The sequence below is a fragment of the Tenrec ecaudatus genome, chromosome 10 (genome assembly GCF_050624435.1).
Source record: "Tenrec ecaudatus isolate mTenEca1 chromosome 10, mTenEca1.hap1, whole genome shotgun sequence".
In the NCBI taxonomy this organism is placed as follows: domain Eukaryota; kingdom Metazoa; phylum Chordata; class Mammalia; order Afrosoricida; family Tenrecidae; genus Tenrec; species Tenrec ecaudatus.
The window spans coordinates 136772093-136910845 of record NC_134539.1 but is presented as its reverse complement, the minus strand read 5'-3'; the positions used below and the strand labels follow the sequence as shown (position 1 = coordinate 136910845).

The 138753-nt window shown below is 52.7% G+C and overlaps 8 protein-coding genes and 2 pseudogenes across 8 annotated transcripts; 9 read left to right on the top strand and 1 right to left on the bottom strand.

Moving 5' to 3' along the window:
* The first annotated feature begins 10870 nt into the window (after positions 1-10870).
* Positions 10871-13628, top strand: LOC142458337 (keratin, type I cytoskeletal 13). The gene is made up of 6 exons (XM_075559363.1): positions 10871-11341; positions 12316-12398; positions 12625-12781; positions 12901-13062; positions 13180-13305; positions 13404-13628. Exons 1-6 carry the CDS (start codon positions 10871-10873, stop codon positions 13626-13628), a joined length of 1224 nt encoding a protein of 407 aa, XP_075415478.1.
* A 15437-nt stretch (positions 13629-29065) lies between these two features.
* KRT36 (keratin 36) lies at positions 29066-32544 on the top strand. Its single transcript, XM_075559361.1, has 7 exons — positions 29066-29524; positions 30215-30297; positions 30520-30676; positions 31195-31356; positions 31459-31584; positions 31725-31945; positions 32349-32544. The coding sequence occupies exons 1-7, from the start codon at positions 29066-29068 to the stop codon at positions 32542-32544; spliced, it is 1404 nt and encodes a 467-aa protein (XP_075415476.1).
* Positions 32545-35860: 3316 nt separating this feature from the next.
* Positions 35861-38853, bottom strand: LOC142459847 (eukaryotic translation initiation factor 1-like). Its single transcript, XM_075561806.1, has 4 exons — positions 38684-38853; positions 38044-38207; positions 37537-37638; positions 35861-37190 (listed from the first exon to the last, which is right to left on the bottom strand). Exons 1-4 carry the CDS (start codon positions 38712-38714, stop codon positions 37146-37148), a joined length of 342 nt encoding a protein of 113 aa, XP_075417921.1. The 5' UTR covers positions 38715-38853; the 3' UTR covers positions 35861-37145.
* Positions 38854-43360: 4507 nt separating this feature from the next.
* Positions 43361-46877, top strand: KRT35 (keratin 35). The gene is made up of 7 exons (XM_075559360.1): positions 43361-43822; positions 44583-44665; positions 44832-44988; positions 45120-45281; positions 45547-45672; positions 46204-46424; positions 46730-46877. Exons 1-7 carry the CDS (start codon positions 43361-43363, stop codon positions 46875-46877), a joined length of 1359 nt encoding a protein of 452 aa, XP_075415475.1.
* Positions 46878-51935: 5058 nt separating this feature from the next.
* On the top strand, positions 51936-57736 carry KRT32 (keratin 32). Its single transcript, XM_075559359.1, has 7 exons — positions 51936-52418; positions 53169-53251; positions 53432-53588; positions 54811-54972; positions 55063-55188; positions 56185-56405; positions 57604-57736. The coding sequence occupies exons 1-7, from the start codon at positions 51936-51938 to the stop codon at positions 57734-57736; spliced, it is 1365 nt and encodes a 454-aa protein (XP_075415474.1).
* Positions 57737-68875: 11139 nt separating this feature from the next.
* LOC142458744 (keratin, type I cuticular Ha7-like) lies at positions 68876-72342 on the top strand (annotated as a pseudogene).
* A 36-nt stretch (positions 72343-72378) lies between these two features.
* On the top strand, positions 72379-86141 carry LOC142458743 (keratin, type I cuticular Ha8-like; annotated as a pseudogene).
* Positions 86142-98484: 12343 nt separating this feature from the next.
* On the top strand, positions 98485-101854 carry LOC142458742 (keratin, type I cuticular Ha3-I-like). Its single transcript, XM_075559661.1, has 7 exons — positions 98485-98832; positions 99022-99104; positions 99442-99598; positions 100347-100508; positions 100606-100731; positions 100906-101126; positions 101686-101854. Exons 1-7 carry the CDS (start codon positions 98485-98487, stop codon positions 101852-101854), a joined length of 1266 nt encoding a protein of 421 aa, XP_075415776.1.
* Positions 101855-121131: 19277 nt separating this feature from the next.
* Positions 121132-124612, top strand: LOC142458332 (keratin, type I cuticular Ha4). Its single transcript, XM_075559358.1, has 7 exons — positions 121132-121585; positions 121689-121771; positions 122225-122381; positions 123173-123334; positions 123432-123557; positions 123735-123955; positions 124528-124612. Exons 1-7 carry the CDS (start codon positions 121238-121240, stop codon positions 124610-124612), a joined length of 1182 nt encoding a protein of 393 aa, XP_075415473.1. The 5' UTR covers positions 121132-121237.
* Positions 124613-131961: 7349 nt separating this feature from the next.
* On the top strand, positions 131962-138027 carry LOC142458741 (keratin, type I cuticular Ha3-I). Its single transcript, XM_075559659.1, has 7 exons — positions 131962-132309; positions 134492-134574; positions 135421-135577; positions 136393-136554; positions 136650-136775; positions 136953-137173; positions 137931-138027. The coding sequence occupies exons 1-7, from the start codon at positions 131962-131964 to the stop codon at positions 138025-138027; spliced, it is 1194 nt and encodes a 397-aa protein (XP_075415774.1).
* Positions 138028-138753: the final 726 nt, after the last annotated feature.

The following is a 138753-nucleotide window of genomic DNA, read 5'->3' as shown; positions in this document are numbered from 1 at the left end:
TCCCCTAAGGAGCCCTGGTGGCGATGTGAGATTAGTGGTGGGCTGCGGACTGCCAGGCCCACGGTTCAAACCCACCAACCTGCACAAGGAAGAAGGGGGAGGCTCTCTCCTCCCACAACAACATTCAGCCTTGGGGACCCTGTCTAGGACCCCCATGCGTTGTAGTGGGTTTGGGTCTTTGGTTTGGGAGCACAGACCCGCTGGATGGTGCAAGGGGTCGAGACTTGACTCCTAACTGCAAGGTTGGTGGTTCAGACCCACCCAGACGAAAGCCCCCACCCCCGTGATGCGCACTTCCCAAAAGGTCACAGCCTTGGAAACGAGATGGGCACACAGGGTTTCCAGAGTCGAAATCCACTTGACCACCTCTGGTGCCCAGCGCTTGGCACGTCAGATGCCACTTTAGTGACTGCCGGGCCTCCCGGACGCAACACCCACCTCTTGCGATCCTCACCATCAACAGTATCCCTACCTTAGAAACCAGAGGCCCAGCGCCGTAGGACCGCACTGTAGGACGTGTCTGGAAGTGGCGAGTGTTAGAGAGAGCCTCCTGTCACTAACTGTCCATGCCCAGGAATTGTCCATAGATAGGGATGGCGGCAGCACCAGTCAGAAACAACCCCAACGAGCTGAAGTCAGAGGGGCGAGTTATTTGTCCAGCAGATGCATGGGTCCTGACTGACGGGCCTGGGACTGGGCTTTACATCTGTTTGGCAAGACCTGGTCCTTGCCAGGATCGTCAGAGGTGTGTGTGTGGGGGGGCCCTACTCCTTGTCTTTGCCCTGTTCTCTGACCCCCACCCCACTACTTGGGCTGCTGGATTCTCCTGACATCTCCAACAGCCCCTTCCCACCCCGCACTGCCAGCACCTGCTCTCCAACTAAGCACTTCTCTCAGCATTCGCTGCCCAGAGGGGAGGACACAGCTCCAGGAAGGCCCCGAGCTTAAGTCCAAACAACCCCTCTGTCCCCTGGGCCCCAGCTGCTCCTGCTTCCTCGTCCTCCTTGGTCTGCTGCTCCCGGTCCAGGCTGCCTTCTCTGGACACCCGGACAGAAGGAGAGGGTCTGTGGGTGACCTGGCTGGGCTGGGCTCCCCGTGAACGTGGGCGTTGGGGAGCGAGAACCGGTTTCTCAGTCCTACAGGGAAGGGCCGTGTGCGGGTGTCTCTGTTCTGCTCATGGGACCTTTAGCTTTCTAAATAGTTTTATTGACATCTAGTTCGCATAGCGTATACATTAAAGGTTTAATCACATTAAATAGAGGCGTGTAGCCACCACCGCGATTGGTTGTTGGACACTGATTTCTGCTTTGTATCATTATTAGCTCATCTACCTCCCCTGCCACCACCTTCTTGTTCTTGTTGGATGTTGTCAGGTTGATTCCAAAGCGTAGTCACAACCCTAAGAGACCACCAATCCAGGACCATCTGTATAGATTTACCTATCCTGGCTGGATTTCATACATGCTTAGGGGAAAAGACCCCAGGTCAGCAACAATCCCAAAATAAAACAGACAGAAACCTCAGTTGGAAAGAAAGCAGACAATAAAAGCCAGAACAAATTTATAATGGGTCAAAAGGGAGGCTAAGGCGTTAGTTAGCTTTTAACCAAACTCCATCTGTGTAAGTCCACTTCCCAATGCACTCTGTCAGGCGGCAAGCCTATGCATATCCTTGGTCAGTGGTCACGGGGATTCACCAGAGGCTCACCCCCCGGGGGCCCTGGACATGGATTTTGAGCTTCCCCTGCCTTCCAGAGGAGAAGGGGCTTTCGTTAGAAGACCTGGGTCTGCTGAGAGGGCGCACCTGTGTCTTGCTGGGTGAAGAGAGGGGGGCACCTGCTCTTTCTCCAAAACAAAATCCAAACTCACTGCTCTGTCCTGTGAGTTTCTGAGACTGTCACTCTTGATGGGACTAGAAATCTCCGTCTTTCTCCTGTGGAGGCAGCTGGTGGTTTTGAACTGCTGACCTTGTAGTTATCAGCCCATTGCACAATAACTGGGCCACCAGGGTACCACTCAAATTCAAGAAAACAAACTCACTGCCTGGAAGCCCGTTCTGACTCACAGTGGCCTTAGAGGGCAAGGCAGAACTGCCTTTGTGGTTTCAGAGACTTCCAGGAGCAGAAAGTCTCATCTTTTCCCCAGGGAGCGGCTGGTGGTTTTGAACTGCTGACTTCAAGGTTAGCAGCTCAGTATATGACCACTATGCTGCCGGGGCTTCCTAGGGTTCCACTCCCCAAACAGAACCCACTGCCATCGAATCAATCCCCTGAGAGTTTCCAAGACTGTAACTGTTTATAGGAGCAGAAAGCCCCCATCTTTCTCCCAAGAAGTGACTGGTGGTTTTGAACTTCAGACCTTGAGGATCTCAGCCCAACAGGTAACCACTACACCACCAAGCAGGGCTCCACTAGAGGGGGGCTTGAGGGAGACTGCGCTTCCTGAGAACACCTGCTGAGGTTCTGCTCCCTGGGGGAAGGACACAGTTTTGAGAGCTGACAGCATGCCAGGCCTGGGCAGGCCATTCCTGGAGGGCCTCAGAGAGCGCTGTGAGAGCCGGGTGAGCTGGCAGGGTCAGTTTTAGACCGGGAAGCAGGGTCAGTTTTAGACCGGGAAGCAGGGTCAGAGAAGTGAAGTCACTTGACTGAGGTCACAAACTTGGAGAGGAGGAAGCAGCCCGGGGCTGTTCCCTCCGAAGCCAGAAAGACCCTTGCTTTCCCCTGCAGCCTTTCCGGGAGGGGGGAGGGGGCGGGGCGGAGGGGGCTCAGGTGGGTGGTCTGAGGCCAGTGGCGGTTGTGGAGGTGTGGGCCACAGTGGGGGACGCTGTCCGAGAGGGGGCGACCCCAAGGACAGTCTATACACCTTTGTGCAGTGCTTCAGCGGATATTTTTACAAAGCTGAAAACCTCCTCGTGCTTTAGTCTAGCAGCAAACACGCGTATCCATACAGTTTCATGTATCAATACACCTTCACAGCTAGGCCTGCCAGTTGACCCTTTGCACCCAGAGTACGCTCCGGACAGAGCTGTCCTTGTTACTCGGTGACAATGATGCTTCTGTTCTTCTAGTGCTGCCCTCGCTGACCGCCAATTTTCCTGGTGTTGTAGCGTCGAGACTGTGGTCGGCATTGGCACAGTGGTACAATAAGTTGCCCGAGGATGAGGTGGTCACCGCAGGAAAGGGCGGAGAAGAAGGAAGTCTGCTGGCTCAGTTCCTAATCATGTCACTCAACGCGGAGAGATTTTACGCAGCGGGTTACAATCTAAGCAGAGTTACCTTTCAGCAATGTGCAGCTACTGTGTACCGCTCATGTAGTAGCCTGTGACAAAAACCGGCCACAGACCCTACTACTAAGGCTCCCGCGGGGTGTGGCACATGTAGGGAGGTCCACGGGGTGGGGTGTCGACCACAAGTTGCTGAGTTGGGGGACTGCACTCTTGGCGACACTGCCGTCAGCAGCCGCGCAAGACAGGCGTGGTGACGCGCTTCAGAAAGGTCACTCACAGCCTGAACCCCCGTGCGGCACACGCAGGATCCTGGGGTTGGAATGAAGTCCGAGCAGGACATGTACAGCCGGCACCACCCAACCTGCCCCAGGCACTGGGGAGCTGGCGCTGAAGGGTGGAGGAAGCCAACAGTACCTTTCTTTTCTTTTATTAAAATATCATTTTATTAGGGGCTCTTACAACTCTTACTGCAATCCTGTATGGAGCTTACTTGTACATATGTTGCCATTGTTCTTTTCTAGACATTTACTGTATACACTCGAGTATAAGCCCACCCAAATATCAGCCGAGGCACCTAATTTTACCACAAAAACTGTATCAAAAATGTGCTGACGATGGACATTAGGCCTCCACTCAAGTACTGCCTCACTGCAAGAACACTTTGTTCTATTAAACTGGCATTCCATGATGCTCACCTTCCTGACAAGATCGCTGAAAACAAAGAGGGTGCATAAGCAAATGTGGTGAAGAAAGCTGATGGAGCCCAGCTATCAAAAGATACAGTGTCTGGGGTCTTAAAGGCTTGAAGAAAAACAAGCGGCCATCTAGCTCAGAAGCAACAAAGCCCACATGGAAGAAGCATACCAGCCTGTGTGATCAGGAGGTGTCGAAGGGATCAGGTATCAGGCATCAAAGAACAAAAAATCATATCATTGTGAATGAGGGGGAGTGTGGCGTGGAGACCCAAAGCCCATCTATAGACAACTGGACATCCCCTTACAGAAGGGTTGAGGGAAGGAGATGAGCCAGTCAGTGTGCAGTGTAGCAACGATGAAACATACAACTTTCCTCAAGTTCCTAAATGCTTCCTCCCCCCCACACTATCATGATCCCAATTCTACCTTACAAATTCAGCTAGACCAGAGGATGTACACTGGTACAGATAGGAACTGGAAACACAGGGAATCCAGGACAGATTAACCCCTTAGGACCAGCGGTGAGAGTGGCGATACCGGGAGGGTGGAAGGAAGGTGGGGTAGAAAGAAGGAACCGATTACAAGGATCTACATATAACCTCCTCCCTGGGGGATGGACAACAGAAAAGTGGGTGAAGGGAGACCTCAGACAGTGTAAGATATGACAAAATAATAATTTATAAAATATCAAGGGTTCGTGAGGAAGGGGGGATGGGGAGGGAAGGGAAAATAGAAAGTAGAAAGCACTGTTTTGAGAATGATGATGGCAACCAATGTACAAATGTGCTTGGCACAATGGATATATGTATGGATTGTGATAAGAATTGTACAAGTCACCAACAAAATGATTAAAAAATGTGTTGAAAAACCCAGCTTATACACGAGTATATACGGTACTTTCTATTGAGCCCTCGGTACCAGATCCTCTTTTTCCCCACCCCCAACACTCACGACCCCTTGAGAGATTAAAAATTATTATTTTCATATCTCACCGGACGGCTGTCTCCCTTCCCCCATGGTTTCTGTTGTTCTTCCCCCTGGAGGGGGGTGTGAGGTTGTGTGTTGATCGTTGTGAAGCAGCGTCTCTCTTAAAAGGGGGTGCAAACCAGAGACCCACTTCATAGCCTCCGTCCACAGCCCTTCAAATGCCTAACCACCGCCTCAGAAAGTTGGTCTCAAAAAAAAAAAGAAAGAAAGTTGGTCTCACGAGTCTAACTTTTGTCTCTCATGCTGTGGTTTCAGTTCCCGCTGAAACCAGCTGACAGGCCCCCTGGGTGAGCCAGGCTCCTTCCTGAGCCCCCCTGAACCTGGCGGTCCGAGCTAGTGGCCGGCCTGCAACTGCCGCTGCACCCTGGGGTTTCGACTGTCTGTCGGGACATTTCTGGTCTTCTAAGCACCCCAATCAGAGTTGTCTCAGCTGCTAACTCACAGAAGTAACCACCTTTGCCAAAGGTACACAGGTGACAAGAGCTGTGGCGGCCATCTCACTGGGTATCTCATTCCTGCTCTTGCCGTGTCCCTGCAAGGAACAATGAGAGAGAACCTTGGAATTTGCTACATCCTGTCCTCTGCTTGACCCTGAAGTAAGGTGCCCAACCTCAGGCATGCCCGGATGAGCCCTTAAGTAGTCTGTAGGAGAGTCGGCACACCTTTACCTGCCCGGGGCTCAGGGACCCAGCCAATGAGAAGCAGGCAACTGGTGAGGTCCCACAGAGAGAGCGAGGCTTTGGGACAGATTAGGGTCCTGGGCGTGTTCTCTGCCGGGGTGGGGCTGCCCAGAGCGGGCATGGGGCCTGCCTGCCACTTTTTTGAGGAGCAGGGAGGTTGGCTCCTCTTCCCCCCTAGGACTCAGTTTCTCTAGACGCACCGTCACTCTCCTGGCTGGGGGAGAGGACCATGAGGCTCTTTAAGAGGCGATGTGTGTCCTGTGGCCTCAGAGGGCACCAGAGAATGCGGCCTCCTCGCGGTGACCCCGTGCACGGCGGGCTAGAACGCCACACAGAGTTTCTTGGCGGTCATCTCCTTGGAAATAGATTGCCAGACAGTTCCTCTGAGGCATCTGAGAGTAGGTTTGAACTGCCGATGCTTCCGGGAGAAGCCAACTGCTTAGCCAACCGTGCACCTTACCCAGGGCTCCTTCTGAATCCTCAGTGATTGCTGAAGAAAGACTTGCTGAACCAACCAACGAGCTTGCCTCTCCTTTTCTCTGTACTGTCCTGCACGAGGCTCAGGACACACACCTGCGCTTGGGGCTTAGGTCCACCTGGCGGCCACTGCCCCTCGGCAGGCAGCTGGGGAGTAAGAAGCACAGGGGAGTAAGAAGGGGACACCTTCTCTTCTGAGGTGTGGGGCGAGGCACCATCTCTGTTTGCTGTTCTTTCTCAGCCAGCAGACAGTGTCCATGAGAGAGCCCTCCAGGCCTGTCCTGAGCGCTGTCCTCTTCCAGGAACATACCTTTGACCAAGACTCTATGCTCAGGGGTACTTGGGACCCGAGGGGAGGAACTTGAGGGTGTCATTTATCCAGGCACTGAGGGGAGAGGCTGGCTGCAGGGATCAGAGAGGGAGGCAAAGCAATGTGTTGGACAGGTTGGGGCTCAGGAGACACCTGGCAGGTCGCTGAACAGGGATGAGCTTGCACCTTGCTCCTGCTAGACGCCCATTCTTCAGCTGGGACCCCTGAGGCATGGGGATGTGGGGTAACTTCCCCAAGGTCACAGGCAGCCTTAGGTTCACCTGATCCAAAGCCTTACGGCCCCCGTGAGTCTGAAGCCACGCAACGGCAGAGAGTATGAATTTTTTGAATCCAGAGCCTACTGACTCCAGTGGGTATTGGTTCCCAGAGAGCCAGGTGCTATCGGCATGCAGGACCTGGGCTTGGGGTGGGGTGATGGCGGGTGCAGGCGGCTCCAGGGACAGTTTCTGGCTGTGCTGTGTCCAGCAGGCAACTGGGAGGGGACCACCCAGTGGGCCTGGTTCACTGTTTGGGGAGCCCCTTTCCCTGTTGGGGAACCACCAGGCAGTGTGGCCCTCTTGCTGCTCACAGAGGAGCAGGGAGGAGCCCGGTCCAAAGGGGATCTGGGTTCGGGCTGCGGCAGCATTTAAGCCTCAGCTCTTCAGCTGAGCAACATGGTGACCGAGTGAAAACCTTCGAGAACTGAGGGCCTTAGAAAGGCATTTCGGGAGAAACTCAGAAATCATTTCAGTGTCAGCGAGGAGACGGAGTCCCACAGGAAGCTGATGGTAGAGCCGGAGGTTTATTGCAGACCTGGGCAGGCTCACCCACGTCTCCTTGTTTCCTGCTGCCCTCCCCCCTGCCTCTGTTTCCCCAAAGGTGGGGTAAAGTGTCCCTGTAACCAATCACTCTTTCTCTGGCTGAACTCTGGGGCTAACCACTACAGAGAGAAGCTAGCCCTCCTCCAGCTGGGCTGGGGGCTTGGGTGGGGGTGGAGGGCCTGAGAGTGGAGAGGACAATAGAGGAGGCCTTGCTGAAGGGGACATCACTGTCACTGGCCAGGCCACCGTCGAAGACCTAGACTCTGCAAGCCCAGGCTTGAGTGTTGGCACCGACACGTGAGCGCTTCTCCGTGGGGGACAAGCCTTAGCTCTCGGCTTCCTCATCCGGAAAAGGGGTCTGAGAAACACGGGGCTGTATTGAGGTCCGATGGAGCGACACATGCAGCATCCTGGACCCAGCACGGCACACGTCCAATAGCTGTCTGCTACTGGGCTGCTCACCAGATGGCCAGCAGTTTGAAACCACTGGCCACACCGAGGGAGAAAGATGAGGCTTTCTACTCCCCTGAGGAGTTACAGTCTCAGAACACCAGGGGGGGGGGGGTTCTCCTCTGTCCTGTAGGGTCGCTAGGGGTCAGAATTGGCTCGATGGCCGTGAGTCGAGCAAGCAGACTGGTGTTTGTGAGAATGAGGGGACAATCACCTTAGTGAGGTGTGAGAGGCTTGGGCACCCTGTGGGGTGGGTCCACGCTGTCCTACGGGGTTACCGGGGGTGGGAATGGTCTCAGTGGCAGGGGAGCTGCCTGTGGCTTGGCTGGTATGATTTTTTTCCCCCATCCTTTAACACACGGAGAGTTGTCCGCCTGCGTTGCCAGCAAAGTTTCGGGGTGCCATCTCTCCTGGCAGAAGGAGCCGGAGGCCCGGGTTTCAATCTTGGCTTCATGGGGACCCGGGCGAAGGACTGAGCCTCAGCTGCCTCCTCTGTGAAGTGGGCCTGATGAAAACGCACCCCCATCGTCACAGGCTGGATGGCGACGCGCTTTGCAAGGGCCTTGCTGGCCGATTGCAAGTGCGGGTTGCTGTACGGGGGGCTGAGCTGAGTGTTGTTCTGTCCGAAAGCAAAACTGGGGGTGTTAGGCATGCTAGCCATGCCTCGGCCCCAGCACCAGGCCCTGCGTTCACTGGGGTCAGAGGGAGGTGCTCCTCTGTCCCTGGGACCAAAGGTCTGACCCTGGGCGGGAGGCCTGCCCCCGGCCACCTGTGTTTGTTCTGCCAGGGCTTTGGAGGATCTACGGCATTGTTATGCCAAGGGCGTGGGTCTGATCCGGGTCTGATCCTGCTAGTCAGCCCTGGGAGGAATGGGGCACCGTCACCCAGGCCCGGCAGGTTCCATGAATCACCTCCTGTCAGTGTTGATCCTTCACAGAGAAGGTGAGCTCCCGCTTTGGGCTGAATCATGCTTTTTCAGAGAGCGCTGAGCCATCAGCTCCGGCTGGTGGGCTGGGCCAAGGCCAGGGTCAGTCTCTAGAGGTCTTGCTGCAGCAGGCCGGGGCCCTGTCCCTGGTGCTGACACTGGGGGGTGAACCCGGCCCAATTCCTTCCCAGCGGAAGACAAAGGATGGGAATCCCTGACTCAGCTCTCCCTGAGCCTTACTGCTGAGGCAGCAAAGAGGATTTGAGGGTAACCGATGACACCTCAGTCCAGCCCCAAGCAAGGCATCAGGACTGCAGTGGGCTGCCTGGCCCAGAGGCCACCTCCTGGCCCTCTTGGTGGGCCGGGACTGGAAGCCCAGAGTCAGGACCTAGAGACGTTCTCTCTATTCCTGGTTCTGAGAGACCTCTCCATCTCTGTTCTTTGAGTCCTGAATGTGAGGTCTTTATGGTCAGGGCCCCTGAGCAAGCCCTAAGGGACTATCCTATCAGCCTTGTCCCAGGCTCCATGGCTGGCCCCTGACCCCAGGCCCTTGGTCACATCCTCCTACCTGGCCTCTCGGGCCAAACCCCAGCTGTGGCGGAGACTATGTGGTCGGGCCGCTGGGCAGGGCCCTACTCAGGTATGGCAAGACCTTCCTTGGGGACCCGGAAGGGCTTCCCCGCCAGTTGGTTGAATGGAACACAACACACGGATTGGATGTGAATTCGGGCCTCGTTTGGCCTGCTGGCTAGCGAGGTCTTTGCTGTGGGGGCTGTCCAGGGCACCGTAGGACACTTGGCAGCACCCCTAGATACCGCCAGTAGGTCCAGACATTGCTAAACGCTTCCCGGAGCAAAATGGTCCAGGGCATCGTCAAGCCCCTCAGTGGATCGATCATGCTCTCAAGACCCAAACACTCACTGCCACGAGTCAATTCTGACCCGTAGGGACCCCTAGGGACAGAGAAGAACAGCTCCTGTGAATTTCTGAGATTGTAACTTTTTACAGGAGTAGAATGCCGCATCTTTCCCCCTTGGAGCAGCAGGTGGTTTTGAACTGCTGGTCTTGTGGTAAGCAGGCTGGTGCATCACTCCCTATGCCACCAGGACTCTTTTAATCTAGGAGGCTCGCCGTCAGGCTCGTGGTTGCCTCTCGGGGAAGAGGGCCCGGGGTTTGGCTAAAGTGCTGGAAAGACTATGCTGGGTGGTGGTGATCCAGGTGGACATGCGGGTAGACCTCCAAGCTAGGTAAGAACTCATCAAGGTGAGCACTGAGGGTGTGCGAAGAACAAGAGCCTCAATATCGGAAGGGACCCACCGCGGGGTTCAGTCCCGACTCTACCCCGGAAGATCAGCTTCCTTACCTGTGTATTAGGGAGAAGCAGGAGCCACCTCACTGGGTTGTTGCCCAGATGAAACGAGACAGCCCCCTCGTGCTTATGGTGCCACTTGGCTTCCCCTTTGTGTGCCTTAGTTTCTCTAGCTGTGCCAGGGGGCCTCGGAGGTCCCTGACCCCCTGTGGCTTTTTCTTGTGATCAATGGGAACTTCTCGAGCAGACGGGTGGGCACCGGGGCTGCTACCACGGGCTCAAAGAACACTGGTGAGGACGGTCGGCGAGTGGGTGTGCCTCATCCTGTTGTCCACCCAGCTGCTCTTGCTGGACACCCACAAGGACAGACATCCCGCAGGCGGTGGATTCTATAGTACTGATGAAGGCTGGTCATCCTTGGGGCCTTGGGAGACATGGAGTGGACGAAAGATCGAGAACGAGGCAGAGCATTTTGGTCAGAAGTTTCAGAAATTGGAAGGAGGGAGGCTGAGGGGTGTGGAGACCTCCCGGGGACCGGCCCACTCTGCACAGGGCTACCCTTTCCTTGGAGAGGCACCTGGGCGGACCTGGGCAGCGCTGTTCTCCTCACACTGGGTGGGGCTGAGAGCCTGGAGATGAATGCACCCTAAGTGGAAAGGTGATTGAGAATCCAGTTGTCAAAAGGGGAGTCTCAAGCTGAACCCCGTTCCTTCTGAATCATCCCTTTTGTTAAGGATTAACAACCACCCAGAGAAAAGCCACCCCCAAAAGGCCAGCCTGTCCTGGAGATCAGAGGTGGCTGGGCTTGTGGGAATCAGACATGCACTTGGCAACCGGTTGGAGGGTGGGAAGGGGGAGGAGAGAAGTCGAGAAGGCTGTCCCAGCCCCGTGGAAGGTGTATAAGAAGCGTCCACTCTGGGCAAGAGCCACCATCCCCAGCTGAGGCTCAGTCAAGCTCCTGTCTGCACCTGCCTGCTATCTCTAGCTCACCATGAGTTGTCGCCTGCAGAGCTCCGCTGCCAGCTATGGAGGCGGTTTCGGGGGTGGCTCTTGCCAGCTGGGAGGAGGTCGAAGCGTCTCCTCCTGCTCTACCCGTTTTGTCTCTGGGGGATCAGCTGGGGGCTACGGGGGTGGCATGAGCTGCGGCTTTGGCGGAGGGGCCGGTAGTGGCTTTGGAGGTGGTTATGGGGGTGGCCTTGGAGGTGGCTTCGGTGGGGGTTTCGGCGGTGGCTTTGGGGACTTTGGTGGTGGTGATGGCGGCCTCCTCTCTGGCAATGAGAAGATCACCATGCAGAACCTCAACGACCGCCTGGCCGCATACCTGGACAAGGTGCGTGCCCTGGAGGAGGCCAACGGCGAGCTGGAGGTGAAGATCCGAGACTGGCACCAGAAGCAGAGCCCGACCAGCCCGGAGCGTGACTACAGCCACTACTACAAGACCATCGAGGAGCTGCGGGACAAGGTGAGGCCCAGGGTGCCGAGGGGGTCCCTGGTGCCGGGTAGATGGGGTGTGAAGGCAGGAAGTCCTGCAGTGTGCCAGCAGACCAGACGAGGCTGTGTGCAGGGAGCGCTCCCCGCCTGGGAGGGAAACATTCTTGTCTCTCTTCCCGACGGGCTTCCTCAGGCCACAGCCCTCTGAATGCATCTTCTCGCATCCTTCCTTTTTATGGCTTTTACGACGCGCGCCGACATGCTCACTGCTTTCCAAACAGTTATGCTCTCAGTGACTCCATCGCTCTCGTCCTAACTTACCGCGTTGTTTGGAAATCATGACAGTTTTAAAAGCCACAGAGACTGTCTTAGGTCACCAGAGGGAGGGTTCATGTTCACTCATTGCTCCGGGGTAACTGTCTTGGGTGAGAACCCCGTTTAAGCTGTTACTCTCAGTGGGTGACAAGCAAGGGAACCCTGGGGGGCCGTGGCCCGGCCGGTGCGCAGCCTCCCTGCGTTCAGTCGTGGCCTGTCTCTCAGCGGGGCTGCCTGCTTGTTGGAGCACAAACCCACTGGCCTGGGCCGTACCCAGCCAGGTGGGGTGGGTTTGAAAGGCTTTGCAATATCGAAGCTCAGGGAAATGAACTTTCAGCCAAGAGGCTCATTGGTTGGATTTCCCTCCACCCTAAGCTGGGAGATCAAGGCACAATAAACCTGTGGAACCCTCTGCCCTGCATACCCTCTGACTCTAGTGGGGGGGGTGGGGGTTGCAGACCGTGGACAGGAGAGTCTGCCACCCCGAGGTTCTGGGGCGAGGTGATCTCAGCAGGGTCGTTGTTCTGAAATGTACATCCTGGGGGGACACGGCTGGAGCTTCCCTTTCCAGAAGGGGAACTTTCTATTCAGAGGGAAGCACCACATTTTTCCAGCGCCTTGCCCTGTTCTCTCAGTCCTCCCGCCCAGGCACGGGGACCCTCTGGGGTGACTGCCTTGTGTATTTTGCAGATCCTGGCAGCCACCATCGACAATAATCGGGTCATCCTGGAGATCGACAATGCCAGGCTGGCCGCGGACGACTTCAGGCTCAAGTGAGTTGCCTTCTCTCGTCGGCTTTTCCCAGCTGTCTTTTCTCTGAGAACAATTGGTGATGCATCTGTGATGCGGCCCAGGGGCAGGGGCAGGGGCAGAATCCACTGCAGGGGCGGGGCAGGGGCAGGGGCAGAATCCACTGCAGGGGCGGGGCAGGGGCGAATGTCATTGATTGATGCTTTCTTTCTTCCCCCTCTCACATTTTTTATTGTGATCATCTTGCAGGTATGAGAACGAGCTGGCCCTGCGCCAGAGCGTGGAGGCCGACATCAACGGGCTGCGCCGCGTGCTGGACGAACTGACACTGGCCAAGACTGACCTGGAGATGCAGATCGAGAGCCTGAACGAGGAGCTGGCCTACATGAAGAAGAACCACGAGGAGGTGAGGGGGCTGGGTCCACCTCCCTGGGGCGCCGTGGCTTCCTCTGTGGGCACAGTAGGGCCCTTCTGGGCACTTCCAGGACTCAGAGCACCTCCTATCCTCCTGTCGCACCCCTGCAGGAGATGAAGGAGTTCAGCAACCAGGTGGTGGGCAAGGTCAACGTGGAGATGGACGCCACTCCGGGCATTGACCTGACGCGGGTGCTGGCCGAGATGCGGGAACAGTATGAGGCCATGGCCGAGAAGAACCGCCGAGATGCCGAGGCCTGGTTCCACAGCAAGGTACCCCCGGGCCCTCAGACCTCCCACAGCTGGGTGACACCAGGTGGACACCCCGCTCTCGGCTCAGGCCCTCTCCTGGGCTCCCCCGTCATGTCATCTTCTGCCCGTGAATTACAGAGCGCAGAGCTCACCAAGGAGGTGACTTCCAGCACAGCTATGATCCAGACCAGCAAGACGGAGATCACCGAGCTCCGGCGTACACTCCAGGGCCTGGAGATCGAGCTGCAGTCCCAGCTCAGCATGGTACTCCTACGTGCTGCCCCCCTGCCCCCTCCAGGCCAGCCCCTCCAGGCCTCCCTCTGGCCTGACTCTGCTCATGCCTTCTCCTCTGCCCCCACCAGAAAGCCGGCCTAGAGAGCACCGTGGCGGAGACGGAGTGCCGCTACGCCCTGCAGCTGCAGCAGATCCAGGGGCTCATCAGCAGCATTGAGCAGCAGCTGAGCGAGCTCCGCAGCGAGATGGAATGCCAGAACCAGGAGTACAAGATGCTGCTGGACATCAAGACGCGGCTGGAGCAGGAGATCGCCACCTACCGCAGCCTGCTCGAGGGCCAGGATGCCAAGTAGGTCCTCGTGGTCTCCTGGGAAAGCCATGGGCTGGACCCTAGGGGGACGCTAGAGATTCAGGCCTGTATGCACGGAGAGAGGGTGGGCCGGGGCTCAGGCAGGGGGAGACTTAGCTGAGCGCACACAATCCGAACCGGAACTGCCCTGGGTTCTTGAATTAGGCTCTGGGACTGTCCTGAGCAGGTGGCATCCTGTGAACCTGTAGCTTCTAGCTTATGTCTGTGAATTACTGGGTGGAAAGGAGAGGGGCCACAGAGTGAACATCTGACAGTAGAAGAAGTCTTAGCGTGGATTCAGCTCAGCCTGACTGCAGGGACCCAGCTCAGGGGACCAGGAGGAGCAGGACACCGAGCAAACTGGGGACAGGAGACAGCTCCTGGAAGATGCCTGAATTCCTGGGGCCAATCACTCTTCCTGGGGCCTCTTTGACTGGTGTTGCTCCCCCTGGGTTGGGGAGAAAAGCCCAAACAGGGGCTCCTAAGAAGGGTGTGAGTCCCCATGAAAAGGGCAGAGGAGTACCTGCTCCTGGCTACCTCCTGCTCATCCCTGCCTGTCTCTCCTCCCCTCTCCCAGGATGACTGGCTTCCCCTCCGGAGGTGGTAAGGAAGGGCCCTCTGGGGCTGTGGACTCAGGGCTTCCAGGGTGGGGAGGGGGTGCTGGATCCCTAACCGCAGGGAGGGAGGGAGCTGAGGTTGCAGGGGGCATGGTTTCTTATCCCTCCCCCTCCCCACCCAAGGGGATCCTGGGCTGTCTGGGGAGGGAGCCACTTTGCGGGGGAAATAGAATGCAATCCCCACCAACCCCCCCCCAGGTCATCAGAGCTTGGGGGCCCCTGTGGAGGCCCCGCCTTGGTGTGAGAGGGTCTTCTCCGCCTGAGTCCCTCTTCTCTCTCCTTCCACTTCACAGCAAGCACCAACACCACCGCTTCCACTACCACCCCTTCCAACAACGGCAACCGCCGCCCTTGAGACCCACAAGATGTAAAGCCTGCCCAGCACCCGCTCCCTTTGTCTCCTGCACCCAGAGGAGGGCCGCGGAGGGACCCCAGGAGGGGAGGCTCTGGACTCCACTCTCAGCACCCCTCACCCCCACTTCCCCGGGAGGGGGGCAACCTTCCTTCCTTCTCTTTTCTGGTTGGCTTCCTCAGCTCTCTGACCCCACCGCCCTTTGGTTTCCCCGTCTCGCTACAAAAATGAAAGGTCTGTCAATAAAGTTTCCTGTCTTCTGCAATCATCATTCTGATTCTGTCCTGGTTTCTGAGAGTGGCATTTGCCAGTGCCCTGATGTAGGGCGGGGTGGGAGTGGGGTGAGTGGGCGTGGTTGGGCTGGCAGGGTAAGCAGACTGGGTCTTGGCTCAGAGGCCACCTAAGATAGACCCAGGGCACATGTGCCAACTGATACGATGACATGAGTTCAGAGGACAGTGTGATCCACAGACCTTGGGACCCGGCAAACAAGGACCTAACCATGTCACAAGCCACACATGGGCAGGGGTGGGTAAGTCAGTCAGGGCGATACAGGCTCAGTGAAGTCCAGTGAGGGGCCAACGTGGGAAGGAGATGCAGAGGGCAGGTGTCCAGGGCCTGGCTGAAGGATGATTTGGGAAGAATGGGTGAAAGTGTGAGGCCTGGACAAGGACCCCGGCTCCAGGGGCTGAGGATGCCTCCTTTCAGATAGGTGGACTCCATTCGGCTTAGGACCTCTAGGTCTACCTTCCACTACAGGGTTCTGCCTTCCACAGTAGACGCCGGGGTGGCCTTGGTCAGTGAGTCCTTTGGCCTGAAGAGAGCCTCTTCCTCTCGCTCTCTGTTTGGCCTGTTCCCTCCCCTCCTCTTGGGATGTCCCACTTCGACTTGGGGCCTCCGTCTGCTCCGTCTGTTCTGTTTGCTCTGTCCCCACTGGCGTTTCCTTTAGACTCTAGCGAAGGCACATCTCTCTTCTTTCTTTCTACCCTGCCCTTGGGGCATTTTGGATGTGTCTGTGGTTACCATGATGAGGATGTTCTGATGACTGCCAACCTGGGTCTTCAGCTGAAGCCTCGCTGCTCACTCTGGACTCACACTCCAGAACATCCCCTCCCCAAACTCACTCCACTCACATTCCAGAACATCCCCTCCCAAACTCACTCCAGACTCACACTCCAGAACATCCCCTCCCCAAACTCACTCCGGACTCACACTCCAGAACATCCCCTCCCCAAACTCACTCCGGACTCACACTCCAGAACATCCCCTCCCCAAACTCACTCCAGACTCACACTCCAGAACACCCCATCCCCAAACTCACTGCAGACTCACCCTCCAGAACATCCCCTCCCCAAACTCACTCCAGACTCACACTCCAGAACATCCCATCCCCAAACTCACTGCAGACTCACACTCCAGAACATCCCCTCCCCAAACTCACTGCAGACTCACACTCCAGAACATCCCCTCCCCAACTCAGTCCACTCACACTCCAGAACATCCCCTTCCCAAACTCATTGCAGACTCACACTCCAGAACATCCCCTCCCCAAACTCACTCCACTCACACTCCAGAACATCCCATCCCCAAACTCACTGCAGACTCACACTCCAGAACATCCCCTCCCCAAACTCACTCCAGACTCACACTCCAGAACATCCCCTCCCCAACTCACTCCATTCACACTCCAGAACATCCCCTCCCCAACTCAGTCCACTCACACTCCAGAACATCCCCTCCCCAAACTCACTCCAGACTCACACTCCAGAACATCCCCTCCCCAAACTCACTGCAGACTCACACTCCAGAACATCCCCTCCCCAAACTCACTGCAGACTCACACTCCAGAACATGCACGACCCTCCCTGGGTGGTCCCTGGCTTCCGCACAGAGGCCCATCGAGGCGTCCGGCCTGTTGGGCGCTCTGAGGTGTTCCACATGCCTGTTTCGTGGGCTGGAGTAGACCGCATCGGGCTATGCATCTTTACTTTTGTAACACTTCACGCTTAGCACACTGCCCGTACCTAAGAGGAGCCTGGACAGTGCTTCTGTGGAGAGATCTGGGGACAATCCTCTCAGAGGCCACGTGGCTTTTCCCACAGACTTTCAGTCCAGAGGGAAGGCCTGAAGCTCCCGCTACCCTTTTCTGGCCCCTCCTCATGTCCCACCTCCTCTCCTCTCCACCCCTCTTTCTGTTTCATTTATTTCCCCCTTCCTTCCCTTCCTCCACCCAAGCTGGTGTGGTCTCCAGGCAGTGAGCTGCTTCCTTCCCCCCGGGGTAGTTCAGACATGGCCAGAAGAAAGATTTACACCCACCAGGCATTCCAGATGGTTCCCCGCTCAGTCCCACAGAGGAGGGGCCTGGATTTGAATTTTCATGTCCAGACTGTGCTAAGTATGAAGGCGTTAAGGAGAAAGAGGTCATATCCATCCCCTGCTTTTATCTGGACAGTTCAGCTACGTCATCAATGAGTGAGTGTACTGTAGTGAATTCCAAAGGGAAAGGACCACATGGAAGGTCGTGTCTGGAAGCATGGAAAACAGGGACTCAAATATTTGTACCCCACTGTTCAGAGCACCACCATTCACAATACCCCAGAGGCGGCAACAAGCTGAGTCCCTCATCCACCAGTGCATGACTCAACAAGATGTGGTCTAAGCACACAGTGGAATATTATTCAGCCATGAAAAGGAAGGAGGTGTGAGGTGGAAAGGGGGAACCGATGACATGAATCTACGTAGAACCTCCTCCCTGGGGGATGGACAACAGAGAAGGGGTGAGGGGAGATGCTGGACAGGGTAATATATGACAAAATAATAATTTATGAATTATGAAGGATTCATGGGATGGGGGGAGTGGGGAGGGAGGGGGGAAATGAGGAGCTGATATTAAGGGCTCAAGTAGAAGGCAAATGTTTTGAGAATGATGATGGCAACAAGTGTACAAATGTGCTTGACACAATGGATGGATGTATGGATTGTGATAAGAATTGTACAGGCCCCAATAAAATGATTTAAGAAAGAAAAAAGAAATAAAGAAAAGGAACGAGGTTCTGATACACACGGCCGCATGGATGAACTTGGAAAACAGCCTCCAAAGGCCTACGGTGTATGGTCCCACGTCTATGAAATCGCTAGAAGAGGCACAATCAGAGTCAGAAAGCTGATTATCCAGTGGCAGGGAGAGCCGGGTAGGACTAGAGCTTCTGTTTGGGGTGATGAAAAGTTTCTGGAAATCACCAGTTGCTGTGACCACACGATATTGTGAATGTAGTCGATGCCACTGGATTTTACATTGAAGAGTGGTCCAAAGGACCACTCACCTCATATCCACTTGACCGCAGGAAATTCATCGAATGGCATTTCTTGTCTTTCACGGAGTCCACGGACTGAAGGCAGGTGGGAGGGAGGAGGAGACACACACCGCCATGAATCATTACGATTTTCAGGTTTCCCCCGTTGCCGATGGGTCTTCTCTGATCTCCCCACTTCCCAAATGTGTCCTTAAGACACCCTGCGTTGGTGGCTGTCTCAGCAAGCCCCCAGCTGGATGGCTTCAAAGCCTTCTCTCTGGGCTGCCTTCTGGCTCGGCCCCTTTGTCCATGTGCAGCGCTGGCCAGAGTCACTTCATCTCCCGAGCCTCACTTTGCGTACCTGCCAGGTGATGGTCGCCAGTCCAGTGGCTCCAGCTGTCCCTGGCACACGGCGAGTGCTCCGTGCGTGGCGGCTTTCCCAAGGACCTTCCCAGTGTTCTTTCCTAGCCCACGAGCCACCCTAGGACGGCTTCTTGGTCTTTATCATACCTCGAGTACCATAGGCGCTCCATAGATGTATTGAGCGGAGGAATGAATGAGTGAGTGAATGAATGACACAGGTCACGGGGCATGGGAGCAGTAAGGGAGCGCATGGAGCTGGGGGCACGGGGAGAAGGGACTGAGGCAAGGCCCCAGAAGGGGTTTCCAAGCTGAACTGCCACGGATGATCTCAGGGACCAGGCTTGGGATCATGCTGGGCACGGGGAAGCCCCCTCCTGAGACCCTGCTCCTTGATTGAGCCAGGTGTGAGGTTAGGGATCAGGTGGAGCAGTGGGAGACTCTGGTCTGGACCCTCTCATCAGACTCCAGGGAGGAGAGGAAAAAGCTGGGTTCCATCCAAGGGCCTCGGTGGCTCTTCTGGAATCCCAGGAGGCTGGGGAGGCTGCCCAGAAGGAGGTATTTTGACCAAAGCCCAGAGGGAGCCCTTAAGGCTGGGCGAGGGAGCCGGTTTCCCTGACACTCTGACCTGGGGGTGGAGAGGCAGCGGAGGGGAATCTGCTTTTCTGTCTAGGACTCAACTTCATCCTCTTAGTCAGTGGTTCTCAACCTCCCTAATGCCACGACCGTTTCAGACAGTTCCTCATGTGGTGGTGACCCCCAACCAGACATTATTTTCGTTGCTGCTTCATCACTGTCCTTTTGCTACTGTGATGGATTGTCATGCAAATATCTGAGATGCAGGATGTATTTTCATTGTTACAAATTGAACCCAATTAAAGCATAGTGATTCATCACAAAACAATATGCCATTCTATCTTGTGAAATATTTATTTCTGATGACAAATAAATGACATTTTGTCTTGAAGCATGGTGTAGCATGGGTAACAGTCTTCATGCTGGGTACTCGTATGTGGGCATATCTGCATGTGGGTGGACCCACCTAGAGATGGATAGAGGAGCGGTCCCTAAGACCACGGGAAATAAGTGTTTTCTGATGGTCTTAGGCGACCCCTGTGAAAGGGTCTCTTGATCCCCAAAGGGGCCACGACCCACAAGTTGAGAACCGCTGCTCTTAGTCATCTGTGGGGTGGTCATTAGAGAGAGGGTGCACTTCTCAGGCCTGCTGGGTACCGACTACCCCTCCTGGGAGAAGGGGAGTTGATGCAGGCCCCACCTCCACCCCCAGGCACACATCACTGCTTCCAGGTGTTGGCTCTGAGAACCAGCCCTGGCCCACAGGGGTCTGCCTGCTGGGGGTCCACATCTGTGAACACCTGCAGGAAGAGCATACGTGAGTTGAAGAGAGATTGAAGCCTCAGGGGCAGGAGCAAAGAGGGGTGACAGTAATGTGTGCAGCATTCCCGCTCGGGGCAGTGCCTCCTTGTGGTGGTTACATAATCTGTGGTCAATTTGAGACTTAAGAGTGAAGGGGTGGAGTTTAGACTGTCAATCAGGTCACACCTTGATGACCTCATTTGGAGGTACAGCAAGGAGATAAATAGTTCCCTGGAGGTGGGACACACAGACACTCCCTACAAGACATTCCTGTTGACAAGCCACATGGAGCTACCCTGATGGAGCCAGAGCCTTGGAGCTGAAGGAGCCACGTGGAGACCCACGCCAATACTGAGATGCTTCCACTGCCACTGGATCCACAAGACTTTCCACCCACTGGCCCGTGATCTTCCTGCATTTGGCTTTGTTTCATGTGTTGAGTGAGTCTGAAGAGGACTTTATAGATTGGTATTGGGCACATGGGCTAATATCAGACTTATGGACTTGATCTGGACTGGGCTGAGCAGCTTTCTCAATATTCAATTGCTCTTGTATATAAAGCTCTTTCTTATACACATGTGTGTCTGTGATTTTGTTTCTCTGATCTGCCCAGATTAACACACTCTTCATCTCATATCTCATCTTCACAGTGACCGGGCAGGGGGCGGGCTGGTCGCTGTGATCATTTTGCAGATGAAAAGACAGAGGCCCAGGCCGGTCCAGTGACTCGCCTCGAGAGAGTACTAGTAGCCTGGGTCCCCATGTGTTTCCAGGGCTGGCCGGCCTTTTGTCAGGGGCCAAGCACTTGGGGCACAGGGAACCTGGGCGAGAAATGAGCCTCTCTCAGGCCCAACAGTAGGAGACAGAGACACTTCCACGCCCAGCCTTGCACCCCCCACTGTGGGATGTTCCCAGGGTCTCCCAGTGTGTCACTTTAGGGTGAGCTCTGGAGGGAATGGCCCGACACGCGGCAGGGACTCTGCTGGACTGCTTGTGTGACTCTAGGTTGCTCCAGCTGTTCTCCTCCTCTCAGGGTGCCAAGGGCGCCTCCCTCTCCCCAGGCTCCACCCTGGACCAGCAGGTCACCCACGGCTGCCCTCCCCTGGGGCTGTGTGTCTGGCTCTGGTCCTGCAGGGGGCAGACTCACACCAGAAAGCAGGACAGTGCCTCCTGGGCCAAGGGCCTGTCCAGTCCCAGTGCCCTGCAGGCCCCCAGAGCCCCTTTACGGCCTGTTGCCCCTGACTTTTTCTTATTCTTTTTCCCACACGATTCCTGGTACATTGTAAATCTTTTTTCATTTCATGATATTTAGATGATTTTAAATTGAGGGCATTTAGGGATGGATATCCAAATACTTGCTCTGAATGGGGCAGTTTTAAGAGACATGACATTCTTTTTAAAATGGCATATATATATATATATATATATATATATATATATATATATATATACACTCTCCAGTTCAGTCGTCTTTGTGTGTGTCATTCAGTGCCATGAATTATACATGAATTACAAGTAACCATATTCAGGATCCGTTGGCAAATTTCTCTATCACCCTCACCTCAAGATGCCCAGTGACTGTGTTAGTCTGGGTAGACACTCACATGTGAATAAGAAAGAGCTTTAATTGAAGAGTAATTGTATATTAAGAAAACATCCCAGCCCAGTCAAGATCAAGGATATAAGTCTGATATTAGCCCTTATGTCTGATACCAGGCTATAAATTCCTCTTCAGACTCATGCAACACATGCAATGATGCCGAATGCAGGAAGATCACAGGCCAGTGAGTGGAAAGTCTTGTGGATCCAGTGGCAGTGAGAGCATCGTAGCGCTGGTGGGTCTCCACGTGGCTCCTCCAGCTCCAGGGCTCTGGCTCCACCAGCATAGCTCCATGTGGCTTGTCAGCAGGAATGTCTCTCAGGGAGAGTGTGTGTCCCGCCTCCTAGGAGGAAGACAGAGCTCCCAGAATCCCCTGGAGAAAGCCATGCCCACACAGAGGCACCTGATTGACAGGGTCCACCCCTTCCCTCAAGCTGATAGGAGATAATGGAACTGCCATGTGGCCCTCAGTCAAAAAGTCCCCTGACACCTTCTTCCCTTGCGTTTGGTGACCCCTCATAGAGGTTGGCTTCTATGCATTTGCTTGTTCTCACTCACCTGACTGTCACTCAAATTGACGACAACTCTCAGTGACCCAAAGGACAGAGGGGAGCTGCCTCTGTGGGTTGTTTCTGAGACAGGAAGTATCTATGGGAGTAGAAAGCCTCATCTTTCTTCTGAGGAGCAGCTGGTGGTTTCGAACTGCTGACCTTACCGTTCACAGCCCAATCCATCACCCACTACTCCACTGGGGCAACCTTTGCTTATTCAAATATTTATCTTTGTAGGCCTGTCTTGTTTCCAGAGTCCCCCACGGTGTAGCATGGGCCAGAGCTCTGCTTCTCTTCATGGATGGATCGAACTCCAATGTCTGGCCATGCTGCAGCGTTCCGGTTACCCGTTCACCTGTTGATGGCCACTTGGGTGGTTTCCACCTGCCCACGCCTGTGTAGGGGAGAGGTCATTGGAGGGCACCGATCTGTTTGCGTTCCTGCTGTCACGTCTTTTGGGTGTACAGCCATGAGAGCAATTGCTGAGTCATGTGCTTGAGGAACTGCCAAATAGGTTTCCCACGGTTGCGACACCGTGATGCGACGTCCCACCAGCAATGGAGGAGAGCTGCCAGTTTCCTCACAGCCTTGCCAACACCTGCTGCTTTCCATCAAAGACAGACAGACAATGGTCGTAGATGTTCCAGCAGGGGGTGAGGCCGTAGCGCAGGGTGTTTTTTCCTTCCAGGTGTGTGACCACCGTTTCCTCCGTGCAGCGTGGTTGCGGTGCTCCACTGGACGCCCCGGCGTTGCCTTTTCCTTTTGCCGCCGTGGGGCATAGATGTGTGTATTTACCTCAGAAAACGCAGGATGGCACGCTTCAGGGATTACGTTCTTCTTGCTGCCCAAGTCTGCCATTGTGGCTTTGTCTGCGCTCCCCTCGTCCGTACGGGGGGCCGAGCACCTGTCACGGGCTGGTGGGCTACCTGCGTGTCTCCGTTGGTGGACTGCTTGCTCTTCTGCTTTGGGGGCAGCTGCTTGGAGGGCTCGCAGCAGACCCAGCGTGTAGGATCGGGCCTTCCCTGCGGGGACTCTGTCCTGCCCAGGAGAGATCTGGGGAAGAGGAGGAAGAGGTGCCACGGAAGGGCTATGGGTTGATGGGGGCGCCGAGGTGCTATGCTGGCTGCTGCCCGCTCTCCGTCTGGCTGGGTCAGTGCGTCTCGGGCACGGCCTCCGTGGTGGTGGCGTTCCCGGGGCTGTGGTTGGCTGGAAGGGGCAGGTTGGGTGGTTGGGGCTCTGCAAAGGTTGGGCATGAGTTAGACGCTCCCTCTTCCTGCAGGGTTTGGGAGTGGTCAGGTGGGTGGGTGGGTGCTGCTGAGACTCGTCCTGGCCCCTGTTGGGGTGCATATTTGGGGGGAGTTGGCAGAGAAGTGGCATTTACTTTTGTGGCCCCTTTTTATGACCCGTCATAATCGCCTCGTGGTTTCTTTCATCCAGGGACCTCTGGCCAGTGTGAAAGAACAGCTCAGTGTCAGGCCCAGTAATTACCGCCTGGAGCCCGAGCTGGGTCTGTAGATGCGCTGTGGTCAGGGGGACGGAGCTGGGCCCACGGCAAATGAGTCCCTGTGAACAAACCACGGAAGCCCATCAGACAGGGTGCTGGAAACTCCGCTTTATGGCTCAACTTAGTGGTGCCTGGGGATCAGCGGGCGCCCGTGGGCTCGCCACTCCCACAGGCCCCACTGCCCATCTCCCACAAACCGCAGGCGCTTGGAGCACACCTGGGAGAGAAATGAGGGCTCTGGAATTTTCTTGGCCATAAAAGCTGGGTGGGGGGCATTGTTGGGAGCCGCATGGATCTGAGCAGGAGGCCCTGGGTTCTTTCAGCTGGGAGCTGTTGACAAGGGCGGTGTGCAGGTTGTGTGCCACGGGATGTGTTGGGAGAGCCTGGAGAGGTATGGTAACGTCTGGGGTCCCAGGGGCTCTGTGCCATACCTGGAGTGCTTTGAAGGAGCAAGACCACACTCCAGGGGCAGAGAAAATACCTTTGCATTTGGGGGAGATGAGATTTCGTCGGGGGGAGAATCGTGGGTTGGGGAAAGTGGTTGCTCCCAGGCCTTGAAGAATAATTTGGGGTCTGTTGTCCAGCGACCACGGCTGTGGGGCGCTACGGAGGTGCAGTGCTCCTCACACAAGCATGGGGTCGCCGTGAGTCCGAGGCCTATTGGGGGTTCAGGGGCATGTGAGGAGCAGTGTGCAGGGAAGCAGTGTGCAGGAGCCAAGGAATCTCAGGAGGGGGCTCCGTCCAGGGCCATCCCTCAGGGCCCCGGAAACCCCTTGAGCACAGACTTGAACCCTCTGCGGAGGAACAGCCAGGCAGTTGGGGGGAGACCTCTTTGGTGGCTTAGCATGTGTGTGGGCACACCAACAGCGGGCAGGGGGCAGTGGAGGGTTGGGGCTCGGGTGGGAGGCGTGGGCAATGGGGCGGAAACAGACCTGCCAGGTCTTGCCGGGGTGCAGGTGTGTGTCCCTTTGCCGAGGGTGTGAAGGCTGTGGTGGAGGGTGTCAGCCCCTGAGGAAGCCACACAAGAGCAGAAAGGCAGCCTGCTGTGCCTGACCGTGAATTGCCAGTCATGGTGACAGGCCACCGGGGACCAGGAGCTGTGGAGTTTCGTTTGGTCCCGGCTCTCCGACCAACTCCTCCTGAGCTGGGGCGGCCAGAGAACCTCCCAGCGGTCTAGTTCAGTCTGAATTCCAGGCAAACACGGCCACGTTCCCCTACTCTATACCCCAGACATCCCATGTGTTTTCATTGGTTTCCAGCCCGTGCCGATGACGTTGTCCGTGGACAGCCGGGTCGCCCACCATCGACGGAATATGGGCTAACCCTTCTCCCCGAGGGGCCGGAGACGTTCAGTTACCGGCTTGGAACGTCTGCACGGCCGGTTGTTTGCCCGTCCGCGTTGCTGCGTGTCGGGGCAGGACTCGGGAGTAGGCTGGCAGCAAGCCGACCTGGCACCAGTGCTGACGGGGTGGTTTGACAGAATCGGGAAGCAGCGCTTTCCACACAGGGACCAGCAATCCTGGGCGCCACTGGCCCTTGAACAAAGTCTTGGGGACAGGAGTTGGGCGCTGAGTTTCAGGGGCCCCTGAAGAGTCCTGGCTGGGCTCTCCACAGGCGGAAACACAGAATCTACCTTTCTCAGTACCTCTCATGATGGAAACTTCTCAGGGCCCCGTGAGGAGGGGCCTCAACGGTGGGGTTTGCAGTAGAAAATTAGCAAGGTGGCATCCACACCAGCAGGACAGCCCAAGAGCTCACACAGTCCCTGCATCTCTTGACTCTTATTCCCATCGGTGCCCCTTTGTCGACGAGCTGGCTGACCTAGGGGCCACTGTCTGGACTGTTCCCCTCTGGGTCTTTAGGGCACCATGGTAGTGGCGGCGGCAGAAGGAGAACCTGTTTGGAGAACTCGGGCTACGTCCTACGCCTTGTGTGTCTGTCAGAGACGGCTCAGGCTGTGCAGGGGACTCGGGCTTGATTGCTTGAGCGCCTTGGCTTTCCTTAGACCAGCGGTTCTCCGCCTTCCTCACACCGCGGCCTTTTCATACAGGTCCTCATGTGGTGGGAACCCCCCAACCATAACACCATTTTCGTTGCTACTTCATCACTGTCGTTGTGCTACTGTTCTGAATCGGGCCACCCCTGTGAAAGGGTCGTTCGACCCCAAAGGGGTCACGACCCACAGGTTGAGAACCGCTGCTCTAGAGGCTCGCTTGAGACTGCAGGCTTCTTGTTCATAAAGAAAGCCAGGGACTCACGGAAGAGTTTGAACTTGGAGACTTTCCCGGCTGGGCTTAGGAAGAAGCAGGGGCGTTTCTGTTCCCACAGCAGCATCTTCACCTTCATGGCCCTTCCTGGGTCGACAGTTAGCCACCTGTCAGCACGGTAGCCTCATGCCCGGTACCTGTGTATGCCGGTGAGTGGGGACTTCTGAGAACTGGTAGAGTTAGGCGTTAAGGCCATACAGTCTAGGTCTGGCCGAGTCCCTTGCCCCGGTGGTCCAGTCCTTTGTCCCTTTGGACTATGTTTTCTCCTGTGGATCAGCCACAGAGCAGGGCCGGGGACTGGTGGAGGGGCATGAGTCACGGGCAAAAAACGATTCGCTTGGGCATCTCACCCTCTAATGTCCAAGCGGGTCTTCTCCAGGCCCTTCCTTGCTCAGACCGGGGCTCTGAGAGTAGCCAGGGCTCCCACAGGGAATTTGGGTCAGATCTTGGCTGGGGTTCAGGTCTCCTGACCGAGTCTAGAATCCTATTTTTTTTGTTTTTGTTTATAGCCCATGCCCCCAATTCTGGAGTTTATTAAGGAATTTAACAGGTAACTATTCAGGGTCAGAAATGCTCGGGATACGGTTCTTTCCATCAGAACAGCCTCTTTTCTGCTTTTCTCTCAGAAACACCTCTTGATTTGCATTGGAAAGAATGGTTTCAGAACAGGATCCCTGTTCCCTGCTCTGCCTCCCTCACCCCAGGGGGACGGACATAAACCGTGGGGGAAGGGAGACAGTGGTTGGTGTAGGATGTGAAAATCATAGTAATTTATCAAGGGGTCATGAGGGCAAGGAGGCGAGCAAGGGCTCAAGGAGAAAGACAATGTATAGAAAGTGACGCCCCATGTGAACAAATGTGATCGATACAATTGATGTATGGATTGTTCTAAGAGCTGTCAGAGCCCCCAATAAAATGATCTTTTAACTAAAAACAAAAAGAGCTCTAAGAGGCCCCAATAAAATGATCTTAAAAAAAAAGACCAATTTCTTGCTAACTTAAAAAAAAAAAGGAAAAAAAAAAGAACACGATTGTATTCTGACATGGAACCTGGTGACTAGAAAGCCTTCGTTTGCTCAATATCAAGCAGATGGACGTCCCCCCGGCCTGGCCCATATGGGTGAGGCTCCTGGAAGAGAAGCGCAGCGGTGGGTCCGCGGGTGGCGCTCTCCATGGTTCTCCCTCGTGAGCCAGTTGTCCTGCTCTGGAGAGATGTGTGCCTCTCCCACAGCCCTGGAGACAGCTGCCCGGAATGACCCACAACGGCCAACACCTGAGACTCCCAGGAAACGCGTCAGCTCTAGACCCCACGGTGGAGAGATGAAAAGAGGGGGGTGGGGGTGTAAAGAGAGCATTAACTTCAGATGTGCGGTAGCAAGAGACCCCCAACCAGAGGAGAGCTGGGCAAAGGGCCTGAGGAGGGCAGTCCCCTGGGCCTGCTTTGCTGAATGAACTGTGTCACAAATGAGGTAAACTGAGGCTTGGGCGTGTTAAGGACTTGCCTGAAGGTGCTCAACTGCAGCAGTCAGATTCTCCCTTACTTGTTTCAGTAAACAAAGGAAGGGGGGCACTCAGAGAGTATCTGGCCAGAATCCCTGTCTCTGTCCTGAGAGACAGCTGAGTGGTTTTCAGAGTCCTGTGGACCCCCAGGGGACATGAGACGTGGTCAGGAGATGTGCTTGGCTGCCACGCAAGGGGAGCCACCAGCTTCCAGTGGTCGACACCCAGGATGCTGCTAACTATCTTACAATACACAGGACAGTCCCTCTGGACAAGGGACTCTCCTCTCCCTAGTGTCGCTGTGAGAGCCCATCCTAGGGAGGGGGCAGGCAGCTGTGAGGGACACGGCTGCAGTGGCCGGAGCTTTGGCCGTTGCAGGAGGGGTCGGGCCGAGGGGTGTCTGAAGAAGCCCATTTCGAGTTGCTCTCTGCATCTTGTCGCACACGGTGCCCCCGCCCTGGCCGGGGTGTGCTCACGGCAACCCGTCCGTCCTCCCTGTGCAACTTCAGAGAGAAGCTTATAAAGTGTTTTAAGAGGTTGGGAAATTACAACCTCAGAAAACACATAAATACTTCCATAAATGCCAGCCGGGCAAAGCAAGCCTTCATGGGAGAAAAAGTAAACAAGCTGCCCCCACCCACAGAGAGCCCGTGTGGCCTGGAGACGGATGGATGGGTGGACGGACAGACGGATGGGGCTTACTCTCTGGCAGTTTCTCCCTTTTGTTTGGTTTCAAACCCCTTCCGGTTCACAGAGTCTGCTACTGATCAGGTGTCGTCCGGTTAGGGAGCAGAGGGTCAGAGTGGGCTGTCACACGCTGTCCTCCTAGGTGAAAGAGCTGTGGCCACAAAGAGGGAGGGACTTCCAGCCCCTCCCACGGCTCCCTCGCCCACGATCCCATGATCCCATAGTGGCATGAGACACAATGATGCGGTCACTGACGTTTTAGGGGGCTGGTTGTGGGGCACCTTCTGTCCTGATGGCCACCGTGTTGTGTCTGGTGGGCGTGCACATCTTAGGGTCAACAGCTCCTTCTGAGTCCCAGCATGCCTTGCTAGTCGCAACCCTAAACCAGCACCAAAGGCTGTCCACTCGCCAAGTCCCCATTTCTAAAATGCCCGACGGATTTCAAGACACCTCGACTGCTGCTCCCCTCTCCTCGTGTCTGCGGGGCGTAGGCATGCAGAGGGGGCCCTCTCCTGTACTGGTGAGAATGAGGAGGCGCTCAGACGGAAGCGATTTGCTTAATGTTGCAGGGGAAAAAAAAATCAATAGATCCAGGATTTAAACCTACCTGTTGGGCGTCTGGACTTGGGGCCCGAGGCCCTGGTTCTAACTTAGAAGACTCCAGCGCTACTCCTTGCTGCCTGCTCACCTCGGGCAAAGCTCGAGGCCTCAGTGTCCACATCTGTAAAGTGGACATGGTGTCGCCCACCTCCCGGCACTGCTGTGGGTGTCAAGTGAAAGAACCCCGAGTGTGGCACGGAGCTCGTTGATGGTCCACGAGCTGTACTTCCTGCGACTCCCCTCCCCCAGCCCGGAGACCAGGCCTGCATGAGCAGTGATGAGGGGAGCGGGTAGTGGAGGGGATGACCAGTGGACACATTGGGCTTCCTGTGTGTGTGTGTGTGGGGGGGAGGGGGCAGACAGAGACTACGAGAGCCAAATATCACTTTTAAGGCCACTCCCAATTTATGGGCTCTGATGTCATGACTCTTTGAAGAGGCAATAAAATCCATATGTTGCGGGAGTGACAACGGCCGAGAGTCCTGACTTAGCAAACCGAATTGTTTAAAAAAAAAAAAATTTAACAAGGCGAGGAAATTCTATCTAGATGGAGAGGAAAAAGCCATTACATTCAAATGAGATTAACCTTAGAGATCAGGGACAGACTTTCCCAAGAGTCAAGGACGTGTAACGTGCCAACACCCCATGGAAAGTGTATATAAACTCCCTGGAGAGGTTGCAGGGATGCAGAATCGGAGCGCCCTGCTGAGCTGCGTCTTGCCTCTGCTTGACCATGGCCACCCAGATCTGCACCCCGACCTTCTCTGCTGGCTCCGGCAAGGGCCTTTGCGGCTCAGCAGGCGGCATCTCCCGGGTGTCCTCCTTCCGTTCCGTGGGCTCCTGCAGGGTCCCCAGTCTTGCTGGGGGGGCAGGCTCCGCCTCTTCTGTTAGGTTGGGCCTTTCGGGTCTTGGGAGCTGCTTGCCTGGCTCCTACCTGCCTGCTGGGTGCCACCCTTCTGGCTTTGTGGGGTCTGGGGGCTGGTTCTGCGAGGGTTCCTTCAATGGCAGCGAGAAGGAGACCATGCAGTTCCTGAACGACCGCCTGGCCAACTACCTGGAGAAGGTGCGGCAGCTGGAGCGGGAGAACGCGGAGCTGGAATGTCGCATCCGCGAGTGGTGCGACTCTCAGATTCCATACATCTGTCCAGACTACCAGTCCTACTTCAAGACCATCGAGGATCTGCAGCAGAAGGTGACCGGGCCCTGGGCCCTCTCCAGCTGGGCAGCCCAACCACTGGGCGGGGTCTGTCTCATTACAAGGCCTTCCTATATAGGACTTCACCTTGTAGGGATTTCTCCAGGGAGAGCATGTTGTTATTATTTTTCTGTAGGGTCTTGCTTTCCTGGGAGACTCAGCCCTCTGTGTTGGGTTCTTGGTTGTCTCCTGTTGTCCTCATTCCCCTCTTGGCCTCAGCTAGAGGAAGCAAAGTTCTATTTAGGAAGTCACTGCTGGATATAGGCCCTGAGTCGATGGTTCCCTGTGTGTTGGCCTACTTCGTCTTTACCTTGGGTGTATTACCAGGCCCAATGAACAGATGCAGACGTTAAATCTTAGAGAGGTCCAGTGCCTCGTCTAAGAGTGCACACGGCCTCTAATGGTTGGATGCAGAGCCTGCAGCTGCATCTGCGTGGCTCAGTCCACTCTACCCTGTGCCATGTGGGAGCTACAGGTCTCGGGGCTGATGTTACCGACATCTGTGTGATGCCCCTGCTCCAGGGCTGCCGCTTCCCTTCGCCCCCCAGGTCAGGGCTCAGCGTTGGAAGTGCCTTAGACCACTGACTGCACTTGGAAGCATGGCTTCAGGGCGCTGGGCCATTTCCTCCCTATGCATCCTCCACGGCCAGGCCTTCCCCAACTCATAGGGCACCCCCTGATTTCCAGATCCTGATGACCAGGGCTGAGAATACCAGGCTGGTCCTACAAATTGACAATGCCAAGCTGGCTGCTGATGACTTCAGGACCAAGTGAGCGGGCTTGATCAGGGAACGTGGGCTGTCCCCTGCCTTGGGGAGGTGGGGAACAGGGAGGTGAAAGAAGGCCAGCAGATGCTTGAAAGCAGGACATCTGGCACTTGGGTCAGGACCAGGGCCTGCCTGCTCCCTACCCCGACTTGGCTGGGAGCCCCTGGCCCTGCCCGTTGCACGTTGCCTCTGTGGCGGACTTGGCAGGGATCCTTGTGTGTGCAGGTACGAGACGGAGCTGTCCCTGCGGCAGCTGGTGGAGGCCGACATCAACGGCCTGCGCAGGATCCTGGATGAGCTGACCCTGTGCAAGGCCGACCTAGAGATGCAGGTGGAGTCCCTGAAGGAGGAGCTGCTGTGTCTCAAGAGGAACCACGAGGAGGTGAGCCGGGGGCCACATCCCTGAGTTCTCCCCTCTAGCTGGCCCTAGGACATAACAACAGAGTCACCCCAGGTGGTGTTCAGGGATGCCAGGGGCTGGGGTAACACTGGGCATGTCATTTCCTGGCTTCCTCCAGCCTCGCAGCAATCCTGGGGGCACCTGGTTGACAAGGCACAGTTTACAGACGAGGGAACTGGGACTCAGAATGGTTAGGACCCTTGTCCACAAGTCCGTGGAGCCCAGGCCCCGCCCACAGCAGTACCTCTGCCTTTGGGCCTAGGCTCACAGTGCTTGGTAACCCTTCTCTTTGCTGGGTGTTTGTTTTACTGTGTCTTGCTGGCTTTCCCAGAATCCAGGAGGTATCGGAGCTGTGATGGGAGGTAGGGCTGGGGGAGCGCTGAGAGGTCCTGTCCAGTGTTACCCAGCTGGCAGCCGAGGGGGCTGGGCTTGAAGCCAGCTCAGTGGGACCCCGCGCTCAGCATCCCTCTCAGCACCTGGGCCCCCTCTCCCTTCGTCAGGAAGTCAGTGCGCTCCGCTGCCAGCTTGGGGACCGGCTGAACGTGGAGGTGGATGCGGCCCCGCCCGTGGATCTCAACAAGGTCCTGGAAGACATGAGATGCCAGTATGAGGTGCTGGTGGAGAATAACCGCAGAGATGTGGAGGCCTGGTTCAACACTCAGGTGGGGTTGGGGCACCAGGCCCGCATGTTCCTGGGGGTGGGGGCTGCCTGGAGAACGGCTTCACTCAGCCCCCTGTGTTCCCCCTCTCCCCCCATCTTTCAGACGGAGGAGCTCAACCAGCAGGTGGTGTCCAGCTCGGAACAGCTGCAGTGCTGCCAGACCGAGATCATCGAGCTGAGACGCACCGTCAATGCCCTGGAGATCGAGCTGCAGGCCCAGCACAGCATGGTGGGTGGCTGTGCCTGAGTGAGGCCGGTCTCTGTGTGGGCTACCTCGGGGCGGGGGTCATCTCCAGCCGTCCACGCAGCTCTCCAGAGCTGTGGGTTTCTGGGCATCCCTTCAGCAGCTCTTGTTCATTCTCTTCACAGCGGAACTCCCTGGAGTCCACCCTGGCTGAGACCGAGGCCCGCTACAGCTCCCAGCTGGCCCAGATGCAGGGCCTGATCACCAATGTGGAGGCCCAGCTGGCCGAGATCCGCTGTGACCTGGAGCGGCAGAACCACGAATACCAGGTGCTGCTGGACGTCAAGGCCCGGCTGGAGTCCGAGATCGCCACCTACCGCCGCCTGCTGGACGGAGAGGATTGCAAGTGAGTGGTCCGGGTGTCTTGGAGAGCCAGGCTTAGATGGGCTCACCTGAACCCGACCTCATAACCACAGCAAGGGCGTTCATCTCCGTGTGGTACTGTACAGGGGATGGGACGGGATCAGAGCCCAGGTCACCGCCTTTGGAGAGCAGGCTTAGGTAATTCCCAGGTGGACGAGTAAACCCAGCACAGAGCTCTTCCGCCGCCGTCACTTTATCTTCATCCCTGCAGCCCCAGCCTGCCACCCTTGGGGATCTCAGGGGTCACCAAGAGCCGGGCTTGACCCGATGGTGATGGGTATCTGGGCCGTTGTTTGTCATCAGACATTTGTCCCCATGGGCTCCCCAGGTTTGTTGACCGTGAATCTCAGGTCGGTGTCTACATGTTAAATGCACTCTTCCCTCAGGCTGCCTGCTCACCCCTGTGCCACGGAATGCAAGCCTGCCGTGAGGGTGCCCTATCTCCCGAGCATGCCCTGTGCCACCAGTATGCCCTGCCCCCCAGCTCCCCAGCTCAGCGCCCAGATCCGGACCATCACAGAGGAGCTCCGCGAAGGCAAAGTCATCTCCTCCAGGGAGCATGTGCAGTCTCGCCCGCTGTGAGCGGCTCGCCAGCCCGGCAGGCCTGGGCCCGAGGAAGGAGGACACCCCATGGCTCCTGGCTGCTCACCAAAGCCGCCCTTTCTTAGAGGGAACCCTGCTCAGCAAGTTTTTCTACCAAATACTTTTTGTGTTGTTTCTGGTCTTAACTGTGCTTTCACGCCATGCAAAGTGTAATCCGCTGCGCTGGACATGTGCCCAATAAAGTGTGTTCTCTCGGCATAGCAAACTCCACCCGGACTGAGTCGTCCATCCTCACGGGATGGGGTGGGGTGGGGTGGGGTAAGGGGTTGCGGTGATGTTGAGGCTTTGGGTTTCAGGCCTGTCTTCTCTGCCTACATGGAGGGACGTGGCTTGATGGCCCAGGCCATTTCATCGTGGGGATGGTCCCGGCCCTGGTGCAGGGCAACAGCCAGCCAGTCTGGATGGGTGCTGGCTTGTGGGGATGCCAGACAAAGGACCTCCAAGCCGGTCCTCCTCTGTGCCCCTGGAAAGGCCTGGGCCTGATGTCTGGTACCAGGAATATGGACACTCCCCAAAGGGTGCGAACACAGCTCTTTGCTCGGGAGAGGAGGTGTGAAGGCGGAGGCAGAGAATCCCGTGGCTCGTGGTCTCTGTGGTCTCAGCTGGTTCCTGTTGGGAGGATTAAGTAGGAGGGGTGTGCGCAGCACCCAGGCAGTGGTAGGCATCAGTGTCGGCATTACTAAACTCGAGTCGCTGGGCAGAGCAGCACCCTTGGAAGTGGGCACACTGAGGCCTTCTCCTCAGAGCACCCACTCCACCTGGGTGGGAAGCCAGCTCACATGGATCTCATCTCTACCCTTCCTGGGCCCCCCTTTCTGCATCCCTGCTCTGGTGTCTGAAGCCTGAAACCGCCAGGTCTGGCCAAACCACCCAAGGTTGGGGAGACGGTAGGTGGGTACTGAGCATGCAGTTGCATCCCATGCCCATTTGGAGGAACGGGTGTGGAACAGGCTGATTGACAGCTTGACAATTAATCATGCCAGGGGCTCCTCCCACTGTGTGGCACTGAATGAGCACTCGACGGCTTACGGAGTGCATGTACACACCGTGTCTCACACCCACAGCCTGGAGAGGCGTTTACGTGTGCATTTCCACCGAGCTGGCTGTTGAACTGTCCAGAGCATCGGCATGCGCTGAGGAGGCCCCTTTGCTTTCTACTTCAACTCGCCCTTCCGATTGGGCCAGTCAGATGATGGGCAAGGTGGCGGTTGAAGTCGGCACTGGCTGGCCCAGTCTCCCAGCAGATGCCAGGATCAGGATGCCAGTTCAGGACTTCTGACTCCTGCTCCATTACCTCCCAAGACGCTAAGAGAACTTGTGGGAAACAAATCTTATTTCAAGGTCTAGTCTACTTCCCAGGCATACCTGGCCTTTTCTCAGACATGCCTCACACATCAGCCAGACACCATATATGGACTGTCTACCGGTTCTATAGGCGATGTGGTGCTCATATAGGCCTTACTGATAGTGCGGGGCTGGGAAACAGCTGGACACAAATAGTTGATAACGTGCAGCATCCAAGGAGTCCTTGTTGGCCATGGACACAGTGCCAGGAGCAGCAAGATGGGTGCGAGGCAGGCTTTACTTGATTTAGGCTGGCCAGGGAACCTTTAAGGGGAGTCTTGGATTTTAGGAAGTCATCGTGGATGGGCCGGGTTTGGTGAAGCAGTTGAAGCACGCAAGGAAGTGTACTGGGGCCATCCACTGAGCTGAATGTCAAAGTCCTGTAGGGAGTTTCTGACACACTTGCTAAGAGGTTCTAGGCAATGATTCTATAAGAAAGCACTTAAATAGAACAGGGCAATGTAAGGCTACATTTTAAAAAGACTTACAGAACACATCAGCTTTAAAAACATTACTTTCATGTTTTACAGAACTATCTTAAAAGCCTTACGGTATAGGTAATCAGGAGAGGGTAGGTTTGAGTTAAGTGGGCATTCTGACACGGCTTCTCCTTTGGCTAATTGTGATGTGCAACAAACATCCTGGCAGCTTGAGGATTTGAAAGTCAAATCCTCTGCCTATGATGACCTGGGCCCTGCCCCTCGATGGGGAGAATCAATAGAACCTGTAGGATCTAATTTGGAATGGATGCTCTTGACTTTAATTTCGTTCCTGCTTATTTTAAAATTTTATTTTTGTTCCGAGCAACTTTTGGCCCGAGGACATGGTACTGACAAAGGATATGGTTAATCTGAGCAGATGCTAACTGGGCCGTGTGCTTCTATCCTTGTCAATTCCAGACCCCACAGGGCTTCCAGGCCACACTGCATGGCAGTGGTTAAGTGGTTGGCAGGCTGCTAAGTGACAGAAGGGTGCTTAGAACCCACCAGCGCTCTCCAGGAGATGGCCAGTCCCTCTGACGAGCCCGCCGGCTCCTAACCACGGGCTGCCCAAATAACCAGCCGTTTCCTGGAGGGACAGCTATAGTGCTCCTAGAGGGAAGGATGGGCAGACTTGTCCAACGTGCTTTGGGCAGTATCAGGAAAGACCAAACCTGGGGGACATCACGCTTGTCAAGGTGGAGGGGCAGCGAGAGAGGAAGGCCCTAGATGTGATGAACTGCGACAGTGGCTGCAACAATGGGACTGGATGAAAGAACAAGTTTGAAGGTGCAGGACCGGTGTTGGTTGTGTACAGGGCCGTTATGAGCTGGATTCAATTTGATGGCATCGGACATCCCTTTGTTGGAATTGGGTTAAGATGGACTTCCCCCCCCTCCCTCTATAACCCCTCTGCTTCCTCAGGGGCATCAGGATACTCTAAAAGGGATGGACCATTTACCCTTTCATTCACAACAGGCCTTCTCGAAGATCAGCACCACCGGGGTTTCAAAAGCAGGTGGTCAGTCCTCGCCTCCCCAAATACATACCCCCACGCAGGGTCAATTAATTGCAGGCTCACGAAATCTACTAAGGTTACTGCCTTGAGCATTCTGAGCTGGTTCAGGTTGGGGTGACAAGGTGTGGACTGCAAGTCTGGGGCTCCAGCCTCTTTAGTTTCCATGAGAAGACTGGGGGGCCTTGGGAGTCACCCCGGGGTCCTCTTGGGGGAGTCAACACTTTCTGATCCATATGTTGCAAGGTGTGTGTGGGGGGGGTGGGCTACGAAAGGAGACGAAGCTCTTTAACAACTGTACAAATGCAAGTTCTGCCATCTCCACTCACAGATCATGAGCTGTGGTACCTGGAGCAAGGTATGAAAACACTTTAAGACTCCTATTAAATAGGGATATACATTATGACAATCTCACGCTTTTGTGGAGCAAAATAATACAATGGTTAAGTCAAAGTACTGCAGAAAAATCAGGATACTTTTATTAATAAACAAAAATATCAAAATGGGAAGCTCTATTTTTGTAACCATCTATACCCAGGCTTATACACATTTGCAGTATTTCTATTTTTCCAAGCCTCCCCCCAGGACTTCTGCCCGCAGTTGTGACATCATGGGACTCAACTTGGGTTCTGTTTCATGTTCCTTCAGATTGGGAAACAAGCAAAAAGAAATCCGAGGAAGCACAGGGCCGGTGGGCAGACGGGTAAGGAGCACACTTCTAGTAGGACAGACCCTGCGACCCTCCCTCCAAAAACGAGCAGGTGCACCCATGATGCAGACCTCTCCTGGGCACGGCTTCCCCGGCCCTTTCTTCACCAACGCAGTTCCATCATTCCAGCAGATCCTCCTTGCAAGCTCCCCGCCGTCACTGTGTGTCAAGAGCATCTACCAAGGCTACTCTGTGGAATCCCGAAAAGCAGTCACCTTTACCTTCTGAGCCAACCTGCCTTCAATGTAACTGGCCCAGTGGATCCCTCAGAAACCACTATTTTGTTGTGACTTTACTCTCAGGATCAATTTGGTAAATCCAAGCGTCATCCCCGGTGACAATTTGTCCCATAAACTTGTCTCCATTGGCTTCCAGCTTGTTGGGAAGACTGATGGAGAGATCAGCCCTCTGACCTAGCTGCCCCTTGCGGAATGTTTTCGGCACCCACCCGGCTGACAGCTTGCTGCGGCCCAGGTGGACGTTTAAGATGGAAAAGGCTGAGCCGTGTGAGATCCCGACCTCAGTAGCGATGGCATCGATGGTGATTCTGTGATCCTCCTCCAGCAGCTTTTGGACTTCAGCCACCGTTTCCTCATTGGTTGAGGTCAACGGTCTTCCTTCTCTTGGCTCATCTTTGAGGTCTTCCCGGCCTTCTTTGAAACGCTTGATCCATCTGAAAATTGTTGTTTTATGTGGAGTGGCGTTCCCGTAAACTTGATGCAAAGCGTCAATGATTTGGGAGGAGGACCACTTGAGTTTTGTTAAAAATTTGATGTTAGCCCTAATCTCAAGATTGCTTTTTTCCATTGCGCAACAAGTGTGCTTTTTATGATTGTTTTTGAGGGTGCCCTAAAGAGACTAAGGGTATTAGTGAGAGGACTTGTCTGCTGTCACCCACTGATTGTGCGGACAGAACTGGTGCTCAAGGATGAAAACTTGACTTACCCTCTGAGGTACAAGCTCAAGGGACAAAAGGGGAACTTTCTACTCATTGCAGGGAAACCCCACTTAAGCGTCCGTGAACCACAAGCACTCAAAACCCATGCACCTTCAGCTGGTCGTCCTTAGCCAGTCCGATCTGCAAAGCGAAAGGGCACAGTTTTAAGGAAGGAAGGGAGGGGTTAAGGTCAATTTCCAATGAAACAACCCAAGAGCCAGGTAGCAAGCACAAGGCACAGGCTGCAAGCACAGTGTTTTCCCACGTGAGGAGTGTCATTAATAATTACCCCCGTGAACACCCGGCGTCCAAGTTCCACCTGCACACAAGCTGAATCAGGGCCTGGGAGGGCGGGGACTCCCCTCTTCAACCATTATTAAGAAACCATTTTCTTACTTATAAGAACCTCACATAGGTTCTAGCAAGCACTGAGGAGGCAGGATCTGAGACTGGCACACAGAGATCACCCAGAAGTGACAGAACCCACCTCTACAAGGAACTGGCATATGTGCTTGCGCTGGTCACCCTGGAGCTGAATCACTTCTCCGTATTCTGGATGTTCAATCACAGTCCCATTGCAGGCAAACTTCTGCAAGCACAAAGGTGGCAGAACAAGTCAGGCCGGGCAGCAGCATTTCTGCACCAAACAATCTCTTCCCCGGAAGGCAGTACTTCAAACCCAGGGGCCAATCCTCCAGGGGAAGATGTGGCTGTCTGCCCCTGCAGTTTCACAGCCTCAGAAATCCTAGGGAGGGTTTCAGCTGTGCTCTAGAGGCACCGATGAGTTCGAATCCACTAGGTAGTGGGTGGGGCTTTGGTAAATGACCAGGGAGGTGCAAAGGTGGAGCATGAACCAGAGATCTGGCCGAGGTAATGAGACCACAGGGGCAGTTCTAGGCGGCTCCAGTTCTATTCTGAACGGTCTCACAACACAAGTGGCATCTCCTTCTGGGCAAAAGACAAGGGCCTTTCCCATACGCTATTCAAGACCCACCTTCTTAAAGGCCTTCACCAGCTTCTTTTTGTCGTAGTCATCAGCGATCCCTTGGACAGTGGTCAGGGTCTTCCTGCCGTTGCGCTGTTGAATTCTTATATGGATATAATCCTCGGTCCCCGCGGGAAGCAGGTCATCACCCTTACTGGCATCAGCAAAGGGGTCTGGGAAGAAAGGCAAGTTCGTTTATCAGAGGCCGGGAGCTTTGGGGAGCGCAGCAACGGCAGCCCAAGTCGCACGGGGCCTGGGCCAAGTTCGGATACCTCGGTTGGCTTTCACCCAGCAGGTCAGTCCGGGAAAGCCACGGGCCAGACGGCCCGGGAACCCGAGCTCCGGAGGCAGGGCCGAGCTCTCACCCCTATTGGTCCATGTGTGCGTCACTTACGGTTGGCACCGCCTTCCCTTCCGTCTCTATGACAACGGCAGGGGCCACAGTCGACGTAAAGCAGGGGCGGCGGCTACGGTCCCCAGAGGACCGGGTGCTGTTAGTAAATGCACCACCGGAGATGCCTGGCCGGCCCCCGGGATCCAGGCCGCGGTCTCCGCACCCGGGCAGCTTTAAGGTGGCCCGGAAAGGTGCCGCCGTCCAGGCCGTCGGCAGGCCGGGGCGCCCCGCTCCCCCACCCGGGCCCGTGCTCACCGAAAGACTGGAGGTTCTGGATAGCGGGCATACGATTCGATTCCTTTTCCTCGCGGACACGGCCTGAAGGAGAAGGCGGGCGCAGAGGGCTGAGCGTCCGGTAGCAAGGCGGTTCGAGGTGGCTCGAGGAGGTGGATGCAGAAGCGTCCAGGGCGGCTCAGTGACGGGGACTGGGGGGCGGGGCCTGTAGTCCCTTATATAGACGCTCGTGACGTCAGCGCGCTGCCTTACGTCCGGGCCCAAGTGCCTAGATGCCGTCGCTTCCAATTGGTCCGGGGGCGGGGCCGAGGGTGAGCGCTTGCGCAGAAACTCTGCTGAGGAAGGCGTCGTCGCCAGCGAGCCGGGAGGTGGAAAGGGGAGGAAAGCTAGGTTCTTTCACGCGCCTGCGCAGTGCGACGAAAACCGAGGCGTGTCTGTCGCGCGTGCGCACTATGTACCTTGGCTGCCCCATCTTTCCTGCGCTGTAGCCCTACTTGCTGTATGAGGCTTTCTGCCCATGGGTTAGGTTGGCATTCCTTAAAGGATTTAGGAAGTGATCCTCCAAACCCGACGAATGCTCTCTATTTCATGCTCAGCCCCCCACCCACTCCTGCGCTCTTTTGCAGAAAGGTGTAGGGCAGCATTTTGAAGAGTTAATGAACATTAATAGGATCAGAGTCTTAATCTTATATTCTTCCCTCGTTTAAGGGAAGAATGTGGCGAACACATTAATGTGAATTGTTCTGGAATCAGACAAAGGATTCAAGCACCAGAAGCTTATGTGTGTGAGGGGGTGGTGGGGTGGGGGTGGGGGTGAGGGGACTCCATGAAATAAAACAAAAACAACCCACGATCATCCAGTCGATTCTGACTCATAACTTCCCTATTGGGCAGGGTAGAACTGGCCCCCCGAGTTCCCAAGGCTGTCACTCTGTAATGGGGTAGGAAGTCTTCTCTTTCTCCCCAGGAACTGGCTAGTGGTCTTGATACGACTGTTAAGATTTGGGATTCGTTGATTCGAGAAATTCTGTTGATTTCTGCAAGCGCCTTAGAGAAGGAAGCAGTGGGATTAAAAAAAAAAAAACACCCTAAAACTGCCTTAAAAATCCAGGGAAAGGCAAGCAAATTATATACCGTCAGCCATGCGGTAAATTGAGAGAATGTTTAACTGGTTACAATGAACAGAGGGCTTCTGCCATGGGACAAAGGCGGGGTGGGTCCCAGAAAGGGGAGGCATACTGTCACTCCTTCAAGGTCTTGGGCTCCAAGCCTTATCTAAAAGGCCTTGCTTGCTCAAGTTTGTTTGTCAACACTTGTGGAACATTGTTAAGTTTAAAAGGGAATTATGATGCAAGGGGGAAGAGTAGATGTTACATTCGGGTCTTTCTGCAAACCAAGTCTTAAACAGACTTGATCTCAAACCATGTCCCATTTCTTAGCACCAGGCTAAATCTATTCACTCTCACATAAGTTTGAATTGATGGCCCTGCTATTAGCCGTCCAACATGTAACTGCTAGGCCACCAAGGCTTGCCACTAAGTTGTTGTTAGGTGCCGTGAGTCAGCCCTGACCCACCGTGACCTTCTGCACAACAGGAGGAAGCGCCGCAGTCCTGTGCCATCCTCACCATTGTTCCTTTGCCCGAGCCCACTGAGGTCGCCACTGTGTCCATTTCTCTTGTCAAGGGACTTCCTCTTTTTCACTGCCCTTCCACGTCACCAAGCATGATGTCCTTCTGCAGGGACTGGTCTCTCCTGATAACATGTCCAAAGCAGGTAAGTCCGGCCATCCTCACCTTTGAGGAGCACTGTGGTCTTATTTCTTCCAACACAGATCCGCTTGTCCTTTTAGCAGTCCATGGCATGTTCAGTATTCTTCTCCAGCACACAATCCAGATACACCGATTCTTCTTTAGTCTTCCACATTCACTGTGCAACGTTCACATGCATACGATGCAATGGAGAATGCCATGGGTTGGGTCAGGCACACCTTAGCCCCCAAGGTAGCATGCTTATTCTTCAATCCTCTAAAGAGGTCTTTTATAACATATTACCTAACGCAGTACGTTTTTTGATCTCTTGACTGCTGCTTCTGTGAACTCCGATTGCGGACCCAAGAAAGACATTCTCTTTGGTGAATTCAACATTTTCTCCCTTTATCATGCTGTCCTCAATGATCCATTTGTGAGGATTTTGGTCTTCCTTACACTGAGTTGTAGTCTCTACTGAAGGCTGCACTCCTTGATCTTCATCAGCAGGTTCTTCAAGTCCTCCTCACTGTCAGCAAGAGAAGTTGTGTCACCTGTCTATCACAGGTTGTGAACAAACCCTTCCCCAATCCGTATGCCCATTCTTCTTGCTACATCATCCAGCTGATCTGGTGAGTTGATCAGCATTGAGATTAAACTAGTATGGTGACAGGACACAACCCTGACACACACTTTTCCTGATTTTACACTGTGCCGTATTCCCTTGTTCTGTCTGCACAACTGCCTCTTCATCCACATACAAGTTATGAACAAAACAATGTGTTTGGGAATTCCCATTCTTCTCCAGGTTATCCACAATTTAATGTGGTCCACACAGTCAAATGTCTTTGCAGAGTCAATGAAACACAAGTAAACAGACTTCTGGTATTCTCTGCTTTTAGCCAAGATCCATCTGACATCAGCAACGATATCCCTTGTTCCACATCCTCTTCTGAATCCAGCCTGAACTTCGGTCAGTTCCGTGTCAATATACTGCTGCAGCGGTTGTTAAGCAAAAATGGCCTTGCATGCAACATCAATGATATCGTTCTAGAGTTTCAGCATTCTGTTTGGTCCCCTTTCTTTGGAATGGGCACAAATATGAATCTCTTGCAGTCAGTTGGTCAGTAGCTAGCTGTCTTCCAAATTTCCTGCCTTAGACAAGTGAGAACTCCCAGCGCTTCTTCAGCTTGTGGAGACGAACGCACTCAGTGCTGTTTTAATCTCTTCCCTTGGCACCGTTGGTTCTTGCTCACATGCTACTTCCTAATCTCTGGGTTTCCAAGCCTGTCCACCTTCACAGGAGCAGAGAGCCTCATCTCTCTCCAGTGGAGCGGCTGGCGGTTTTGAACGGCTGACCTTGTGGTCAGCAGCCCAGCCTACCACCCGGGCCCAACCTTAGAAGGCGGTTGTCCTCTTCTCCTTTAACCAAGGAGGGTACAGTGACATGACATCACACAGTGGACCCCCGAGGGCTCACACCTACAATCACGAGACGACTGCTTCCCCTGAGCCACTGGAAGATACCGCTCAGGGCCTGTGGAGCCCGCCCCAGGCGCCTCCTTTCGATTATCCAGAGAGCAGGATTGTTCATGTGCAGCAGCCTGCGGCAGGATTCGAGGGCCGTGCAGGAGGCAGGGTAGTGTGGAGAGGGCGAGGTCAGCTGTGGCTGGAATCTCAGCTCCACCACTCCCGCACTGGGGGCATTTAGGCACGCTCCCATCCGCTCTGAGTCCAGGCTTCCTCACTGTTAAGAGGGAACTAGTCAGCTCAGCTGCACAGTGCGATCTGCAGGCGCAGTGAGACCCCGTGTGGGAAAGCTGCAAGCATGGTGCTCGGTGCCCAGTGCTGCTTCTGATGGGACAGGAAGGAGCACCCCAAACCACCGGACATCCCAAGGCCTGACCCACAGGGCTCCCCCCTGATGGGGGCCCATCTCTTGCTCCCCCCGCCCCTCTCCCTCAGCTCTACAGCACCAGCCTTCACTTGCTTGGCAGATAGAATGCTCTGGAAATATAGCCCATTCTTGTCACGTTCTCTGGTTTCACTCAACTCCGGTTGCACAGGTAAAACTAAAGGGCAGGATCATTGTATCTCCCAAGGATGCCTGCGAAGTAAGCCCACCCTCTCTCTCCCTCCACCACCTGAAGGTGACTAGAAGGGATGGGGAGACAGGGTCCTTCAGACATGGCTGTCAAACCTCACCACAGGCAGGTGACCAGTGACCCCGTCAGCCTCTGGTCACTGTATCTATGGATGCGGCTGCGACAACCAGGACAGGCTTCCTGGTGAGGAAGGGAGCTGACAGGTGCTAACTAAGCCGACAGGTGCTAACTGGTCAACTGCCTCGTTTTGCCCAGAATGGAGGGGTTGCCTGGCACGCAGGCTTTCCAGCATGCACACGCAAGGAGGGCAAGGCAACGGGGAAGAGCTGAGCACCCTGCTGAACCTTCTGGGCCATCCGAGAGCCTCCTGTCGCTTGGTCCTTCTGTCTCCCAGGAGCCAACCAGAGGCCGCCTCCACTCCTTTGGGCCCATAAAAGGGAAAAAACACCGGAGAAAGTCAAGTTGAGCCGGTGGCTGGATCCCACGCCTGCTTAACGAGGTAGCCGAGGTTGAAGCCCTAATGACAGGCCCCTTTGAAGAACTGGGGAGACTTGGTCTTCCCAGCAACGTGGGCCTGCAGAGCGGAGTCTCCACACAGTCGCAAACCCAATGGGGCTCCTTTTTTTTTTTTTACGAGGCGGGGAAATGTTCAGGGGAGGCTAAAGGACAGGTTAATGAGAGGTTCAGAAAGAAAGTGAAATTAAGTTTAATGAGGAGAGAACCCTTTGGAAAGACCAACGCCCACTGGGGTGGGGGTGCTGAGATATAAACGGGGCTGAGGACTGCTGCCGCCTCATTGGGGTTCCTGGACCCAGGTCTCCCACGAGACTGGACATCTTCGAGACCATGGCTTCCAAGTGTCTCAAGGCCAGCTTCTCCTCGAGGTCCCTCAAGGGTCCGGGCGGGGCCGGCGTGGGCTCCCCCCGCATGCACTCCAGTAGCTCCTGCAAGCTGCCCAGCCTGTCCCGCGGGCCCCAGTCCTTTTCGGCATGCTCTGCTGGGCTGGGCCGAAGCAGCTGCAGGGCAGCCAGCTGCCTGCCTGCCTTCTCCCTCCCCCCAGGGGGCTTTGCCACAAGCTTCGGCATGGGCGCTGCCTGGGGTGGGGAAGGCATTCTCAACGGCAGCGAGAAGGAGACCATGCAGTTCCTGAACGACCGGCTGGCCAGCTACCTGGAGAAGGTGCGGCAGCTGGAGCGGGAGAACGCGGAGCTGGAGGGTCGCATCCATGAGTGGTGCCAGCAGCAGGTGCCCTACATGTGCCCGGACTACCAGTCCTACTTCCGGACCATGGAGGAGCTCCAGAAGAAGGTGAGGAGGTTCTGGGGGTCTTTGGGTGTGCTGGAGAGTGGGGATCCTTTGCAATGGCAGTCTTGTTTCTGTACAGCCCTTTGGGGTGTGGGGGTGGTCCCCCAGCCCTTCCTCCCGTGGCCACATTCGTTCTCCCCAATAACCTCATGAGCGAGGAATCCTCCGTCCACTTGACAGATGAGTGCAGAGGCTCAGGCTGGCTCGGTGACCTACGCAAGGCGACGCAGCCGGCGGTTGGTGGAGGCAGCATTCGACCGCAGGGCCTGTCCACATACCACCTGGCTGCGTGGTCTCCGATGCCGTGCCCCACCTCCCTGCCCCTCCACGCTCTCTATTGGATGGGATGTGTTTGCTACAGACCAGGTTTCCCAGAACAACTGCAGGCCAGAGAGGAAAAGCCTGACCGAGAAATTTCTTCTTGCCCATCTCCTGTCCCCTGGAAGTCGCAGCTGGGTCTTGAGAGGGGTCCTTTGTGGCCGGAGACACACACAGGGCTCTGCCCTGGGCCTCCCAGGAGTCTCGCTCCCCTGGGTCCCACCTTCCCGGCAGCGTTTGCGACCCTGGATCGTAGATCCGAGGTGCTTTGCGGTGGAAGGACCGCACAAGGTTTCCAGTCTGATCCTTTTCTCAGGAGACCCCAGCTGCCAAGGGTCCAGGGATGGGTGGCCCCTTCTCCCAGAGGGGAGCTGTGACAGCTCTGGGCAGCTTCGGCCAAGGTAGCATGCTCTCTTTCACTGAATTCACGTCTTCATTTCCCCAGACCCTGTGCAGCAAGGCTGAGAACGCCCGGCTGGTGGTGCAGATTGACAACGCCAAGCTGGCTGCCGACGACTTCAGGACCAAGTGAGTTGCCCGAGAGCAAGGGGCTGCCGCCCGCCCTCCTGTTTGCCCTGGCTCAGGAACTGCATGTCGGTGCTGTTCGGACTCGGAGTTTGGGTCGCATCAAGCAAGCCCCAGACTTACCCACAGCACCCTGTTCTGACATTAGCACCCTGTTCTGTGACCGCAGGTACGAGACGGAGCTGTCCCTGCGGCAGCTGGTGGAGGCCGACATCAACGGCCTGCGCAGGATCCTGGACGAACTGACCCTGTGCAAGTCCGACCTGGAGGCTCAGGTGGAGTCCCTGAAGGAGGAGCTGCTGTGTCTCAAGAAGAACCACGAGGAGGTGAGTCTGGGGGGACGGAGGTGGGGGGGGGCTGAAGGAACACGTGGGCATGGAGAGCAGGTGGGCATGAGGGAGCAGGGGAGAAGGCGGGCAGCCAGGGACGTTGGCGCCGAGCTTGGTTTGTGCCTCAGGAAGTGAACTCGCTGCGCTGCCAGCTGGGGGACCGGCTCAGCGTCGAGGTGGACGCTGCCCCGCCTGTCGACCTGACCCGTGTTCTGGATGAGATGAGATGCCAGTACGAGACCCTCGTGGAGAATAACCGCCGAGATGCTGAAGACTGGTTCAACACCCAGGTAGGTACCTAGAACCCAGCCAGGGCAGCAGGGATGGGTGACAAGGACCACAGAAGTGGCCCCGGGGCGCTACCCTAAGGAACCTGACCTTGAGTTCTAGCTCAGCTTGTGCAGTCTCGGGCAGGTTACTGTCCTTGAAGCCTGGGTTGGACTGGGTTATCTGAAAGGGCTTTTCTGGCTTGTGATGCTAAGTGGCCTCTGTAGGCCTCTGAAGCTGAGCCCTGGGTGTTCCTGACCAAGGTGTGTGTGTGTGTGTGTGTTTCAGACGGAGGAGCTCAACCAGCAGGTGGTATCCAGCTCGGAGCAGCTGCAGTCCTGCCAGGCTGAGATCATCGAGCTGAGACGCACCGTCAATGCCCTGGAGATCGAGCTGCAGGCCCAGCACAGCATGGTGAGTCCTGAGGCTCGAGCAGGCCTGCTGGACCAAGGCTAGGAGCGGCACACGAGCTCTCAGTCCCCTGTGCCGGCGACATAGGCAGGCTCCACAGTTCACGTTCTTGACCATTAAGGCTTCTCTGTGCATAGAGGCGGGAGTGAGGGCCGAGCCCCGAGCCTTAGCTAACCCCATTGGTAAAAGACGGATCTATAGTGCCCGGCATGTCCTGGCAGTAGCGCTGGTATTTGTGTGAGCAGTTACAACACCTCCCCCCTTCCCAGTAATTATCGGTTACTTAGAGATGTTGTTAAGACGGGTGAGTTTCTCTAGGAGGGTTCAGGGGCTAATTGGCTCACCTCAAATGCAATGTGTGATCAGGGAGCTGGAGTGGCCCATCCTAGTTCAAAGTGCTTCTCCTCTGCTGTTGCTTTCCGAGGCCTCCCTGAGACCGGGTGGATGCAGAACAGCATCCTGGCACCTTCTTTGATCTCGTGCCTTCTCTCATCTCACACCTTTCTCCTCCCGGGCCAACCTCTGCCCTCCCAGAGAGATGCTTTGGAATCCACCCTGGCTGAGACCGAGGCCCGCTACAGCGCCCAGCTGGCCCAGATGCAGGGCCTGATCACCAACGTGGAGGCCCAGCTGGCGGACATCCGCTGTGACCTGGAGCGGCAGAACCAGGAGTACCAGGTGCTGCTGGACGTGCGGGCCCGGCTGGAGGGCGAGATCAACACGTACCGGGGCCTGCTGGAGAGCGAGGACGGCAAGTGAGTATCGTGTGATGTGTCCTCTGGTCATGTGAACGCAGCCCACAAAGGCCTGGGCCCATCACCTGGTGCCTGGCTGTGGTCCAACCTGAGGGGCCCAAGGGCCTGGGAGCAGTTTTGGTCTTAATACAAATTCATCACGTGAGCCCAGCCAGCCCCTTCTCTTTTATTGGGGCTCTGTTTTCCCCTGGGTAAAACGATGGGGCAGGACTGGGTGGTCTTCAAGCTGTCATCTGGTTTTCACCATTTGGGATCTGCTCTGAGTTCTTAAGAATAATCTGACTTTTTTTCCCTCCCCTTCCTAGGCTTCCGTGTAACCCATGTGCCCCTGACTACTCGCCCTCCAAGTCCTGCCTCCCCTGCCTCCCTGCGGCTTCCTGCAGTCCTGGCGCTGCCCGAATGAACTGCAGCCCCCGCCCCATTTGTGTGCCCTGTCCGGGGGGCCGGTTCTGAGAGTGACTGACCTAGAGGGCCAAGGCCATGGTCTTTAGGGCCCGGGTCAGCTCAACCCTAACCCTCAAAGGCCAATCTCCTTCTCTGGGCAGAGGCCTGGGCTCAGAGCAGACACCCCCCCACCCACACCCCGTTTCACAAAGCTGCCCTCAATGGCGTCCACTCCTTTTCATTTCAATGGGTGCCGGGTCTCTGTCCTCAGCCTGCCTCCCTCCCGGGTCAGGTGTTCTTCCTGGGTGTCGCTCCAGTGGGTTCTGAAATGCAAGGGAGGACTTGCATAATAAAGCACATTGGCTCTGGCTCGGCTGCCTCTCTTTGCCCACAGTTCTGCCATTCACACTGGGTTTGGAGGGAGGGCTCTTGGGCTGATGAATGGAGGGTGTTTGGTTTAGTACGCCCTGGGGGGTTACAGGGTCCTTTGGCCTCTGTCTGAAGAATGGGGTGAGAGGTCTGTAGGGAGACTTCCTAGGCTTTCTAAGCAAAGAAAGATTGAGGTCTTTCTTCAAGGTCCAATCAATGTGGCTTGGAACATTTTAGGACAGGTAGCCCCATAGCCTTATCGAAGCTGCGGTGTGGTGTCTCATGGTTCAGAACTCACTTCCATGAGTCGATGTCCACTGACAGCCACCCTGTCGGACTGCCCCTGTGGGCGTCTGAGACTCACTCTTTTACTCGTTTTTTTGTTGGAGATGAGAACTCTTTATGGGAGAAGAAAGCCCTGTCTTTCTCCAGTGGAGTTGCTGGTGGTTTAGAACCGCTGACCTTGCGGTTAGCAGCCCAGTGTGTAACCACTATGCCACCAGGGTAGTCTCCATGCCAACCCCTTCTTCCATGATAATCCCTTCTCACCGTTATTCCAGTTCAGCAATCACCCTTGGCAGTCAGCATCTACCGGTGATGGGAGAGTGAGCCTGCTGCGTCTACCATAATTAGTGGTTCTTCTTCTGGCTCTTGCTCTCTAATGAGACACATCGTGTCTTTGGGAACCAAAGCATTTCCACATGGATGTGGGGCCCCAGTCTCTGGTCCTAAAGGTTCCCACTTGCACCCACGATGTTCTCTTGGAATAGACCGGGCAGATACTAAATTGCACCAGTCCCATGTGGAGGATGGGGAGAGGCAAAGGCAAAACATCGTAAGGTTGAAAGAAGGGCAGGTTGTCCCCAGATAGGAGGATGCGCCTCCTAAGATGCTCACTCAGAGCGATTGCTAAGGCGTCTCAGGGACACTGAGATAGGTGGTAGCACTGACCTGGGGGAACAGATCAATCAGCTCTTTCCAGTTCCATCCTGGCTGAGAATTTTAATTCCCGCACACATATCTTGAATCTGAATGCACATTTCAACAGGTGACCACCTGTTTGAAGCCCTGCACGAGACGCCCTACCTTTCAGGTAGTGTCCAATGCAGCACACCTGATTTTAGGATCCTCTTCTTTCGAATGTCCTAGAAAGGAGGACCTTTGGGTCTTTGGTTTTCTCCAGCCTTCCTGCTCCTGCCATCTGGCAAAACCTCAGTCTCAGCCTTCTTCGGACACCGTGGGTGGTTTGCCGAGGCTCAGTCACCTAAGGAGAAGGGTGGCCGCAGGTCATTCACTTCAGTGAACACACCCAGGGGCCACCTTGTGCAGAGCGGTGAGCACGTGCCAGGGCAGGATTGTGTGGGGGAAGCCTGGGCATGGGGTAGGAAGGTCTTGCTACCTCTCTTTGCATGTCTGCTTCAGTGGTAGGAGGAGGCCATGGGAAAAAGAGGCCTGATGTTTGTGCAAAGCACATGGGCTTTGGAGTCGGACTGATCTGGTCACCTCTCTTACGCCTGTGGGTGCTTTAACAGGCCACCGTCCCTGTCCAGGTCCTGTTTCCTCATCTATAAAATGGAGAAGGTGGTACTTTAGGGGTTACAAAGGCCGCTACTGCTTGGTTGAGCTATGCTGGGCTTTTGAAAACTGGTCTCTGCTGCCCAGTCTCTATTCCAGTTGGCAGCCAGCCCCTGTTCCCTTCCCGAGGTTTGCTCCCAGCCCCAATGCCCCGGGTAGAGCAGGAGGGACGACATGGTGAAGCATGACAGGATCCCTGGGCAGTACCATCAGGTGACAGTCCCAGTTCGCCCTGAGGTGCCTCAGGAGCCTGTGCTTTTTGAGGACCCACCGTCTGGTGGTCTCCTTCTAAAGCCCCAGCCCCTGGTGCCCAGTTCTGCTCCGACACACACGGGGCTGGCCTGAGTAGCAATTGGGTTGGCTTTTTCATTCGGATGTGCTGTGCCAAGCTGACACTGAGCCGCGTTGGTGCAGGGAGGTCTCTGTCGGGCTGCTCTGCGGAGTCCACGGACTGGAGTCCACTCGGTCATACATAAAATACCCCCTTCCTCTCGATGCCATCCCTTGTGGCGTAAGCCCTTTGAACCCATATGAAATCCCTCCGAGACATCACCAGTCCCATCATCTGGCCTTTCATGATTATCTGCTTCCTTCGCTGGTGCTTTGCAACACAGCCATGCCAGTACCATCCAGTCACAGGGCCTCAGCCCTGCACACCTTCGCTTGAGCTGGCGAGCTGGGTCCTCCCTCCAGGAACTTTGATTGAGCAAGTCTGGCGATGCCCTGAAGTCAAAAGCTTAAAAAGTCCACCGGGCGATTCTCATGGTTTCTAAGCTGCTCCGGGGGGGGGGGGGGGGGGAGATCATCGGGTTTTCTATTCCTGTCAACAGTGACGTCTCTGAAACCCACAGGGCCAGGTCTGCCCTTTCTGCTGACCTCCAGGCCACGGAGCTGAGCTGAGCCCTGAAAATGGACTGGGCTCACACTTGCTCAGCCACTATGGCCCCGGGCTCCGCTTCGTCATCCCTCAGGGCCCTGATGCACTGGACCTGGAGTCCCAGCTCGATCCATGGTCATGCCCCTACTCTTGCTTCTCATGGAAGCTGTGATGTGAAGCGCAGGCCTTTCTTCACAACGTCAAGCGCTGCCCAGGCCAAGCATTTGGGCTCAGTGCACTTTGCTGAAGATTCTTTGGGGGCCAGTCGCTGCTCTCCATCTTCCGGGTGCCGCGGCTCCTGGTTCCTGTCTTTTTCTTCTACCCACTTCCTGGTTCCACATGTGTCCTGTAACCGTCAACTCCTTGTCTCTCTGACACACCCAACAATTTCCTTCCTCCTCAACACACTGGGGCCCCAGCTTTGATGCCATGTCCTTACTAAGAGACCAACCCTACACGACAGAGTAGAGCTGCTCCTGCGAGTTTCTGAGGGCGGAACTCCTTATAGGGGCAGAAAGCCTCATCTTTCTTCCACAGAGCGGCGGGTGAGTTTGAACCGCCGACCTCATGGTTAGCAGCCCCGTGTGTAACCCACTGCACCTCTGGAGTTCCATTTCTTTCTTTCTTGGTGATTGTATAAAATAGCCCATTTTATTTCTTTACAAATTTTTTTATGAAATACTTTTATCAGGGACTTTTACATCTCTTACGACAATCCATATTCATCCATTGCGTCAAGCACATGTGTACCTATGCTGCCAACATCATTTTCAAAGCATGTTCTTTCTACTTGAGCCCTGTGATATCAGCTGCTCATTTCCCTCCCTCACGAACCCTTGATAAGTGATTGTCCTGCTGTGCACGGAGTCACTATGACAGCACCGAACGGCGGCAGCAACAGCAACAATGTGGGTGGGCTTGAACCTCCAATCTCTAGTCAACCAGCCACATTCAAATGGTTTGCACTACCCAGGGACCTTGGATTGGGAAGATGAAGAAACTGATAGCTACACAGCACACAACATGTTAAACAGGAAACTCGTGTACCCCCAGCGATTGTATCCATGGCCGAGAATCACTGGTCACGTCTGTTATCTTCTTAAAGGGGATGCCCAAGGCTTGTACAATTGGAGACGCCTATTCCTGGACTCCTAGCTTCGCACAGTCGGGGACCACAAGGGCGGATCCTCAAGGGAGCCGGTGCACTTTGCTTGCCGTCTCTGAGGTCCTGAAGTGAGCCTTCTCTGCCTGCCCGTTCAGAAAGTAGAAGTAGAGCTTGTTCCAGCTTACCCAACCCCAGTCTGTTCAGCAAACGCCGAGCGAACCCCGGGCAAGATGAGCCAGCAATGGTCAAGAGAGAGCACCCGCCCCGTGGACAGGCTCATGATGCACTTGATCTGCCTTTCGGGGCTGGATCCTCACCTCTTCCTTTCTCATTGGGTCCCACATGCTTAGGCTTCTTGTCTGGGACTTGAGTTCGTTCCTCCTCCCTGATGCTGTTTTCTGCTCCTTGGCGGGAAGATGACCCTTTTCATGCCCTGTCTGGATATGCAGGAGCCTCGGTGGCAGGGTGGGTGAAGTGTCGGGCTGCTACCTGGAAGGTCGACATTTGACCCCGCCAGTCACCCTGGGGGAGGAGGATGGGGCAGTCTGATTGATGGCCTGGGAACCTCGATGCAGCGGTTCTGCGGTTCTGCTCTGCCCTCCAGGATCACTAGGAATCTGAATCAACTCGGTGGCAGGGGGTTTGGGATGTATGTCCTCTCGCTCATCTCCCTGGAGTTAGACCTTCCAGGGTCAGTGCAGCTCTCACCACCCACACAGTTCCTCAGGAACGGGGTCAGGGCGCTTCCCGCAGCGAATGCTCTCATTAAAAGAGGGCAGTTGCCACCCCACAGCAGGTGACCTTTCTGAAGGCTGGAGCAGGTGGGGGCCCAGTGGGCAAGGCCACTGAGGCTGTCTGGCAGCCCCGCCCTTGTAATGAGAGCCCAGGTCCGGTGTTGGTCCTTTGAAGACTTGTCCCGAAGCTTTCCCTTGTAGGTCAATGACAGGAACCCAGAGTCCGGCTTTAGCCAAATGACAAGCTTGGCCCACTTTTATGAGGAGGGGAGCCCCTCACAGGGTACCCAATTACAAATTAATTAGCAGCTTCCTCCGAGGCTAAGTGTAAACATGAACATCATCCCACGAAGACTTTCTAGCGTGAGCCCACTCACTGCACGGGTATAAAAAGACTTGGGCAGGAAGGGGTCTGTAGACACTGGAGATCCAAGTAGCCACAGCTGAGGAGAAGGGGGCCTCCCGACATGACATCCAACTGCTGTGTCACCAACAGCTCACCAGCCTCCGTCAAGAGCTGCACTTGGCCTTCCTCTGTCTGCTCCAGCAGCATGAGCTGCCGGCCCGAGCTGTGCCTGGGTTATGTCTGCCAGCCCGTGACCTGCATGTCTTCTACCTACATGCCAACCACCTACCGGCCATCCAGCTGCCTCCCCAAGACCTACCTGCCTAGCTCCTGCCGGCCTAGCAGCTGCCGGTCAGCCAGTGGCATCTCCAGTTCCTTCGGTACCTGTGGCTGGTATGGAGAAGGCAGCTTCAACGGCAGCGAGAAGGAGACCATGCAGTTCCTGAACGACCGCCTGGCCAACTACCTGGAGAAGGTGCGGCAGCTGGAGCGGGAGAACGCGGAGCTGGAGACCAAGATCCAAGAGACCTGCCAGTCTCAGGCGCCCACCTTGTGCCCGGACTACCAGTCCTACTTCCGTACCATCGAGGAGCTGCAGCAGAAGGTGAGGGGAAGTGGGTGAGCAGATCCAGCAGAAAGACACTACAAGAGCCAGCCTTCCCAATTTGAAGTTCATTAGTTTCTTAGACTGTGTTCAGGGCAAAGAGACCTCCCGAGGGTGGAGGACTGAGTTCATGATCTGAGTGCTCAGCCCGAGTTTTAAAGCCGGAGTCTCAGCACTGATTCCGTGGGTGATTTTGGGAGGCCCTTACCTTGCCCCCCACTTCCCAGCCCCTGGGTCCCCCATCTCAGCCTCCTCACTTGTTAAATGGTGCTGATCATGGTCCAGGGGATTCATGGAGACTATGCAAGTGAAGGGAAGTGCTCCTGGCATGGGATGAGTTTTCCATAGATGGTAGCGCTGAGAAAGACGTCTCCACGTATAAATGTCACTGGGCCGAACAGCGCGCTTTCGTTTCCATATTGCTCGCTGCATCCAAAAGGGAGCGTTAGATTTACGGAGAGCCTGCACTTAAAAAACCAAACCAAACGGAACCGAATGGAATTAAACCAAACCAAACTCAGCTAAGCTCGCCCAAGATAAATTCAGCTCAGCTCAGCTAAACGAAAGCAAACCAAATGAAAGCTGACAGTTCTACTGGAAGTAGCAGTTCACGTGCACCTCCCCCAGGGAAAGAGAACTTCGGTGGGAGCGCCGTAGTGTTGGGCCTTCTCCGCGCTCTTGACTTCTCATTTGAGCTCCTTTTCCTTCTGTGCTTGTGGGGCAAATCCCTCTGTTTGCCTTGGCTCACAGGTTCTGTGCACAAAGGCAGAGAACGCCAGGATGGTGGTGCACATCGACAATGCCAAGCTGGCTGCGGATGACTTCAGGACTAAGTGAGTTTGCCAAGGGGAGGGAGAGAGCCCCCCTCCCCCCTCCCCCACACCCACATGGAGGGCACGCACAGTCCCTGTAGTTGCACAAGGTGCTGGGAAAATGCTGGCTGTCCTCAGGCCTTCCTTGAGATGCTGCCTTGGGGTCTGTTCTGATATCAGCACCCTGTTCTGTGACCGCAGGTACGAGACAGAGCTGTCCCTGCGGCAGCTGGTGGAGGCCGACATCAACGGCCTGCGCAGGATCCTGGACGAGCTGACCCTGTGCAAGGCCGACCTGGAGGCGCAGGTGGAGTCCCTGAAGGAGGAGCTGCTGTGTCTCAAGAAGAACCACGAGGAGGTGAGTCCTGAGGCTCACCTGAAGGACTTGGGAAGCAGAGGGGAGAGCATGTGGGGCTTTGGGAGTTGACGCAACATAAGTCGAACCCCCCAGGCCTGGCATCTATCATTTCTGAGGATTTAAACGTTCTGAGGTCTTGCTCCTCACCTGTAAGACCTGACCCCCGTTGTATAGGCCAAGAAGAAAATGGAGTCCTGGTAAGGGAATTCTTGTCACTTGGTAGGGACTCATAAACGCCAGCTCCATGACTGCCCAATGATCATGGGGGCTGAGTTTGTGTTTCTCCCGAGAGCCTCATACTGTAGGTAGGGTGCTATGTACCCTAGGGTGAGAGGTGGGGTGTCCGTCTCTGCCAGGTGGGGACCCTCATCTCTTTAAAGGAGCAGTGACCTGCGGTCATGCTCTTCCTTCTGTCCCCTCTTCCCCTCTTGCTCTCTCCTCGGTGTGCATATGATCTCCTCAGGCTGAAAGCCACAGGCAAACCCTCTCGGTTTCCTCTCTGGAAGGAGAGCTCTCTGCTCTGGACACGTGTGTGCTGCCAAGCCCACCTGATCCCCGGTGGCTTTCCTTATGCCCACTCCTCCCCTGAGTTGACGCTGAACCTCCGGAGGGGGATCTGAATGAACAAGTACCTCTGCATCCCGGCTGAGCCTTCACAAGCTTAAGTGAAGAGTAACTGTCAGTCACCATGCCCTGCTGCAGCACCCGAGGGCACCCAGAAGGGCATTCGCCTGACTCATCCCACTTAACCCAGAGAACTGGGAACCGCACCAAGAACGCACTAATGAACCATTAGCACCCACTCTGCAGTCTCAGCCATCACTTTCTCCCTGGCAGCCTGGCAGTCAGGCCTGGGGAGGTGCCTGCTCTAACTTGGGACTCTCTTCCTCTGCCACATGAGCAGAGGCTGCTGCAGGGCCAGGCCAGGAGAGCCAGGGCATTGGTTTCCCATTTTAGCTCAAATGACCAAATAAGCAACCTGGTGCTGCTCTTAGCTTCTGCCAAAGCAACAGAGGGTGCTTTTGCTGGGAGGCCCCTTCCAAACTGGGGGACCCTCAGGGCACTGGGGAGCTGGTCATAGGTTCCTTCTAACCCCGAGGGTGTCTGGCCTTTCCTCTTCCATCTTGTCTTGTGATGTCTTCTTGGGACGGGGGTGGGATGGGGATGTGGGGCTGGGCCTAGGTGACTTCCACACTTGCCTGGGGCTCTTGTACCTTTTCAGGAAGTCAGTACCCTGCGAAGCCAGCTTGGGGACCGCCTTAACATTGAGGTGGACGCTGTGCCCCCCGTGGATCTGAACAGGATGCTGGACGAGATGCGGTGTCAGTATGAGACCGTGGTGGAGACGAACCGCAGAGATGTGGAGGAGTGGTTCAACACGCAGGTGGGCCTCTTGCAGGTGGGCTGGCCGCCCAGTGTCACTGAAAAGGCCGCCCTCCCCACCAACTTTCCCTGACCCCGCCTCCCATTGCAGATGGAGGAGCTTAACCAGCAGGTGGCCAACAGCTCTGAGCAGCTTCAGAGCTACCAGTCCGACATCATTGATCTGAGGCGAACGGTCAACACGCTGGAGATAGAGCTGCAGGCCCAGCATAGCCTGGTGAGTACTGCTGTGGGCTCCCCTCTCCCAGGCCCAGCTCCAGGGTGGCTGGTAGATGCAGGCACCTGTGAAGGCAGGAGAGGAGGCTCAGACTTCCGCCACCACTGATGTTCACCCAGATGTCCTGGAGGGGGGTGTTCGGCCAAGATCCAACTCAGATTGCAAAGGGGCACGTTTCTAATCTGACCTGGGGTTCGAGGTACACTGTGGCACTGATACGCACGGCTCCCCAAGAAGGCTTGATCTCTGCTTCGCTGTGCATCTCCCCCTCACCCGTCACGCTTTAAAACTCCGGTGCTCAGGTCGCTCTCCAGACCAGTTGAATCTGGAGGTGAAACTTGATGTTGAGTTTTTGGTTTCTTGTTTTTGTCCCTCCCACCCACCCCCAGTGTAGCTTAGATTTCTCCCTACAGCAGCATGGGTGATTCTTGAAAAATAATTAAAAAGCCCTTTTTATTGTGAATGAGGTCAAGGGTAGCAGATCAGATCCTAGTTTCCCATTCGGCACCAGCTCCTACACCTTCTGTGTCCACTCATCCATCGCTGAGCCCCACCCCTCCCCAGGACCACGGCTTCTCTCCTATCCCACTTCCTCCCTGGGCCTCCAGGTCCCATGGCTCCTGGCTTATTAAAGCTCCCAGGTAACGCAACTGCTGTGCAGCCAGGGCCGAGAGCCTCTCTTCTCAAGGATGCTGGGGGCAGGTACTTTTGGTGAACCTCAGCCCCCAAACCTGAGCCAGGGTTTGGAAGGTTGTAGAAGGAAGGGAGGGCTTTAGTATTTGATTGGGGTGGGGGGCAAACTCTGGCTTTGTTCATTACCAGCCATTTGCCCTTGACCAAGTCCCCTGGCTCCCCCGGCTTTTGTCTCTGCAATCCTGCGCGTGGGTAGAGAGGGCTCACTCCTAACGTCAAAGAAAGACTCGGCTCTTGTAGGTCCTTTCTGAGTCAGGCCATGGAAAGGACCTCCCCCCGGTTAGCTGTGCCCCTCTCCCACAGAGGGACTCTCTGGAAAACACGCTGACCGAGACCGAGGCCCGCTACAGCTCCCAGCTGGCCCAGATGCAGGGCCTGATCACCAACGTGGAGTCCCAGCTGGCAGACATTCGCTGTGACCTGGAGCGGCAGAACCAGGAGTACAAGGTGCTGCTGGACGTGCGGGCCCGGCTGGAGGGCGAGATCAACACGTACCGGGGCCTGCTGGAGAGCGAGGACAGCAAGTGAGTGGGCCCAGCGGAGGCTGTGCTGAGAGATCGGTGTGACCGCAGAACTGGCCGGATGAAGGGGGTACTGGATGCTCTCTACAGCATCAGGGCACAGGGTGGGCACACAGGTATGGCCACTGTCCCTTTGGGCCTCACCACGGAGTAGGAGAGACAGAGCTGGAGGGAATCACCAGTAACTCCTCTGGAAGGAGGGACCTGGTACCTCCATAGGGATTGCCTCAAGGACACCTGGGAGGCTTCCTGGAGGATGTGCCAGGTGAATTGAGCCCTGAAGGAGGAGAAGGAACTGATTCGGTGGGTTGGGAGAGAAGAGTATTCTTCTGGAAATAAGAAACAGGCGACAAGCCCTGCCATCCACGGAGCAAGTTGAGGAAGGGCAGCGTGCCTGAAGCTGGGAGAGATCAGAGCTGTGGGTGAGGCTGGGCCCAGAGGTGGGAGCAGGACCATGCAGAACCAAGAGGTATTCAGAAAGCGCCTCTTTATCCCAAGTGCCATTGGGAACCATGGGCAATGTTAGGCAGGGGAGGGGCACGATTTAGCTCTGCATATGGCGAGGATCAGTGGGGTCCATCATGACCATGATTATGAGGGGCAAGAGGGGCTGGAGAAACCAGTCAGGAGGCTGCTGGGTAACAGACAAAGGTGGGGGAAGCTGGGACTAGGGGAGCTAGATGGAGGAGACAAGACGTGCAGAAGATGGGTTGGAGAGGTAACCAGGGGCAGAATTGGCAGGTGGTGTAGGGGTCGTACACTGGGCGGCTAACTGCAAGGTCAGCAGTTCGAAACCATCATGGGAGAGCGTTTCGGGTTTCGACTCCCATCGAGAGTTACAGTCTTGCAAACCCACAGTGGCGGATCTACTCTGCCCGACAGGGTATCTCTTGGCGAGTCAGAAGCGACTCCACGGTAGTGAGTTTTACTGTGGAGTTCAGTAGCCCTGTTGGCGCAGCGGACTCAGCTGCTAACTGCAGGGTCGGTGCTTCGAACCCACCAGCTGCTCTGCAGAAGAAAGATGAGGCTGTGTGCTCTTGTAAAGACGTAGAGGCTTGCACACCTGCAGAGGCGGGTCTACTCCGCCCATTGGGGTTGCTATGAGCCGAAATGGCCTCTATGGCAATCGAGTCTTTTTCTTCGTAATTGTGAAATTGGGCTTCTCTGCTAATCTTGTCTCTCGTGTGGCTTTCTTACACAGGTTGCCCTGTAACCCCTGCTCTACTCCCCCCGGTCCGCCTTGTGCCCCTTGCCCGCCGTGTGTGCCCCGCACCGTCTGTGTGCCCCGCACTGTCTGTGTGCCCTGCACACCCTGTCCCCAAGGACGCTACTGAAGTTTCTTCATGCTGGTGGGTCCCAGAGGGATTGGAGCCAGGCAGCATGGGACCTCTTGATATTGGACCTGAACACAGTTCAGAGGGCCACTCAGCGAGGAAGACCATGGGCAGAAGCCAGGAGGTGGACACTGTGAGGTGCTCTGCCACTGCAGGGGGCGCGGGGACCCTCAGCTCCCAGAACCTGCCTCTCTTCTGTTTCCATGGGTGGCCTGTGCTTTTTGGGGATGCTTCGGGTTGTCTGTGCTGTCTCAAAGAGTCCGTGTTCGAAGTTGATTGGCAAATAAAGCCCCATTCTGTGGTCTCACACAGTGTTCTCTGTTTGGTCAGTTCTGCCGAATCCACAAGGCGATTCAGCTTAGGCATTTTCAGTGGGGACCGAATTCTAGATTTATTTTTATATCTCTTCTGCTTCCATAGGTTTGAGAGGCTTTCCCTAAAAAGGCCCACATGCCATAAGCCAGCTTAAGCCAGGGAACTGGTTCAGAGCCAATTAAGCAAAGAATAAAGGGAGGAGGGACATGATTCTGCCAGACCAAACACCTGCACCTGAGACTCAAGCTCACCTTTAAACAGCATCACAGCTGGCACACGGGGATTAGTCAACCATCCCAAGGTCTGTACCTGAGAGGTGCCAGGCCCTGCATTTGGTGTGGCTGGTTGCTATGGAGTCCACGCGGATCCATGGCAACCTTGGGGATAACAGACCAGCATGTTCCTGGCAGGGCGCCATCTTGGTTTTTGGTGTGGTTGCGCCCATCGCTGTGGCTGTGTGTCCACCCACCTCACCGAGGGCGTCCTTCATTTTCTTGACCCTCTGCCAAGCATGGAGCGCCTTTTCAGCGCTCCGTGGCTCCCGAGGGCCAAAGGAAGTTGGCGGCAGTCTTGTCATCCCTACTCCTCAGGAGCACTGTGGCTGCTTGTGTCTCTTCTAAGTACCAAGCGTGCATTCCTCTGACAGGCGATGGTGCATTGAATATGTTGAGCCCACGTCACAGTGTGGAGGCGGCAGGTCTCCTTCCGTCTTCCCTTTACACCATCAAACTTTCACACGCGCACGGCACGGGGGAAAGGGCCAGGGCTTGGTGAGGCACCTCCTCCATCATCAAAGCGACTCCTTTGCTTCCTAAATCTTTAAGGAGACAAATCTTTGGGGGGCAGACTTGCCCCCTGTAGGTACCCTGTGAATCATAGCCCTTTTAATCCTTGCAACAGCCTACGAGAGTGAGGCACACCATGATTGTCTCCCCTTTGCAAATGAGGAAACTGAGGCCCAGAGGAACTAGGACACTTGCTAGGATCACGTGACCATCAAGGGAGGATTCAGGAATTCAAATCCAGGCCTTCAACCACCAGAGATGTCTAATGAATCCATGGTCAGAGTCCTTGCTATTAGCAAGCTACAACTATAGGGATCCCACCAAAAGGCAACCGGTCCCTCCCCTCCCCAGCTGCTTATCATCGGAGAGGAAATTAAGACCAGTACTTTCCTCCATGTCACCGCCTTCAGTCCATCTGACTGCGAGTGGACCCTGCAGGACAGGGTGGAACTGCCTAGACAAGGATTTAGAGCAAGTACTGGTAAGGATGGAAAACTAGCAGTATGGGTTCTACCGCAACATGGAGAAACAGCCCCCCCTCCCCCCCGCGGGGCCAACACGTGCCACTCTGACACATGATGAGTGTATTGAGGTTGTCAAGAACTCCCTTTTATTTGGCTCGACCATCCACGCCTGTGGAAGCAGCAGTCAAGAGATCAGACGGGACATCTCGGCGGGCACATCTGCCGCACCAGGCCCTCTCTCAAGTTTCATATAAGTCAAGAGATCCCTTCGAGGACGAAGGGGTGCCTGCGCCAAGCCATGGTGTTTTCGATCACCTCCTAGGCACGTGAAAGTTGGCCATCGAATAAGGAAGGGCGCAGAAGAATCGATGCACTTGGGGGATGGCGCCGGTGAAGACTATTGAAAATGCCGTGGATCGCCCGGAGAACAAAGGGACCTGTCTTGGAAGAGGCCCAGTCAGAACGGTCCTTAAAAGCAAGGCTGGTGAGCCTTTCTCTTGTGCGCTGTGGGCGTGTTATCAGGAGAGACCAGTCCCCGGAGAGGGGCATCATGCTTGCTGCCACTACAGAGTTAGCGCCAAAGAGGAAGGCCCTTCACCAGCTGGGGGGACCCAGGGGCTGCCCAGGGGCGCCGATGTAAAATCCCCCGTGAGGATGCACGACGCCAGGTGGAAGTGGTACAGATGGTTGCTAGGGGGCAGAACAGACTCAAGGGACAGCCAAGGAGTCTATACCAGGACGGTTGTGAGCCAGGGAGAGCGAGCGAGCTGTTGAAGAGTCTGTGGAAGGAGCTGCCAGAAGCCTGAACCACACCAGTGAGATGAGAGTGGGAACCGAGGAGAGCGGTTTGAGAGACCGGGCGAAGGACCTGATCCGACTTGGCCACTGGCAGGACATGATGGAAAAGAGGTGAGCAACGGGAACAGGAATCTTGACCATCTTTCTGAATCTCACCCTCCAAACATATCATTCTTCCTTAATGAGATGGAGGGATGTCTCTGTGAAGCATCTCTGGCCTCGCCAGGGCATGATGAGGAATGGATCCGATTTGGAAGCTGCCCGGCGGCTCTCCAGACACGATCCCACACGTCTGCCTGGCAGACGAGGTCTTAAGCCTGACAGAGGAGATAAGGACATCTCTGTTCGGCAAACTCTGGCTCGGCATGTGTGTTAAAACGCCAGGGCGCTAGGATGCCAGGGAGAGGGGCTTCTAGCTAATTTGATTCTCTAATAGCCGAGTGCAAACCAGTGATCTTTCTTAAATTCAACGCCTGAACAAAATTTTTTTTCTCTAGTGTGCGCAGTTGGATAAACATCGCAGACGGAACAGAAAGGACCCTTTGGTTCTAGAATCATAGACCGCTTCTGTCTAACATGTTACTCACTAGCTATGTGCCTTTCATGTTTAGCAAAATAAAGTAAAAGTAAATAGACCACCTTAGTTCCTCAGCTTCACTGGTCACATGCTAAGTGCCCAATAAGTGCGGGTGGCTGGCAGAACCACACGGCACCACACAGATAAGGAATGTTTTGGATCTCACCGTGAAGCGCATTGATTGGCCTGTACTCTCCTAGACGGTCAGAACTCAGAGGAGCCCGCCAGATGATCTGACTCAGGGAGGTCTCCTCCACCCCTTCCCACTGACAGCTCAGGAGGATAGACAGAATTGCTCACAGACACACAACCAACAAGTGTGTGGACACCAAGCCCAGTGGGTTTCTTGGAGTTGTTCAAGCTTTCTCTAAATAAAAACCCCACAAAACTCACTACCATCCGGTCCCTGTGGACTCAGTGACCCCACAGGAAGAGGGAGAATGGGCCCCATGAGCTTCCAAGATTGCAACTCTATGGGAGTAGAAAGCACGCTCTGTCGCCTGCAGAGAGGCTGGTGGTTTTGAACTGCTGACCTTGCAGTGAGCAGCTCAACATGGAACCACTACACCACCCGGGATCCTACTTTCGCTAAATACCCAAGGCTTACTATTACGTAATACAAATTCCCTCCTGCCTCCCTTTTCCATTTCCTTAGAGGCATTTTGTCAGAGACGCTGAAGCTCTTTCCTGGGGATATAACAAAGCTCAACGCCAAAGCCATTGCCATCAGGTTGATTCCAATTCACGGTGTCTCTCTGTACACCTTCTAAGACTCTACTTCTATGGGAGCAGACGGTCTTATCTTTGTCCTGGCGGGTTTGAACTGCCAACGCGTAACCCACAGGGCCACCAGGGCTCATGGGGATACAATGCTCCTAAAGCTCTCCCTCTCTCTCCTATCTAACTCAGTTCTGTCCAACTCGTTCTGTCGCACACAGGGTTCCTATCAGTCTGAGCGGACTTGACAGCATCTAACTCCGACTTCCCACCTTCATGGAGGAGAGCTGACACTGGGCAGCCACACAGGAGGCCCAGGCCATGCGCCCAGGCCCTTGGGCTCCGTGGGGCTTTCCTGGCCTCCTTTCTCTTGCAACCCAAGTGTTTCTGCGTTCACACTGATGCGTCACTCTGCCTTGCCTAGACCTGTCTGACCGCCGAATGCTCGTTAAGGCGTTTTATATGAAACCAAGCATCGCTAGTCCAGGCGTGCCGCCCCTTCTGGAAACGGATGGCCGCCAGCCTCGGAGTCTAGATGGTACTTCCGGGCGGGAGGCATCTCCACTTATTGTCCTAGTGCAGGAGGAAGCCTGGGGAGCAGAGTTTAGAAGATGCGCTGTGTCCCGCCGGCACCGGGCCTCCTGGGATCAGGACCCGGAGCTCTACACCTGGGGATCCTCAGAGGCACCTGGTTCTTGATCAAAGCAGTGGGGGAGTCCGTGCCACCGTCCTGAAGATACCACTCTCCCCAGGATCACCAGGCCCCCAGTCGCGGCACCAGAGCAAGGCCTGGGACTGCTTTTCCGGCAGTGGTGATGGGAGGGCTCCAGGTCAGAACTGGAGACAGAGCTGGGGGTGCAGGGGCCGAGCTCAGTGGCTGGGCGCGGGTGTGCTGGACGAATCTTTTCCTGGCAAAGCTTTTGACAGGATCACCATAAAAATAAGATGAAAAAGGATCTGCCTCTCCCAGGCCATAAGTGGGGAAATTGCTAAGGACCCAACAGTTCTCTTTTCCTGTCCTGCAACGTTTATCGCATGAATGCAATGCGCACAACCAGAAAGTCGCTGAGACCGCTCGCTGTGTGTCTTTTATAGCAAGCGGCCAAGACAGGCGCGTTTCCACACGGTCAGCTCCTTCAGCCACACACACCAGGGCTCCTCAAAGAGGTCAAGGGACAATGAGAGGAAGAGCTAACGTCATTTATCCCTGACGGGTTTGAAGCCCTCTTGGACACACACACACACACACACACACACACACACACACACACACACACACACACCTGGGACGTAGGGACATTTTGGTGGTTGTCACTTTAGGGAGTCTGCTACTGTGTGTCTTAGCCAAGTGTCCTAATTTCTGTGTGGCTCAGCTACCATTCCTGCAGGAATGGGCACAGTTCCACCTGCCCTGCCATGGGGTGGGGGTGGGTGACGTGTGAAAACCCCTCTCCTGATTCCTACCCGGTCATACGTGCTTGGTACAGGTGGGCTCAAGAAAATATGCTTTGGAAGCAAGGTTCCCTTCTCTTCCCGGGAATTTTTTTCTCTGTGTGACAACAGCAGTGGACTCCCTTCGCTGAGACATTCCGAGGCCCGCGGTTCAGGAACAACAGCAAATATGAACGTTGCTGCTTTGTTCAAGGCTTCAAGAACTCCCGATGCCCTTCCAGGCCGGTCTTCATGTCTTGGGAAAGTGGCAGGTCCAATGCCGGTGTCTCGGTTTTCTGGAGCCTCCCCCTGCTCCAGAGCCCACTAGACGTCTCCCCATCCGCTGAGGAGACCCAGTTCTCTGCCTTCCCTCATTTGCATGCTGTAAGTGGGGAACAGCAAATTGAGGCTCTTGGGTCAGGTCCTGGATCTGGTAAAGGGAGGAGGCTTCAGAGAGTTCCTGGATCAGTGGACGCAGAGATCCCGGCTCACAGCCACCCTCGCTAGTTGACGCATGGACTGGGTCTGTGGTTATGTCACAGGGACAGCATTGGGCTATGGTCACAGCGGCCGCAGGGTCCACAAAGCTGGAAGTGCTGCCTGCGCAGTGATTACATGCTGGGCTGCTAACCGCAAGGTCAGCAGTTCGAAACCACCAGCCAGCTCCAAGGGAGAAAGACTGGCCTTTCTACTCCTGCAAAGAGTTACAGTCTCAGAAAGTCTCAGGGGCCGTTCTAGACTGTTCTAGGGTCACGATGAGTCAGAAGCGACTTGGTGGCAGTGGGAGCCCTTTATAGAAGAGATGCACTGACCCCGGTGTAGAGGACAGAGAACATGCTTCAGTCGGGAGTCCTGCGACCCAGTTCCCGCTCTACTTCCGACCTGCTCTGTGTTTCTGAGCAACTCACCGCCTCTCTCTCTCTCGTCCCCCGGGGAGCCCTGATGGGGACTACCAGCGGCTGAAGTCCTCTTCTGCTCCACCAAGTAGTCCTGGCTCTTCACCTTGCTGCTCCGTTGACTGCAACTCGTGGCGACCCCGAGTGTGCAGAAAAGAACGACTCTTTAGTGCTTTCAGGGCTGTGACTTCTCGGAAGCAGAGAGTCAGGCTCAAACTGTCAGCCTCTGGCCAGGAGCCGAGTGCCGGCCAGGGCCCCTTCCAGTCAGTCAGTCTTGCAGCCCTCTAGTCTTGCTCTGTGTGAGAAGGGGAGGGCAGTGTCACTCCTAGGGAGATGCCACATAGCCGCCCAGGGAGCAGTGTGGCTTCTCAGCTAGCCCCCCTGCAAGAGGCAACACGAAGCTTTCCTGTTAGCGACAAAGGGAGTCCCAAGGCACTGTTCCCTTCTTAGCTGAGGCGGGAGCTGCTTCACACAACTCACCGCCATCTAGTCGATCCTGACGCATATCAGGGCTGTGGGATAAAGCAGAACTGCCCCTGCGGGTTTCTGAGACGGCAGATCCTCACCAGAGGAGAAAGCCTCCTCTTTCTCCCAAGGAGCAACTGGTGGTTTTGAACTGCTGACCTTACGGCTCAACACCTGTCCCATGATCCTGATGGACGCTCAAGTTCATGAACCACGGCTACAAGGGAAGGGAGCAGCCCTGAGTGTGGTCATTAGAAACATGGGGAGCAAGCATCCTCCCCGACGAAAGTCTACCAAGAACAGAGTCTCGCCTTGGCTGTGCCTTAGCATCCCCTGCGGGGCTTTTGAAAGTCAGGCGCCCAGGCCACTCCCAGGGCAATGACATCAGAACTCCTGGAGGCAAGGCCCAGAAAGCTGCCACCAATGATTCCAGGGTGCAGGTAAGGCTGAGAAGCGGCGAGTCCGGAGAGGAGAGAAGACCAGGGGAGGGGGGCAGAGCAACAAGGCCCGTTGTGGTGTGTGGAGCCCAGAGCGGCCCATGCTGACTCCCTGAGCCCCAGCACTCTCCTGTTCTTTCATGGGACACGAGGATTACAGACCCTGCACGGGAGGATTCAAGACCCGCAAAGCAGAGCCCGCCGTGGAGATGGCATGATAGGGATCACAGGGCAGTGCGGGGGCCCAAGGCCTTCTCTGCCATCCAAAATAAAATTCTGCAAACCACAGGTTTCCTTGTGACCCTTGGTCTTTGTGTCACGTTTCCTCCTCCGGACAGCAGCACCAAGAATGGGCGTCTGCTTCCCGGGTCGTCCCTCAGACCTTGCCTTTCTCCCTGCGGGTCTGGAACACAAAGCAGTGGCACTGATGGGGGGCCGGGTGGGGAGGGGCACCCTTTAGCTCTCAGATCAAGCTGCCATTGCCAGTTAAGAGCACCAATTTTTGAGAACACAGCCCTCCAGGCCGACGAAGAGGGTTAGGAGCGAGAGCAGACGCCGGGTTCTTCAGCACGGTATCAAGCCAGACACAAACCCATACTGCTTTCCGGGTCAAAGGGCAGTGCCTCGGGGCTGGGTCATCCCGCCTAGCCCTTGCTAAATGGGTTGAGCCCTGGCTGACCTCAGGTTGAACTTTTCCTAGTGTACCCGCCATTGGTCTCTGAGAAGGGCCAGCGGCAGCAAGCCAACTGACGCCACTCTTTGTGGAGGTGGCCTGGGTTTCCTTAGATCGGAGACCCAGCTGGGACCTTGGGGGGCTGGAGGGGAAGCAGAACATCTCATCGAGTGGAGGGTGGTGACGCGATCCCTTCAGCAGAGGAGATCTGTTGAATGTGGGATTCCATCGATGTATGCAGGCCCGACCTTTGGTTCCAGCGTAGGGTTCATAAACTAAGACGTAAGACCTATGATCCTGCAGGTCACTTCGGAGCATGGGACTGAGTGGAGCTCTCACTCGTGTGTATGAGCGGATCTGGGGCTTCTCTTTCCACAGCCCCCTCTAGCGGTGCCAGCGTGGTGTATCATTTTCATGGCGGGGCATCTCTGCATCTCCCTCTTCTTCGTGCAGGGGAAGCCTGGCACGGAAAAGGCCCGGCTGTGACTTGGGGACTCTTTCAGGCGCTGGCCCGCAACTCCACACCTCGCTCTCCCGCCTAGCGTTATGTTTGAAAACGACTCCCAAGACCACAGCACTGCCCGGCACCTCCCTCCTGTAAAAGACCCCTGACCTCTAGAGATGGGTCTTTCCAAAGCCAGCATCAGTGCCGAGAACTCTGCGCACCGGCGAGTGAAGAAAGGCTGCAGCGGCTTGGTTCCCATGGCTCTGTCTCTGCCCACCCCTTGTCCTTGGGCCTGGCTCATTCCTTCTGACTCTATTTCAAGGGCTGGGAAGGAAGGCCGCCTAATGAGGCAGGAGGGTGGGGTTCCTGCTCCCACATTAATCACCTCACTCACGGCCGGTTTCTCTGAGAAAAAGGCAGATCAGAGACCCAAGCAGCCTTACAAAAGGATGTACGGCATCTGTGTCATTCAAGACAGCACGCACCACGGTCCAGGCTTTCACAGAGAGGAGCATCATGGGAGATGAAACACTTCCGCAGCGGGGGGCTGACACGACAAGCACCGTATGTTGTGAGATGGTCCGAATCACGGCTTTCAGCCGGCGGAGTGCGTGCTCCCAGAGAACAGGGTCCAAAGATAGATTCTATGCAGCAAATCAAAGAAAACAACGTTGGAAGTCTGGTTCTCTGCTTTATAGAGAAGCTCCTTGCTATGGGACGAGGCGGAGGAGAATAACAAAGAGGTGTTTGAAGATACAACATATATGCAGATTGTGCACCGAAGCCTCTGACGGACAGGATGGCTTGGTGGGGTGATGTCACCTCAAGATGGGGTTTGTTGAAAGCTATTCATTGGCGAGTTCTGGGTCGCTCCTAGGCCAGAGATGACCATTCCCGGGCTTTCTTTGGAAACCCGATCTGAATAGAATGCTCAAGTTTTGTATGTTTTTTCTTGATAGAGGTCCAATAGCCTGTGTATCACATACATACATCCAGTCCCTGGAGACCTGCCTGCTCACATGTTGTTCAATGCCCAGAGCACTGGCAGCTAGCCATTTTTTCAAAGATATAGTTAGAAGCAATTTGGGGGGCATTATATGTGTGTGTGTATTCCCCCCCCATTCCTCCCATTTCCTTTATCTCCTGCCACACATTTTGAGGGAAAGCTTTGGGAACTCAGTGCTCAGCTGGTCTTGGCTCCCTGGCCCCGAGAGCGAGCGGCTGGGCTGTGGGAGACAGTAGGCTGGATGAATCACAGTCAGAATGCTCCTTGGAAGTGAGGACGGCGTGACTTCACCTCGTTTATTTTGGACATGTTACCAGTCCCTGGAGAAGGATGTCGTGCTTGGGAGAGGCTCCGAGATTAAAAAGCTGGACATCCTCAATGAGATGGGTTGACCCAGCGGCCGCAACGGTGGGCTCGACCATAGCGATCTGCTCCCATAAAGCGTTGCGGTCTCGGGAGCCCCGTGGAGCGTCCCTCTGAGCTGGAACCGACGTGATGGCCGTGGGCTTCGCAGCAACCCCATCGTCATTGTGGAGAAACGCTTCTTCATCGTTCTGACAGCCCAGCACCTAAGTGTTTTCTGAGACACGAAGGATAACATTGAATGCCCAACCTAAACACAAAACAACACAACACCCCTCTCTAACGTTTACCTTCCTGCCCAATTTCTAGCTCTCTCCGCTCTTCTTTGCTATAGAAGTGACAAAAGTGACTTTCTCTGGGGTCCAAGGGTAGGGGGCGGCGTTCGGTGGTGGCCGTGGAGAGGAGGGAGGAGAATAACCTTTGCGTCTGGAGTCGGGAAAGAAGCTGATTTTGAGGACGAGCATTGCCACTTTATTACGGATTTGAGCTTAGAAAGACGACTCTACATCTCTGATTCCCGATGCTCTGCTGTCTTCATCTTTGTTATGCGTTTTCCTGCAGTGAAGGTAAGGCTACCACCTCCCGAGGTGGATCAGGATGGAGCACCACCAGTCAACCCATTAGAACTCACGGACCTAGTGTAGCGGCCACCGGCTTGAGGTCTAACAGCGGGTATCCCACACGTGCCCGCGCCCAACTGTGCTCCTGAGGCTTTTTGGTGGCTGGCTTCTTGGAAGCATGCTTTCAGGCCTTTCTTCTAAGTGCCCGTTGGAAGGGTCCAAATCCTCAACCGTTTGCTTAGCGACCAAGCGCATTCTTTGCGTGACCCCAGGACGTAGGTCTCTGACACAGACTGTAGAATCGGTTAACGGACTTGAGGCAGCAAAGCAGGTTGAGGACACACAGTGCCTCCAATAAGCAGCCGTGCTTTGCACTTTAAAGTCAGGTCCTTGTTTGAGATCAGAAAAACAATCGTTCATTTGTTTTCCTCCTGGCATCTGGAGTTCACCCTTCCTTGTCCAGATCAGACGCAATCTTTAGCGTCCTCTTGTGCCAAACACCCTACTTAAAACACGGCTACCCAAATGTTTCAATATGGACGGGAACTGTGTTATCCGACGTAACCCACTGCAGGGCAAGCAGGTGGCCGTGGTGTCTGGTATAGAGGGCATGCCCAAGAGATCAGTGTTCAATGAAACTGTCCGGATTTCATTGCTCCCCCAAAGTAAGTCTGAAATATAAAACACCGTAGAAAGAGGAAATGCAGAACTTCTTAATAACCAAGTCCAACAATATCCAGCAAATCCAAGAACCCGTTTCTTTCCTTTCAAGAGCAGGCTGATTTGAGTCTTCACCTGGTGGTATCAGTACAGTCACAAAGGGCTGTCTGTAATGACACAAATGGCCCGCAGAACATGCACGCCCTCAGGGTGGGCACAGCAACCGAAGAGGACCGTCTAGCCAGAACCCACACATCGGATGCTGCAAAGACTTGATCTTCGACAAGAAACATAAACGTCTGATCTCCCATGAATAGCTTTGGTATCAAAGAGTCAAGAGACCCCTCAGATTCATCAACATTCCTTTAATGAGATGGAGAAATCTTAATGGTAGACTCAAAGGCTGAGTAACAGGATGGTGGCACAACAATATGCAGATAATCAAGGTGTTGAACCAACCCCACCTGGAATGGGACATCAAAGGGCTAGGAGGGCAGGAGGTGTCCAGAGTCAGTGACTTGGCCATCTCCGCTGATCTGAAGCTCCCATGCTACCTCAGCCCAACACCACGACTTCCACCGTCATCAGCTCCTCCTGCCCTCTGGGCATCCCCAAGGCTTCTGCAGGAACCAGTGTTTCCATTACCTCCCTCGATGTTGGTGGCCGGCCTGGGGCAGAGCTCAAGGCTGCCTCCCAGTGCCTGTCAGCCAGCCTGGCTCATGCCAACCGAGTGCGTGTGGGCTCAACGCCTCTGGGCAGGCCCAGCCTCTGCCTGCCCCTCAGCTGCAAGGCTGCTTGCTCCTTGCCAGGGACCTGCCACATGCCCGCCAACCTTGGGAGCTGTGGGCTCTTCAGTGAAGGCGCCCTGAACAGCCATGAGGGGGAGACCAGGCAGTTCCTGAACGACCGGCTGGTGGGACAACGTGGAGCTGGAAACCAAGATTCAAGGGACTAGCAAATGTCAGGAGCCCTCGGTGTGCCCGGACTGCCAGTCCTACTTCTGGGGCACTGAGGGGCTCCAGCGGAAGGTGAGGTCTGGCGTCCTCTGGAGTGTGCTGGCTCTGAGGAGGGCTGTGGTCAGTGGAAGGCAAGAACACCCCTTAGGGCTCTGGGCTCTTGGGTCCCTTTGCAAGTGCATGGGGATCCCCCCTGTGGGGCGGTGAGTCTGCGGCCTGTCTTCTTGGGTTTCCTCAGACCCTGTGCAGCAAGGCAGGGAACACCATGTCATCCACATCGACAACGCTAAGCTGGCTGTGGACGACTTCTGTGTCAGGTGAGTCAGGTGGGGGGGGGGGTGGGGTGGGAGGGGTGGGCGCGGTGCACGGAGCTCTTGCTCTCTTTGTCTATGTAGTTTTAGTTTAGAAGGATAAACCAACGAATACATGTCCACTTTCTTCCTCCCCGGACCTTCCCTTAGCTCATCGCTGCCAACGATCACTTTATAGACTAGAAGGGAAGGTGGCATGCTCAAAGCTGGTCCAGCCCGACACGATCATCTCTTCAGACTAACCAGAAGATAAGTTCTTCAGGATGAAATAAAAAAATGTCTCCAGGAGCGAAATCAGATCATGGTGAGGACAGTTTATAGGACATGGCAGACCCACTAAGCCTTGGCCCAGTCCCCCCCGTGGAGGGAGCTGCTCCGGGCCCTCTGGTATCGGGGGTGGCAATGGAGCCAATGAGGAAGGCAGAGTCTCCACGTGTCAGCATCGGTGGAAGGACGAAAGTAGCAGCACAGACAGGAGCTGCAGGAGGCTGTGTTTCACCAGTCTGTCTCCTGGCCAAAAGACTCAGAAGGTGACCACACAAAAGCTGTGCCTGACGTCAGACCATTAAACTCGAGTCCGCGCACTGACCACATGGCCTGTCGCATAGTGAATGCTGGTCAAGGAAGCCAGGGAGAATCTAACGGGGTGGAGGAGGTGGAAGCCGGGGACCACAGAGAGGGTTCCTGGGGGCCTCCTGCCGACTGTGCATCTCTTGTGAAGGAGGCATGAGAGCGAGTTTTCCCTGTGGCAGCTGGTGGAGGCAGACATGTGCAGGCTGCACAAGCTCCTGAGGACGTGAGCCTGGCCACGTCCAACATGGAGGCCCAGCAGGAGTTCCTGAGGGAGGAGCAGCCCTGTCTCAGGAGCAACCTGGAGCAGGTCGGGGGCCCATGGGGGAGCGTGTGGGTATGAAAGGTGGCAGCTCCCTCCCTTTTCCCTCCACTGTGGCTCTTGAAGACACGGGCTCAGTTGGCCTTGGGATACAAGGTCGACCTGGGTCTTGGAGTCTAGACTGATTCTGCAGAATGGGGCCAGGTTGGCAGTTCTAACAAAGACTTGCTTCCGGGCATCTCCGGTCGGGGTCCCTGGGAGAGAGCTCATGCTCATTGGAGGGCCTGCGTCTCCTCTCCCATCCTGTGTCACTTTTCTCATTTGGGGTTTGAGGCTTCCTGCCTCTGCAGGAAGTCAGTCTTCTGAGGGGCTAGCTGGGGGACACGCGCCGGATAGGGCTGGACACGGAGCCCACGGTGGGCCTGAGCAGGGTGCTGGACACATGCGGGGCCAGTGGGAGGCCATGGTGGAGACCAACCTCCAGCATGTGCAGCAGTGGTTCCAAGCTCAGGTGAGGATGGCGCTGCAGGGCGGGGGCGGGGTGGGTCTGGGAATGACTAAGCCCTTGTTGTGTGACCCCTGGCCTGTGCTTCCGTCCGAGGGCATCACATGCGGGCCGTGTCCTGCTCTGAGGAGCTACAGTGCTGCCAGTCTGAGCTTGTGGGGCCGAGATGCACGGTGAACGCCCTGGAGGTGCAGCGCCAGGCTCAGCACTAGCTGGTGGGTGTCCTCCTTCACCCTCACCTTACGCCACTGCCTGCTTGTCATGTCCCTCTGAAGTGCCCTGTTTATACTACCTCCGAGCTCAGGACCGAGTTCCTTCTGTCCTGATGGAGAGATCATAGTGTCAAGGGCCATTCAGCCCTCAGAAAAGTTCCCTTTTAGAACTCAACTCCCCTCTCCTGAAGGGAATAGCAGCTCAGGCCTACATTCCACACGGTTTTCCTGGGTTCTTAGTTTACGTCCGACATGAGGGTACAGGGACAGGTCGTTTTCTATAGTAGACATATAATTTCTTAAGTTCTATTTTCTTGTGACGTCAGGGCCATGCGGAAGGTGATTTTTTCAGAGCTTTAGGAATGTCCTAGGACGTCTGGGATTTTGTCCCCTGCCTGGTAAGCATGACTGTGGTTCTTCTCTGCTGAATTTCGAGGCCCCTGGCCCCTCACTCCTCTCCTTACCCTTGCAGAAAGACAGCCTGCAGAGCTCCCTGTGTGTGTCTGAGGCTCATGACAGCACGGAGCTGGTGCAGATGCAGGGCTTGATCCGAATCTGGAGGTCCAGCTGGCCGAGATCCACCGTGACCTGGAGCGGCAGAACCAGGAGTACCAGGTGCTGCTGGACGTGCGGGCCTGGCTGGAGGGTGAGATCGCCCTGTACCGGGGCCTGCTGGAGAGCGAGGACGGCAAGTACGTGCGACTTGGCGATTTGCTGGACAAAACTTAGACCTGATTTTCAGACGATTCCTCTGCGATAATTGAAGCGCTTGTGAAAGGAGTGCTCCTTGCCAAAAGCAACCTCGTGGTGCTCTTGCTGAGTGAGTGGTTCACGGCGCCTGGTCTGTGCAGGTCACATTGCTGATAGACTCCAGAGCGTTACATAATTTGATGGCCAGGTCCCTATGTTGACTCCAGGACGCAGAAGGCCACGGAGGAGAGTCGAAGTTGGACTGCTCATGTGGCTTCCCAGGAGCTGGGCTGGTGACTCGTTTGCAGATATGTCCTGTCTTTCGGAATGACCTTTGTTCTTATCCATAGCCGGTGCGTCTTTGTCTTTTTGTTGCCCTTGTTTAACCCTTGCCATCTTTTCTCTCTGCAGGCTCCCCTGCCATCCCTGCTCCACACCTGTCTCCCACGGCCTTTGCCCCAGCTCTGCCCCCATTGCCTGTGGAGCCAGCACCGGGTGCCGGTTCTGAAGGTGTGACTCCGAGGCTGCTTGTACTGGGGCCAGCATGGCCCTCCCTCACCTTGCTCAGTCTCCTTTCAGTAACACCTTTGCAGGCATCTTCGTTAACTCCACGAGAAGCCAGAGCCACACCAAGCCCCAGGCACATCGCCATCAAGTCAGTTCTGGGGGCACAGTGGCTATGTGCCGTGCCACGGAGCGCCAAGTCTGTAGTTCAAGAGCACCAGCTACATGGAGAGGAATAAAGATGATGCGACGCGTTCTGTTCCTGCACAGAGTTACAGGCTCGGACCCACAGGGGCAGGTCTACACTGCCCTATAGGCTTGCCATGAGTCAAAGAAGCCCCCCAAACCCCATAGAAACCAACCCCCTAACTCACTGCCGGCAAGCCGATTGCAAAGAGGAGCAGATGCCTCTACACTGTGGCTCACGTTGTGTGTCCTTGCCACGATGCAATTGTCTGTCACGGGAGCTCTGCGTGTGGTTGCTATGACTGCGCCTCTCCTGGGGTTTCCTCTCTTCCCCAGGGCTTTCGAATCCTTTAAAGTGCAACTTAGCTCCTGTAGTCAGTTCTCAACAAAGCATCTTCCTGGACCAAGGAACCGCCTCCTGGCGTGTGGTGTATGTGTGTGGGGTGAGGACTGCTTGCCCTCGGGCCCTTGGGTTGAGTCCCTGGTCCTGCCATGCTGCTGCCAGGAACTCCCTGAGCCCTTCGGCCTTGCCCTCGCCTCCGGTGCTTTCCTGGCTTCCGTTCCTTTGCCCATCCCCACCTCGTGAAAGGGAACCGTGCCGGGTGCCAAGTTTCCGTTCCTTCAAAACAGCTCAGAACAAACAAACGTGTCCCTACGGTGGGTTTGGCATCTCGGGCCCTTCGTGTGCTGTCCAAGAGCACGGCCGTGTGCGGTAGCATTTCAGCCTAGTCACGGACGGTCATACTGCAAGCTGCCTTAGTCAATTTGCTAGGTTTCATTCCCTCCCCCTCTCTCATGCAAATTGGCCCCTGCGGCAGAAGCATCCCTTTCCCCGCTGCCCTTCCACGTGGAGGCCCACACTGGGGACAGCTGCCTTGGTCTCGGCCCGTTTCCTGAGAGACAGGTAGAGGCCCCTGGACATGGGCTTGCTTGTCTGTCCTGAAGGGCTGGTGGAGAAGGCTGCAGTTGCCGGCAGAGGACTCCAGATCCCCTCCTGCCTTGCGCACGTGGCTCTGACACCAGATGTGGCGGACAAGCAGACGGGGATCAGGACCAGAGAGGCTGGGATGCTTTTCACACCATTCCAGCTGGTTTCGCTTTTAGCAAGTGCTGATGGAACATGCTCGGACCTCAGAAGGAGACCCTGAGGTTGCCGCTGGCCTGGGAACCCTGGTGCAAAGGCCAGGGTGGGATCGGCCCTTCTTTGCAGCGGCACAGAGGGGTGGACAAAGCCTGGCCCTGAGGTCTCATCTCTGCTACACAGCCTGCCATTTCTCTAGAAGGAAACTGCTCAACAGGAATGGATTAGTTGGGCTTCAGCAGAGACAGGGACGGGGACGGGGACAGGGACAGGGACAGGGGCAGGCAAAGTGTTTCCTCCTTGGAAGGAAAGAAGAAATGAAGAGGTGGCAGCAGTACCCATGAGCAGCATCAGGGGCCATAGGAGCCCAACCCCCTTGGTGACCCGTCCACTTTGAAGTGGTGATGAAAACCATCTTCTGATATTATTGACATTCTCTTCTCATTCTAAGTGGCCTAAAGGAACCCCCAAAGCCATCCTCTGGGCCATCAGAAGACAAGGATATCCCCCTAGTGGATGCTTGTGGGCTTCTGCTAACAAGTCAACAAACAATCAAATACAAACTCCCAAAACAACAACAACAACACAATGTGTGCTTGAAGGAGCAGCGACCACCCTTCATGTGACAGCGTCATGAAGACTGGCATGTCTCCACCTTGCCTGCGAGGTTATACTGTACTGCACTCTTCACTGGGACTCTGTGTCCATTGGGGTGGCGGGAACGTTCATGGAGACACAGGGAAGACTGAATTTGGAAGAGCCTTTCGGGAGCCAAACAGCCTGGCTCAAGGAAGTTGGAGGTCACCGCTTCCCCCGTATCTGTTTCAGCAGCCTGACGTTCAGGGCTCCCTCGTCCCAGATCCCAAGCAGATCTCCCTTCCGCTCACAGGCAGCGTTTCTCCCAAACGCTATTTCTGCCCACATGTTCCTCTCTCTGATCTCCCGGCGTGGTGTTGCCTGACGTGGCTCTAGATGCCATCTCTCGCTCCGGTCTAGGTTTGCTTTGGCCACGGTGACCAGTCCGGGTATGTCTGGGTGACTACAGGCGAAGACGCTCAGAAGGCACCATTCACGGACTGCAGAAGAACAAGCACACCAGCCTCAGAAGACACCCGGCCAGGCTGCTGCCCGGAAGGAAGAATGGCGACAAGTCCCCTCCCTAGAGAGCGGTTGCCAGGAGAGTGCATCACGTACGGTAAAGCCGAGGGTCCGGAAAAGCGCAAGAAACCCTCGTTGAGATGGGTTGGTAGTGAGGCCAGATACCCTAGTCCAGCGAAGTGCACTCAGATGCACGGAGGGTCGTGAAGGTGGCGCCGAGTGGGCAGCCTTCCATTCTGCTGTACCCCAGGTTGCCGTGAGATGGTGCCCATCGGATGGCAACTCATGGCAGCACCCTCTCCCGCCTCTGGAGACGTTTGCTCCCCTAGGCGCATGATCAGACACAGGTTGGAGCCAACTGCTAAGTCCTCGAACCTTCAGTTTTACCAGCTCTGCGTGGCCAGTGGACTGATGCATGAACTTCTGTTTTTTTCCACGCTTCCTAGCTGAAGGGTACCCTCCTCTCAGCCCCTGTTTCTGACGGCAAAGGCCGATTCCTACCAAACCCAGCACGGCCAGAAGCAGTCAGGGTGGTCTGCCTGCCACCAGCTCCCACAGGGCTCTGGGAAAGGGCACACAATCTGCTCCCCTCACTCTCTACATCAGGGGACCCCCCACCGCCCCCAAATTGAGGGACCATTCTGAACTGCAGCACAGGAGCATTTTTATTAGGACGCCATTTGTGGTGTGGTGGGCCAGGAGATGGGCCGACTGAGCACGGTGTCCAGCCCGCCCTCAGCCTCTTCCTTTTGTCTTCCTGACCAAGGACCTGAGCAGACTTGTCCCTCTGATGGCCCCTCCGCAAGCTCAGCTGGTTCTGACCCAGTCGCGCCTTCTTGTTCTCACCCCCTTCTCATAGTTTCTAGTATTTCTCAAGCTTAAAAAGTGAAAACAAAAACACCATATCCTCCTCTCTGGGGAATGGGCAGCAGAGAAGAGGGTCGGGGGAGACGTCGGACAGTGTAACATATGACAAAATAATAATAATTCATGAATTATAAAGGGTTCATGAGGGAGCAGGGAGGGAAGGGGGAAAATGAGGAGCCGATATTAAGGGCTCAAGTAGAAGGCGAATGTTTTGAGAATGATGATGGCAACAAATGCACACATGTGCTTGACACAATGGATGGATGTATGGATTGTGATAAGAATTGTACGAGCCCCAATAAAATGATTAAAAAAACCCCCAAAACAAAAACACCATGCCCTACCACGTTGTTTTAGCATTTAAAAACCATAAATACCAAACTCACATCATGGTGACTAAAAGACAGCTCCTTTGTCTCACAGAATATGTTTGCTGTTAGCTGACACTTCCTCTCATGGAAGTGTCTTTCTTGTCACCTGCGTTGGTGATTTCAAACATCCCTGCCTTCCAGCAGATGGGAAGGGGGCTCTCCCAGGGATCATCACTGTTCTTACTCAGCTAGGAGCCCCTGGACTAAAGCTACCGGCTTTTCCAGCCAATCGAGCATATCCTACGTCCGAGGGGCGTTTCTCAGTGAGTGCCGGCTATCCAGGCTGCTCGTGGCTGGCTCTGGTCCTTCTCCTCTGAGCCCTAGTGGACAGTCCACTCAGCTGCAGTTCACGCTCGCATTTCATCTCCAAACATGGACTCAGCTGCACCCCCCCAGCCCCCACCCCAGCCAGGCTTTTCTCTTGACTTCCCAATTTCCCTTCATCCGGGGCTATTCTCCCAGGGACCAGCAGAGACCTCGGGGCCACTTTTGGTTTCTCTTCTTCCTTGGACCCTCAAATCCAGCAACTCATCCAGTCTGAAAGAGTCCTTTAGACACAGCCCCCACCCCCCTCCATTCTCTCCTTTCCGTTGGCATTCAGACGGCTGGCTTTAGAGTCCATCACCCTCTGCCAAGGTGGTGGTGAGACACTTTCCGCCTCCGGGCTCTGCCAGGACACACTGCCAGTTCTTTGGGTCTTATTTAATGGTTGTTATGTGTATATTATGCACCGAGACCAAGTTGATTCTGCTTCTCAGTCAAACGGCCCCTGTGGGCTTCTCAGGCTGAAACGACGAGACTATAAAGCCTCCTCTTTCTTCCTCAGAGTGGCTGGTGGTTTCGACACGCTGACCTCTCAGTGAGCAGTCCAATGCATGACTTTCTATGTCAGCAGGGCTCCCTTAGCGCAGGCGCTAGACCGTGCATTTTGTGCCAGGGAAGATACGAAGGGAGAGTTAAAGTTCCCGCCCCAGGTGCATATTGAAGCCTAGATGAATTTCCGCCAACTGTTACTTTGATCTTTTCCCTGGTCTCCAAGACCTCCAGAAGCCTGTTCTTGGCAAGACAGAAAGTCAGTGCAGAAGAGGAACATCCCCCACCAGCTGGATGGACGCAGCAGCTGCTCCAATGGGCTCCGAGTTAGTTAGTTTATTGTGCCAACCTGGCCGATAAACACATGTGGGGTTAATTGAAGGGCGGAGGGATAAATGGTTCAGTGAGTCTTGCCTTTCGAGTTCTCGGGTCTCTTGTTTTCTGATGGTCAGACTAGGGTGCAGCTTCCTTAGCCAGTTCCCTGCTTCAGCTGGCAAAGCACACTTTCTGCAAGACATCCCCAAGGAGAAGCCACATAGACCTACCCCGATGCAGCCCTGGGTGCTGGAGCAGCCGTGTGGAGACCCCAGCCAGTGCTGAGATGCTTACACGTTAACTGACTCGGCTTTCCTCCTGCAGTTGGCATCATCGCGTGTGTTTTATGAGATGGAGGAGGACTTTGTGGATTGGTGTCAGACATATGGGTTAATGTTGGACTTGTGGGCTTGGGCAGCACTGAGTTGGGATGTTTTCTTGATGTGTACTTACCGTTTATATTAAACTCTCTCTTACATATTAATTTCTGTGGATTTGTTTCTCGAAAGTCCCCAGACTCACACAGGCTCAAACACAGCAGTGAGGAGGATGGTCCAGGGCGAGGCTGTGGTTCCGTCTGTTGTCCATAGAATTGGAACCAACTCGACAGCATCTGACAGCATCTAACAGCATCGGTGACAGCCCGTGGTGGTGCCTAGTGACACCAACAGGGTTTGAGAGGAGAAATGCTGCAAGCTGAGGTATGAGGAATATTCCCAGCTGACAACGGGCTTGTCAGACTACAGCGTTTAGTCACTGCTAGGTCTTGAAGGGAGCACCCCCGCCCCCGCCCCAGCTCTCCCGAGTTCGAGTTGTCCACCAGTTAAGATCCAAAGGGCAGCATGGACCCGAGGACCAAGAACAGAGAATTAGGAACGCAAGAGGAGCATAGCACAGAAACCCAAGGAGGAAGAGGGATACGTGATGGTGCATGGGGCTGGGGAACTGCAAGGGGTGAGTTGAAACAGAATGTGGACGAATTGTTGCATGTAAAGCCAGTGATCTGCACTACAAACCTTCGTGTCATTCATAATAAAAAGTTAAAACAAAATTACTTCCCTTGACCGGTATTTGTCCTCCACAAGCATTGTTCCTCCCAAGGAGTGGCCTTTAACCACAGACACACAAAGCCAACCAGGACAGGTGTCCTTTTTCAGCACTCCCTTCTCCCATCCTAGATTTTCTCCCAAAACAGACCTTGGTGCAGGAGCGAACACTAGGAAGACAAACAGAGCTTGCATGCTGCACTGAAGAAATGGCATCGAACTTATTTTGAAACAAGGTCATGAAAACACCGACTTCTCTTGACCTCTTAAAGAAGGTTCTGCTCACATGTAAGATGACAGGCATGACACAGCACTGCTGGTGCTGCAGAGTGCCGATTCTGTTGGCAAGGTCCAGACCAGCACACCACCTGGGGACTTTCCAGAAGTGTAAACCACCAGGCCTGACCCAAGACTCATGGACTCAGCGACTCTGTGTTCCAGCAGGGGCTCAGCAGATGCTTGCTCATTTGGAGTAGGGCACTGAGGGCAGTCCTTGATGCTGGTGAGCCGTGACCTGGCGAAGAGCCCACGCATCTGTGCACAGAGCACTACGGGGGAAATCACCCCGTGTGTCTTGCTGATGGTGTATGGGACCAAATGGTGGCTGGCTGCATGGCTATAACTAGGCATAGCTGAGCAGCTGGCAGCACCAGCATCGTTCACACAAGAGTCCTGGGCAGGAAGGCTCACTGGGTCATCGACTGGCAGCTTCTTAAGCCAAATTAACCGGCAATCCCATTCTAGGTCATCCCCCCCCCCCCCCCATTCTCTCCCTCCCATGGAGGCTCAGTGTAACCAAAGGACTGTGTCCGGGATTGGGAAGGGACTTAGCACCACAGTAAAGGAAGTGGGGGGGGGGGGGAAAGGAACCAGGAGTAAGAAATCTCACATCTTCCCACAAAGAATGCAAAGCGTACCTTCGATTCAATGCCGCACCACGACTGGATGTACCCTCTATGGGATACCATGGATAGAACTAGACAGCACATTTATTAATCAATTAAACAGCAACCTCTCTGACTTCATCGTGAAAGCATCACCAGTGTCCAGCCCTGGCATCTTCCTGGCACAGAGCAGGTGTTCAAGAGCTAGCAGGTGAAGGAGTGAATGGAAGAACCAATGAAAGCACTAGGTAGAAGTACCAGAGAAGTATATTTTGGATTTGTATTAAGAACTGCCTTACAGTCTCCTATGTAGTACCTCTGCTGTTTTGTTCTGGACTCTAGCCTTGTACAAAGCCTGGTGAACTATGAAGCACGGAGGCCAAGTTGGCCAACGGTGGAATGGGCCATCCTGCAGGATGGTAGATTGGAAACTGCTCAGAGGAAGTTTGCTGGAAGGGAAGCTTTTGAGATCCCTTCCGGTGTGACAATTCTCTATCTTAAGACCAAATAAAACATGCATTACTACTTCAAGCGCCCTCCTTCACGCATCTATCTTAAAATAAGGTCAAAGTCGCGTCTTGGCATGGCCTCAAAGCTGGCTACCTGCCCATTTCTAGGGCTTACTGAACAAGTGACCATTGGCTTGCCTGGTTCAGGACTAGAGGAGGCCATGAAGCTTCCAGATGCACTATGTTCGAAGATTAATGAAATTTAAATATTCTTCTAGAGTCTCCCAACTAAATTAGACAATTAAGGGAGGCTCCTTTCAAAGAATAGTTCGAAACAAGAGGACCAAAGCTCTTGTGTGCGTCTCTTCTGTGCGCCTCTTCTGTGAGGAGGGACTTGGTCTGGTGAGAGGGTCAGTGTCTAACCAGGACAGCTTCCTGGAAAGGACAGGGAGGCACCTGACCACAGACACCATAAACTATTAATCACTGCTCGCCTCGATTAGCCCACAGGCTCCAATACTCAGGAGCATCATTTCATTGCTTGGGCAATCACACATGACCGATTTCACTCAGTAGCGTCTCTTCCCTTCCCCCACTGTTCAGCTGTTTCACATTGGCACAGGGATCGTCTTAGATGCTAAAATCAATTTGACTGGTGATGTTTTTGTTTTTAACTCAGTGTCAAGTATTTTTTAAAAGTTCTCCCTTGAGTTTGGCCCAGGCATTACTTCAAACGGTGTTAGTTTCCAAACACCAAAATCAACGTGGAGATGCGGCTTTTCTTTTCACTGCTCCCGCTTTATGTCTTCCTGTGAGATTTACAAAGGGACCTTCTATTCATTTCCTGCTGCTTTCTGCCAAGAGGAACCTGGCTGAGGGACAGTGGCTCCCAGGGGACAGATCCCTATCTTCAGTGCCTTTTACGGGAAGACGGTATGTGGCCGGCGGGGTTGGCATTCAGGCTTCCCACATCCTGGACCCAACACAGGTTTCCATTGCCGACCTTGAGGTCTTCATCACAAGGGTAATACAACTAGGCGATCCGCCATTTCCCAAATGACTGTGCTTCTGTTCTTCCAGTGTGTTTGTTTGTCGCTGTGAGAGAGCCTCTCTCTCAACTTGACATGGAAATTGTCCTTCAGAAGATATTTTAAGTGGCCCCTTCCCCAGGAAATCTTATTTTTTTCCCTGGTTCTCAAAGTACTTTCTACTTTCGCCCTTGACCTCACCATTCTCTTTTATACCCACTCCTTGTGCCTTTCGGAGATCAAGACCGCTTACCTTCTTACCCCTTGGATCGAAACATAGCCAGCCCCTCACATCCCCTCCTGCAAGCAAGCCTGGGCCAGTGATTGTGCTGAGGACGCCTGAAAGTACCTGCTGAATCAGACTGAGTGATGGACATGCTCTTTCTTGCAAGTGCCAGATGATCTACTATTTTAGGCTTTGCATCAGCAGGGACATTCAGGGGTTAGGAAAAGACAGAGGGAGCCTTTGGGGACAGTGTAAGAGTTGCTGGCTCCTGCTTACTCCACCCACAGAAACTGAGGGAAAAGCCATGCTGCAAACTCATCGTCATGGAGCCGACTTGGACTCACAGTGACCCTGTAAGGAGAGGGGGTTTCTGAGGCTTGGAATCTCTCTAGGATGAGAGACGGCTCATCTCTCTCCCACAAGTCGAGACGGGGAAAGACTTTACAGCTGTCTGTGTGCGCATGTGGAAGAAGACCCCGTGGTCTCTGTTGTCGAGGATCCGCCATGATGGGAAGCATCCTGCACAGGTTAAAGCTGTTTTCATGGGCTCATTAACTCTTTATGGGGGAAAAAGAATCACTGACGAATAGAGTGATTGTATAACAATCGACATAAATATTAATGAGGGAAATGCCAGTCTTCTTGCACCAACACCCACTACCGGGATATAAGAGGGCTAGGGGAGACGGAAGGTTCCAGTCTCAAGGCAGCTCAATCCCGGGCAAAACTGGAGTCCAGACTTCTAGTGCTATGACCCCTAACTTCTACGGCTCCTGTCTCAGTGGGCAGGCTTCAAAGGCCACGCTGCCTTCCCATGCCTGTCAGCCGGCCTGGCTCATGCCAACCGAGTGCGTGTGGGCTCAACGCCTCTGGGCAGGCCCAGCCTCTGGCTGCCCCCCAGCTGCAAGGCTGCTTGCTCCTTGCCAGGGACCTGCCACACGCCCGCCAACCTTGGGAGCTGTGGGCTCTCCAGTGAAGGCACCCTGAACGGCCATGAGAAGGAGACCATGCAGTTCCTGAATGACCGGCTGGCCAGCTACCTGGAGAAGGTGCGGCAGCTGGAGCGGGAGAACGCGGAGCTGGAGACCAAGATTTGAGAGTCTAGTAAATTCCAGGAGCCCTCGGTGTGCCCAGACTGCCAGTCCTACTTCTGGGGCATCGAGGGGCTCCAGCGGAAGGTGAGCTTGTGGTGCTCTCGGCCAGGGATGGAGAAACGATGGCCCATGCGCCAAGCGCAGTCTGCTGCCTGATTTCCCGAATACAGCTTTGCAGGCACGCAGCTACTCTTGCTCGCTCACCTGCTGTCTATGGCAGCCTTGGCGCTACACAGGCCGAGCTGAGTCACGACAGAGGCGGCTGCCCTGCAAAGCCTACATTCTTCACCGTCTCCCCACAGAAGGCATCTGCTGACTCTCATGGCGGGAGTTCAGCACCTCGATGCGTAGTGGACACCACGGCAGAAAGGTCGTATTGATTCTGGAGGTGAGTCTCTCGCAGGAATGGGAATGAGAGTATGTCAAAGAGCTGTACCGTCCAATTCCCCAGCGTTCCGGGATCCTGCTTAGCTGGTGCCAGAACTCGCTGTTCCAGAGTGGTGTGCTAGTTGCAGAAAGAGCTCCAGTTTCTTGAGAGCAACTGGATTTCACACGCAGGAAATGGGGTCAGAGAGTCCTGGGCTTGCGTGTTTTCTAATGACCTCGAGGAACCGGGCTTAGGTCTGTCCAGGAGCTGACCCCTAGGATGAGCAACGGAATCTCCTTAAGAGCCTACGTCTTAGTTGAAGAACGAAAGACAGACTGTCAGGACAGCTGCCAGAGAAAGCTGGCTGGAGCATCAGAGAAGACCCTTGGAGAGGTCGACTGATGAGAGTCAGGGACTTCTTATTTAGAACGGAACCCACCTGGTGAAGCATCATTACCAGCCCATTGTTCTCTGTGCTGGGTTCCAGGTCTTGTTGATAGAATGGAACCCACCTGGTGAAGCATCATTACCAGTCCGTTGTTCTCTGTCCTAGGTTCCAGACCTTCTTGTTGATAGGCTACACATCACACCTGGCAAAACAAAACGAAGTCTTGGTTACACGTTCTGTTTACTGTGATTATCGAGTAGGGTCCATGCCTTTGGCCTTCACCACATAGCCTCCTGCACATCCCTCTTCCTGCACTTCCCAAGCACCTCTTACATTTTGGTTGCACGTTGGGCTGCTAACTGCAAGGTCAGCAGTTCGAAACACCCAGCTGCGCCTTGGAAGAAACATGAGACTTTCTACGCTCCTAAAGAGTTCCAGTCCCGGAAAACCTACAGGGGCAGGTCTACCCTGTCCTGTAGGCTTCCTCTGACTCAGAATGGACTTGATGGCAGTGCGTTTGGTTTTGAGTCTTTACGTTGTCCAAGGAGACATCGTAGTTTGGACTCTAGTCAAGGGTGCTTCCTCCGACCTGAGGTGAGAGGGAGTAGATAATCCCCACGCCTACTTTCTTTCTCCAGATCCTGTGCATCGAATCCGAGACCCACAGGCTGGTGGTGCAAACAGACAATGGCTGCAGATTACTCCAGGACCGAGTGAGCTGGGGTGGACAGGGAGGGAGAGGAGCCCTGACGTCTTTGCTCCCGTGATGCGGTTGGCATCAGAGATGCAATGGTCTGAGACCCACGCCGCCCCATTCCTAATATGACAGGAGAGGCGGAGTGCCTGACGCCCGAGGTCTTGGAAATAACTCTGTTGCAATGCTTCGCCTCTGTAGTGAACAGCGTGTTTTAGAACACATCGCCCCGCTGCATCTATCCCAAGAACAACCTTTGAGGCAGCCAGATGCCGAGAACATCCCCGGGCTGCAGGTGGGGACACCGAGACTCCGAGCACTTTAGTGACTGGCCGGATGCCACCTGGCTGAGGGGTAGACCCGGCTCTCCTTTCGTGAGTTCATGCTCTGTGAAACCTGCTGCCGGAAATGGAGATGCTCTGCCCTGGGGCTCTGGCAACGCTGGTGTGCTCCTAATCCCCCACGGGACTCCTGCTCCACAGCCTAGTACGGAGGAAGGGGCCCTCAAAAGTTCATCCCATTTGAGAAGGGTATGACTTGGGAGCACGACGGGGTACCCTGCTGTATTGGCTCACTTCTCTAGAGCCACGGAAAGACATCCCTGACCTCGCACGGTGGCAGTTTGGTTTGGAATCAGAGAGAGATGAGAAGGGTCCATCTCAGGAGGGAAGAGCAGGGTCTGGGGTGCTCCCACTCTGTTGGCACTTTTCTGGTTCCCTGCGGCACCCCTTTTGGGCCATCCGTTCAAGAGGGCAGGGGCTTGCTGGCCTGTCTCTCCTGGTCTTTGCAGCGCCTGCCCACCTGCTTGCTTCATCTTAGGGGCTTAGTAAGGAGCGATGGGGAGACTCCTCTTGCTTTTCGGACGATGAGCCCACCACTCAGGACAAACCAACCTGTAGTTAGACCGAGAAAGGCCAGGCCAGTGGGACGACAGCTGTCAGTTGTGTGCGGCTCTGCCTTCCTGCTCTTGTGCCCTGGCCTGGAACCCCATGCTCTGTCCTGCTGAAGGTACGAGACGGATCACTCACCCTGCCACCTGGGGGAAGGCGACATCTGCGGCCTGCGCAGGGCGCTGGATGACCTCACTCTCACCAAGGCCCACCTGGGGCCCAGGTGGAGTCCCGGAAGGAGGAACCTCTCAAAGGAACCTCGAGGAGGTGGGCGGGCCTCTGTGCTACTGCTGAGACTTTCTAGGCTGGAGAAAGGAGGCTTCCTCTGGCTCAGGACGGGGCCTCTGGGGGCCCTGCCTCAGGGGAAAGCCTCACCGGCCTTTGAGATCGGCTTTGGCATTCCACGTGGAGGCTGCTCTTCAGCCTCCGCCTCTGGAGCCGCTGGGCTCGCGCAGGCAGCGCCTCCTCTCCAGGGAAGACCAGGGAGATGACGGAGAGAACAGGCCCAGGTTTGAGTGGAGACCACTGGGGGCTCAGGAATAGGACATCCTCTTTTTATGCCCACAGGAAGTCAGTCTTCTGAGGGGCCGGCTGGGGGACACGCGCCGGATAGGGCTGGACACGGAGCCCACGGTGGACCTGAGCAGGGTGCTGGCCACATGCGGGGCCAGTGAGAGGCCATGGTGGAGACCAACCTCCAGGATGTGCAGCAGTGGTTCCAAGCTCAGGTGAGGACGGCGCTGCAGGGCGGGGGTGGGGTGGGTCCGGGAATGACTAAGCCCTCGTTGTGTGACCCCTGGCCTGTGCGTCTGTCTGAGGGCATCGCATGTGGGCCGTGTCCTGCTCTGAGGAGCTGCAGTGCTGCCAGTCTGAGCTTGTGGGGGCCGAGATGCACGGTGAATGCCCTGGAGGTATAGCGCCAGGCTCAGCACTAGCTGGTCGGTGTCCTTTGTCTGCTCGGAAGACTCTGGAGCTTCTAATGCTTGCACCTGTGCTCACGTCGTGCCTCATTTAAATAGAGACCGAGGACCCAGCTTCAACCTCCACTTCCTGGCCTTTGGGAGATGGGGACGTGGACTCCTATAGATAGAGTCGATGAGTGAGTGAACACTGGACGGAGGTTCTTATCTCAAAGCGCTATGGTGAACGGCAGTATCACATTGCTAGGTCTCAGAGCTGCAGTCTGCGGAGGGAGGTGAATTCAGCTCGGGGCCTGGCTGTGTCTTGGAGCATCACAGCCCTATCATTGTGGAGGTGGAGGGCAAGGGCGCATGCATTGCCAATCGACTCCCCTTTCCTTTGGTGTTCTGGAAAAACTGTCCGCAGAACAGGCCTGAGTGACAGCACGGAGCTGGCCCAGATGCAGGAACGTGGAGGCCCAGCTGGCCGAGATCCGCAGTGACCTGGAGTGGCAGAACAAGGAGTACCAGGTGCTGCTGGACGTGCGGGCCCGGCTGGAGTGTGAGATCAACATGTACCGGGGCCTGCTAGAGAGTGAGGATGGCAAGTATGTGCCCTGTTTTCCCTGCCACCCCCCCTGTCCCCTCCAAAAACACCCCCCCCAAACAACAACCTAAGACCAAACCAAATTCACAGCCATTGAATTGATGCCAACCTATAGGATAGAGTCGAAGTGCCCTTTAGGTTTCTGTGGCTGTACATCTTTATGGGGACAGAAAGCTTCATCTTCCTCCCACAGAGCAGCTGGTGAGTTTGAACCACCAACCCTGTGGGGAGCAGATCAAGGTGCATCCCACGACACCACCAGAGCTTCTTCCCTGCTGTGGGCTAAGAGGGCTCCTCAGAGGAGCTCTGGAACCCTGAAGGCTGGAAGTGGCTTTGGAGACACCATCTCTGGGGACAAACTGGCTGGCCAGTAGCCTGGTGAGCTTCCGGCTGCCTGGACCTACAGGAGAGTGTGCAGCATCTTTGGGGCTGACACAGCCTGCTTTGCTGGCCACCAGGGAGCTGCTCGCTGCTCCGACAGAGAGTGGCTCGAATACTGAGCGACCAGTGCACTTGGGCTTTGCTCAGTTCTCTCTGCATGGAGCATGACAGGGGCAAGACGTTTTCCTACTGACAGTATTTCAAGTATTGCTTAGAGCAGCAGTTGTCAACCTCTCGGTCATGACCCTTTGGGGGTTGAACGACCCTTTCACAAGGGTCACCTAATTCATCACAATAGCAAAATGACAGTGATAAAGTAGCAATGAAAATAATTTGATGGCTGGGGGTCATCAACACACGAGGGACTGTGTGAAAGGGTCGCCGCATGAGGAAGGTGGAGAGGAGACCCTCTGGCTTGCAGCACCTGCACTGAGTCTCTCAGCTTAGCTCCTGAGTAGTCCGGGATTCAGTGTCCACCTTTAATAAACACGAAGAAGCGCGGGGGCTTTGTTTCCGTGGACAGAGCTCTGCCGCCCTTGCCCACCTTGCTCTCTGTGGTCTTGCCTGCAGGCAGCCTGTGTTCACGCCCTGCCTCAGTCATTGGGCACTCAGGGAAAGGCACTTGACCTTTCCTAGATTTTGGCCGAAAGACAGAGGCCTTGAAGGCCTAAAACTCCTTTTGGTCTCTAGAATTCTAACACGTCTATCTATACTTTACTCTCTTATGGGTGTCTTACACCAATGATACAAACATCCCCCCTTCTTTCTCCACAGACTTTCCTGCAACCCATGGGTGACCCCAGGCTCCACCACCCCCGAGGCAGCCCCAGCAGCCTGCCCACCCTGCTCCCCCTGCCCCCACAGGCTGCCCCGGGCTTCTGTGGGTCCCGGCCGTTGACTCAGTGTTGACATGGTCCTCATTCTGAGGTGTAGAAAGTGGGAAAACCCACAGCCTCTTTGTCTCTGCCCGGTAGACCTGACTCCCGACTGCCGGCCAGGCAGGCAGTGCCTCTCGGCTGGTGGCCTTCTGAGCCTGGCAGCGTGGTCCCTGCCCCTATGCGTGTGTCGCTCTGCTTTAGGGTGTCACGGGTCCTCTGTGCTCTCTCCCTGGGATGTGGCTGGCTGTTGGCGTTGATTTTGCTAATAAATTGCACTTGGGCAGCAAAGGGAGCCCGGTGCTTGCTGGCCTCGTTTTGTCCAGTATTACTGGACCCTCTGTACACCAGCCGTTCCACAGAAGCAGGGGTTATAGTGTCAGGTGCTGAGGTTCACTCCCCAGAGTGGGAGATGGCAGAGCCAGGGAGGATACGGGCTAAACATGGGACCGTGGAGACATGGGACAGATGGATGACAGACCCAACCGTGCCTCTTGACTCAGCTAAGCCTCCTTACAGTCAGATTCACAGAGCCTTGAAAAGACCCTAAGGAGGCCCTTTCCCCACCCACCCCCATCCCCACTAGCTGGATAACGTCATCTGGTTCTCATGCAAGGTCTGAGCTTCCCCAGGCCCTTGTACCTTAACCAAGACTTGATGGTCTCATGTCTACTATGAGCAAGGCACTGGGCTGCGGCCTTTGCCGACAGTCTTACAAAGACGCTCCGGCTGCTATTATTCTCAGCCTTGAACCCCTGTCTCTTTAAACATGATCTAAAGCCCGTGCACTGGAAGCTTTGAAGGGAAAATAAACAAACCTTCAAAGGGCCAGGGTGGTGTTTCTAAAAGTGTCGTCCTGGGACCATGATTGCCTGGGAACCTGTTAGAAATGTAAACTCTCGCCCCCACCCCCTCCAACCTACACACACACACACACACACACACACACACACACACACACACACACACTTTCTGCACAGGGGGCCAGCAATCTGTTTTAACAAGCCAGCTATGGATTCTGGCACGAGCTGACATTTGAGAATTACTTGGTTAGATTTCCTTGGGAAGTGCGCCCCCGACAGGCGACACGCCCTAGGAGGGGACGGCTGTACTCTCCTCAGCCCCTTGGGTGGGGAATCTGCACACCGTCATTAATACCAACCCCTGAGTGTTGAAAATCATCAAAAACGTCAAACGACAGTAGGTACTGAGCCGGCCTGGTCAGACTATCAGACTAGAAAGGCCCAAACAAGCTGGCCTGGTCCAGCTCCTCCCCAGACTCCACTGTCCTCTAGGAGCTGAACAGCTTGGAGACTGCAGGCCAGAGACCTCGACATCTGGAAAGTTGACAAGTAAACCAGAGGCTCCAAATTTGGGCACGGCCGTCACTGAGAAGCAACACCTCTTGGAACTCATGTCCCAGCGGAATGAGCGTGGACACCATGGGGGACCATTCCGTCATGTGCTGGGCTGTGGCAGTGTGGACTCACGCATCTGACGGGGGCCGGATGAGGTGGCCTGTGAGGGTCTTCAGGCCCCCCAATTCTGTCACTTTTTGCTTTCTAGGTTTTTAAAAAAAATTTTGGCCAATGAAGCTACCGCTGTTCAAGTGGAACCGGCAGCTGTCAGGGAACTGGTTCTTGTCTTCCCTCTTGGTTTAGTGAACTTGGAATTGGAGCAGCTTGCTGAGAAAACTACAAGGGCAGCCGAGGGTCGTTGAATCCAGGCCCTCTGGCAGGGTGGGAGCAGCGGCAGGGGCAGGGCTGTGACTGCAGGAGGGACAATAATCCCAAGCACCCAAGATTTCAGAACCTGATGACCTGTCTGCCAGCCCAGAACCCTACCTGTCGGTTGGTGTCGAATGTCCTGCTGATTTACTTGGGAGGCATTAGAACTTCCATTTGGAGGAAGGTGTGGAAGGGTCAAACGTTGTCACACTTTCCCATGCACGGCACCTCCCCGTGCCCTCTCTCCTTTCCCCAAGTGGCGGAGAAGAGGTTTGTGTACAGGTGATACATGCCTGAGGCGCCTACCCATGAGCCGGTTCCACTAAGAGAAAGCAAACTTGATTCATCTTTATTTAGTACCTGGTCCAACCACTCCTCCTTTGTACTTAAATAGCTCCTTTCATCCAACAGGTTCAAAGCTGTCTAACAAAACAAACCCACTTATTCTTGCACCATGAGAAAGGAGGCAAGCAGTGTTCTTCCCATGTAAGGGAGAGGAAGGGAAGGTGAGTCATTCTGAGGTTGAAGGATCTTCCTGGGGACACGAAATGAGTCAGTGGGGCCCCAGGGTGATTGACCTGGGTTTCTGAAGTTCACGTCCAATGAGTTTCAGGTTGAGTGTTATTTAAAATTCAAATACTAGCTTCAATGAGATTGTGTGTGCATACGTGTGTGTGTGCATGCGTGCGGGTGTGCATACGTGTGGGTGTGTAAGTGGTTTGGACTCCTGGGGAGAAAGGATGGGCAGAGGAGATCATTGTGCATGGGGGAAGTGTGCGAGCTTCCGCGGACACTAAACAGCACATCGCCACCCCCATTATCCCCGCATATCTTAAGTAGCAGCAGCAGCATCACCACTTACATTTATTGCACTCCTGCAGCGGACCAGCACTGGTTTCAGCCTGGGGAGTTTATCTATGCAGACACATATTGAGTCCTTACAGTGATCCTATTAAGTCAGGGCTCTTGTCATCTCCGTTTTGCAGATGCAGATGCAGGATCAAGGTTCAGAGAGGTGAAGGAACTTGCCCGAGGCCACACAGCTTCGGAGAAGCTAGGATTCATATCTAGGCAGTCTCCCTGCACCAACTGGGCTTTTATCTACCACCCTCACACAGGCCACAGCCCCAGCGCTGTCTTTGTTTAGTGGGCTTTGAATTGGAGTAGACAGAAAGACAGGGCCATAATTGTCTCCTTTTGTTTTTTAAAACTGGGAGCTCTTACAGATATTACTATAACCCATAATTCAACGAGGTCAAACATAATTGTACAGTTGCTGCCACCGGCATTTTCAAAACATGTTCTTTCTTCTTAAATGCTTTGATATCAGCTCCCCTTGATGTCCCCCTGCCCCCAGGAACCCTTATTATTATATATTATTATTTATTGTGCCATATCTTACACCATCCAATGTATCTGCTCACCTTCAATTCTGTTATTCATCTCCCTTGAGCGGGGTGATACAGTCACCATTGCTATAATCCCCCCTCCCCTCCCCTCTTCCTGTACCCACAGGGAGTCACTTAATCCCATTACTCTTTCTGAAGGATCTCTTTATCTTGGATTCCATGCCATCAATTGTCCTTAATTATACAAATGAACATATGGACGTCTCACAAGATTATTGAGGTGAAACTAAGACCACAATGGTAAGGGGAGGAAATATTTAAAAACTAGAGGGTATTTATGTGTTTCATCAGTGCTCTAATGTCCCCTGGATATGTCATCCCTTCTGTGTGGCCTCTTTGTGAGGGACTGTCTAATTATCTTACAGGTGGGTTTTGGGTCCCCACTTTGCCTACACTCCTTCACATCAACAATCTGATTGTTTTTGAATTTCTGATATCTATTTCTGTCGACACCTTATCATCACACAGGCTGGTGTGCTTCTTCCATGTGGGCTTTGTTGCTTCCCTGCTAGATGGTTGCTTGTTTAACTTCAAGTCTTTAAGAACCCAGATGCTATATCTTTTAATAGCCAGGCACCATCCACTTTCTTCACCACATTTGCTCATGCACCTATTTTGTTTTCAGTGATTGTGTCGGGAAGGTGAGCATCACATAATGCCACTTTATTTGAACAAACCGTTCTTGTACTGAGATAAGATTTAAGTAGAGGCCCAAAGTCCATCTGCTTCCTTGTTGTATTTATACACGCACACACACAAGTACATCCATCTTTACATATTTACATATATGCATATCTATATTTATACCTATATATAAAATTTTTACTTTCTTCCTCTTTCCTCTTTTTCTTTTTCCTTTCCTCCTGCTGCACTATCATGTGTACCCATCATCCACCTCAGTAATTCCTCATGGATACATTTCAATTTATCAAACATGACCAGGAACACTACCCCCTGTCCCTGTAGTTATTTGCTCATCACTCCCTTCCTAGCACCCCATCCTCTCCCATGCACCCCTGGACCTGTTGGATATTGCTGTTTCCTTGGGATATCTCTCAGCTGCTAACAGCAAGAACAGAGTTCTAGCTCACTCAGAAACATCCTGAAAGAAAGTCCTGCTGATTCGCCGGAGAACTCAGGGATTGAAAGCCCCATGGGGCACAGCTGCACTCTGATACAAATGGGGTCGGCCTGAGCTGCTTTGTTTCCTTTTGTGGCTTAGTTTTGCTCTTTCTTGTTTTCTATACATATTATTATCTCTGCAGGCCTATCTAGATAAGATAGGCTGAATAAACAATCTGGAGGAGAAAACAATGGTATCTATGGTTCCAGGAGGACATGGGAGAGAGGGAGGTGGGAAAGGAAGTGGTGTTAACAAACCCAGGGACAAAGGAACAACAAGGATCCAAAATAAGTGGCAAGAAGGGTGTGGGAGGCCTGGTAGGGCTTGATCAAGGGCAATGAAACTGAGAGAAATCACTGAAACCCAAATGAAGGCTGAACATGATAGTGGGACAAGAGGAAAGTAAAAGGAAATCGAGGAAAGAAGTAGGAGGCAAAGGACATTTATAGAGGTTTAAATACAGGCATGTACACATGTAAATATATTTATATACGATGATGGGGAAACATATCTATATGCATGTATTTATAGGTTTAGTATTAAGGTAGCAAATGCACATTGGGCCGCCACTCAAGTACTCCCTCAATGCAAGAATACTTTGTTGTATTAAACTGGCATTCCACGATGCTCACCTTCCCAACGCAATTGCTGAAGACAAAGCCAGTGCATAAGCAAATGTGGTGAAGAAAACTGATGGTGCCCGGCTATCCAAAGATATAGCATCTGGGGTCTTAAAGGCTTGAAGAACAAAAACCCACAGGGAAGAAGCACACTAGCCTTTGTGATCACGAGGTGTTGAAGGGATCAGGTATGAAGCACCAAAGAACAAAAAAATCATATCATTGTGAATGAGGGGGAGTGTGGAGTGGGGACCCAAAGCCCATCCATAGGCAACTGGACATTCCCTTACAGAAGGGTCTCAGGGAGGAGAGGAGCCAGTCAGGGTGCAGTATAGCAATGATGAAACATACAACTTTCCTCTAGTTCTTTAATGCTTCCTCCTCCCCACTATCATGATCCCCATTCTACTTTACAAATCTGGTTAGACCAGAGGATGTACACTGGTACAGATAAGATCTGGAAATACAGGGAATCCAGGACAGATGAAACTCTCAGGACCAATGGTGAGAGTAGCGATACTGGGAGGGTGGAGGGAAGGTGGGGTAGAAAGGGGGAACTGATTACAAGGATCTACATATAACCCCCTCCCTAGGGGATGGACAACAGAAAAGTGGGTGAAGGGAGATGTTGGATTGTGTAAGATATGACAAAACAATAATTTATAAATTATCAAAGGTTCATGAAGGGGGGGGGAGAGGGAGGGAGGGGAAAAATGAGGAGCTCAAGTAGGAAGCAAATGTTCTGAGAATGATGATGGCAACCAATGTACACATGTGCTTGACACAATGGATGGATGGATGGATTATGTTAAGAGTTGTACGAGGGCTCAATAAAATGATTTTTAAAAAACGGACTCAATAGCAACTTTTCTTTCTGTTTGAATAAATTAATCTTTTTGGATACTTTATGCCACAAATGAAGAACAAAGAACCAGAGGCCACAGGGTCTCAAAGAGGCTTGATGCGTGAGGGTGGGGCAATCCTCATGCTGAAATCACCGAGGAAGGTTAATGCACCCCTCCCCCCGCATCATTAAAACTTTATATATGGAGGACGAAGAAAGGTAGAATTCCTGATACATGTTCTTAGTGTTCTCACTTTTGCATGTGAAAGTGCTATACAGCTTGAGCTCCCAGACAACCTTGAGAGCTAGGCAGAGTGGCCCGGCTCGAGAAGTCTTATTTTGTCATGGAAGCAGTCCATGCCCAGCGGGGCCTCACACCTGGCAGAGGGCAGTGGTAGGCCCTCGAGCCCAAGTTTCCTTATCCCTGGGCCATTCCTCTTCCCCACATCCACCAGCTAAGGGCTATGTCGGAGTTACTCCTGGACAAGACTTCCCATTCCGACGCATTCTCAACTGGTGAAGTGAGATCGCCTGGATGGGTTTTCTAGGGCAAAAGCGTTTCGGGTCCCGAGGAGCAGTGAAGAGACTTTTCCTGGTGATTCCCTCCATCCTCCAATGTCCCCTCCCCCCACCATTCCCTGACCCTCCCTCGGCTCCTCTTCAGCATGGTATTGTTCTCAAATCTCTCGGCTCCCTCCTTTGTTCTCCTTGGTTGTCAGACCCCCTTGACAAGATGTCTCAGTTACCACATTGGCCTCCTAGACCCAGCACCCACAGCCCCGCGACTCCCTGAAGCTCTCCACGAGGTAGACAACGGCAGACTTGACCCTGCTCCTTGGCAAGTGCACGTGCTATCTCTATTGCTCTCTGCTCCCCGCAGGCCCTTTTCCAGTCCCTCTTTCATGTGCTTGTTTTGGTTCTTGCCACTTGGCTCTCTTCTGCCTCAGACCACTGCCCGGGATGGTTTCTCAGGTTCCTCAGCCAAGATCCTCTTTCACTTGCTTGGGAAGCCCTCTCAAAGCCCCGGCATCCTCTGAGCATGCCAGGAGCCGGAGGTGATGCGCAGTAACCGTGGTTCCCCCTCTGGCCTCCAAAGCAACAAAGAATCAACTATCAAAATAACTAATTACCAGGCTTGGCTGAAGAACCAATTCTGAAAGGGATTTGTTTTTAATGAGAATAGTTCTTTGGTGCCTACTGATGAGTCACCTAGAGAGTGAAGCAAAAATAAATCTCCCTTGAGACACTGGCCAATCATCTGCAGTGGCCACATCACTTCCTCAAGTGGTCAACAATCATTAAAGAAGTTAAAAGGACCTTGGAGCGTGGGACATGAGTAGGTGAGGGAGGAGGGAGGGCCATCAGGGAAGAGATTTGAGAGGGCAGGGCTTGAGAGGGCCCAACTATATGACATTATGTTAGAGTTGGGTGTGGATCTGTGTGTTTGGCAGGACTGAGACGCTCCCAGAGGCAGGGACAAATCATCTCCCCAACGTCCATGCCTCCACACCCTGGGGCTGTGCCAGGATGCTGGCAGATGTCCAACAAATGACTGTAGCTCTTCATGTCATATGCGCAGCCTTCGAAATGACATTAAATACAAGCACAGTTCCCAGCATCTAACTCACACCTTTAAATATCTCACTTCTTAAAGCCAAAAGAAAAACGAACAAAATAAGTCCTCAAAACACCCCTCCCCCCCCAATCAGAGCCACTGGTAACAAGTCAGTTCCAACTCATAACAATTCTACAAGGCAGACTAACGCTGCCCCTTTGGGTTTTCGTGGCCGTAAATCTTTATGGGAGTGGAACGTTTCATCTTTCTCCTGCTGAGCGGCTGGTGGATCCGAACTGCTGACCTTGTGGTTAGCAGCCTAACACATAGCCCACTACACCGTTATGGCGCCTTCTTCCCTTCCCACCTGGCCATTTCTCATCTATTTCTGTTGGCTCAAAGAGAGAATTCTTTATTAGAACTAGGATGCTTCTGTTTTAATTTAACGCTCTGTCCAGTGAGAAATGTAAGCTACTGACACACGTAGTTTGAAAGACATTCAATGAAAAAGAGCAAGGGATTTCTATCATGACTCACTTCTCTTTGCAAGAATAAAACCTACAGACATCCCAAGTAGGCCATCCAGAGGGTACAGGAAGCGCACGTCTGACCTCTGTGAGGGCACAGCGCTCTGACACCCCCAGAGTCCCATTTTTCTCACAAATTGAAGAAGCAACTTCCCACAAGCCTGTGGATAGCTTGAAACCACTGCACGAAAGAGGCTAGATTCACCCACAGTATGTGGACTCACCGGCCGGTTGGTCTGCTGTATCTTTCCAGAAGGCTGCTGCCGGTTTTCTTGTCTGCAGGCAGAGGCATCGGCAGGAGCGCGGGGCGAGTGGCAGGGCTCCCCTGTTCTCTTCTGCCCTCCACTTCGGTGGGCTGCTCAGCGGCCAGGATCGGAAGCCAGTGCCGATCTGACGACCCCCGATCCTGCCCTTCCTCTCCTTTTCGCCTTACGCACGCAGCAGCGAGTAGTCTTGCTCCTTTTTGATTTTGCTCTGCCTGAGTATAGCCCACAGTGCGGTCCCAGCCACCAGGCGCATCTCAGACTGGATCGGGGAGACGAACTTCTGATCCGAGCACCACGGAACACGGTCGTTTCTTCTTCAGAGAGCCCAGAGGCTGCAGGTCTTTCATGTGTCACCTCGCTTTACATCTTGAAAGACACTCAGTAGGTGGGCCATTCTTCTGTCCAGAAACGTTGGTCATTTCTCAGCTTTGTAGTCTTTAGGGTCCCACATTGGATGATGGGCATGTCTGACCGGATTGGCTTGGCTCCTCATCGCTCTGTGACTTCCTCCTAGGTTTCCTAATTTTTCCCAGGCTCCCATTTCTCTGCTTTCCTCTCTTGTCCATTCTCGGCTTTTCCGGCAAGGTGGCACAATGGTAGCTTCGCTTTTTGTGCCAACCCAATTTCTGAATCTCCTTGTGCTTAGAACCTCAGCATTCTCCTCTGACTAAGTCCTCTGCGAGACCACCCTGGCCAACTAGGAGACAAGAGCAAAGAGAGAGCTTGCAGAAGCCTGCTGACCCTGCGGCCCTGCTCAGGGTGACGGCTCCCATGGTAGAGAGCAAGGAAGGGCTGAGAAGCCAATGACTTGGCTGGAAAACCAGTATTTGGAAGCGGATCGGCAAGAGTTGGGGAGCAGGAGGCCTGGGCTGTTCTCCCTAAGTGAGTTCTCCCCAGTCTAAAACACAGTCTTCCCACCGTCCCCGTGGCATGAGATGGAAGCTTCCTACTGACTGCTGCTCCCAGCCCGGCATCCAACCTCTGGAATGTCTCAGGGATGCCTGTCCCAGGACCCACCTATTTATCCCCTTTAATCATCTTGGAAAGAGGCAAAGGAAATGTGATTTTATTGTAAGCCTATGGCTTCTTTGTAGTGCTGTGGTTCTCACCTGAATGGCATTATAATGAGTGGTGCTAATGACCTCAGAGAGTGCAGATGCAGGGCTCTTTATCTGAGGCACAAACAGAGTTCCCCACCAATCGTGTCATGACAGCTGGATGGGGAGAAAGGCTCTAACGAGTTGTCAATAAAACCGTAGTGCTGGCTGGCAGCCCGGGCCACATTGGCGATTGGGATGTCTCCAGCCAGATGCAGATGGTACTGCTGGTGCCTATAATTATGGGGCTTAGATATCTACAATGGTGCAGAGCATCATGGACCAACAGAAAGACCATGCAGACCACAGACAGCCTCTTGGGCACCTTCATGCCTCTGGTTTGGAAACCAGGTGGCGTGGAACCAAGGGGTGGGGATGAGAAGTCCAAGACAGAACACGGGGTTTCTGTTTGGTTTTTCAATTTTATTTACAGAACTGGTGGTGGGAGGCATTAGAGAGTCTAACAGAAAACTTTAAAACAGTTTTTCTAAAAATTTAAAGCCAACATGGCTGTATTATGGAAATTTACAGGAAGTTTAAAAAAATCATTTTAGTGGGGGCTCTCACAGCTCTTATAACATTCCATACATCAATTGTGTCAAGTGTATTTGTACATATGCTGCCATCATCATTTCAAAAATATTTTCTACTTGAGCCCTTGGTATCAGCTCCTCTTTTCCCCCACCGTCCCCCACCCTCATACCCTTGTGAATCTTTGATTAATTATATATTGTTATTATTATTTCATATTGTTATTATTATTTCATATCTTACATTGTTCGTTGTCTCCCTTCACCCACATTTCTGTTATTTGACCCCTTCAGTGGGGTGTGCATGTAATATATCTGGCCTTGTGATGGGTTCCCCTCTCCCTCCCTTCCCTTTCACCAATCACCCCCTTACCTTCATGATATTGCTACTCCCACTACTGCTCCTGAGGGGTTTATCTGTCCTGAATTCCATGTGTTGAGAGCTCTTATCTGTACCAATGTATGTTCTCCGGTCTAGCCAGACTTGTAAGGTAGAACTGGGTCATGGTAGTGGGGTGGAGGAAGCATTCAGGAACTAGAGGAATGATGTGTGTTTTGTCAGTGAAATACTGCACCCTGGTTGGATCATTCCTTCCTGTGACCATTCTGTGAGGGGATGTCCAATTGTCTACAGATGGGCTTTGGGTCTCCACTACAAACCCCCTTGTTTGCAGCGATATAGTTTTTTTGTTTGGGTCTTTTGATACCTGATACCTCCCAAGAAGCTTTAAGACCGACTGCAGACCTGATAGAGGGCTCTTGGAGTCCATCTCCTGACTTCCCCAGTGAACCTGTCCCCCCTGCTCTGATGCTCTGGAAACCTCCGTGGCAAAGTTCAACAAGCATTTCCTTCTTTCTTTATCTCACATCTGCACCCAGATCATTTCCCCAGACCAGCGGTTTTCCACCTGTGGGTCACGGCCCCCTGGGGGGTGTCAAACGATCCTTTCACAGGGGTCACCTGATTCATCACAGTAGCAAAATGACAGTGATGAAGTAGCAACGGAAATCATGTTATGGTTGGGGGTCACCACCACATGAGGAACTATATTCAAGGGCAGAGGCATTAGGAAGGTTGAGAACCACTGCACTAGACAGTTGAATGCATTTACACGCCCCTCTCCATTTGCATTTTCAGTCTCCTTTCAAAACTTCCCCTTTCCTCAAGACCCTTCCCTGTTCTCCACCTAACTAATCAAGCTTTAAAATTCTCCCCGACACCATTCTTTCTGATGATAATAGTTGGCATCACACAGGACCTAAAAAAAACCCACAAAAAACCATCACTGGCTCACCCTACGCCTCATGAATCCTTGACCTCCATGTCAGGCTTCTAAGGTTTGGGATGCGGCAGCATTTCAAGAATCTTCTCTTAAAGCAGATGGAGACCAGATCCACTGCTGCTACTTAATGCAACTTCTTTCTTGAATCCATCCCAGGCCCACCTTAGCGATACCAGATGGGTCAGGAGATAGTCTGACTAGGGGCCTGCAGGATCACATGACTCTAAAGAATGACATTGGATGGAACAACAGCCAATTAATGAGGGCAGATCCTTGGGCTGGACTGTGTGGCCGCTTTGAAGGTCTACCACAAAACTCTGATTTCATGGGTGGACTGCCTGAAGAGGAGTCCTGACTTAGCAAGAAGCCCAAGTAAAGAATTTTATGGGATGAGGGACTCTTCTGAAGAAGGCAAATAACACACTGAAGGCAAGGGCATTTGACAACCAGTTAAGATATAAAAAGAAAAAAGATATTACTCCCCGCGTCCACACCCTGTGTGGAGTGGGTATAAAGACTCTCTAGACCAAGGAGAGCCAAACTACTCTGTAGCGTGGAGAACCTGGAGTCTGTTTTCAGCCAGGCACATCACTCCCTCCCAGCGCCATGTCGTACACCTGCTCTCTGCCCAGCCTGAGCTGCCGCACCAGCTTCTGCTCCCGGCCCTGCATCCCTCCCAGCTGCCACAGCTGCACCCTGCCCGGGGCCAGCAACATCCCCGCCAATGTGGGCAACTGCGGCTGGTTCTGCGAGGGCACCTTCAATGGCAACGAGAAGGAGACCATGCAGTTCCTGAACGACCGGCTGGCCAGCTACCTGGAGAAGGTGCGGCAGCTGGAGCGGGAGAACGCGGAGCTGGAGGGTCGCATCCGCGAGTGGTGCCAGCAGCAGGTGCCCTACGTGTGCCCGGACTACCAGTCCTACTTCCGGACCATCGAGGAGCTCCAGCAGAAGGTGAGGGCCTTGCTGACTTCTCAAGTTGAATCCAGGGGACTTCTCCGTCTGTGGTCGAGAACTCGTGTTTCTTGCTTGTAGGCTGCCATGGTTCTTGCTGCTTCCCCCTTCTTCTTTCAAAATGGCCTTGAAGGCATTTGGTGTTCCTATCTATTTTCTATCCTCACTAAGCAACCTCTCCTTCCCCAGATCCTGTGCACCAAGTCTGAGAACGCCAGGCTGGTGGTTCAGATTGACAATGCCAAGTTGGCGGCGGATGACTTCAGAACCAAGTAAGTTGCTCAGAATCAGCACTGGCGACCACGCTTGGGTCCTCAGTCTCTCTCAAAGAGCAGGCGTCTCGCCATTGCTGTTGAACATCAATCATCCATCCATTGTGAAGACTTCTGCAGAGGGTTTGGGGCTGGGGTGGGGGCCTGCAAAGGAATGCCCCCAATAGAGGGAGATTCCTATCGATCTGCTTATTTCGGCGGTCAGTCTTGGGTCTCTTGACTGGCTGGATCTACTCGTTGGGGAAAGCGAGAAGGCAAGACAAAAAGGATGATCAAAGATTCTTCCTATGGACCTTGGGGGTCTGCTAGTCACTGCTCTGACCCTGTCCCTGTGCAGGTATGAGACGGAGCTGTCCCTGCGGCAGCTGGTGGAGGCCGACATCAACAGCCTGCGCAGGATCCTGGACGAGCTGACCCTGTGCAAGTCCGACCTGGAGGCGCAGGTGGAGTCCCTGAAGGAGGAGCTGCTGTGTCTCAAGAGGAACCACGAGGAGGTGAGTCCTGATAGGAGAGAAATAAAGCAATCCGAGTCAGTATCAGGCTGAGGGCGGCGTTAGGGTTTTGGATTGGTAGATCCAGGGTTGATAGACTGTGGGTTGATGGATCCATTTCCTTGAAAAATACGAAAACAAGAAGACCCCAAAATCAAAACAATCCCAGACAATTCAAGAGATGAACCTTATCCCTCATCCCAGAGGGACCGTAACTTGGGTCGGCTGGCCGTAGACGGTTCAGCTGAATCTCAGCGTGGCTGAGTCAAGGCTGTCCCAAGCCACGTCTCCTCTCCAGAGGCCACGGCAGCCAGCTCCATGCATCTGAGTCTTCACAAAAAGTCACCCGGGGCTCCTTCCTCTCTCTCCCAAGAGGAGCTGTGCCACGATTTTACTTTTTACTTGAGGACAAGAACTGTGTGACACCCAATCTCAAATCGTACAACTAGCTCTTTGCATGCTAAGATCACGCACAGCCCACCTGCAAGCCGGACGAGTGGGACAGCCGTTAATCTATCAGTGCATTTGCGGGACTGCACGGGGCTTCTTTTGAATCCCAGGGCGGTGACTTGGTGATGGCAAGAGGGAGCTGTACCGTGTGGAATGTAGACCATACCACGCAGCCTTGGGTAGTCACCGATTGCTTCACGAAGTGCTTCTTTCCCAAGGTGCCAGACTGACCGAACTTGGATAGATAATGTGACTTCTCAGAGACGTTCTTCATTGGGGACTATCTTTTCTGCACCCATAGGAAGTCAACATCCTGCGCGGCCAGATTGGAGACCGTCTCAATGTGGAGGTGGACGCTGCCCCCACTGTGGACCTGAACCGGGTGCTCAACGAGACCAGGTGTCAGTACGAGGCCCTGGTGGAGACCAACCGCAGGGATGTGGAGGAATGGTTCACCACGCAGGTGGGCATCTGAGCACGTGGCCCTCTGTCCCTGAAGCCCCCAGTGTCCTTAGGCAGGCTCCCATCCCCGTCTGTCTTCTCCTCTCTGGCTGTTTCAGACGGAGGAGCTCAACAAGCAGGTGGTGTCCAGCTCGGAGCAGCTGCAGTCCTGCCAGGCCGAGATCATCGAGCTGAGACGCACCGTCAACGCCCTGGAGATCGAGTTGCAGGCCCAGCACAACCTGGTGGGTTTCCTTCAGGTCCCCAGAGAGTTTAGGGTCTTGGGATACTTGTAAGCGCTGGACATTGTGAGGGGGAAGGAGGAATACGATGAGTTGGGGGAGATTCCGTAAGAGTTGAAGCAACACTTTGGGAGAACAGGCCCTTCTTTGACGACCTGCTATCTTTCTCCAACACAGAGAGACTCTCTGGAAAACACGCTGACCGAGACGGAGGCCCGCTACAGCGCCCAGCTGTCTCAGGTGCAGTGCATGATCACGAATGTTGAAAACCAACTGGCCGAGATCCGCTGTGACCTGGAGCGGCAGAACCAGGAGTACCAGGTGCTGCTGGATGTGCGGGCCCGGCTGGAGTGCGAGATCAACACGTACCGGGGCCTGCTGGAGAGCGAGGACTGCAAGTGAGTCCGGGGGTCATGCCTTTGTGAAAGACATGCTCAGACAGAAGTCAGAACCCGATTGGGCCCATCATGACAAAGGTAACCCTGTGCCGGGGGCCAGACCCGCTTGAACAGACTGGAACTGGACAGTCAGTTCTCTGCATGAGAATTCCATCATGCGGACGTGCCAGCAGCGCCCTTCTGTGCGTTTGGCGGGTCTAGGTGGCACAGAGGGTGAGGCTCCACACATCATCTTCTTCATACAGTACCCGCCGGGCAGGCTGGATTGGTTTGTCTTCACATTTTACTGGGGATGCTAAGTGGCTTGCTCAAGATCACCAGCTGGGGACGGGTGGAGTGGGAACCAGGAGGGAGATGCTCGGTTTCCACCTGGCACGTTGGGTGCTATGTGATAGGCAGGCCCTTAGCTGTTGGGCAGTGAGCTTTACGGCTGGCGAGCCTGTGACTGCCTCTGTTACAGACCAGCCAAGCCCTGGCAGGCATTCCTCTTGTGGGATCTCACTGGTATGTGATTATGAACCTTCCTTAGCTCATCTTTCCCCACCTCCTTTCTCTCCAGGCTGCCCTGCAACCCCTGCGCTACAACGAACGCATGTGGCAAGCCCATCGGGCCCTGCGTCTCCAGTCCTTGCGCCCCCTGCACGCCCTGCGTCTCCAATCCTTGCGCCCCCTGCACGCCCTGTGTCCCCCGGCCGCGCTGCGGGCCCTGCAATTCCTTCGTGCACTAGAGCCCAGGGACTGCCGGAGGAGGAAGGACGCAGGACAGGCAGTAGGATAGCTCCAAGCCGGCTCTGGCACATTCACCACAAAGGGCCAATTTTCACGGCTGGAGCTGCTCCAGGAAGGCGGCTAAGAAACGCACCTAAAGCCTTCCGCCCCTCCACCTTCTCCAGATTGTTCCCGGAGCTCCTTTTCCTTCCCGGGTCTCTTCCTTCCTCCGCCCTGTCTGCCTTGGTAACCCCCGAATAAACGCGACTTCCCTGGCAAAGCTGATGCTGTTCTCATTGGTATTCGTTCGTGTCAATGTGTTCATCACTTGAGTACTCTATTAAAAACAAACAAACAAACAAACAAACACCACTTCAAAGTCCGGCCACATAATGGTCCGACTCGCCATACAAGAACTCTTCCGTACCTGGAGGGCAGAAGGTTGGCTGGTGTCCGGGGGCCATGGGAATGGAGGAGAGGGTCCTGGCAGGCAGGCCAGCAGGCAGGAGGGCAGGGAGCTGCAAGGCCTGGGTCCCTACCACCCTCTGAGCACACCTGGGTCTGTCTCGTTCTCCCCTCTTGACTCGGCCATCTCCCAGAGTGGCTTGTATCCGGATCTCTACTAAAAAGAGTCTCCAGAAGATGCGCGCCTTTTCAGGAGGAAAATTTAGGTCCAATGCTGTATTCTTCTGGTTCCAGGAGGCCTGAAGGACAGCCAGCAAAAAGAACCTCTGGTTTGTCCTGTCATGCTTAGGCCACCTCTTTCCCCCTGTGTGGGACGGATCCTGGTCAGTGTGGGCTTCCAGCCACTTTCTTTCTCTCCCTGGTTCCAAGGAGACTTTGTCAATTCTTCAGTAGGCACTTTGGCTTTCCTCAATCCAATCCAATCCAATCCAATCCAATCCAATCCAATCCAATCCAATCCAATCCAATCCAATCCAATCCAATCCAATCCAATTCAATCCAGTCCAATCCAATATAATCCAGCCCAATCCAATCCAATCCAATCCACCCCATGTCTGTTGAGCACCTACTCTTCAGACTCTGAATGGTGGACTGGAACAAACACACAGAAATGACAGCATTCCAGGCTACAGGTTGTAGGGAATAAAACTAGTTCCCAAATCGTGTTACTCTGTGGCATAGTTAGTTCCTGGGGCAAGTGGAAGACGACAGCATGTCTCTAACGGAGACTCCAAGGAGCAAGCACGGGGGACTGATGGCATCAGCATTTAACCAAAACGAACCTCTTTAATTCAAATGAAGGCCCCCGGTGTGATAAAGGGACCGGCGAAGGCCTCCAAGGGTCGCTTGGAGTTGCAGGGCTCAGAAAGCTCTCAGGTATTCCAGTGGGCGGCCTGAAGCAGGGATATGGGACCCCGCTTTGCTGAAAGACTTCCTGGGTGCACCGGATGGTCAAATGAATTGGAATGAGCGCTAACGCATTTACAACTTTATCTTGGCGTCCATATTGGTTTTAAATTAGAGAGTTTCTAAGCTAGGCTTGGGTAACTAAAGGACTTGTATGAGCAGTTCATCTTGTACGATCCGAGTCTGGAGCAAAAGGAGGAACACCGACTTTCTAGAGACAGGCTTAGGCATTCTGATCCAGCTGGTGAAGATGTTTCTGTTCCTTTCGCTGGGAGCAGAATTGAGTCTTACCTGGCTGTTGGGGCACCACTGAGAGCGATAGTCAAGATGAGAGAAGAAGGACCACACGGAACAAGACCGCGAAATCCAGCCCGGGTTATGGTGCAAGGTTCACACCTCAGGTGACCTGTGCTCCAGCGGAAGCTTACAAAACCTTTGTAGGACACGTCCGCTGTACGAAAGACTCTCCGCCACTGGACACCTACACAGGCCAGCAGGTGTCCAGGCCGACGTCTCATGTGAGGTACCCTCCAAAAAGGCTGTTTCTTTTTCTAAAATTCATTTTATTGGGGCTCGTACAAATCTTATTACAATCCATCCACACACCCACTGTGTGTCAAGCACATTTGTTGGAAAGGCTGCTTCTGATGAGGCCACCGAAAGCAGCTTTCTGCCCAACGTATGTTGGTTGGTGTTCAAGAAGAGTCTTTTTACGTCTGCAAGGTGGTTCATGTTTCAGGTTACAATCTTAAGAGTGTAGCTTTCCTTGATAGCATCATCTGGTTCGTGGCTTTTCCATCTCGGTGGAGCCTTATGTTCCTCTCTTCTCGGTAGTTGGCGCCTGACCTTGGCGTCAGCTCCTCCAGGGGCTCAGGGCAACCTCTGATCAACTAGGTCGGGGACAGCCACCTTGGGCTGGCTGAAATGATCTTTTTTTCGTGTGTGTGTGAAAACAGCTATTCTTTCCGTCATCATTTCCCCCTTCATTCTTACTTTTCAAACATAGGGTTCAGATGGATCCAGGTTTGTGTATCTGACCTGTGAGCAGGCTCTCACTTGGAATTTGTTCTCTTCCATCATTGGCTACTATCGCTCTGCTTTTCCGCAAATCCAAAGTCAAGCTCAGTCCAGAGCTGGTTCCTCGATTCCACACCCTGTTTGTTTATATGATGAGGACACAAGTGTCCCCAGGCTCAGGTCCTGTAGCAGGGAGAATAATGCTCCCCAAAGACGTCCATGTTCTCATCGCTGGAACCTATAAATACGTTTGTTGACAGGGTTAAGGGGCATTCAGATCGCATTTGGGACTGAAGTTGCCAATTGGCTGATGGCGGAGCCTGGTTGTATAACAGGCAAGTGCTTTGTTGCTGTCTGAAGCAGTGGTTATTTGTGCTCAACCAGTAGTTTTGTGGGAGAATGATCTGCTTCAGACCAAGAAAGCCCTATCAGGGCCGTTCTACTCTGTCACCCAGGATCTCTCTGAGTCAAAATGGACTCAAGAGCTTCTTCTTTTTTTTTTAACAATTTATTGGGGCTCATACATTTCTTTTCACAGTTCATACATATACATACATCAATTGTATAAAGCACATCTGTACAGTCTTTGCCCTAATCATTTTTTTCTCTTTTCTTCTTTTACATTTTATTAGGGACTCATACAACTCTTACCACAATCCATACATATACATACATCAATTGTATAAAGCACATCCATACATTCCCTGCCCCAATCATTCTCAAGGCATTTGCTCTCCACTTAAGCCCCTTGCATCAGGTCCTCTTTTTTTCCCCCTCCCTCCCCATTCCCCCCTCCCTCATATGCCCTTGGTAATTTATACATCGTTGTTTTGTCATATCTTGCCCTATCCGGAGTCTCCCTTCCCCCCTTCTCTGCTGTCCCTCTCCCAGGGAAGAGGTCACATGTGGATCCTTGTAATCAGTTCCCCCTTTCCAACCCACTCACCCTCCACTCTCCCAGCATCGTCCCTCACACCCTTGGTCCTGAAGGTATCATCCACCCTGGATTCCCTGTACCTCCAACCCTCATATGCACCAGTGTACAGCCTCTGTCCTATCCAGCCCTGCAAGGTAGAATTCGGATCATGGCAGTTGGGGGGAGGAAGCATCCAGGATCCGGGGGAAAGCTGTGTTATTCATCGATACTACCTCACACCCTAATTAACCCATCTCCTCTCCTAAACCCCTCTATGAGGGGATCTCCATTGGTCGACACTTGGGCCTTGGGTCTCCACTCTGAACTTCCCCCTTCATTTAATATGATATATATATATACATATATATACATACATATATACATATACACATATATACACATACATACACACACTTATATCTTTTTTTTTTTTTGCATGATGCCTTATACCTGGTCCCTTGGGCACCTCGTGATCGCACTGGCCGGTGTGCTTCTTCCATGTGGGCTTATTTGCTTCTGAGCTAGATGGCCGCTTGTTCACCTTCAAGCCTTTAAGACCCCAGACACTATCTCTTTTGATAGCCGGGCACCATCTATTAACCACAATCAGTTAGCCTTCAAAGAGAAAGATTGTCATGGATTATCTGGATGGTCCCTGCATGATCAGAAGAAAACTGAAAGGTGGAAGAGGTAGGCAGAAGAAGAGTCAAAGGGACATGGGACTATGGAAAAAGGTCAGAGTGACATGAAAGAGACTGGGCTCATTATTGCTGGCTTTGAAGATGGAGCAAGAGGGCCTTTGGTCAAAGGATATAGATGGTTCTAGAAGCTGGAAAACTCAGGGGAATGGGTTCTCTTCTGGAGTCTCCTGAAAGTAATGCCACCCTGCCAATACCTTGATTTTTGACCTGTGTTGGGCTTCTGACTGTTGAGGCCCTTTAAGATATTACACTGTGTTGTTTTAAGCCATTACATCTCTGGTACTTTGTCATTAGCTCACACCTATTGAGTGTCTACTATGGATTAGAAAGAATCCATAACTTTATTAACCTTTCTGACAATTCCGTAAATGAAGCCGATTCTACAAGTGAGGAAACTAAGCCTCAAAAACTTGGTTGAGGTGTCAGTTGGTTATTATTATTTTTTCTTTACCCATGCAATTTTCTTTAAAAAAAGCATTTTATTGGGGGGTTCATACAACATGTATCACAATCCATCCATCCATCCATCCATCCATCCATCCATCCATCCATCCATTGTGTCAAGCACATTTGTTGCCATCATCATTTTCAAAACATTTTCTTTCTACTTAAACCCTTGGTATCAGCTTCTCATTTCCACACTCCCCATTCCCCCCTCCCTCCCTCCTGAACCCTTGATAATTTATAAATTATTATCTGTAACAATGATGGGATCTGAGTCAGGCTCTGTCCACACATAAGACATCACTCTAAAGTAGGGAGAACATGTAAAAAGATTTAAAATCTTTTAAAATGATTTGAAAGAACAGAATGCATACATCCTGGCCAACAGTGTTCTTCCAAGTCAGCTCCTACACATACATTCTAGCAATTTCTTAACAAGCCTCTTTAGAAATTGGCTGTAGAGTTGATTGAGTCATAATCATATGGACGTTTTTGTTTTCCTTTTAAAATTATCTAACTTGGTTGTCTAATTACATGGCTTCTCTTTGAATGGCTTCCCTAAATTAAGCCAATTCTCAAGGACAAAGAAAGGCTTTCCATCAACAAATTTAGTGTTAACAAAGAAAACAGAGAAAATCTAACTTCATACAAAGAGTCAAGAGGCACAGGATAAGCAAAGAACTCCTTAAGAAGAACAAAGTAGGAGGCCTCGTGTTACCTGACGTCAAGACCTATTATCCAGCCCTAGTCGTCAACGCAGCCTCATACTGGTAGCAACATCGACCAGTGGAACAGCATAGAAAGCCCAGAAACAGTCACCTACCTATAGCCAACTAAGGTCTTAGACAAAGGCCCTAGTGTTAAAAGGGAGAGAGCTAGTCTCTTCAACAAATGGTGCTAGCAAAATTGGATCTCTATCTATAGAAGAATGAAACAGGTCCCATGGCTCACCCCCCACACAAAAATGAGCTCAAGATGGGTCAAACACCTAAATGTAAATTCCAGAGCAATAAAGGTCACCAATGAGACAATAGGGAAAAGCTTAAGGGCCCTAGTGCAAATATAGTGAAGGAAGCAATAGAAGATAAACCGGGTGAATGGGACTTTCTAATGAGAAGATATTTATGTGCATCAAAAGGCTTCATCAAAAGAATAGGAGAGCCCATAGACTGGGAAAAAATTCAGCAATGACACAAAGGACAGACTAATCTCTAAAATCTATAGACCCCTGCAATCCCCCTACAAGAAAAAAACAAAAACAAGCAACAAATGAGTCAATCTTTTAAAAAAGTGAGCAAAAGATATGAATATTCAATTCACCAAAAAGATACTCAAATGGTTAGCGCGCGTGCACACACACACACACACACACACGACACTTAGAATCCTTAGTCATCCAGGAGATGCAACTCAAAGCAACAATGAAATATCACCTTTCACCAACAATGACAGTCTGATTACAAGAAACAGGAAAAACCCAATGCTGAAGAGGGCCCAGAGTTAACACAATCTGTACATCCATCCATCCATTGTGTCAGGCACATTTGTCCATATGTTGCCATCATTCTTTCTTTCTACTTGAGCCCTTGGTATCAGCTCATTTCTCCCTTCCCACACTCTTCTTCCCTCATGAACCCTTGATAAATTAGAAAATATTTTTCATGTCTTCTACTGACTGCTGTCTCCCTTCACCCACTTTTCTGTTGTTCTTTCCCCTGGGAGGGGATTATATATCGATCATTGTGATTGGTCCCCTCTTATTCACCCTACCTTCCCCTTCCCCTCCTGGTATCGCTACTCTCATGATCGGTCCTGAAGGATTTGTCTATCCTGGATTCCCTGTGTTTCAAGCTCTTATCTGTACCAGTGTACATGCTCTGGTCTAGCTGGATTTGTAAGGTAAAATTAGGGTCATGATCGTGGGGGAGAGGGAGGGGAGAGGAAGCATTAAAGAACTAGAGGAAAGTTGTATGTTTCATCGATGCTATACTGCACCCCGATTGGCTCATCTCTTCCATGTGACCCTTCTGTAAGGCGATGCCCAATTGTCTACAGATGGGCTTTGGTCTTCACACTCCCCCTCATTCACATTGATATGAATTTTTGTTTTGGGTCTTTGATGCCTGACACCTGATCCCATCAACACCTCATGATAGCACAGGCTGGTGTTCTTCTTCCATGTAAGCTTTGTTTCTTCTCAGCTAGATGGCTGTTTGATTATCTTCAAGCCTTTAAGACCCCAGACGCTATATCTTTGGATAGCTGGGCACCATCAGCTTTCTTCACCACATTTGCTTATTCACCAATTTTGTCTTCAGTGAAGGTGAGCCTCACAGAATGGCGGGTTATTAGCACAAAGTGTTTTTGCATTGAGGGAATACTTGAGTAGAGGCCCAATATCTGCCCGTTACCTTAGTACGTAACATATAAATATATGTACATAGATCTATTTCCCTATTGTTATGTATAAATATATTTACATATGTACATGCCTGTATTTAGACCTCTATAAAAGTCCTTTGCCTCCTACTTCTTTCCTCTATTTCCTTTTACTTACCTCTTGTCCCTGTATCATGTTTGGCCTTCATTTGGGTTGCAGTAATTTTCCTCGGCTAAATTTCCCTTGATTAAGCCCCATCAGGCATCCCATGCCCTCCTCAGCATCAATTTAAATCACTTGTTGTTCCTTGTCCCTGGCTTTGTTGACACCCCATTTCCTTTCCCTTGCCCCCCCTGCCCCCCAGAACCACTAGTCCAGTTGTTTTTTCCTCCAGATTGTTTATCTTGCCTATCCTATCTAGATGGACATGCAGAGACAATAAGAAGCACAAAAACAAGACATAGCAAAACAAAGCATCAAAAGAAAACAATAAACCAAAACAACAACAACTATAACAACAAAAGAAAAGCCTGTAATTAGCTCCAGTTCTGTTTGTTGACCTTTAGGAGAGTTTTCCTGTTGAGTCTGATAGGGTGCCATGCCTGGGCACCAAAGTCTGTTTTTGGTATTCTGCAGGGACTTCATTGCTTGGCTCCCCTTGCTGCTCTGTTGCATGCCCTTAGTGTTTTGTCCTGGTGTGGTGTGGTAGATGGGGCACAATGTCTCCAGTGTTGTCCCCCTTAGCACTATTGGTCAGTGAGGCACGTTGTGTCTGTTTCCTGTTGAGGCTGGCCCTATGATCCTCTTTGTGCATTGGTTATGCTGAGCAGGAATATTATCCTCAGGGCTTGGTGGGCCAGGATGTGTTACACTCTCTCTCCTTCCCTCTTCGTTTGCTCCAGTGTGCTCTGATCAGAAATGTCCTTCTCCCTGAGCTGTAGCTTCAGTGCTGTTCTCTGAAATGCATTCTTCAGGGGGTGGGCGTGTCCATGTAGTTGGCTATTGGGACCATGTAGACCTCTCTTGATTCCCTGCTTCATGCTGATATATTGTATTCATGCCTTGGTGCACCAGGTTGAAGTCTGTTCCCCTCACCTTTTTCCTGTGGAGATATAAACAATACCCTCCCCTTGCGTGGGTTAGTGCCCTGTTCCCCTACTACCCAGGTCTTTTCTTTCTTCCTTCCTTCCTTCCTTCCTTCCTTCCTTCCTTCCTTCCTTCCTTCCTTCCTTCCTTCCTTCTATCTTTCTTCTTCTTTCCTTTCCTTGCCCCCCCTCCTTCCTTCTTCCTCCCTCCCTCTCTTTCTTTTTCTTCCCTTCATTTTTAGTTGGCTGCCATATGTATCCCTGGATTGGATCTGGCCCTTGCCATAGTACCTGGACCTCACCCAAGCAATGTTTGTATACAATAACTTTTCCCCTATGCCTCTTTTTCATGTTTAAGCTTACCTCAGCGGACTCATGTTGTACTTATCCTTTTGTGCTAGGCTTACTTCGCGTAGCATAATTTCCTCCAGTTCTTCCCATGCAGTGATCGCTTCATGTGCTCATCACTGCTTTTTAGCGATGCATGGTACTCCATTGTATGTATGTACCACAGTTTTTTAAATCCATTCATCTGTTGATGGGAATTTGGATTGTTTCCAACTCCTTGCAATTGTGAACTGTGCCTCAATGAACATTGGAGCACAGATATCTATCTGGCCATGGTGTATGCCCAGTAGAGGGATTGCTGGGTCATTTGGTAACTCGATTTCCATCTATTTTAGATATCACCAAATCAATTTCCATAGTGGCTGCACATACCTACAGGTGGTTCCTATCTCACCAGAGACCCTCCAACACTTGTTGCTTTCTGATTTTTTGAATTGCGCTATCTTTGAGGGTGTTCGGTGGTATCTCATAGTTGTTTTAATTTGCATTTCCATTATGGCTAATGATCGGGGACATTTTCTCATATGTTTATCAGCCATTCAGATATCTTCCCTGGAGAAATTTCTGTTCAGGTCCTTTGTCCACCTCCTCAGTGGGCAATTTGTTTTTCCTTATTGTAAGCTAGCAGAATATTATAGATTTTAGTAATAAGGCCTTTGTCTGATGTGTCATTGCTAAAGATGTTTTCATAGTCTATGGCCTTTCTTATTACTCTCTTGGTGAATTCTTTCAATGTACACAGGTGTTTTATCTTCAGTATATCCCACTTGTCGATTTGTGCCTCCTCTATATTTGTGTCCTTCCTATTTTTGATAGCCTATGAATTCCCTGCGTCAAAGTTGTCAGGTTGGTCCCAATTCCCTCATTGATGGCCCTAATAGTTTGGGGTTTTACCCCAGGGTCTGTGATCCACCTTGGGTTTATTCTTTTAAAAAAATCATTTTATTAGGGGCTCATACAACTCTTATCACAATCCATACATACATCAATTGTGTGAAGCACATTTGTACATTCACTGCCCTCATCATTCTCAAAACATTTGTTCTCCACTTAAGCCCCTGGCATTGTGCATCGAGTGAGATAAGGGTTTTGCTTCATTTTTCTGCAGGTAGATATCCATTTTTTCCAGCACCATTTATTGAAGAGGGCATCTGTTTCCCATTTGATATTTTTTTGGCCCTTATCAAAGATCAGTTGTCTGTATGTGGATGATTTTATTTTTGGGTTTCAGTTCTTTCCATTGGTCTGAGTATCTGTCATTATATCAATACCACATTGTTTTGACCACTGTAGCTGTATAATATGTGCTAAAGTCAGGTAACGCAAGCCCTCCCACTTTGTCCTTCTTCTTGAGGAGTTCTCTGCTAATTCTGGGCTTCTTCCTTCTCTATATGAAGTTGGCAATCAGTTTTTTCAATTCTTTGAAGAAAGATGATGGAATTCGTATCGGGATAGCAGTAAACTTATATAGTGCTTTGGTTAGAACTGACATCTTTACTATATGGAGTCTTCTGATCCACAAGCATGGGTTATTCTTACATTTGTTGATGTCACTCTTGGTTTCTTGCAAAAGAGCTCTGTACTTTTCCTTGTATAAATCTTTTTTTTTAAGTCAGGTATATACCTAGATATTTCAATGTGTGCTTGGCTATTGTGAAGGGTACTTCCTTTTTGAACCCTTCTTCCGTGTCTTGTCCGATGGGTATAGCAGCCCAATCGACTTCTGCTTGTTGATCTTGTATCCTGCCACCCTGCCGTATTCCTCCATCGCTTGAGACTGGAACGCGTACACATTGCTGATGGGCCTGTAAACACGTACAGTCACTGTGGAAAGTAAGATGGCACTACCTGAAACACCTGGGACTGGAAAATCTCCTTTTAAAATAACTCTCATTTGGGTTCTTTAAAGTTTGTCTTAAACAAGCAGTCGTCTAAGTGAGGTGTCAGCAAGGCCCATGGGGAAGAAGCACGGCATCTGCAAACCAAGGGTGATCAATAATAAGACCCAATGTTAGAGGAATGAATTGGATAAGAGCTTGAATTCTGAGCACTGGTTTCCAGAAGGCCATGGATGTCAATGAAAGTCCAAGACCCATTTGCAAGGTCTCCATGGGGATCAAGCGTCCGTCAACTTCCTCTGACCATGGACCTGGGGCGTGACTAGCCTTACCCTCTGACAGAGTGCGCCACACATGGGGTGAATTCATGCAGATGTCGTTGGGTTCAATTTAACAGCTGACCGTTTGTTTCCCTTTTGACCTGTTTTAAACATCGTCTAGTTTTTCATATTTTTCTGCTTTCTTTTGGATTGAGTTTTTTCTGTGTTTTGTTATTGTCATTGTGTGTGTGTGATTTTCTTTCTCTAAAATCTAGGATCAGTGATGCTGTAGAGATTGCCCTATTACTAGATGAACAGTTTCTTAACTAAGGTCATGGCAGGGGATGCTGAAGGGAATGGGGAGATGATAGCAATGAAGAAAATATTCTAAGGTCGATTGTGGTGATGTCTGCACAACTCTTTTTAATATAGTCAAGCCATGTATTAATGACGCGTCAACAAACAAACAAAAACAAACACGCAAACCAAAGACACACATCATCGAAAAGGAAAGCTCCAAACACATTTTGAGCAACGACAGAATTGCTGGAATAAAGAAAAATCCTGGCTGAGTGTAAATTTTTTGCATCTGTTAAATTCTGCCAATCTTTAAAAAACCAATCTCTCACATCTTAATTCTGTAAATAAGTGTGTTCTTGAGTGTGCGCTACATCCCATCAACACCTTCATGCGGGTCTGAAGTAATTTCCAGGCACTTTGTCATCATCAGCAAACACTCATCCGAACAGTAGCTCTCGTTTGGTTGTACTTGGGAATCACGGATACTGGGGAATGGAAAAGAAAAGCCGAGGTCTCCCAGCCCTCACTCAGTTTGATGTCACTGGGAGGCAGCATGCTTATTGGTACTTTCTGAAGCTCCCAGATAATTTAATCTGGCCGGCTGACACCCATCTGAACCCAAACCTGGGATCGAGTCCTTTGCGGCTGAAGCTTTTAGCAACAGCTACAAGATCAGCAGGGCTACCCAGTCCTGCCCAGTAGTTTCTCTATGAACGCCCATCCCGTTACATGCTGGAGCCATGTCTCACGACAAGCTTGTGGAACGCATCCAGGCCGTCGATGTGTGTTTTCCTCTTTTGCGCTCAGAGCTGGCACCGACTGGGATTTATGATTTCTCTCCTGTGTTTTCTCTCGCTTCTTATTTTGTCACACCTTGGCTGAGACCAGAGTCTCCCCTCTAACTCACAATGAGGTGTAATGACTAGGCAGATTTGAGTCTACTGAATTTCTTCCCAAAATACCGGTGTCTTCATCTCTGATAAAATGGTGGCAATGATAGAAGCTGAGCACAGTTTGTGTTGAGGATGGTGCGCTCTATGTCAAGGTAGCTAGCAGTCTCTCTGCCTAAAAAGTGATGTGTAGATATTAATTTTCTCCTTACTTCACTGGGTCCTAGTTTTTTTAATCCGTTGAGTTCGGTCCTTTCAGATTAAGAACTCTTTACTGAGGCACAGTGGTACAGTGCTCTAAATCACCTCAGACCACTCCCTGTGCATTTGCCCTTGCTTACAAGATCAGAAAAGGCCATCTAATTTCCACCTGGAAAAATAATCCCATTTCACCAAGAGAGAAGTAATGAGTAGGACCTTGTCTTGATTCAGGAAGGTTCCTCAGAGAATAGTTGGGTGAGAGAATTGCTTAGGCAGAGAGACGTTGATTGAAATAGAGGAAAGAACTAGGAGGCAAACGGAATTTATAGAGGTCCAAATAAAGGCATGTACATATGTAAATATATTTATATACGAGGATGGGGAAATAGAGCTATGTGAATATGTTTATAGGTTTAGTATTAAGGTAGCAGATGGACATTGGGCTTCCACTCAAGTACTCCCTCCGTGCAAGAACACTTTGTTCTAAACTTTCCAGCATTCCACGGTGCTCACCTTCCCAACACGATCGCTGAAGACAAATGGGTGCATAAGCAAATGTGGTGAAGAAAGCTGATGGTGCCCGGCTATCAAAAGATATAGCATCTGGGGTCTTAAAAACTTGAAGGTAAACAAACGACCATCTAGCTCAGAAGCAACAAAGCCCACATGGAAGAAGCATACCAGCCTGTGTGATCACGAGGTGTCAAAGGATCTGGAATCAGGCATCAAAGAACAAAAAAATCATATCAATGTGAATGAGGGGGAGTTCATATTGGGGACCCAAGACCCATCTGTAGGCAACTGGACATCCCCTTATGAAATGGTCGTGGGGAAAAGACGAGCTAGGCAGGGTGCAGTGTAGCAACAATGAACCATAAACTTTCCTCTAGGCAATGAATGTACAGATGTGCTTTACACAATTGATGTATGTATGGATTGTGATAAGAGTTGTATGAGCCCCTAATAAAACGTTTAAAACAAACCCCCCCCGCAAAAAAAAAACCCAACAAAACTTTCCTCTAGTTCCTAAGTGCTTCCTCACCTCATCCCCCTGCCCACTATCATAATTCCAATTTTACCTTGCAAATGTGGCTAGACCAGAGGATGTACACTGGTACAGATAGGAACTGCAAACACAGGGAATCCAGGATGGATTATTCCCTTCAGGACCAGTGGTGAGAGTGGTGATACCAGGAGGATGGAGGGAAGGCAGGGCAGCAAGAGGGAACCGATTACAAGGATATACATATAACCACCTCTCTGGGGGATGGACAACAGAAAAGTGGGTGAAGGGATACGTCAGACAGTGTAAGATATGACAAAATAATAATTTATAAATTATCAAGGGTTCATGAGGGAGGTGGGAGTGGGGAGGGAGGGGAAAAATGAGGAGCTGATACCAAGGACTCAAGCAGGAAGCAAATGTTTTGAGAATGATGATGAAAACAAATGTACAAATGTGCTTGACACAATGGCTGTATGTATGGATTGTGATAAGAGTTGTATGAGCCCCCAATAAAATGATTTGAGAGAGAGAAAGAGAGAGAGAGAGAGAGAGAGAGAGAGAGAGAGAGAGAGAGAGAGAGAGAGAGAGAGAGAGAGAGAGATCTTTATTGAATATTCAAGGGCATAAGGTTGAGGGGAACTGGGTTCTTGATGGAATCACATGGAAAAATGATTAAAGCAGAGATTATTGGCAGAAATGAATCTAAGACTGTCTTTTCATTAAAAACAAAAACCAGAGAAGCTCTTATGCCAATTGTGAGGCTTTTGCACTGGGCTTAGGTGTTCAGCTCCTGGAGCCAGACACCTGAGTTGCTGATGCTCCCGTGTTGCCATTCATCTGCCATGTCTTTCCTAGACTGTCCTTCCTCAGCAAAGTGAGACCCGTAGGGCTAGCCTTGCAGGGGTGATGCTATGATCAAATGAGATCATGGATAAAAAGCACTTAGCACTTGCTGGGAACAAAGTAAGTATTTGTGGTAGTTATATCATCTGGTGTCAATTTGGACCTTGAGGGGATTAAGAGTGAAGGGATGGAGTCTAGTCTGTCAATCAGTCATAGCCAGTGAGGCTTCTGTGTGGGCATGGCCTTCTCCTGAGGATTCTGGAAAATCCGGTATTCCTTCTTGGAGGTGGGGCACGATCTCTCTCTCTGCTCACTCCCTGGGAGAAATTGCAGCTGACAACTACTCTGGTCCCCTGAGCTGGAGAAGCCACATGGACCTACCCTGATACAACCAGAACTCTGAAGCCGGAGATGTCACGCAGAGACCCCTGCCAGCGCTGAGTTGATTACAAAACCACTGGATCCAAAGATTTTCTACCCACTGGCTTGTGATCCTCCTGCATCCGGCATCATTGCATGTGTTTCATGAGTCTGAAGAGGACTTTATAGATTGGTTTCAGACATATGGGCTAATATTAGACTTATGGGGTTGGACTGGAGTGGGTTGGGATGCTTTCTTAATGTACAATTGCCCTTTATATAAAACTCTCTCTTATACACATATGAGTTTCTGTGGATTTGTTTCTCTAGTCCGCCTGGACTAACACAATATTCCTTCATTGGTATAATCCGCATCAGCATCACCATCATCGTTCCCATCATGATTAGGTTTTGCACAGAAATGCTAGTCTGAAGGCTTCCCCCGAGGATGAGTATAGCCCATTTCAATGCCCAAACCAGGAGGGAGGTTTTAAGGGCAGTAGAACCCAACATGGAGAAGTTGTCCTTCTCAAGAACCACCTCCCACGCCCTGCCATGAGATAACCCAATCCATGAGATCAGGTACTTAGAAGAGAGTGTAGGCGACAGTGAGCTATCTACCAACTTCTTATTCCCAGCACTACATTCAAGTTTTGAATTTTTGCCGATCAATTCACGAATCGAGTTCTATGCCCTTATTGCTTAGAGTGAAGCAAGTGGATGAGGTCTGTTCATCACGGGATTACCATGGACGATCGGTCTAAATGCTTACATAACAAAGTTGAAGTCTCACAGAATTCTTTACTTTTACCTGAACTGTCTGGGACCACAATAAGAAGGATAAAGGATATACGAATAACCATCATTTCTATCCTTCAGCCACGTTCACAAGCATTTAACAGTTTTTTAAAATTAAAAGATTATTTCATTGGGGCCCTGACAACTCTTATAACAATCCATACATCAATCATATCAAGCATATTTGTACATATGTTGCCAGCATTATTTTCTAGACATTTGCTTTCTATTGAGCCCTGGCCATCATCTCCTCTTTCTTCCCTCCTCATGAGGCCTTGATAAATTAAATTATTATTTTCATCTCTCACACCAACCACTGTCTCCCTTCCCCCATGGTTTCTGTTGTTTTCCCCCCTGGAGAGTGTGTGTGTGGTTATGTGTCGATCATTGTGATTGGTTCCCTCTTCTTCCCCTCCTCTCCGCACCTTCCCCCTACCCTTCTGGTATTGCTATTCTCATTCCTGTTTCTGGATTCTGTGTGTCAAGAGCTCTTATCTCTTATCTGTAGCTGTGTACATGCTCTGGTCAAGTTAGAAGTGAGAGCAGCAATGGGGTCATGATAGTGGGGGGGGGGGATCCTTAAGGAATCATAGGAATATTGTGTGTCTCATCGGTGCATTACTGTACCCTGGTTCTGTGACCCCTCTGTGTGTGTAGGGATGTCCCATTGTCTACCGATGAGCTTTGGGTCTCTACTTGACCTCCCTGATTCTCAAAAATATGTTTTTTTGTTTATTTGTTATGGGTCTTCTGATGCCTGTTACTGGGTGCTGATGATATTTCACGATCACACCGGCTGGTGTGCTTCTTCCATGTGGGCTTGTTGCTTCTTTGTTAGATGGCCACTTGTTTAACTTCAAGCCTTTAAGACCCCAGATATATCTTTTAATAGCCAGGCACCACCCGCTTTCTTCACCACATTTACTTATGCACCCATTTTGTCTTCAGCGATTGTGTTGGGAGGGTGAGCATCACGGAATGCCAGTTTCCAACAGCAATCTAGCTGAGAGGAAGTACTAAGAGGTGGAAGCAGGGCGAATGTGGTAGTGGGGCAGGAGGGAGTTAAAAGAAACAGGAATGATTGATCTAGGAAGCAAAGCTATAGGTAGAGGTATAAGCATAGGTGTACACATTTGTAGATTAATTCATAACAATAGAGGTACTGGACTATGAACAATATGGCACCACACTGAGGTAGGGGATGGACTTCAGGCCTCCGCCCATACCCTCCCTCAATGCTAGCACTTTACAACGAGAGAGCTGTTCATCTCCATGTTACTTTTCACAACAAGGCCATGAAGTGGGGCACATTGTGAGCACCTCTCTTAGAGCATAGGAGCCCTGGGCTTAGTGGCTCTGAGGTGGGCTGCTACCTGCAGTCTGAGACCACTAGTCACTCCATGAGAAAGACCGGCTTTCTGCTCCGGTGCAGTTACAGTCTGGAAACTCACAGGGACAGGGCCACCCTGTCCTCTAGGGTTGCTATGAGCCAGCATCAACTCGATGGCAGTCAGTTTTTTTGTTGTTTGAAGAAGTAAGATCAATGAGTCTCAGGAAGGGGACTGGTCTTCTAGGAGCTCAGATAGTCAGCAGAGGCATGAATCTGGCATAGTCAACTCAGAATGAATGAGTTTCTGCCTTTGAGACCCGGGGAGCTCTTTCCTGTGTGGGTTATATTCTCTTTCTGAAACAAACTTTTGGGATTTTTTTCACTCTCTCTGAAGCATGTCTTTGTTGCCACCCAGAATAAAAGACAGAGTGACGGGGAGAAGAAGGTGAGGTGGGGCAGGCGTCTTTGTTAAGGAGATTAATTATTGTGCCATAGGGAGACTCCCCAGTGTTTGGAAGAGTCCAAGGGTAATTTGAACCCAGAGGAGATGGGCCCTGCATACTCTGAGATGACAGACGACTTCTGGGGGAAGCTAGCCAGGTTGTAGAGTCCCACAGACTTTTTGGCTTGTTCTGGGAGTATCTCCGACAGTGCCACCTTTGGGAGTTGCTTCACAAACTCAGAAAGTTGTTTGTTCTTTGGGCCTCTGCCCAAGTACTCCCTCAATGCAAGAACACTTTGTTCTAATAACCCGACATTCTGTGATGCTCACCTTCCCGACACAATCGCTGAAGACAAAGTGGGTGCATGAGCAAATGTGGTGAAGAAAGCAGATGGTGCCCGGCTATCAAAAGATATAGTGTCTGGGATCTTAAAGCCTTGAAGGTAAACAAGTAGCCATCTAGCTGAGAAGCAACAAAGCCCACATGGAAGAAACATACTAGCCTGTGTGATCATGAAGTGTCAATGGGATCAGGTATCAGGCGTCAAACACCCTGGACAAAATATCAATGTGAATGAGGGGGAGTGCAGCATGGAGATCCAAAGCCCATCTGTAGACAGTTGGGCATCCCCTTACAGATGGGTCACAAGGAAGAGACTAGCCAGTCAGAGTGCAATATAGCACCAATGAAACATACAACTTACCTCTAGTTCTTTAATGCTTCCTCCCCACCACTTTCATGATCCCCGTTCTACCTTACAAATCCGGCTAGACCGGAGGATGTACACTGGTACATATAAGAGCTGGAAACACAGGAAATCCAGGACAGACAACCCCCTCTGGACCAATAATGCGAGTAGCGATACCAGGAGGGTGAGGGGAAGTTGGGGGGAGAAAGGGAGAACCAATCACAATGATCTACATATAACCCCCTCCCTGGAGGATGGACAACAGAAAAGTGGGTGAAGGGAGAAATCGGTCAGTGTAAGACATGCAAAAATAATAATTTATAAATTATCAAGGGCTTGTGAGGGAGGGAGGGAAAAATGAGCTGGTACCAAGGGCTCAAGTAGAAAGCAAATGTTTTGAAAATGATGATGGCAACAAATGTACAAGTGTGCTTGACAAAATGGATGGATGTATGGATTTTGATAAGAGCTATACGAGCCCCCAATAAAATGATTTAAAAGAAGAAAGTTGTTCGTGTTAGAGTGTATCTCTGAGGTGTGATGTCAGTGGAGGTCACCCTCTTGATGCTGTGTTAAATTATTTTCCATCTATGAAACCTAGGATTGATGAGCTTATAGGGACAGCAAGTAGAATAAAGGGCTCGGGGGGGAGGGGGTCGAGTGGTGGGGGCACGGGTGTGTGTGTCAAAGGGAGATGACGCCAAGGAGTCCTTGTAGAAGATGAGGATCTGGAAGCTGATTGTGGTAGCAAGTGCACGACTCTACTTGACGTGATTGAACTATGTCATGATATGACATATGTATTAAAATCCCAGTTAATAATAAAAAAAGAAAGAGGAGTAAGTCAATCAAGCAAGAGAAACTTCCTGAGGCTTTGAGGTAAGGCCGCCATGACCACAAAGATTGCTCCCAACACCTTGTCCTGGTTTCCTTTTGTGGCGAGTCTGAAGGGCTTCAACCCTGGCACCGCACGCTCATTCCTGTGGGCGATTCCCAACATCGTTCCCTGTCCAGAGAGTTCTTTTCATCCATGTCTGTTAGCAGACTCTGGCTTCAGGACAGGTTGGCAAACCTTTTCTGTTAAAAGGCAGATGGTCACTCTTTCAGGCTTTCGGGCCACATGATCTCCGTTGCAACAATTCAACTCTGCCAAGGAAGTGCCAAACTAGCCACTGATCATCGTGAGTGAATATGATTGTGTTCTAATAAAACTTTATTTTCAAAGACGGGTGGCAGGCCACACTTGGCCCCTGGACTGCAACTTGCTGATTGCTGCCTTAGCGCTACTCCCACCCAGCCAACTGGTTTCCATGTTGCTTTTTCATTTCCAAACCATGGGCACGCCATCCTTTTCACTCCCTTTGTGTATTGGCAAAGGACGCCCTGGTGGCATAGTGGATTATGAGTTGGGCTGCTACCCACAGGTCAGAAGTTTGGATCCACAGCATTCTGCAGGAGACAGATGAGGCTTTCTACTCTATTAAGGATCTATAGCTTGGAAAACCACGGGGGGAGGGGTAGTTCTACCCTGTCCTATCAAGTCACTGCATGTCAAAACCTGTGTGATGGCAGTGAGTTTGGTTTGTTAGTGAGTATGTATGAGGGAATTCCCTAAGCCCCAACTGATACTCGTATCGAGTAACCTTCAGGATCTCTGCAGCGAATAGATGACTAGTCTGTGCTTTGGAGACAAGTTGAGTCCAGGCTGAAATTTGTGAGGACTTGGGAGGAAAGAAATATCTATAAGAGTATTCCCCCCAGGTCGCTTTTTAGGGAACCCTTGGAAGGCTGTATGGATGGGGAGTTTCTAATTCCCCAGCAACCCCACCCTGTGTTCTCGCCATCCTCCCCTCTGAGTAATGGGCAGAGCCACCTAGAGTGGTGATGAGTCTGCCTCCTTTGAAGCCACCTGACGACACTCTGACTTCACCAACCACTAGCATGCAGGAGGAGCCTGACGTGACACAAGCCGAATGGAATACTTTTATGGGATGCGGAGGGACTCTTTAGAGGCAGCTAACTAGCATATTTTGGAGAAAAATTAGCTGAAGCATTAAGGAAAGAAAACTGCAGTGTATACCAAGCCCCCACCCACCATTAAGGGTATAAAAGGACCACAGAGGAGGCAAAGACTCATACACCACCCACATCCATTTCCAGGAGTTCACCTGCCCTCCCAGCACCATGCCGTACACCTGCTGCCTGCCCAGCCTGAGCTGCCACACCGGCTTCTGCTCCCGGCCCTGCATCCCTCCCAGCTGCCACAGCTGCACCCTGCCCGGGGCCAGCAACATCCCTGCCAACGTGGGCAACTGCGGCTGGTTCTGCGAGGGCACCTTCAATGGCAGCGAGAAGGAGACCATGCAGTTCCTGAACGACCGGCTGGCCAGCTACCTGGAGAAGGTGCGGCAGCTGGAGCGGGAGAACGCGGAGCTGGAGGTTCGAATCCGCGAGTGGTGCCAGCAGCAGGTGCCCTACATGTGCCCGGACTACCAGTCCTACTTCCGGACCATCGAGGAGCTCCAGCAGAAGGTGAGGGTGTGGGCTTTGAGGGGCCTCCGAGGATGCTGGCTCTCTTTGAACAAGATGATGTTCTTAAGTTCAAGCGATCCTCACTTTAGAATCTTGGTTTCAGATTCTGTGTGCCAAGTCTGAGAATAACAGGCTGGTGGTGCAGATTGACAATGCCAAGCTGGCCTCTGATGACTTCAGAACCAAGTACGTGGAGACTTCTGGGCCTAGGAACCTCCAAGGCTCTTTCATGGGCTCGTGGTCCAATGTTGCCTGAAAAGGGAGAACACCATTTCCTCCTTCTGATTTCTCCTCTAAGGACTGATTTTGTAACATAGAGTTCACACAGGGGTCTGATTTTCAATCTACCCGATCTTAGAGAAAGGGCTTCTAGAATTCTGAGAATGAAATATATTGGTCTTGGAGGATGGATTGGCTAGGTGATGAACACAGTGGAGAGGGTAGGGAGACATGGAGTCCCCTTGGGTGCCTTCTGGGTGTTAGGAAGAGTCAGGAAGCTTTTCCAGCTGACGTGTACAGAACCAGAGGGAACTGTGTTGACAAAGCCAGGCAGGAGACAGAGAGTAAATAAAATCAGAGAGTCAAGTATACATTGACTTTCTTTGCTGGGTCATTCTCTTATTCCATTTGTGCTTGAAGGTACGAGATGGAGCTGTCCCTGCGGCAGCTGGTGGAGGCCGACATCAACAGCCTGCGCAGGATCCTGGATGAGCTGACCCTGTGCAAGGCCGACCTGGAGGCCCAGGTGGAGTCCCTGAAGGAGGAGCTGCTGTGTCTCAAGAAGAACCACGAGCAGGTGAGAGGAAAATCAAAAGGCAAGTGTCGGAGCTAAGTTATTACCGTTGGAGGCGATGCGTGCCAGTCTCCCTGGCCTGGGACACTGCTCCAAATAACTCAATTTGAGGTCAGAGAGGATAAACTATTATCACATCAAGGAGAGAGGTGAGCTGCTGAGGTGTTGGCTTAGAGTTGGGTGTCAGACAGGTTGAGAAAAAAACACTCTTGACCCCTTTTCCCTGCTGGTCCCTGTGAGCTCTTGAACTAGGCAGTGGAGATGGAGGGAAAAGAGGCGATGCTTGGTCCCTTTCCTTGACGGGCTCACAGTGTAGTGAAGAGAAAGAGCCCCGTAGGAGGCAGAGCAAAGCGTCATGCGACGGAGAAGCATCATGGTCTGGAAAGAAACCACTCGGCCCCAAAGGAGATAGGGACCTCCGCTGAGAAGCGCGTCTTGGAGCAGGAGGAACATTCCAGCACTGGGGTGTGACCGTCTGAGAGAAGAGGCTGAGCACAGTGACGGAAGTGGCAGAGCAGGGTGCGTTTGAGGGTGGCCAATGAGTCAGGGTGGCTGGACAAAGACGTAAGGGCCATGAGGTACCAGCCAAAGAGTTGGGACTTAGTCCTATTGGAAATGTGAGATAACTCTAGATTTTTTTTGAGAAAGGAGTTGATGTGATTCCAATCTGATTTTATTCCAACATGATATATATGTCAACCTTTCTGTTCCTTCTAGCTTTGCACATGCTCCTGACTGTTGAAAGGTAGCAGATCCATTTCTGTGAATTCATTTCTTCCTATTGCTGTTATTAGGAAGTCAGCTCCCTAAGAAGCCAGATTGGTGACCGTCTCAACGTGGAGGTGGACGCTGCCCCCACCGTGGACCTGAACCGGGTGCTCAACGAGACTAGGTGTCAGTACGAGGCCCTGGTGGAGACCAACCGCAGGGACGTGGAGGAATGGTTCACCACGCAGGTGGGCATCTGAGCACGTGGCCCTCTGTCCCTGAAGCCCCCGGTGTCCTTAGACAGGCTCCCATCCCCGTCTGTCTTCTCCTCTCTGGCTGTTTCAGACGGAGGAGCTCAACAAGCAGGTGGTGTCCAGCTCGGAGCAGCTGCAGTCCTGCCAGGCCGAGATCATCGAGCTGAGACGCACCGTCAATGCCCTGGAGATCGAGCTGCAGGCCCAGCACAACCTGGTGGGTGCTGCTCCCTTGTCCTACTGAGAGCTGTGAGGTGGGAGAATCAAGTCACTGGGGCCCCCTTTCCGACCAGAAGCTCTCCTGAGCTCTTGAAGCTTATGGCTTCCTTGGGACAATATAGGGAAACCCTTCCAAGGAGACAGTGTCTGATATTTTCTTCCTTCCCCATCACAGAGAAACTCTCTGGAAAATACACTGACGGAGACCGAGGCCCGCTACAGCGCCCAGCTGTCCCAGGTGCAGTGCATGATCACCAACGTGGAGTCCCAGCTGGCTGAGATCCGCTGTGACCTGGAGCGGCAGAACCAGGAGTACCAGGTGCTGCTGGACGTGCGGGCCCGGCTGGAGTGCGAGATCAACACGTACCGCGGCCTGCTGGAGGGCGAGGACTGCAAGTGAGTTATGGTGCAGTGTTTCTGGGGAAATGTGCAGGAGGAGGACTGGACCCGATGGCGGTGGAGGAAGGTGAGATCACAAGACATTCTGGGCACACACACGCTGGACGTATTTTCAACTCACCAAACAGTATGGATTCGTTGAGTCTCTAGTACGCGTCCAGTTCACTGGGATGCTGACCCCAAGGTGACCGGCACAAAGATGCAGGGAACATAGCCCCTGCCTCCGAGGGTTAACGGGACGGGGAGTGGTGGACACATTGCACCGCCCAATAACCGTCGGGTACGACACATAGTGTGGCGTTCCATGGGACCCCAAGAGGATGAGATAGTCGTTTTCAACAACCAACCAGCCAACCAACACAATGTTTAAGAAACATCTTCCCCCTTTGCACATGGCATGATGGGAAAAAGAGCGGCACTGGGTACCAAGCAAATTGGATAACAACTAACTTTAATCATGGAGAATTCATAGGTTGTCTCATGAGGCACACGGTGTGATGTGCACTTTAGAGTTCTCTCCACCAACATAGACAATCCCAGTGAAACCGCTGTGTCCTTCTCACCCCCAGGCTTCCCTGCAACCCATGTGCCACCACCAATGCTTGTGGTAACTCTTGTGGACCCTGCGGCACCTCTAAATCATGTTGCAGTTAATTCAGAAGCTTGACTCCTCTTGGACGACATCAGTGAAGCCATGTAGAGCAAGCAGAGGAAGGGTCCTTGGTTCCTCCTTGGTTCCTCCTTTGCTGGAGTTCAGTGGCTCTTCGGAAATCCCATCCCGCCAACCCTCATTTCTCGGCACTGAAATGCATCCCAGACCCAACAAGGCATAGATCATCAATGTTCTGTTGAGAGAAAGTCTGGGAAAGTTCTTGGTTGAGTCTTTTTAATTTTAATTTTGGAAGGCGTTCAACGCATTGTCTGCAGCCTGAGCTCCAGGTAGGACGCGAGGGTGCTTCCTGGACGTCTTGTGCCTCCTACCTTCCTTGCTTCTTAGGCTTTCTCTGGAATGCACAGAGGTGCCTTCATTTACTTCCCAATAAACTTTATTTTCCTGGCATAATACATCTGTGTCGCTTCATATTTATGCACTGTAAAATTACTCATCATAGCTCTTTCATAAAAATACCCCTTCATTAGAAGGATGAAGTGGATTCAAGGGCTCATCCCAGCCCTTAGGTTCCACGGGCAAACACCAACGGAGAGGCAAGGATACCCTCCTGTGAGGTCCCTCCCAAACAGAGACCAGGAGTTGCTTGTGAAGCCCTTGGCAATACGTAGACTCTTAGGAAAATCTTATTGCTAGCTCCTCCTGTGAACCCATCAAACTGGAATTCCCCGCTCCCCTGCCTCATAGAATCTCATCAAGGAATAGCAGTGATCTCCTCTTAAAGTCTCTGCTGTGCCTGTCACCAGCACAGGCGCGTAAAACCACACACACGCTCACCAACTGCCCGCGAGTCAGTTCCGACCCATAGCACTCGATAGGACAGGGTCGGACTACACCTGGGGATGTCCGAGATGGTAACTCTTTACAGTCATAGAGAGCCTCATCTTTCTCCCTTGGAGCTGCTGGTGATTTCGAACTGCTCCCCGAACAGGCCATTCTTCAGTTCTTTATGCCCACACACGATAGGTCTTCTTGCTATACTTACTACTACCATGTCTCCATCTTCTGATTAGCCCAACTCCCTCCTCTGTCATAAGTAGAGGAAAGGCCTGGCTCTTCAGACCCTCGATTTCCTCTTTCCACTTTCCCCTTCATAAAGAGCTAGCAGCGCTGTGCTCAGGACTCCCGCATCTTCCGTTCCAGTACCAGGTTTCTGGCTGCCCACGGCACAGGTTTATTTGGCATTGGGCCGTGGGATAGTTCAGTTTGATTTCCACTTGGGTGGCCTCAGATTCTCCGTGGATGTAATGTCACACGGTGTGGTCAAGTCCACTATGGGATCTTCTTGAGGCAGACAAGCAGTCGTGGGGGAGAATAAACCTCCTTCGTCTGGTCACAACCTTGATCTGACGGAGGGAGGCAGCCGGCACTTAGTATAATTTGACAGCGTTGTTGCACTTCTGCTGGGTTGGGCTCCTGCAGTGGAGTCATCAACTTTCTGTTACATCGCCTGCTGACCCCAGGAGCTGGCAGTGGGCTGCTGACCCTCGCCTGGGATTCATTCATTCAACTTGGCAACCAACCACCAGCTGTGGTCTTCCTGCTTCCCCTTCCTGTCTCCTGTCCATCGCCCCCTGCAGCTCCCAGAGTCAGAAGAAGCCTTCAGCTTCCCTCCTGCCCACAGTCTTGAACTGGATTCATTCGTTTCTATAGCTGTGTGAACCATGTCTTGATCAGCATCTCTTTCTAGAGTCACATCCACGCGAACATCACTGGCATTTGCTTCTTTAGAGAACCCAGCCTGACCCAGACCACCACGACACAATTAATGGGATTAAAATGTATCTTTGCCAACCGGGTCTGTCTTGCTGTCCATTTGTTAAACGGAACCCTTTGTCCTCTCAAAAGACTCTCAAGTGCAGGGCGGCTTCTCTCCTTACGCTCCCGCCTCTTCAAGTTTATTATCATCTCTAGGTCTTTGTTATAATGTCCTTCTACAATCTCTACACCATTTCATTTTCTATCATTTCAAGGGAGACCAACACTCAGTAAGCCCCTCTAACAAGCACCAAACCTACCATCCCCCTACTTGCCTCATCTCTGAATTCTGAAAAAGCTCACCTCTACAGGTCACAACCTTACGTATCTATTCAATTTTGCTCTATCGAGTAGATGCAACGGTAACCAACAGTTTCTCATTGTGTATGCCTGCTGTGCTGTGGGGTATTGGGAACACACACAGAGGTAGATGCCATTCCTGGCCCACAGCATTCTTCTAATGTAGAAGGAATAAGACAATTGTCCAGAGACAAAAGTCGATGTAACTCAAGGAAGGTGTAAATAAAGAATTATGAATGTCAGAAGTGTGAGAGTATTCTTCCGGTGATCAGAAGCCTGCCAGGAGGAGGGTCAGGTGTTTGAAAGCCTAAATAGTCTACTCATATCAATGTCGTCTGCCTGGCCGCTTGACTTGAGTCCCTTCAAAAGAACAACACTGTCATCTAATTTAAAGCCTGACATAAACCATGGACTACTGTCAGTGGAATAAATAAGTAAGGACACTAATGAGGGTTCATGAGTAGGTTATTAAAACTTTATATATGCCCCACAGTCCAAGTTCAATCAACCCTCACGGTGCAATATTAGCATAAATCTGAAACGAATTTAGATCCGATATGGTTGAGTGCGTGTAGAAGGGAAAGTTTTCCCAGGAACGGCCTCTGCCTGGAGAGAAGATGAGAAGTCAGAGGGCACGCCGAGGGCTCCACCGCGCAGCTCCTAGGCCGGCACAGGGCACAGATGTTGTTAGGCACAACCATACGTGGAAATGCCTTGACTGGTTACTTGTGAGACATGCTTGTAAGAAGTTGCTGGAGGCTCCCTCTGGAGACTGTATTTGGGAGGAGTAGGGATGGATCCCAGATGTTGGTGGGCCTGGGCGGGAAACAAAGGTCAGTTAGGAGGCTTGTGAGAAATAGTAAGGATGGGGAGAAGCGTGGGTAGGGCAGAGGAGGGGAGGCTTTAGAGGCGTGACCTGAGATGGAAAAACTGACCGGCGGCAGAGAGACGATACAGAGAGAAGGGCAGAAAGTGACACTCTTCTAAGACCCTGGGATGGTCAAGAGGAATCTGAAGGCATTGAAGCAAAAGAGGAGGGCGTGGGGCAAGAATGACTAGATATGTGAGAGATGTCGGACAGAGATCCACATAGAGAGCCGGAGCAGAGAGAGTTTGCAGATGACGGAGGGGAGCACGGTAGACCTTGGGAAAGACCTTGGGAACTGCCGACAGAAATGCTGAAGAGCTGGCAGGGGAGGCCAGGCGTAGCGGAGCCAGGTTTACCAGGAGAGGGGTGACACGTGGGCATCCGCTGTCGGCGAGGGAAATGGAAATCCTGCAAGTGCCAAGTGGTCAGCGTTTCAGGAGCGGTGGTCCACAGGACATTTCAGACCAATCCCCTGGGTACCGCAGGGATGGGCTTGGACAGCACAAGGCCTGTGGGATGCTGGAGGGAGCAGTCATCATTCATGGCTCATGTTTGCGCCAAGCCATCGAACTGAGAGCAAACTTAGCCCCCACTCTCAGGACCCCATTCCTACGAAACACGAAGCCCGCTTGCTTTATCCTCCGCGTCCTGCTGCAGATGTTTCAGCGTCTGCTGTTTCCATCGATCCTCACAGCAGACACGAGCCCTTTCGTTCCTTTTCTCAGTGGGTCCTGAATCCGGCTTTCCCAGGAAGACTGGTACTATTCACCTCTTTCCCCTTCTCCTCCTCCACTCTAGACTGCACAGCAGGGAAAACCCCTCGTACTGACAGAGTTTACATTTTCTGCCTTGGTTAGATCCCCCAAGACCCTCAAACCCCATTCCCACAGGGGTCCCAGGACCGAGAGCATCAGAGAAAGAAGGATGGCTCTGCAGAAGGTGTGTGGACGTGGTCCCCAAGTCCTGTTTTCAGGGGGCCGCGTCTCTGCCACCGACTTGGAGCCTTCGCCAGTTCCTTTCCCATGTGGTCCTCTAGTTGGAAGCCTGATTTAACCATCTTTTCTGAGCCAGATCCATCGGCTTGGACCCTGGATTCCAACCACAGTTTCTCCCCTCAGGGCCAGCCGGTGGAGATTAGGGGACAGCCTGGGGAAGGCCCTCGATTGTTCGGATAGTCACGTGACCTGGGGCTGCCCCAGCTCAGAAGGCCGGTGTGGATGCTAGGCAGCTTCCATCTTTCTGATTTCTCTATTGAGGGTGGCTCTGCTTTCCTCTTTGGCACGAGGATCCCTCTCCTTACTGTTTGTTCACATAAATCTGCATAAATCTAAATAAATCTGCAAGAGGCCCGATAAGTTTATCGTCTTCACGATGAGAATGTCAGGCAGCAGGGAATATGGTTTGGGGAAGAATAAGCAAAGTCTTTAAATGCCTTTAAAGTCCTGCCGTTGGGTGGATGGCCTCCGCAGACTGCCCGCCCTGGCTCCACTCCATGACTCAGTAGCCTGGAGTCTGTGTGTGATCCCACCCATGGAAACAGCCTTGGCTTCCACAATAAAGAGCATCCGTAAACCTCAATTGCAAGTTGCTCACATCTGAGGACTGGAGCCTCACCATGGCATCTGTCACAATGACACGCACGGGGTAGCTGTTAAACCTTTCTGTTTGTTAGGACTGGGTTTGCTCATCATGCTTCCTGCAGGGTCATTGGCCAGAGATAAGAGGCCTTATGCAAAAGACAGAAGAAGCCATGGCCCATGGTAATGGGAGCAAATACAAAGCAGTAGCCTTCCCGAGAGTTTCAGTGAAGTGAATCAAAACGTAACTATTTTCTTGCCCAAGTCTTCTCAACCATCATTAGCAGGCATGGTTCCTTCTACCTAAGACGGGAGGGGAGTCATGCTTTCTAATCCCTGCTCTCCATTTTTGAGGAGACAAGGCCTATTCTGTCTGACGGAGGTGGGCAGTGGAATGATGGTCATGGTGGTCCCTTGGGTCCACTTACCAGTACTCACACCATATTCCCTTCCTATTCTTGACCCCCCACTATCAGAACCCCAATTCTGCATTCGCTGTGGGCTAGACCGGAGCACGTACACAGGTACAGGTAAGAGCTCAGGACACACGGAATCCAGGTCAGACAAACCCCTCAGCAACAGAAATGGGAGCAGTAGGACCAGTAAGTTAGGGGGAGGTGGGGAGAGGAGGAGGGAAGAAACCTTGGGGGAAGGGAGACAGCAGTTGGTATAAGATATGAAAATAATAATAATTTATGATTTGTCAAGGGATCACGAGGGTGGGAAGGGGTAAAAAGAGGAGCTGATACCAAGGGCTCAAATAGAATGTAAATGTTTAAAAAACAACGATGGCAACATATGTACAAATACGCTTGATGCAATTGATGGATGGATTATTGTAAGAGCCCCCAATAAAATGACCTTAAAAACAAACAAACAAATCAATAAAAACCTCTCTTTTTGAATCATAGAAGAAGTAGAGAGGGCAGAAGGCCTTAAGATAAAAATCAGTGAATCGAGCTACTTACTTTCTGGTCTTTGCTCTCCTCCTATGGGAGCTAGATCAGTTTGGGAACGGTTTTAAGCCAACCCACCCATTCCACATTTTGCTGGTGGTGAGATCATTTTAAAGTCGGGGTTCAGGCAGAAGTGGCAGAGCATTGGGGATTGCAAACGTGAGTAAGAATGTCAGGGCCTTCCAAGTCTGTGTCACACACTTATTCCAGTTCTGCTGTCTTGTCTCAAAGTATCCTCGAAGTCTCTCCTGGGGAAACATGGCTTTTACAATTGCCCAAGGAAGCAAGCATCATTATTTACCACCACCACTTGGTTCTGACCCATTCAGGGGTGTTAGCTTGGTTACGTCACCCATTCCTTTGGCATGATTCCAAACGACATTTGGTTGATTCCAGACATCAACACACTCTGAGTCGATGAAGCCTTGTCTTCAACAAGGCTAGCTAGAAGGATGGGTCACAGACCACAGAGGCTGGTTTCCAGAAGGGGAAAGCTGAACACGGGGCGCATTAGAGAATCGAGCCCTTGCTTCCACACGAGACCGTTTTGAGAAATAGCTTTCATATCCGAGCCACGGTAGATGAAAAATGAATCCATTCTCATAGCTCCTCTGTCCGTCTGCCAGAGCATGACGGTGGCATGGGAGGACATAAGGTGCCAGCAAGCACGCGAGGGTGTCTTTCCTTTGGAGAAATAGGCTTACATAATTTCTGCATCAGGTCAATCAAAGGCTTCCCCTGTCCCCTACCTCCTTTCTCTTCAGATTTCTAGTGGGTGTTGTGCTTCTATTCCATCGGAATAGAAGTGGCTGCTGGTTATTTGATAAAGAAAACAGGTGAAGGTTGCTTCTCGGCCCATTGTGATTTAGGAGAGGACACGGTCTGCACCATGCTGCACTGACTCCATTTCCCCACCACGGCTGCTCCTTCGTCCTGAGAAGACGGAAAGATGGAGACAGTGGCCCGTGACAGCGAGAGCATGGTCCTCAGCTCTCGAGTGACTTGGATTTGAATCCCCTCTCTCCCACATGGCAGCTCTGTGATCTCAGTAACTTCTCAGAGACCCAGTGTCCTCGCCTCAAAGCCTTTCAGGGTGTAAGGAGGCCTGAGAAGGCCATGCGTTCCGTTCCTGGGCACGGTGTGTGGCACAGAACGGGTGCTCAGGGGACTCTTTGCCACAGTCAGACTGTGGGCAAGGAGATAGGCGAGGGCCCCAGGCATCGTATGGATTCCTAAATTGCTCATTTCCCTCATGTTCCGTGAACAGTGAAGAAAGGGGGCCGTGGGAGCCCCTCCAGGAGGAGGCGAGTTGTTGGCTGGGACAGTGGCGAGGCACTGACCTGGTTGAAATTCTCAGTTCTTCCCGATCCCAGAAGTCCCTGCCAACCAGCGTGGTTCTTGAGTGAGCTTCCTTGGATGGCTTTGTTTTTCTGGTCTTTTCTGATCGATGAGTCAGCTAAGGCACAGACCCTTCTTGGTCAGGGGAAGGAGGCACCGAAGTTGCCTCAACTCTGAGAGTTAGGGAGCAACTGTCCCTCCTGAGATGACACTCTGTGTTGGCATGGTAATGGGTTGGCCACTTTGAAGTCAAACCAGGAAGCTCTTACTTGACCAACCAGCATGATCAGTGAGGAGTCCTGACTTAGCAAGAAGCCAGAGTAAAAAGTGTTTTATGAGGTACAGGACTCTTGTGAGGTGTCTGAATAACCGATGAAAAAATTCCTAAAGAGGGTCAGAAGGGGTAATACTGTCTGTGGTTGCCACACCCACGGCGGACAGAATATAAAGCCCCGGAGAGGACCAGGCCTGACACCAGCGCACAAAGGAATCAGGCTTTGAAACTGACCTTCGGAACTCCACTCCCTCCCAGCGCCATGTCGTACACCTGCTCTCTGCCCAGCCTGAGCTGCCGCACCAGCTTCTGCTCCCGGCCCTGCATCCCTCCCAGCTGCCACAGCTGCACCCTGCCCGGGGCCAGCAACATCCCCGCCAACGTGGGCAACTGCGGCTGGTTCTGCGAGGGCACCTTCAATGGCAACGAGAAGGAGACCATGCAGTTCCTGAACGACCGGCTGGCCAGCTACCTGGAGAAGGTGCGGCAGCTGGAGCGGGAGAACGCGGAGCTGGAGGGTCGCATCCGCGAGTGGTGCCAGCAGCAGGTGCCCTATGTGTGCCCGGACTACCAGTCCTACTTCCGGACCATCGAGGAGCTCCAGCAGAAGGTGAGGGCGTGGGCACCACACTGCCAATTTGATTAACGCTGGTTCATGCGTTTCATTTTGTAACACATTGACTTCGGACTGGGATTTTAGGCTGCTCACAGCTAACTTGAGGGTGCAAAGAGTCAGAATGCGTTGATTTAAGTAGGAGAAGTCCAGAAGCCTTGGAAACTCTCTTTGTCATTATCACAAGGGAAAGCTATGGACCGGGGAGAGGAGAAGGTAGACCTCAATCTTCGAGAGCTTATCTGACTTCCAAAGAACTTCTTTCTTGAGATCAGAATGCCTGACTGTTTCACTCTATTATGATAGGCTGTCCTTGTTTCCAGGGAATTATAGAATTACAGAAAAAGGGGGAATTGAATGGTTTATCTGAATTAGGAATTTTCTGATTAAATCCTCAAATTGTCCAAGCCGTTGAAAACAGTTGTAAAAGACGGTGCCAATGGCAAAAACAGGAGAGTTTGGATTCTGGGACCCTCATTAACACACATCATCATCATCTCTAGAACATGAAGACAAGGGACAACACAAGGCCATCAGGGTGGAAGCAGGTGTAGCACAGAGGCGGGATGTGCTACATGGGGTTGACTAGGGAGGGGCTCCCAATGGAAGCAACAGCTGAGCAGGGGCTTGAAGCATGATCAGGTCGCACCAATGACCACACCCTCTCCAGGTAGCTGGCCAGGTCGTTATTCAGAAACTGCATGGTCACCTCATTGCTATGGAGGGAGCCCTCGCTTCTCCGAGGACACAGACTCTCCAGGGTTCTGTAGTTCCAGCAACATGAATGACAGAAAGGGCTTGTGGGATCCAAATATCATTTCCTCATTTAGCCAGCACCGGGCATGGTAGTGGGATGGGGAGTAAATAACGGAGTAAGACTGTCTTTTTTCTAAGGATCTCATCGTCTAACAGAGGAACCAGATGCGGAAGCCTAAGGACTCAGTCAGTAAGAGAAGAAGCCCTCGGTGACGGAGAAAAGACACCAGGAAGAGACTACCTGGGGGAGTTGGGGAAGGGAAGTCAGGCAGGGCGTCCAGGTAGACGGAGAAGCCGTGTGGAGAAGCATGAACGTCTAGCAAGGTGTGGGAGAAGGGAGAGAGGTTGGACAACTGGAACGAAGTTCGTGGTTTGCCTGGGACTTCTCCAGTCTCTGCATTCCAGAGCCCCAGGCAAACTGGGACTGTTGGTCTCCTCCTGTGCCCCTTGGCTACCCAGTGTGCGGGATCCCTGCAGGAAGTCAGAGTCAGACCAAGAAGAGAGGAACTGATGGCGCAGGGCATGTTTCCACTGGGCTGTTCTGATTGGGAAGGGATCTGTTCTATTATTTAGTCTTTTTTTTATTCTAATGCTGGACATCTGCAGGGGCTCAGAGCTCTTTGGAAGAAATGTGACAGAAAGAAAATAGCTTTTCACTTGGAAGAACTAGGCATTCATTCTTCCTCTAGGGCAGGGGTCCTCAAATGTTTTAAACAGGGGGCCAGTTCACTGTCCCTCAGACCCATTGGAGGGCCGGATTATAGTTTTTTAAAAAAACTATGAACAAATTCTTATGCACACTGCACATATCTTATTTTGAAGCAACCCCCCGCCAAAAAAAAAAAAAAAAAAACCAAAAGGGGGAAAAACACCCGGTGGGCTGGATAAATGTCCTCGGTGGGCTGCATGTGGCCCGTGGACCGTAGTTTGAGGACCCCTGCTCTAGGGCCACAATGAACACTCTCCCCAGTTCTTGTGCAGCATGCAAGATGATTTTCCAGATATATTTGAGCTCCCATTGTACATAAAACTGTTTAATCACCTTCTACAAGAAGCCTTCAGAAAGTTCATGAGGGATGGCATGAAAAGAAGATGGGATTTCTCCAAGAACGCTTGAAGCCCCCTGGTGTACAATAGACATGGTTTCTCAGCACATACCTTCCTGTAAGTGGGTTAACAGGGCTTGGTTTGGGGCTGAAAATAACAAATAACGAAACCATAAAAATCTCACTGCCCTTGAGTTGATTCTGACATCTAGCGATCCGATCAGACAGGGCAGAACCGCCTCTGTTGGTTTCTAAGACTGTAACTCTTTCTAGGGTAGAAAGCCTCATCTTTCTCCCACAGAACAGCTGGTAGGTTTGAACTTCTGACCTTGTGCTCCCAAGTCCTTGCTTATTCTGGGATGCTTTGGGTCTTCCAGATCCTGTGCGGCAAGGCTGAGAACGCCCGGCTGGTGGTGCAGATCGACAATGCTAAGCTGGCTGCAGATGACTTCAGAACCAAGTGAGACTCTTTCTAAGGATCAGAGCGGTCTAGGGATGGGACAGGATGCATTTCAAAGGGATGAACTCTCTCTCCCTGGGAGTATGCAAATGAGCGCTCTCTAGGATGATGCTGGAGGAGTTTTGTCTTCAGTTGGATGTCTTTTAAAGTCTTCTTGGTGCCTTGATTCTGTATTTTAAGTTTGGTTTGAAGGAGTGCAGGAAACCATTCATTCTTCCGCTTTTAAGCTCAACGTCAGACCGAGTTTAGAAGTAAACTTCCCACAGGTCTCTTAGTACAGGCTCCTTACTATCAGCTATCAGAAAGAATGATTAAACAACAGAGAAAGGCAATGAAATCCCTTTCTTTCTGAGGATCAATGTCGCTGGATACATCCATAAGAGTCTTGCACATCTTCAAAATGGGCCTTTACAGTTCACAGTGCGATCTGCTTTACATCACTTCTTTATCTTCAGGCCAACCCTACGAAATGCTAATTTGGTCCCCAATAGCCAGATGAGAAAAGCAAGGCTCCGAGACAAATCAAGCCCATTTGTAATAGACTCGTGAAGTTCACCGACTTAAAAAGGCAAAGAGGATGGGGCTTAGAGAGCCACCTGTGAATGAGACTCTCAGAACAGATCGTGTTGGACGAGAACTGACCACGGGCCCTTCACCTGTAGCTGCTCGGCAGGCTTCAGGGAAGAAACGCGTCTCGCTCAGCAGAGCTGGATTTTTTTTTGCTATAAAAAATATTTGTAAAAATTCATCACATTTCAAAATTGAATGAATGGCATGAGAGTGGTAGGTACACCTGAGGAAACAGAGTCTTCCCCGCTGACCTTGGCCCTGTGGTTCCATGGGCAGGTACGAGACGGAGCTGTCCCTGCGGCAGCTGGTGGAGGCTGACATCAACAGCCTGCGCAGGATCCTGGACGAGCTGACCCTGTGCAAGTCCGACCTGGAGGCGCAGGTGGAGTCCCTGAAGGAGGAGCTGCTGTGTCTCAAGCAGAACCACGAGCAGGTAGGAGAGCTCCAGCAGCTCCCGTCGTCCCCCAAACGAGCCCTCTGTGACCAGCCTGGGTAGAAATAGCTAAGCTTTGATCTGTTAAGGGGATTGTTACGGAATGTCGCTGACTTCTTGGGATGAGAGTGTGGCCAGTGGCTTGACTTCCACTTGGGGCCAGATGTGTGGTCCAGAGGCTACATACACAAAACTCTTTAAGATACATGCGACAGCTTGTGCAGATCTTCTGAATACATGCAAATGAGTGACCGAGACTGGAAGCAGATGGCAAAGTTCTTGACCTTGTAAGTTTCTAGATAGTTGGAACTCCAGTTGGCGCAATGGCTAGATGGGAACAATGGGAGAAGTGGAGGAACTTAAAACGATGGCTGACTCAGGCTTGCCTGTCTAATGAAATGCTAGGGAACCAGATGTATGCCTTCAATATTAGATTGTTAGCCACAGAGAAACCAAACGCTGATCGTGGATGAAGGCAGAAGACATGGCTCGCAAGAGGGGTGTCAAAATGGCACTTGCTCTGTTTAGGCAGCGATGGTTAGAAACCACTTCTACCAGGGCTAGCAGAGAGCAGCAGGAAGATGCGAGAGAAGCGATGACGTCCTGGGGTGGGCAGAAGCATTTATTCCAGCAGTCTCCTTGCACAGAGGAGGGAGAGGGACTCAGAGAGACGGTCTGAACTCCAGGAGGTCCAGACTTTCCCATCCGCTGGATGCCTGTCTCCTACATTCTAATGCAATACTCCTTACTCCATATTTGACTCAGCCAAAGAGAGTTTACTGATAGACTTCTTTCTTACCCCCCCCCCCCAACAGGAAGTCAACACCCTGCGCAGCCAGCTTGGTGAGCGTCTCAACGTGGAGGTGGACGCTGCCCCCACCGTGGACCTGAACCGGGTGCTCAACGAGACCAGGTGTCAGTACGAGGCCCTGGTGGAGACCAACCGCAGGGACGTGGAGGAATGGTTCACCACGCAGGTGGGCATCTGAGTACGTGGCCCTCTGTCCCTGAAGCCCCCGGTGTCCTTAGGCAGGCTCCCATCCCCGTCTGTCTTCTCCTCTGGCTGTTTCAGACGGAGGAGCTCAACAAGCAGGTGGTGTCCAGCTCGGAGCAGCTGCAGTCCTACCAGGCTGAGATCATCGAGCTGAGACGCACCGTCAATGCCCTGGAGATCGAGCTGCAGGCCCAGCACAACCTGGTGGGTGCTGCTCCCTTGTCCTACTGAGAGCTGTGAGGTGGGAGAATCAAGTCACTGGGGCCCCCTTTCCGACCAGAAGCTCTCCTGAGCTCTTGAAGCTTATGGCTTCCTTGGGACAATATAGGGAAACCCTTCCAAGGAGACAGTGTCTGATATTTTCTTTCTTCCTCATCACAGAGAAACTCTCTGGAAAACACGCTGACAGAGACCGAGGCCCGCTACAGCGCCCAGCTGTCCCAGGTGCAGAGCATGATCACCAACGTGGAGTCCCAGCTGGCTGAGATCCGCTGTGACCTGGAGCGGCAGAACCAGGAGTACCAGGTGCTGCTGGACGTGCGGGCCCGGTTGGAGTGTGAGATCAACACATACCGCGGCCTGCTGGAGAGCGAGGATTGCAAGTGAGTATCTGCCAGTTAGCTCCCCTCAAAGCACTTGTCCGGGTCTAAGAGAGACTGAGAGGGGGACTTCCAGAGCCAGTCTGAGATGCTCAAGTGCCTACAGAGAGCAGCATTTTATTTTACAGCACTGAGTGCTCTCAGCTATTCATCATGAACATGCCCAAGGCTGCAGAAACCCCTTACTTGACGCAGAGTCCTGGAGATACTCGGGGGTAGATCACGGTTGGCTTGTTACAGAGAAAGAGAAAACAACCCGACGTGATTGCTCTTCACGTTTAACGAGTGCCTTTTTGATGGAGCTGAGACTTTGGGGCCGCCCGTTTCACTGGTTCTTGCTGGCCTCATCGGAGTTGGCAGAGGGACACCTGATAGGTGAATCCATTCGAGATCAAAAGGGCAGATGACACAGTACACCATAGGGCGTAGCACTTGACAGTGTACACGGCATTTTAAATCATTCTCCCCTTGTGGAATTCTCTCCAAGAGTGTTTTGGGTTAGCTACCATCCATCCCCTCTCAGAGGTGAAGAGACTGAGGCTCAGAGGGAGGAAGGGACTCCCCCTCATTTCCAGGGTGATACAGTGAGGGCCGGGATTCTACCGTGGGACCTCTTTTCTCCCATGGTGTCAGGAATTTTGTAGCGAGTGGACCGAGCAAGCCTTGGCTTCCTGATTCCAGAGACTGGGTTCTAATGGTTCTGTGTGTCCTTGGATGAGTTCTCTTCCCTGTGCTGATGGTCTAATGATTCTGTCTCCAGACTGCCCTGCAACCCCTGCGCCACCACCAACGCCTGTGACAAGCCCATTGGGCCCTGCATCACCAATCCCTGCACCCGCTCCCGCTTTGGGTGCTAGATGCCCTGGGGTCAGCAGGAGGACGGTGCCCGATGAAAGAGCCATCGATGAGACCACCCTGCTTCTCTGACAGCCGTCAGCCAGACATCTCCACGGCTCTCCTTCCTGAAAGGAGACAAAATGCCCAGGGTCACGGCCTTGCTCTGAGCCTAGGGCCCCCCGGTCCCCTGTGTCCCAACGGCCTGACAAGCTGGAGCTCTGAACGTATCACAGGCAGTGCCTCGTGGCTCTCTCTCAACCTTCTTGCAGTTCCCGGGATCTCTTTGCCAATCTCCTAATAAACTTTCCTCTTGCAAATCACAGGCGATTCTCATTTGTGGTCATTCTTTTCAAAGTGCCCACTCCGTGCGCAGGCTTCGTAGAAAGCCACTTGAAAGGGCTTTATGGGTTAGGCCTCTCCTAAGAGGCCATCGATCACCATCCATTCACATTCACTGAGCTCAGTGAGCCCAGTATCCTATCCGACCGGCACAGACCAGTGGGGGCACTGAGGCCAGAGGCCTCACCTGAATATGGCGAAGACATTCCTTACGGAACGTACTCAGTCAAATCCAACAGTCAGCATTTCTAAACACCAGCCCCTCTCCCAAATCCCTGAAAAAGAAGGAGCTAAGATTCAGCAAACACCTGCTAAGACGCAGGACGCGTGCTGTTCGTCTTTCCCTTACGCACCTCACACATAGCGACAGTCGCTGACTGAGGGGTGCTGCGAGGGAATCAAACTGA

Excerpts from the sequence above, each read along its gene's own strand:
- LOC142458337 (XM_075559363.1), top strand. The coding sequence starts at position 10,871 with ATGAGTTGTCGCCTGCAGAGCTCCGCTGCCAGCTATGGAGGCGGTTTC. Across the intron at positions 11,342-12,315 it reads TCGAGGAGCTGCGGGACAAG|ATCCTGGCAGCCACCATCGA; the intron begins GTGAGGCCCAGG and ends TGTATTTTGCAG. Across the intron at positions 12,399-12,624 it reads GCGGACGACTTCAGGCTCAA|GTATGAGAACGAGCTGGCCC; the intron begins GTGAGTTGCCTT and ends ATCATCTTGCAG.
- KRT36 (XM_075559361.1), top strand. The coding sequence starts at position 29,066 with ATGGCCACCCAGATCTGCACCCCGACCTTCTCTGCTGGCTCCGGCAAG. Across the intron at positions 29,525-30,214 it reads TCGAGGATCTGCAGCAGAAG|ATCCTGATGACCAGGGCTGA; the intron begins GTGACCGGGCCC and ends CCTGATTTCCAG. Across the intron at positions 30,677-31,194 it reads TCAAGAGGAACCACGAGGAG|GAAGTCAGTGCGCTCCGCTG; the intron begins GTGAGCCGGGGG and ends TCCCTTCGTCAG.
- LOC142459847 (XM_075561806.1), bottom strand. The coding sequence starts at position 38,714 with ATGCCCGCTATCCAGAACCTCCAGTCTTTCG. Across the intron at positions 38,208-38,683 it reads CCAGAACCTCCAGTCTTTCG|ACCCCTTTGCTGATGCCAGT; the intron begins GTGAGCACGGGC and ends CTTTCTTCCCAG. Across the intron at positions 37,639-38,043 it reads TGGTGAAGGCCTTTAAGAAG|AAGTTTGCCTGCAATGGGAC; the intron begins GTGGGTCTTGAA and ends TTGTGCTTGCAG.
- KRT35 (XM_075559360.1), top strand. The coding sequence starts at position 43,361 with ATGGCTTCCAAGTGTCTCAAGGCCAGCTTCTCCTCGAGGTCCCTCAAG. Across the intron at positions 44,989-45,119 it reads TCAAGAAGAACCACGAGGAG|GAAGTGAACTCGCTGCGCTG; the intron begins GTGAGTCTGGGG and ends TTTGTGCCTCAG. Across the intron at positions 46,425-46,729 it reads CTGGAGAGCGAGGACGGCAA|GCTTCCGTGTAACCCATGTG; the intron begins GTGAGTATCGTG and ends TCCCCTTCCTAG.
- KRT32 (XM_075559359.1), top strand. The coding sequence starts at position 51,936 with ATGACATCCAACTGCTGTGTCACCAACAGCTCACCAGCCTCCGTCAAG. Across the intron at positions 53,252-53,431 it reads GCGGATGACTTCAGGACTAA|GTACGAGACAGAGCTGTCCC; the intron begins GTGAGTTTGCCA and ends CTGTGACCGCAG. Across the intron at positions 56,406-57,603 it reads CTGGAGAGCGAGGACAGCAA|GTTGCCCTGTAACCCCTGCT; the intron begins GTGAGTGGGCCC and ends TTTCTTACACAG.
- LOC142458742 (XM_075559661.1), top strand. The coding sequence starts at position 98,485 with ATGTCGTACACCTGCTCTCTGCCCAGCCTGAGCTGCCGCACCAGCTTC. Across the intron at positions 99,599-100,346 it reads TCAAGAGGAACCACGAGGAG|GAAGTCAACATCCTGCGCGG; the intron begins GTGAGTCCTGAT and ends CTGCACCCATAG. Across the intron at positions 100,732-100,905 it reads TGCAGGCCCAGCACAACCTG|AGAGACTCTCTGGAAAACAC; the intron begins GTGGGTTTCCTT and ends TCTCCAACACAG.
- LOC142458332 (XM_075559358.1), top strand. The coding sequence starts at position 121,238 with ATGCCGTACACCTGCTGCCTGCCCAGCCTGAGCTGCCACACCGGCTTC. Across the intron at positions 123,558-123,734 it reads TGCAGGCCCAGCACAACCTG|AGAAACTCTCTGGAAAATAC; the intron begins GTGGGTGCTGCT and ends TCCCCATCACAG. Across the intron at positions 123,956-124,527 it reads CTGGAGGGCGAGGACTGCAA|GCTTCCCTGCAACCCATGTG; the intron begins GTGAGTTATGGT and ends TCTCACCCCCAG.
- LOC142458741 (XM_075559659.1), top strand. The coding sequence starts at position 131,962 with ATGTCGTACACCTGCTCTCTGCCCAGCCTGAGCTGCCGCACCAGCTTC. Across the intron at positions 132,310-134,491 it reads TCGAGGAGCTCCAGCAGAAG|ATCCTGTGCGGCAAGGCTGA; the intron begins GTGAGGGCGTGG and ends TGGGTCTTCCAG. Across the intron at positions 136,776-136,952 it reads TGCAGGCCCAGCACAACCTG|AGAAACTCTCTGGAAAACAC; the intron begins GTGGGTGCTGCT and ends TCCTCATCACAG.